The sequence below is a fragment of the Saccopteryx leptura genome, chromosome 10, assembly GCF_036850995.1.
Source record: "Saccopteryx leptura isolate mSacLep1 chromosome 10, mSacLep1_pri_phased_curated, whole genome shotgun sequence".
Classification (NCBI taxonomy): domain Eukaryota; kingdom Metazoa; phylum Chordata; class Mammalia; order Chiroptera; family Emballonuridae; genus Saccopteryx; species Saccopteryx leptura.
In genome coordinates this window covers 24,546,951-24,691,129 of record NC_089512.1, presented here as the reverse complement: position 1 = coordinate 24,691,129, position 144,179 = coordinate 24,546,951, and the positions used below count along the sequence as shown (strand labels likewise).

The following is a 144,179-nucleotide window of genomic DNA, read 5'->3' as shown; positions in this document are numbered from 1 at the left end:
ATCTCAGCCTCTAGAAACAACTCGGTGGTTTTCCGACCTGTCTCACCAAGTGTTCCTGATAGCTCGTACCTACCTTCCTTCTTGACCTTCACCCCCTCAGAGGCCAACTTCCATCTTCAAGTCCTTCTCCATCCTCGTCAGACTAATATTCCTTGCTTCAATGTCTCCTTTTAAGCTCCTCAATTTCCCTTTCCCCATTTTCCTTTTATTGAACCCACTTGGCCACACTCAGCTCCTGGCTCCCGCTTTCCACCAGGGACCATTTTCCACTCTGATCCCAGGGCAGCTGAGTACAAAAACCACCTTCTACTTGAAGATCCTCAGAGCATCAACACCACCTGGGAGCCTGTGTGGGACCTGCAGAATCTCAGCCCAGCCCCGGGGCCCCTGAATCAAATCTGCATTTTAACAAGATTCCCTGGTGATTCCTATGAACATTAAAATGGACAGGCATCGCCTGACCTGTGGTGGCGCAGTGGATAAAGCATCGACCTGGAAATGCTGAGGTCGCCAGTTTGAAACCCTGGGCTTGCCTGGTTAAGGCACATAAGGGAGTTGATGCTTCCAGCTCCTCCCCCCCTTCTCTCCCTGTCTCTCCCTCTCCTCTCTAAAATGAATAGAAAAATAAAATAAAAATAAAATGGACAGGCATCAACTCAAAACACTGGTGTGGCTACAAGAATCATAATCTCAAGTGACAACTGGCTTCGGCCACCTCTGGACACCCTAGGCTGATTTTCCTAGGCAGCAGGTCACCCCAACCCTGAGAACTGTGATTTATTTCTTTAGAGAGGGGAGATTAGAGAGAGAGAGAGAGAGAGAGAGAGAGAGATGTGGTGGGGCGGGGGGAGGGAATGGGAAGCATCAACTTGTAGTAGTTGCTTCTCATATGTATGTGCCTTGACCGGGCAAGTTCGGGGTTTCAAACTGGACCAAAGCATTCCAGGTTGACCCTTTATCCACTATGCCACCGCGGGTCAGGCTAGAACTGTGATTTCAAACTTGATATGGTAGTTCCCCGCTTATCCACGTGGACTACATTCCAAGACCCCTGCTGGATGCCTGAAATCACAGATAGTACCGAACCTTATATACGCTATGTTTTTTTCTATACATACCTATATATAATAAAGTTTAATTTGTAACTTAAGCTTAGTAGGAGATTAACAACAATAACCAGTAATAGAGTAGAATAATCATGACAATCTATTGTAATAAAAGTTATAGCCCTGGCCGGTTGGCTCAGCGGTAGAGCGTCGGCCTAGCGTGCGGAGGACCCGGGTTCGATTCCCGGCCAGGGCACACAGGAGAAGCGCCCATTTGCTTCTCCACCCCTCCGCTGCGCCTTCCTCTCTGTCTCTCTCTTCCCCTCCCGCAGCCAAGGCTCCATTGGAGCAAAGATGGCCCGGGCGCTGGGGATGGCTCTGTGCTCTCTGCCTCAGGCACTGGAGTGGCTCTGGTCGCAACATGGTGACGCCCAGGATGGGCAGAGCATCGCCCCCTGGTGGGCAGAGCGTCGCCCTGGTGGGCGTGCTGGGTGGATCCCGGTCGGGCGCATGCGGGAGTCTGTCTGACTGTCTCTCCCTGTTTCCAGCTTCAGAAAAATGGAAAAAAAAAAAAAAGTTATATGAATATGGTCTCTCTCTGGCAAAATATCTTACTGTACCGTACTCACCTTTTCACTTAACGAAAGCACTTTACACCTTCTCTGTGGTGTATCCTCAGAATCGCCAGCCTCACTACTCTTGCACGGTGGGGTCATGATTAATTCAAATAAGAGTTACTTGAACACAAGGGCTGCGATACCTCGACAGTCCATCTGATACGGGGCTGGCTCCCAGGAGACTAAGGGGCGGGGAGCTAACGCAGTGTGGAGACGCCGGACAAAAGGACGATTCACCTCTCGCCAGGGACAGTGTGCGAGAGTTCATCATGCCACACAGACCTCTGCTAAACTTTTCAATTGCTTGATCCTGGATTTTCCGTTTAATAATATTTTCAGACTGTGCTAGGCTGCCCGGTAACCAAAACCACGGAAAATGAAACCACGGGGAAGGGGGGGAAGGGCTCCTGTATTCTCTTCGGAAATCCACCCATCACTTCTCTCCTCTTGTCAGCAAATAGCATTCCCTCTTCCTTCATTGCAAAATACAGAAAAAATAACGTAAAATGCCTCAGGCAGGAAGTCCTCTGTGGCTGCCCCACAGCCTAAATGCCGTCACAATTCTGCATGCCCCATGCCTACACGTTCCCCTTCTCCTCAGCCACAGAGGACGGTGGCTCGCCCGGGGATTGTGGTCAGAGCATCTGTTCTCTCAGATCTGTCTTCCTGTTTCACTCCATGAACAGACACACTAAATTGGCCATCGGCATTTAAACATTTTGTTACTGACTCAACTAGCTCGGTGCTTCATTGCCAGCCTCCACCCTCACCCTCTTGTCTCTGATTTGGTCTTCAGTTTGCTCTTGTCTGGCTTCTCTCTTCACCATTCCAGGGACCCTGCTCTAAGGACCCCATCTCACTCTGCGGAGTTGGCCACCGTTTGTCACCCTCTCATGGGGACCCCCTCCATAGTAGCCTTGCAGATAGATACCTCTCCCATGGTTTTATGTGTCAATTTCTTCTAAGTATCCTTCACAGATCCATTTTCCTTTACCTGTACCATCAGGATTGGTGTTTCCCAGGACAAATCCTGGACTCTTTCCTGTTTTTACTCCTCACTGCCTTATCTTAACCACTCTCCTGCCCTACATGGGCCAATGATTCCCAACCGATAGTCTAGACCAGGGGTCCCCAAACTTTTTTCACAGGGGGCCAGTTCACTGTGCCTCAGACCGTTGGAGGGCCGGAGTATAAAAAAAACTATGAACAAATCCCTATGCACACTGCACATATCTTATTTTAAAGTAAAAGGACAAAACTGAAATAAATACAATATTTAAAATAAAGAACAAGTAAATTTAAATCAACAAACTGACCAGTATTTCAATGGGAACTATGCTCCTCTCACTGACCACCAATGAAAGAGGTGCCCCTTCCAGAATTGCGGTGGGGGCCGGATAAATGGCCTCAGGGGGCTGCATGCGGCCTGTGGGGCCGTAGTTTGGGGACCCCTGGGACTTCTCTAATGAACCTGTATTATTTGGGCTGCTTATTTGATTCTACTTAGATGTAACTGAGGTAACTCTAATTCAGCCTGTCTCAAATCTGATTTCATTTGTTCAATAATTGCTTATTGAACATCTACCATGAGCTAGTTCTAGGTGCTGGAGATACAGTCATAGTTAAACGTACCCTTTCCCCTGCATCTGAAGTTTACAAAAGAGGAGCATACAGACCATAAACAAATAGACATTGCAAGGCGGTAAGCATCTGAGGAAAGTCAAGGTAGGTAAGGAAAAGAAAGGAGGCTGGAGCCAAGACGGTGGGAGAAGGTGTGTTCTTTTATTAATACTTGTGGTAAGGCCCCTCTGATAGCTGATGTTTGAGGAGAAGCCTGAAGAAGATGAGGCAATGAGCCATGCTGGGGAAGAGGGGATGAGAATTCCAGGAGGGAGTACGTGGAAAACCCCGAGGCAGAATATGTTGGCTTGTCCCAGCAATGGCCAGACTTGAGCTAGGGTGAAAAGGAAAAGAGGTGAGAGGTGAGCGGAGAGCCTGGAGAAGCAGCAGTAATCAGTGGAAACAGGGTCCAGTAGGCTGTAGGACGGACTTCAATTTTTTTACTCGGTGAAGTGGGAGCCTCTTGAGTTGTGAGCAGGAGAATGGCGTGTTCTAACCTGATTCATATCCACCCATATACCACCTCCCTCGCCCGTTTTTCCCTGCATTCGCCATCTCAATGAAAGGCCCTTCCTTGACTCTTACAGTTCCCATTCTCTTTCTTATCCATAGACCACTCGCCCCAATAAAATACTTCAGTTCGAAATATACCATTAGTCTGTACAAGGAGTCCTGGAGGCAAATAGCTCACAGGCTATCATGTTGGAACCAGAGTCTTAAAATTAATTTTCCAAATCCAACAAGGAACAAAAGTACTTCAAATCTAATGATTGTCTTTTTTTTTTTTTTTTTAAAGAAAAGACAGGTATTATCTTAGAATCAAAATAACAGAGGTCTTCAAGTAAGATAGTTGGTTTTTCTGTATTGTAAATATGTAAAAACATATTTGTTACATAACAGTGAGTTCCAGAGCGTTGCTCTGAGAGGACTAGGTTGTCTACTACTTAAAATCTAAAATCATCCGTAAGCAGGAGAGGAAACCAAGCCCAGAAAAGTAGAGTGAGCTGACTCAGATCCCACAGCTTGTAGGAACATGAGCTGGCTCCAGGCTCCTTGCTTTTTCCACTTGAACACATCCCTGCAAAAAAGCCAAACCTCAGCAGGTGCGCCTTTATGTTTGGACAATCTTTGTTGAAGAAGGAAAAACGAAATCATCGTGGTGTCCTGTTTTAGAGGCCATGGCAGGACGTGTTCGTTGCAGAGGCGAGGTCAAGACGTGCCAGAAGGCCCTTGGCACTGTGCCCAGAGACGTGCGTAAGTCCTGGTAGTCAAGTCACAACGTGGAACCTGTCCCATAGCCTGAAACCTTCTCACAGAGCTCACCCCTTCAGGCAAGGTTTAATCACACCTGACCTTTTAGTTCTTCCTGGCTAAAGCATATGATTCCCCCCCCCCCATTCGATATGACATTTATTTTATATCAATCCCAAAGGAAATCAGTGTTCTTCTTTGTGGCCCCTTTTCCAAAGGTATACATTCAGGATAATGCTTTTAAGTACACATTACTCCCATTGTAGGAGGGTGGGGGTAGGCAGTGTACAGATGTTTAGAAAGAGTGTGCCTGTCCTAGGAAGACTGGTTATTCAAGAAATGTTTGACATACCTCAAGTGCAGATAAAGAAAACAGCACACCCAAGCATTATTTATCTAAATAACTCTCCTTACTCCAGGCCCATATCTGGCATCGTTAATGATACCTAATAAGTGAATGAACATGTCCCATCCTGAAACACTGACCTTCTGTGCACAATGACTTACTTAGATCATAATGTTAATGATGAAAGCATGAGACAATGTCAGCCTAACTTTCTACGCGCCAGGCTCTAATTAGCTTTGGATGAGAGGAAAAGGCAAAGGACTTCAGGTTCTTGGCTCTTAATTTCCTGGTGTTTTTTTTCTTTCCAAGGGTCCTAGGGTCTTGACAATAGAGAGAGAGGCAGATGTGAGAGAGAAGAAGTAGATGAACTCTCTAAGTGGTATCTCCACTAAATGGGAGGTGGGTCTCAGGACAGAAGCTGAGCTGCAGATAAAAGTGTGCCACACGCCAGCACAGGGTTACTAGGTGCAGCAGTGATGGTAGGTTGACTGGCCCAGGAAGAACATGCAAAGTGGGAAGAGGAAGAAAGACGATGAGTTTCACCAGCAGTCTGACAAATCCCAGGTACACCGGGGAAAGCGGACCAGAGGAGAGATGGGCGTTGGCAGAGGGAGCCAGGCAGAAGCTCAAATAATTCAACCAGAGTCTAGACTGAGTGGGGAAGGAAGCAAAGCCTGGGCAAGCTGAAAGGCTTGGAGAAAAGGAAGTCAACGATTGCTTGTAGTTGTAACAATTCCCAACTGTGTAACCTTGAACCTGTCACTTAATATACCTCTCAAAATGTGCTCATCCCATGTTCAACTACGCCAAGGTTCTAGCCCCTGCTATTCCTGATGATAAATAAGCTATCTGATCAATGTGTTAAGAGGACTCCTCAAAGCACAGTGCCTTCACCCAAACAAATGACTCTAAGCATGGAAAGTCATTTGAGAAGAATGGAAGGAGGCCTGACCAGGCAGTGGCGCAGTGGATAGAGTGTCAGACTGGGATGCGGAGGACCCAGGTTCGAGACCCCGAGCTTGCCAACTTGAATGCGGGCTCATCTGGTTTGAGCAAAGCTCACCAGCTTGGACCCAAGGCCCTTGGCTTAAACAAGGGGTTACACGGTCTGCTGAAGGCTCACGGTCAAGGCACATATGAGAAAGCAATCAATGAACAACTAAGGTGTCACAACGAAAAACTGATGATTGATGCTTCTCATCTCTCTCCACTCCTGTTTGTCTGTCCCTATCTATCCCTCTCTCTGACTCTCTCTCTGTCTCTGAAAAAAAAAAAAGTAAATAAATTTTTTTTAAAGAATGGAAGGAGGGAAGAGGAGAGAATATATTCCAGAATAAGTATAATCTATGTCCCCTCTGACTAAGTTACACACAAATAAGTCCAACCTCAGCCAGCTCACTTATATTGATCAAGGTTCCTTTTATAAAATGTCTTGCACAAAACCTGGGAGTTGCATGATGCACATTTCTGGCAGCAGCAACAAGCAGAGAGGCCCCCTACTCCTATAAACTGCACATTCTTCTTCCAGCTGCATGCCAGACCAACAATAACCAAACTATACTACTCCCTCAGGACAAGCAGGAATGCGAAAATAGAACAGAACTGAAATCTATTAAGATTCATATCCATAGGACTTTTTATGAGGCTAACAAAAGATGTTAGAAGAAACTAAGACCAAATGTAGCACCATCCCCCATCTTTAAATTGCTTGGAGGTTGAATCAAAGTGCTTGAGTTAATTAGAATTTCCTTTTTGGGGAGGAGAATGCAGTGCAACCAACCTATTAGCTGTTTGGATATTGGGAAAGAAACCCAGTAATATATTATGCTTTGGAGAAAAGTAATAAAACCAACTCATGATCTGAATCCTGAAAAACCTCAAAACCCCAATTTATTTAGTCATGGTCTCTGGTATTAAAATGCTGTGAACACAGCAAAAGGAGAAAAAAAAGTAAAGCCATACTTCCTGCTCTTTGAAACATCTACCCTAGACTTTTATCTGTATGTTGTTTCAGAATGCAGAGGTTTAATGATTTTTTAAAACTTTAAAGCATTTTTAAAAAGCCATTTTAAAGAGAATGATAATCATAGATTGTCGCTGAATTTTGAAAGATAAGAAGCATTAACTCCTGGTGCTTCAAGAAGTATCCCACCAACAGTTTGTCAGTGGTCAACTGTTATGTAGTTAATAACCCAGACCCAACTCTAAGTGGTGCAGACTTTTTGGAATTTCCAACACCGTTTGGCCTTGGTGTAACAAGAAACCTCTCTGAAAAAAAAAAAAATAGAGGACTGGATAAAGTAGATGTGGCACATGTAAAAAAAAAAAAAGTTTATTTACAGGAGAAAATAAAGTTTATTTATAGGAGAAAAAAAAAAAAAGAAACCTCTCTGGTCTGAGACCTTCCAGAATATGTGTGCACTGCTAGGGGGGTGCTGTGGTCTGAGTGTTTGCGTCCCCTCAAAATTCATATGTTGAAATCTTAATGCCTCATGTTATGGTTTTAGGAGGTGGGGCTTTGTGAGGTGCTTAATCATGATAGAAATTAGTGCTTTTACAAATTGAAATGAATAAAAAGATCATGTTCACCTTGGTTTTATATAAGATTGGATTTCCAGGCTGTTCCACAAAAACTCATTTTCATGCATAATGTAGTTACCTATATTTCTGTTGTAAATTTTGACAATGGGAGATACATCTACTATTACTAATCTATTACTATTATTAATTAAATACATACTATGGCCCAAGCCCTGTGCTTTGAATTATATATATATTTCCTTTAAGGTATCTAATAACTCAGTAGGGAAGATATTATTCCTTTCCCTCACATGTAAAAAGAGGCTCTAAAAAGTTAAGGGACCTCATCCAGTTAAGAAACTATAGAACCAAGATCTAACCAGGTCTGGCTTACTGTATGGCCAGGGGCCAACGCTGTCATGGCCATTCACATGCAGGTTCTCACTGAATTTGGATAGACAATAAATAAAGCGCCCATTTGCTTCTCCACCCCTCCGCCGCGCTTTCCTCTGTCTCTCTCTTCCCCTCCTGCAGCCAAGGCTCCATTGGAGCAAAGATGGCGGCCCGGGCGCTGGGGATGGCTCTGTGGCCTCTGCCTCAGGCGCTAGAGTGGCTCTGGTGGCAACATGGCGATGCCCAGGATGGGCAGAGCATTGCCCCCTGGTGGGCAGAGCGTGCCGGGTGGATCCTGGTCGGGCGCATGCGGGAGTCTGTCTGACTGTCTCTCCCTGTTTCCAGCTTCAGAAAAATGAAAAAAAAAAAAAAGAAACAGCGGCCAGAGGTTGGTGGGCCATTCTGTTTATTGGTGTCTCACCAAGACAGGCAAGCCTCAAGAAAAGCCAAGGGAAAAGCATAAACCTGCTTTTCATTACCAGCAAACATTAGCAAAACAATGGCCCTTTCCAAGCAGGAAGGTAATTTGCAATTTCACAGACCACATAGAGCTGGCACTGCCCAGCCCCCAACACAAACTATAAGTGAGCAAACATAAAAATCACATTTTACAAACTTATTTGACCAACACTTACTGGACAGCCTTTGCTATTTCCACTATGTCAACTAACAGACTTCAAAACAGACTTGAGAAGCAGAACCTGTTGGTAAACTAGAGCCTGTCTTTATAAATAGCAGAACCATTGATTCATTTAAAAATAATAAAAATAAAATAGCCTTTATCATACATAACTTTCCCAAAACTCTCTGCAAAACATGCCTCATTATGGCCTTAATATTCTTTGTTGTTTGGTACAACCAGTCAAATCAATAATATGCCTTCTTTTGACATTTTCTAATTAAAATAACAAAACAGCTTTGCTAATACTAAAATGAACTAGAAAAGCCTTCTGAAAAAGGCAATGCTCCCTGTGTAAAAATAATCCTTAAAAGAGATTAAAAATAATTTCCACTGTGAGGCATACAGAGGAAATCCCTGTATCTTTCATGTATTCCTCTGACTTCCACTTCAGCTGAGAATGACTTATTCAGAGGTTGCTGTCAGGTGTTTCCAGATACTGCTACAGGTGTTATTTTATACTTAAGAAATAACTTGTAGTATTATCACACTGTCTGGAGGCAAGATTGTTGAGAAACATGTAGTAGAACTTGGCTTGATGTCCTTTGAACATATAATCACTCTTTAAAGTGCCAATCCACACAATAGCAATTTACAGAGGCCACATCATTCCGGCACATTGAGAGAAATGTTAAACTTAGCTTATTGGCAAGAAGAGTCTACCACAGCTTAAAAGAGCTATACACGTTTTAAATAACTTGGAAACATAAGCTAACTTCCCACATTTTTTTCCCAGTCTGCTTGTAATGTCGGCAACCGGAATACTCAGCCTGCAAGTTAGAAAGTATCGAGTGAGGCCCTGGCCGGTTGGCTCAGCGGTAGAGCGTCGGCCTGGCGTGCGGAGAACCCGGGTTCGATTCCCGGCCAGGGCACATAGGGGAAGCGCACATTTGCTTCTCCACCGCCCCCCCTCCTTCCTCCCTGTCTCTCTCTTCCCCTCCCGCAGCCAAGGCTCCATTGGAGCGATGGCCCGGGTGCTGGGGATGGCTCCTTAGCCTCTGCCCCAGGCGCTAGAGTGGCTCTGGTCGCGGGAGAGCGATGCCCCGGAGGGGCAGAGCATCGCCCCCTGGTGGGCAGAGCTTCGCCCCTGGTGGGCGTGCCGGGTGGATCCCGGTCAGGCGCATGCGGGAGTCTGTCTGACTGTCTCTCCCCGTTTCCAGCTTCAGAAAAATAGAGAGGAAAAAAAAAAAAAAGAAAGTGTCGAGTGAGTAATCAGGAGAGCTAAAAGACCTCTGACAACGAACCAAAGACATGTACATATTACAATCAATGTTTTGAGGGTTAATGACCCCAAATCACCCAGTATTAGCCAGAATAGATCTGACTAATCTACTTTATTTCCCTCACTTGCAGACACTGATCAGCAAGTTGTGCATTTTTCAGAAGTGTGTCTAGAAATTAAGCTGAGAGAAGAAGAAAACTTTCTCATCAGTTAATATTTAGGGTTATCAGCTGGGATCGTGGAGGAGCAACGGTACACCAGGCTCACCCTAGGAACTGTTCCAGCCGACTCCGGTTTTGTTCAGTTTGTGCACTTTGATTGTATGTGCCGTTTGAGCTGCACTATACAATTCATCTAAAGTTCTTATAAAACCTTGCGTAAAGTTAAATGATCATCCCAACTTCGGAAATCCTAAAGGGCGAATGGGGAATGAGAGACAGTACTTCCACTCCAAATGCAAACATTTAACATTTCATGTAAAACTTCTCTTCAGTATGTAATGATTAACCTCCCTAAACTTAATGTATTCAAACGATTTACAAACATTTATGCGATAGCCAAAAACCCTAATGTTACAATTCTGTTTAGGGATGGTCTTGCTCATGAGTGGCTCACAGATGATTGACAGGTTGGCTGGGTCTAAAAATATATAAAAGAATGGGAAGAAGGGTTGAGCAGACACAGGGAGGTAGAAAATAATGAGGGTGATTTGCAAGTGAGGATTATGGAAATCGGTTTCACCACCTTAAAGACATACATTGTGCATGATTTAAGTTGTAACAAAGTGCAAGTTCGATTTTGACTCCCAATTATTTCACAGGACAGAAGTGCATTTAAAGCTTTAATCTCCTTAGTTTGTTTCCTTGTCAGCAATCATTTTCTGATGCCACCATGCATTTAATAGTTGTAAGTGAAAATAACCCGGGAGACATACAGTACCACAGTGACAAGATCAAGCTCAGTGGCTCGCACGTTTAAGCTAAAACAAAAACAAAACCTCACATTTAGGAAACCAGTCCATGAATTAGTTCATCAGGCATTTGACATTTCTTTAAAACCTACTATGTGCAAGCCCTGGCCGGTTGGCTCAGCGGTAGAGCGTCGGCCTGGCGTGCGGGGGACCCGGGTTCGATTCCCGGCCAGGGCACACAGGAGAGGCGCCCATCTGCTTCTCCACCCCCCCCTCCTTCCTCTCTGTCTCTCTCTTCCCCTCCCGCAGCCAAGGCTCCATTGGAGCAAAGATGGCCCGGGCGCTGGGGATGGCTCCTTGGCCTCTGCCCCAGGCGCTAGAGTGGCTCTGGTCGTGGCAGAGCGACGACCCGGAGGGGCAGAGCATCGCCCCCTGGTGGGCGTGCCTGGTGGATCCCGGTCGGGCGCATGCGGGAGTCTGACTGTCTCTCCCCGTTTCCAGCTTCAGAAAAATACAAAGAAAAAAAAAACCTACTATGTGCCAAGAATTAAACTCATGGGGCATCAAGGGCAAGTTAGAACTGGGGATTGATCTGATGAAATGGATGTTTTAGAAAGACCAGATATTGTATTAGCAGTGATGCATGGAATATCTTAGAAAAGGGAGATACCAGAGACAAAGAGACCAGTTAGAAAAAGTGATGTTTTGGATCACATTGTGGAATTAGAAAGGAATGGTTGGAAGATATAGATATTTTAAAGAAACAAGAAGGACTTGATAAAGTTTCATGGACATAAAGTGGCGCTATAGATAGAAATAGAAATGATAGGAAAAGGTATCACTTGGAGATGAGTTAGATTTTGGGTTTGTGTGGAATACTTTCAATATAAGATGATAGTGACTCATTTAATGGTTGCTGGATCAATTAATTAATTATCAGAATCTCCAAAGTATATGTAATTTTTTCCCAATGGCGCTACCCATAATTTATACAGTGATTAGATTTGAAAAAAGCAGTCAATTACAATTATATTTTTTACACATTTATCTTCTATTAATTAATAATAGGTGTAACATCTAATGCAGAAAGCTGAGAGTTTACTATCTCTGAAACATTACTTTCTTATGCAATGAATATTGTCTACATCTTACCTGTTTACAGGTTCAAATTTTGCTCACATTGGCAACTTGTCAGGAGATTACTGTGGGCTACATCTGTCTTTCATAATACTCAGTTAAGCCTGACCAGGCGGTGGCACAGTGAATAGAGCATCAAACTGGGATGCAGAGGACCCAGGTTCAAAACCCCGAGGTCTCCAGCTTGAGCATGGGGTCACTGGCTTGGGTGTGGGATCATAGACATGATCCCATGGTCACTGGCTTGAGCCCAAAGGTCACTGGCTTGAGCAAGGGGTTACTTGCTCAGCTGGAGCTCCCTGGTCAAAGCGCATATGAAAAAGCAATCAATGAACAACTGAGGTGCCGCAACTATGAGTTGATGCTTCTCATCTCTCTCCCCTCCTGTCTGACTGTCCCTTTCTCTCTCTAAAAAAAAAAAAAAGGAAAAAGAAATAACTAATTCTTACCACATTCTTGAAAAGTTGGAATTCTTATCCCCCCATATACAGTAATGCAGACTTAGATGGAACCTATTTAAAGCTGCATAACTATTTAATAAAATCGCTATTCTAGAGCTGATATCAGGTGCTGATAAGCAATGAATTTCAGTGCAGTGCTTTTCCTGGTCAATGTTTGGTTTAGCACCACTACGGCTATGCTGGTCCTTCAACAGGCGCGGCCACAGTTTACATTAGTAACGCAAGAGATGGGAGAGGGAAGTGTTTTGTATGGAGAACAGTTGCATTGGGTTTATCCTGAGGGCAATAGATGTGTAGGCAACCAGTGTGACAGAAAGGGGGTTGCTTGCAGGCACCTCAGGGAGTTGTGCAAAATCCACAACCTATGTAAATTATTCAGTGCTTACGGTGAGAGATGGTAACGGATGGTACTGTGTCCTTGTAACCATTATCTGTTAGGTCGAGGTGAATGTGGACAATAAAGTCACACCAAATCGCCAGTCATTTCACTCAGAGGCTGGGCCCCAGCTAGGTTCATTAGCTAAGCAAGCCACTGCTGGCTCATCAGCCTAATTATGTGTGTTGGAGAAATAATAATCCAGTATCTTTTTGTTTGGCATTTACCACTATCTAAATATGTGTGTGTAACTTGCCTAAAATACGCCTCCCTCTCTACAACATACATTCCATGAGGCCCAGGAGTGCCATCTATTTTATTGTTGCTGTATTCCTCGTAGCTAAAACATTTCCTAGCACAAAATCGGCTGTCAGTAATATTTACGGAATGACCACATCAACTATGTCGTGAACATCAAGATGGCTCATGCACAGTTAGTTAGAAGGTGGCCATCTGCTCTGGCTGGTGGTGCAATGGATGGAGGATCCTCCTGGAGCCCCACAGTCACCCGCTCCATCCTGAGCCCTGGTCAGGGCACAGATGAGAAGCAATGGATGGGTGAACAACTAAGTGGAAAAACAAAGAAAAAGCAGATAGCACATCATGATACAAGGGAAAGGACCAAACAACCCCACATGAGTAAAATCTTGGAAAAAAGAAAAATGAGACAAGTTAACAATAGTAGAGGCTTCCAAATATTAGGCACAGGGTAGGGAATTGCTAATTTGTGTAAATTTGGCCAATGTCTTCACCTCTCTGACCTTCAGTTTCCTCATCATAAAAATGAGAGCATTAGCGTGGGGTCACCAGCTTGAGCATGGGATCATAGGCATGACCCCATGGTTGCTGGCTTGAGCCCAAGGTCGCTGGCTTGGGCAAGGGGCCACTGGCTCAGCTGGAGCCCCCTGGTCAAGGCACATATGAGAATGCAATCAATGAATAACTAAGGTGCCGCAACTATGAGTTGATACTTCTCATCTCTCTCCCTTCCTGTCTGTCTGTCTGTTCTTGTCTGTCCCTCTCTCTGTCTCTTGGTTGTTCTCAAAAAAAAAAAAAAAAAAAAAAAAAAAAGAGAGAGAGAGAAAGAAAGAGCATTAGGTTAGAACACTAGTTTTCAAATGTTTGTCCACTTAAGAATCAGGGAATTGTTAATAAACCAAATTCCCTAACCTCAACCTAAGATTTTTAACTTAAAATCTCCTACTTGGGGCACAGGAATCTGCACTTGAACCAAACCCCTAAGATGGTGTCATACAGTCCTCTGGGGAACACTGCCTGAAACATTCTACATGCAGAGGCATCACCATTACAAAAGGAAAGCAGAAATATTAAATACCCAGCTTGTAATTTCTTTTCTTTCTGTTTCTATTTTTATAGTCCCATTGTAATACATTTTGCAAATAGTTTAAAGTAGAAATTATTTCATAACTAGAAGTATAATTTCATCGGCATGCAGTTCCCTTTGCAGTGAGTGAAATCAAAATTATACTTTTATCAGAAAATGAGGCTTAAATACAACACTGCATTCAAACTAAGAAAAATAATGAACTCACACTCACAAAGCAAAATGAGAAGTTTCCCCAAAATATCATGATTTATGAAGTGGAGAATAGGGTCTGGGAAATTAAATGTAAAATATTTCCATTCTCCCACGAAAAATATGTTTTCCAAGGACTGATTATTTAATATGCTAGCAGGCATACGTGCAGCTCCAGCGTGTATCCCGGAACGGGCACGAAGGATCGTGCAGAGGCACGGAGAGAGGACAGGAGGGGAGCACCCAGCCTTAGGCGGGCACTTCCGGCGGAACAGGGACCTGGTGACACCACAGTGTAGACACACATTCCCATACACCAGGATAAAGAAAAAGTGGTACTTAGGTTTGTGCTCTTTTGGGCAACTGCTCTGCCACCTGGCATTTTCAGGCTAATAATATTTTATTAATAAAAATATCGTATTTTTCCAGAGTGGCAAGGACGAAGGACCATTCAGTGCTCACACTCATCCTGCGAGATAACGTGAATCCAGCTGCAATTGCAGCACCCATTTCTTTTGACCAGGAATTTTTTTTTAAAAATTCAACTACTTCCGTGATTCATTTTACAGCGTTCTCCCGCCATCATTCTTGAGCATTGAATCTGTTTCAAATTTAAGTTTACAAGAAGTACCAGAGCTTTGATGGCTCCGTATTTATTAAGTGAAGATCAAAGGCTCTCTTTGCTTTTTCCAGTCTCTTACATCTGCAAGGATGACATAACATTTCAGACGACAGTATTCCTTTTTACCAAAGAATTCGGCATGAGAATGCCTTCACTTCCAAGCGCTTATTTCTCCCTAAGCTGAAACGTCTCCAAATGATAAGTATGCTGCCATCACACATGGAATTTCATTCAGTCTGATATTTCAAGTACACCAGGAGGTTAACACACTTTTTTTTATTGCCACCAGATACTGCTTTGTCCCTTTTCTTCCCACTAAGTCCCTTTCCTAGAAGGACTGGTTTAACGGCTTAAAAGTCAAAGGTTGTTATCTTGCTAAATAGATCTTGCAGGGGAGATGGCTTTTTGTTGTGCCTGTTTTGTTCCTGTCTGACAAAGAGTCATCAACATATTAAGCGACAGATCACATATGGAGAGAAATATATAACAGGCAAATAATTGCTGTCCCCAATACGTGACGACCTAAAAAATCAGTGAGAAAGGATAAAGAACCCAGCAGAAAAGGGGGCAAAATATTGGAACAGGCAATCACAAAATAGGGGACCCAAATGATCAGTACATGCGGAAGGATACTCAAACTTATCAGTAATCAGAAAAGTACATAATACAGCAACAAAATAATATTTAAGTCAGAGCATAATGGCAAAAGTTATAAAATTTAGCAACACTTCTTATAGATCAGGATGTAGAGGAAATATTTAAGAAAACTGCCAAATAACATTATAAGTTGGCACTAAACGTCTTGGAGAACAATTGGAAATACATTTGAAAAGTGCATAGCCTGTGACTCTCAGCAAGTTCTATTTCTAGGAATATATCCTAGAGAAACTGCGTTTACCCACAAGGAAATAGAGATAGCATTGGTTGTAATAGTAATAATAACTGCTTGTAATAAACACTGAGAATAAACAAATAGCCATCAGGTTAGTAAGGGGGAAATAAAGTATGGAACTGTGAAACGATGAAATCTATGCAGGAATTAAGATAGATAAGATCTATATCGCCTGACCAGGTGGTGGCGCAGTGGATAGAGCGTTAGACTGGGATGCGGAAGGACCCAGGTTCGGGACCCCGAGGTCGCCAGCTTGAGCGCGGGCTCATCTGGCTTGAGCAGAGAGCTCACCAGCTTGGACCCAAGGTCGCTGGCTCCAGCAGGGGGTTACTTGGTCTGCTGAAGGCCCACAGTCAAGGCACATGTGAGAAAGCAATCAATGAACAACTAAGAAGTCGCAATGCGCAACGAGAAACTGATGATTGATGCTTCTCATCTCTCTCCGTTCCTGTCTGTCTGTCCCTGTCTATCTCTGCCTCTGTAAAAAAAAAAAAAAAAATCAATAAAAGATCTATATCAACATGGATACAGAAAATGACTGAAAAGGCACATTATAGAACGCTATGTACTACTTATAATACCATTCAGGTATTTTTAAAGCTATACAAGTCTGCCCTGGCTGGATGCTCAGTTGGTTGGAGTGTTGTCCTGGAGCACAGAGAGTGCCGGGTTTGACGCCCCCAGTTAGGACACCCACAGGAACAGCTCAATGTTTCTATCTCTTTGTCTCTCTCTCCTTGCCTCTCACTAAAAAACAAAAAAACAAAGCCTGACCTGTAGTGGCACAGTGGATAAAGCATTGACCTGGAATGCTGAGGTCACAGTTTCGAAACCCTGGACTTGCCTGGTCAAGGCACGTACGCAAGTTGAAGCTTCCTGCTCCTCCCCCGCTTCTCTCTCTCTTCTCTGTAAAATGAATAAATTAAAAAAAAAACCCCAACTATACAAGTTAATGTTATTTATTATTAAATGTACATACATAGTAAAAGTTAAAATAATAAAAATAAACTAAATTCCCTCTGGGGAAGTAAAACAAGGGAGAATGGACTGAGAGGGGGTCAGCAGGGTATTTCACCTTCTAAAGTGCTGTTTATTTTTGTTTTGTTTTGTTTTTAAAGATTTTATTTATTCATTTTTCAAAGATTAGAGAGAGAGAAAGGGGAGGAGCAGGAAGCATCAACTTCCATATGTGCCTTGACCAGGCAAGCCCAGGGTTTCAAACCCACGACCTCAGCGTTCCAGGTTGACACTCTATCCACTGCGCCACCACAGGTCAGGCAAGTGCTGTTTTGATTTTCATTAGATTAAGCACATGAAACAAAATGTTAATAAATTCACTTCTGAGTAGAAGAATACACTGGATTTTATCATTTCATTCTTCATATTTCTCTGTATTTAAAAATATATATTAACAAGTAATAGCAGAGGAAATGTGAAAAGAAACTTCAGATACCAATGAGACTGTTTACATCGTGAGTGTGGCAGGGCTAGATATTCCCAGAGCCGGGGGCACAAAATGCAGTGGTGACATTTACAAAGCATTCCGAGACATGATCATTACAAGAATCCAAAGATGACTATAAGCAAGAACGGAATGTATTTGCCTCGCAGAAAAATTGAAAGAAGTTGGGAGAGGCACACAATACACATGAAGATTTAAAAATAAAGTTTCCTCCATTTATATTTGATAATGGAAGTAATTCCTACAGTCTTAAGTCACTGATGGCTTCTAAGTTCCTGAAAATTCAAACGCAGCCTTCTCCCCAGAAGCTGTTCAACATATCAAAAATCATCATGTGTTAAGCAACTTGTAATACAAAGCAGTCACTTTAAACTTGACTGGAATACACACAAGTAAAATAATATATTCCTTTAGGGTAGTGGCAAATTCCAACATGTACAGCCCAAGAACTTTTATGCATAAAGTGATTGTAGGTAAAAAATTAATGAATAAATAAAACCATGCAACGCATTTAGTCTTTCTCTGATTTTACAATTTAGTAGACATGAGAATAGAGATATTTCTTAAAGAACAAATAGTGCTAGTACTACAATAAGTGATGATGACACTGGGCTTCTGAATTGGAACTAGGGACAGGAAGCATGGGGTTTATGGTCCCCATTGCCCCCAGAATGAGGAATACAAGTCCTGTCTTAAAGGAAGCACATCTACTCACCTGGCTCAGCTAATTGCTGCCATTATGAACACAGTGTTGTCACACTGTCCAGTTTTACAATGTAAGCTGAAATGCAGATTTTATTAAACTTGCTAATATAGTTTTAAACTGTTGTTTGAAAAAGACTGGAGATAGCCCCATATGTGAACTCTCTTGCGCTCAAAGGAATACTATGCGCCTGCCAGAGGGATGAGGAAGCTCTTAAAATACTGATCGAGAGTCATTTCCATGGTACATGAAGTATAAAAAGACAAGATGCAAAACAGTGTCTGTAAGATAGCTTCGTGTCTACCATGATGAAAAGAGGGGGGGCGTTGCTCACATTTTCAAAATAAAAAAAAAAGAAACCAAAACAAAACCGAATAAACGTGATTATCACTGACAGTGTGGTGGCGGAGAGAACGGGGAAGTGAGAGAAAACAGGGATGGAAGTGAGCCTTCAGTGCTTTCACTTTATATAGTTTTGACTTTGAATTTTGTGTTTTATCAAAGAGAAAATATAATACTATTAGAAAGAAAAGAAGAGAAATCTCTGAAACAAATGAATCTGGATGAATACTGTGCAGGTAGGGATGGGGTGTGAAAGTTGATGGTATATCTGCCTGCTTGACGCCCAGGCACCCTACATCAGTGGTCCCCAACCTTTTTTGGGCCATGGATCGGTTTAATGTCAGAAAATATTTTCACAGACTGGCCTTTAGGGTGGGACGGATAAATGTATCACGTGACCGAGACGAGCGTCAAGAATGAGTCTTAGACGAACGTAACAGAGGGAATCTGGTCATTTTTAAAAAATAAAACATTGTGGCCTGACCTGTGGTGGCGCAGTGGATAAAGTGTCAACCTGGAACACTGAGGTTACCGGTTCAGAACCCTGCACTTCTCTGGTCAAGGCACATATGGGAGTTAATGCTTCCTGCTCCTCCCCCCTTTCTCTCTCTCTCTCTCACTCTCTCTCCTCTCTAAAATGAATAAATAAAAATTAAAAAAAATAAAATAAAAAATAAAACATCGTTCAGACTTAAATATAAATAAAATGGAAATAATGTTTAAGTTATTTATTCTTTCTCTGTGGACAGGTACCAAATGGCCCACGGACCGGTACCGGTCCGCGGCCCAGGGGTTGGGGACCACTGCCCTACATGAAGCATGAAGTTCAGTGTTGGCCTGTCACGCCCACAACTTACACTGTTCTGCAGTCAGTCCCACTAACCAGGAGAGGGAGCTGGTGAAGAAATACCCTACACAATGATTGATAAAGCCCAGGCCAGCTACCTGCTACCAGCAGCTTAACCCTTAGTCATAAATATAATTGATCAAAGGGAAATCAGTAATATGAAAGGGAAACCAAGAGGAACAATGTGATACGATCCAAAGAAAACAGAAATAATTCTTCAACAAGAGACCTCTAGAAAAGTTCTAATTAGTAATATTTTATTTATTTATTTATTTTTACAGAGACAGAGAGTCAGAGAGAGGGATAGACAGGGACAGACAGACAGGAACGGAGAGAGATGAGAAGCAATCAATCATCAGTTTTTTGTTGCGACACCTTAGTTGTTCATTGATTGCTTTCTCATATGTGCCTTGACCGCAGGCCTTCAGCAGACCGAGTAACCCCTTGCTGGAGCCAGCGACCTTGGGTTCAAGCTGGTGGGCTTTTCCTCAAACCAGATGAGCCCTCACTCAAGCTGGCGACCTCGGGGTCTCAAACCTGGGTCCTCTGCATCCCAGTCCGACGCTCCATTTACTGCGCCACTGCCTGGTCAGGCTAATTAGTAATCTTGAAGAAAGATCATTACAAACATTAAACAAGCACAGCTGATATAAAGGAAAGCCATCAAAGAGTAAGATATTAAAAATAATTATCAAAACAAAAAACACACCTAATAGGAAGATACAGAGAAAATGTAAATAAGAAACAAACATGGCTAATGAATATATGAAAATTTGTTTAATCTCACATGTAATTAAGGAAATGTAACTTAAAACTAGCTATTTCTCACCTCTCAGATTGGCAAAAATAGCCTTGCTGTTTTAGTAATTGTCTAAGTGAGGGTGGCAATAACAAATTATTGAATACATAGAGTAAGGGGCGTAAACAACAAACAATTATTTCTCCCAGTTGAGGAAGCTGGGAGTGTGAGATCAGGTTGGATTTTTGTGAAGGCCCTCCCTCTTTTCCTGGTTTATAGATGTCCCTCTTGTTGCATTCTCACATGGGAGTAAGCAGAAAAAACAAGCTCTCTGCTAACTCTCCTTTAAGAGCACAAATCCCATTCATGAGGCCCCTCCCCTTCATGGTCTTAATATCTCCCCAAGGCCCTACCTCCTCATACCATCACCCCGAGGGGTTACGATTTCCACACATAAAACTTGGGGGACACAAACATCTAGCCCATAACAGAATGCTGTATAAACAAATCACTCCACAAGTGTTTTAAAAATCATTTATGATATCTCATGGTTTCTGTGAATTCAGAATTCAGCAGTGGTTTGGCTGTGTAATTCCAACTTGGTGTCATTCTCATGAAGCTAACAGTCATTGAAAGCTTGAGGACCCATTTCTGCGGCTGGGAAGGTGGTGACAGAGGCTGGAGGGAGCCTCTCCAGATTGCAGGCCAGCAGTCAAAGAAAACCAGGATTTTATGACCAAGCCTCGGAAATCCACGTGGTCACTTTCACCACTTTCCATTGGACATAGAGGCCAGCTCTGATTTCGAGGAGAAGGAACCAACACAAAGCCAGGAAAGCCAAGAGGTGAGGATCTTCGAAGACTGACTACCATAGTCACAACATTTAGTTTTGGCAAGAATGACAGGAAATGAGTGTGCCCCGATATACACTGTCCTGGTGTGTAAACTGTCATACCTCACTTAAGTGATTTGACAGTAGATAGTAAGAATCAAAATGCACGTGTCTTTGCATATATTCTATGTGAAAAATATGTATAAAGGATGTTTACTTTTACATGTATAAAACTTGTTTACCACAGTAGCATCTGCAGTAGCAAAAAAACAGGGAAAAAACTAAGTATCTGTAAATAAGGATATGGGTAAAAGAATACTATGGAACAATTAAAATGTAGCAGATGTACAACTGACCAAGAAAGATTTCTAAGTAAGACACATTGTTCAGAAAACACACATTTACATAAAAAAGTAAAAAAACAAATCCATGAATACTTATTTATTTTTTTTTAATTTTTATTTTTTTTTGTATTTTTCTGAAGCTGGAAACAGGGAGAGACAGTCAGACTCCAGCATGCGCCCGACCGGGATCCACCCGGCACGCCCACCAGGGACGACGCTCTGCCCCTCCGGCGCGTTGCTCTGCTGCGACCAGAGCCACTCTAGCGCCTGGGGCAGAAGCCAAGGAGCCATCCCCAGCGCCCGGGCCATCTTTGCTCCAATGGAGCCTTGGCTGCGGGAGGGGAAGAGAGAGACAGAGAGGAAGGGGGGGGTGGAGAAGCAAATGGGCGCTTCTCCTATGTGCCCTGGCCGGGAATCGAACCCAGGTCCCCCGCACGCCAGGCCGACGCTCTACCGCTGAGCCAACTGGCCAGGGCCCATGAATACTGATTTAATGTGTGCATATATGTATGAATGTGAAAATCTACAGTAATGCTCTGGAAAGACACACAGAAATGTAGGCAGTTACTTCTGAAAATGGTAGCATGTGTGGGGACAGGAAGCAGAACTTTTACTCTATAATGTTGTATTGTTTGAACTTTTAACAAAAATGGCTTTAATAACTTAAACATTTAAAATCAGGGAATAACAGATGTTGACAACCCCAAATGCTCTCTTCCAGAAAGGAGTATGGGCTCTACTGGTTTAGACTTTGTAATATCTTTTAGCTCTTCAGAGCCCTTTCTGCCTTATAGACTTTTACTTGCTGCCACAATTGCACTGACCTCAGAGCAAGTCTTTCGGAAATTAACAGAGGGCAAGATCTCAACTTGAGTCTGTTTCCACTGGTGGTGGTGTAAGAACAGGACATGGCTGTTAGACCTCCAGGCAGCAAAAGACTGTCTCTCTTAGCCTCGCACTTTCATCATCTAAAAATGGGATAAGTACACTACCTACTAGACAATGTCACTATGGTCAAATGAGATACTGAAGTCACTGGCACTTATTAGACGCTCAGAAGTTGGCCATTATTAGGCCCTTTCTAAACCTCTTATCAGAAATAAAAGTCTGGTTCTGGTCAACAGAGATGGGACTAAATACATACTAAGCGGCATGAAACCAATCACAACTTGTGTTGGTTTCCTCTTCCTCTTTCTCCAAGATTATTCAGGAAAGAAATACCATCTGGGGCAGAGCTATTAGCTTGTAAGAGGATGTCCATTGTGAATATAAAATCAAAACACATTTTATTGTACAGGAATAAAAATCCTTTAAACATTACACAAATACAAAAGCGTCCGTATCTAATCTATCATCAAATTATATTTATTTTCTAGAAAAGTTTAACCACAGTTAGAAAAATCATTGGTTCTAATATCAACTTGAATTCCTCAAACAGAATGTTCCTATCAAAACATCTGTATTCATGAAACACCTACTAAAAGAGCAACCGACACAACAGGACTATAGTTCTATAAGCCTGCAACTTGGTAGAAGGAAAGACAGATGCATAAGGCGATCTTGCCTACGTTACTAATCCATTGAATGGTTTGGCCAGGTGATGTAACTTCTCTGGTTGTTTCCTCAGTGAAAAGTGAGGAGTCTGGGTGAAATTATCTCTAACAACCCATCCTATCAAACGTCCACGATAAAGTGTTCTCTATCCCCCCCACTAACCCGAGGCATTTTTCTCTTTGTAAACTGATCAAAACATCAGATGTTGTCTTTTGTGCACCTTGAGAATGTGACATTCAGCAAAGGACTTACTTAAAAAAACACTGCCACAAAAAGCAGACTGTAAAATTCATCATGACGGGATCGGACCTGAAAGCAAGGCATAAATCCTTTTGCAACAATGAGCAATGGCAGTAGAAGGCTAATCAATCACAGCATGTTTCCAGAACGTGCCGCAGTTATTTCCTCAGTGATTTACATTCACTCTTTAGTCACAACAGAGTAAATGATGGCTATAAAAAGTGAGCCCTAACACTCGTGCCAGTTCATTGAGTAATGTCCGTGCTAACGGCCTTTCCTGGCTAACTTACTTTTGCCTTACCAGTTTACTGTCGCTCAGCTTTACACACTACTGAGAACTGTTTTGTTCCCTACCTTCTGTATGTACTATGTCCATTACCAACATGCCTGGGGTTGAAACTCCCATGGAATACATTTAAGAAAAGTGTTCAACCACCCTTTCAATAGCTCAAATCTATAAAATACAGGACATTTGAACTCCAATCATTTTTCTGTTTAAAGCCACAGTAAGAGTTAGCATATATCCTTCACAGATATTGAGTTCCCATATTTTTATTACCAAACTGCTTGTAGATATTCTAGTTCTTTTCATGAGGTTAAGAGCGTTAGTTCACTTGATCGCCAAAATATTTATGTGCCAATTCCAGACACCTCATGACAGGTAAGAGTCAAGTTCCAATTTTATGTATTTGCCCACTAAGTCCAAGACTTCAGAAAACTTTGTAGTACTAAAACACATGAATAACTTGATGCACAAACTGCATTTTGAAATGAAGCTTCTTAGCAAGAAAATGATCCTCAACTGAGTGTGACTTCAAATTAAAAGGCAAATATAAAACCTTTGTTCCAGGATCTTCACATATATTTTATAATGCATATAAAATGTTTTACTGAGTTGCCCAGGGAGGGAATTTCACAGAATACCAGAAAGGCATTTAGAGGACAGGGGCAGTACCTTTTCCACCACTGTCTCCTGCACAGTGCCATCACAATGCTTTTGCAAACAAACAATAACGTTCACTGAATTTAACTGGAGAGGTTATATGAAACACATACGAACAACTCGATATAGCATATAAATACTGTATAATACACTTACATAGTTTCAAAGTCAAGATAGTTTATTCAATGAGGTAGATAAAAATATCCAAAAGTAAAATCAAAAGTAAAGCATTTTCTAAACTGTCTACAGATTATGGATTTATAATGTATCTTTGAATTTATGTAGTCAATGTTAAATGTTTCCATAACTCGTCTATTCAAGCAGTTTTCAATGTTTAGTACACATATTAAAGATTTTTATTTAGGCAAAAGTAACCACTAAAAAGGTATAAAGCAAAATAATTCGTTTTATTTCTTAAATGCCTACGTATTTACAATCATAAAAATTTTCATGCATTATAACTTATGAGATACTACACTTTCAGTTATTAAAAATTAAAAATCTTAGGAAACCTGATTCAATTAAATTATAATGCAATGAATGGCTGATCAGAAAATATCAAGTTACTATTATTAGCTTAAGATTTTATCATAATCATGAACAGCATTTAACCATGAATACTTTCGTCTTACTTTTAAAACTATACTTATACTTTTTAGATTAAATCTCACATTGGGGCAATAAGACTTTACTGCAAATTATAGTCACATATGGAAGGGAGCTTTTAAATTCAAGGTTTCATTATGGTCCATAGTACAAAGATATATTTTCATGGGGGTTACATGATGGATAGCCAGCCAATGAAATATGCTAGCAGAGGGTAGTAAATTGCCCACTAAGCATGCACTGAACCAACAGACTAATTTAAAACATGGTAAGTCCTTGATTGTTGCCAGCTTTTCTACAAGGTTCAGGTTCTCAAAGGTCACTGAATTTTATAATTATCTCCAAACAATTTTCTTCATGGTCATTTAAGCTTTGTCTAAACAGCTGAGTATGTTGCCAAGCAACAATACCATCTCCTCTGCTTAATTCTGCTTCCAAAATAACTTCAGTGGCACCAGAAAAATCATGATAGGGGCGAAGAATTTTATCTGTTGGAAGAAAAAAAAAATAACATTTGCTTTTGAAACTTAAAGAAGACAAAGAGATAGTCTTGGAATGTATTTTATATTTTATATACCCTTACTTGGTAAAAATCAACCCTTAAAAAAATATATAAATACAAATTATTCTTTATGGAGGAAATGTGTCCTTTGAAACAAAGAAATGACTTTTCTTCTTCCATTTTTGTTCCACAATAAAAAACATAAGCCCTTCTACTAAAATGAGGTTATACAGATTTTAATTAAAAAAACTCTTTTTCTGTAATAGCATGAATAACTCTTGGGTATGAAAAACTCAGAACTATATCTCAAATAAGGACAATTACTCTTCAGAGTATTAAATACACAATGCCTGATGAACTCTCCAGTCAAACGCTTACCTCCTGACAGTTCCACTTGGGCTGTATCAGAGCGCAACTTCCACTGAATTGTTCCGGTCTCAAAGGTCTGGCTACTTGTCCTAATGGAAATGCTATTTACTTTCAGGCCTACTGACCCAGACTCAAACTTCCAGGAAATATGAGCATAAGATGATCCTTCCTTTCGGGCTAAATATACCTACAGAGTGGGAGGAAAAAAGGAATTGTTAGAAATAATAGTGTAGAAAACCTAGATAGTCAGAGTCTTCTTATCACAGGGTAATGGGTATTAGAAACCTAATTTTTCCTCACTGAAAAAATTTTTGCTAACATTTAAAATTTTTTATTAGTTTTTCTGACAGTTATTTTTGGCTGTAGAAGACAGATATTATTTAAATACAGGTAGCCCAACAAGTACACCCTTAAAGGAAGGGCTGCATACTAACAAAATTTTGGTAAATCATATTCATTTTTCTTCCCCCCCTGAAGCTGGAAACGGGGAGGCAGTCAGACAGACTCCCGCATGCACCCAACTGGGATCCACCCGGCACGCCCACCAGGGGGCACTGTTCTGTTGTGACCAGAGCCAGTCTAGCGCCTGAGGCAGAGGCCATGGAGCCATCCTCAGCTCCAATGGAGCCTTGGCTGCAGGAGGGGAAGAGAGAGACAGAGAGGAAGGAGAGGGGGAGGGGTGGAGAAGCAGATGGGCGCTTTTCCTGTGTGCCCTGGCCAGGAATCGAACCCGGGACTCCCACACGCCAGGCCGACGCTCTACCACTGAGCCAACCGGCCAGGGCCAAATCATATTCATTTTTAAATTAATAAGTCCAGCTATTTAAAGTAAACTTTATGACAAATCATGATAAAAATAAAGAGTTCTTTAAAAGCAATTATTTCTTAATTTCTCTTCTTTTCAAAGTCTGGATTTTCAGATAAGCTTTCCTGGAGTGAGATGGGCCATATCCTCTAAATGAAAAAATAAAATAAAGTAAAATAAAATACCCAGTCACTGCAAAGTACTGGTTGAATAAAAGGTGATATCCAGGCTTGCCTTCTCAATAGTGCCGCCTCCATTCCTTCACCATCAATGCCTTACCACTCTGAATCTGTACTGTTTCAGACATCCAAGTTTACTGGCTGCTTGCAGACGACCTCCACTCATACTTTTATCTACACTCTTAAAAAGGATGACACGAAAACTGATCTCCGGCCACGGTCTCTCCCAGGCACCTGCACACACCCAGGCTCGAAACCTGAGGATCTATTTAATCATTAATCCTTCGTGTCCAAACTCCTCACAAGAATCTATGCATTAAAAAAAATAAACCTTGAGGAAACTAAGCCCTTTCTTCATTTACACTGCACGTACTACTACAGTGAGGACATTATGCTCATCTTTCTGCAAATGCCTAATTAAAGCTTTTAAAATCCTGCTTCCTTCATATCACTTGCCTGGTCTAGAATGTACAGCTAGCCCCTGGCTCTCGCACTAAGTCCAAACTTTCAGCTTTCTTGGTCCTCCAGAATTTTATCCCGCCTTGAACTGCCAATATTCCCTTCCTCAAATGTAACTAGTTTATTTTTGGTGTTCTTGGATGACCAAACCAAAGCTCCGTAGGGAACGTGTTCTAAATACACAGGATTTTAAAAATACTGCTTAAATATTAAAAATTTGTGCACACATACATATGCTTTTAGAAATGTCAAATCTACATCTCAGGGACAAGTAGCTGGAAGTACCACAGAAAACACAAGCATGAAAATGTCCTACTCCACGTCGAGTCATCACGTTAAAAAAAAAATCGCTGCTAGCATTCTACTGATATTCTGTCCTACTCCTGGTTAATTTTGTCAGTCAATCTAATTTCAAAGTTTTTAAAATCAGTGAGCTAAAGACTGTAAAACAACTAAACAACCTCCATCCAAGGAAACTGATTTCAGCTCCTCCGGCTACATGGGTATAATCAGCTGTTGTCCGGGACGACAACCCTCGATGTACGGAACTGTCAACTGCTCCAGTGTCGTTCAGGGCAGCCTCACTGCAACATCCTCCAATGCTCACGTGTTCCTACGCTTGCGCCTCTTACAGCTGTTTGTAAGGAGAACCTGTGCTCAGAATTGCGCCAATGCTTCCTGGGGGTTGTCAGTTCCAACTACCCTCAACTACCAGCCCCCCATAGCTTAACTAGGCCTTCAAAGAAGTGGCTAGCAAAGGACATTACCCGGAGAAGACGATCCCAACAGCACGGTTACAGGAAGAAAGGGTGTTGGAAGGACTAAGACTGAGGGGAGACATTCTCAAGACAGAAATACATTCAAATTCATATCTTAGTATATACTTCTATGTAAAGGACTCTTAGAGCTCAGTAGTTTCAATGTCCCCCCCAAAAGGGTGGGTAGAAAATATGATAAGCTGAAGTCAGGTTAACTTCAAATTTCCAGCTTCCCCCAAGAACTGTTTTAATTGTACCATGTGGCTCTGGGCCAGAACTGTGGTTTTAATTGTCATAGCAGGTTTATACTGGTTGTTAAAATGTCTGAGAGAATTGTTTATCCTAAGACTTAATATTTTTTCAATTCTGAAGGCATCAGCTTTTAAGACTCTAAACAGTTAAAGGACAAAATGGATCATCATTGAATTCATAAATGCTTAACAGTCCAACATACTGTGAGCAAATAAAAGGTCTCAGACTGAAGAAACGGTATGTGGGGAGAAAACAGACCCTATATATATACATGGAACATTCTTTTTTTTTTTTTTTTTTTTTTGTATTTTTCTTAAGCTGGAAACGGGGAGGCAGTCAGACAGACTCCCACATGCGCCCGACCGGGATCCACCCGGCACGCCCACCAGGGGGCGATGCTCTGCCCATCCCGGGCGTTGCTCTGTCGCAGCCAGAGCCATTTTAGCACCTGAGGCAGAGGCCACAGAGCCATCCTCAGCGCGCCAGTCAACTTTGCTCCAATGGAGCCTCGGCTGCCGGAGGGGAAGAGAGAGACAGAGAGGAAGGAGAGGGGGTGGGGTGGAGAAGCAGATGGGCGCCTCTCCTGTGTGCCCTGGCCGGGAATCGAACCTGGGACTCCTGCACGCCAGGCTGACACTCTACCACTGAGCCAACCAGCCAGGGCCCACATGGAACATTCTTATCAGATCTTTCACAGAATATATTCTGTCCCGAGCATTTCAACTCAGCCTTTATGTGAATACTCAGTTTGGTAATTTGAAATGTACCAGAATAAGATTTATATAAACCTCCAAATGTGGTCCTGTAGATGCATAACCACAGAACAAGAATTTTAATTTATTTAGGAGAACAGACTGTAAGCTCTCATATATTCAATTTTTTTGTTAAGACCCCCCCCTCCCCAAGAAAAGCACTCTTGTAACTGTTACGTGTACCTAGCTTCTTGAAGTTATGGTAGACAACATTTAGCCTCTTGGCTTTTAAAATTCATAGGTGTCATTATCATGTATGGTTCTAAATGCTCATTTTTGCAACTTATGGGACTACTAAGAGGTGAGTGCTGCTACACCTACTTTAGCAGTGGTGAAATTACAGAAGTCATGGAGTTTTTCTCCTACAGACCGAATCTATACAGCACCCCCCAGTGACCCACCCTTACCCCTCTCTGACATCTGTAAGGACATGTAGGAATATCACAACCTGTGGGTGGGAATAAGGCCCGTGTGTCTGTGGCTTGAAGTCTAAGTTACATCACTCACAATGTACACGAATGAAACTTGGCCTTTGGATTCTAGCTATAACCTCTATTTTCAAGAACAATTTACATGTCAGCTTTTTTATGTAGTTCACATTCTACAGAAAATACTCACTTGAGATTTCCTAAGCACTACTACATGCCAGGCTGGTTTGCCTGCTGGTGTGAATTCCTGGAGGGTTGGTTTCTACTGCACTATTTGCAGGTGTTCTCTAGAGTGCTCTAAGAATTATTCTTCTGCTTAGGCTACTAGGGTTAACTCTGATTCAGTTCACTGTACAGCAGGCGCCCTGTGAAATTATTCTTCTGCTTAGGCTACTAGGGTTAACTCTGATTCAGTTCACTGTACAGCAGGTGCCCTGTGAAATTATTCTTCTGCTTAGGCTACTAGGGTTAACTCTGATTCAGTTCACTGTACAGCAGACGCCCTGTGGTCAATCATTCCTACAGGTTTCCAGCAGAGCAGTTGTATTTTGAGAGATCTTAATTTAATACTGGTAAACTGGGGCTGCTCATGAATCTTCTTTCTGGTTACTCCACTTTATCACTAAAATCAAGCATGAATCACTCACTGTCTGTCCCCACTGCTTCTCACTTTTTCTATTTGCAGCCTCTGGAACTGACCTCTGGATCACCAGAGGGATCATGTCCTTTCCTTGCCTGAACTCTCTCATGGATTCCTATTCCGTAACTGCCAGGGAATCCACATTCCTGGGGCCTGACCACTGTGCGCCTCCCTACTCCCATTTCTCACTATTCTGCCCCATATTTCGTACTACCTAACTCTTCCCAGGACACACCCGGCGTTTCTCTCCTCAGTGCTTTTGCATATGCTATTTCTCATGCCCCCAAACACCCTCCCCTTCTAGATCTGGCCCTTCCACTGAGAAACTCCCCCTCTTCCTTCTCTTCCGAAAGCCATCTCAGATACTACTCCTGCAAGGTCTTCTCTTTTTTTTAAAAAAAATTTTTAAAAGACTTTATTTATTCATTTTAGAGAGGAGAGAGAGAAAGAGAGAGAGAGAGAGAGAAGTGAAGAGCAGGAAGCATCAACTCTCATATGTACCTTGACCAGGCAAGCCCAGGGTTTTGAACCGGCGACTTAAGCATTCCAGGTTGACGCTTTATCCACTGCACAGCCACAGGCCAGGCCCACAAGGTCTTCTCTCAAGAAGGGACAATAGCTCTTCCTTCTGTCCTCTCGCTTATAGCATCCTATGCTTCTAGCATTTACCTTACTAAACAGTTGGTCCATGCATCCTTCTCTTACACTAGTCTATGCTCACCCTGGGGCTTGCCTCTTAATTAATTCAACATTATACATCTAAGTGCCAAGTGCAATGTTTGACAATGTGCATGTTTCCTGAATGACTAAATGAATTAATTCTTGACATAACTGCATACATAAAGAAGTGCTAAAATGACTCTAGAGACAAAGAGAATGATAAAATTGCTCTAAAATGCAAAGTATCAAAGAACATCCAAGGGACAGTTCGAGTGAAGACAGGGTTTACTACGGTGGCCTGCAGAGCCCTAGGGCTCTGTAGAATTTATGCCACATACACTCAATTGTTCTTTTCTACATTCACCAAACTTCACTAATCACTTTTTTATAGATTGATAGATAAATGTACTACTGATAGTAGTACAAGAGTGAGTAGAAAAAAACAAGGCCTCTGCTTGGGTAATGTTTACAATCTAGAAGCAAGAGACAAATAATCTCTTTTCACACATATCTGTTGAATAAATGTCATCGAGGAGAGGTACATGGTATAGTAAGTCAATAAGGGGGAAGTGAATCCAGTCAGCTGGGACTGGAGGGAGTAAGGTATAAACCAAATTCTAAGGACAAGACTAAGTTAATCTAACAGAAAAGAAAGCCCAGGAGGTTCTGCGGAGCGCAGAAGGTGGGCAGGGCAGTTACAGCGCAGGCAGCTGGGAAGCAGCATGGCACAGGCCAGAGGAGAAGGCAAGGCCAGACTGGGAAGAGACCTGAAAGTTTGGAAAAGTTTTTATGGCGACAACATAGAGAGAATATCATTGAAAAACGAGGGCAGATACAGGGAGACTAGTTGGGAAACGATGAACATCCCTTTTATCAAGGTGTTATCACTTGCCTCCTAAAAAGTATACTAGTCTTCTTGGCTTAGCTTTTCATATTCCTTTCAAATCCACACATCGATGAAGAACGTACTTGCTAAGTAGGACAGTGCAGTGAGCCCCCGCTCCCGGAGGCTACTTCTCTGCGAGAGTGGGACTCTGTTCTAATAATGCGAGAGCAGGCTGTATGGGCTGTGCCTTGATTCCAGGCTGGAGACTACTGAGGAAAGGCGTAGTGAGAAACAGGCTTGAGAAATAGTCACGGTGAAGGTATTGAGTACAAGGTGGCAGTTACAAACAGTCACAGGGCTGTAAAGTACGGCATAGGGAACAATAGAGTCACTAATACTGTAATCCTGTCTATGGTGCTAGGTGGGTACTAGACCTAAAGGGGGGATCACTCAGTAAACTATACAAGTGTCTAACCACGATACTGTATACAACACCCGAAACCAATATAACACTGAGTGTCAACTGTAATGTGCAAATTAAAAAATTAAATAGAAAAACCATGCTGCTTCTATTGAGTGTAGCTAGACCAGTGTTCGGCCAACTCATTAGTCAACAGAGCCAAATATCAACAGTGCAACGATTGAAATTTCTTTTGAGAGCCAAATTTTTTAAACTTAAACTATATAGGTAGGTACATTGTTATTAACTTAACTAGGGTACTCCTAAGCTGGCCTTTGCACCCACACTCAAGGGGCCAAAGAGCCGCATGTGGCTGGCGAGCCGTGGTTTGCTGACCACTGAGCTGGACACTTCCCTAACTGGGGACATGCTGCTACAGAACCCAAAGTACTAATTCAGGGAGAAAATGCAAGTTTTGTTTTGTTTTTGCATTTTTCCGAAGCTGGAAACGGGGAGGCAGTCAGACAGACTCCCGCATGCGCCCGACCGGGATCCACCCGGCATGCCCACCAGGGGGCGATGCTCTGCCCATCTGGGGCACTGCTCTGTTGTATCCAGAGCCATTCTAGTGCCTGAGGCAGAGGCCACAGAGCCATCCTCAGCGCCCGGGCCATCTTTGCCCCAATGGAGCTTCGGCTGCGGGAGGGGAAGAGAGAGACAGAGAGGAAGGAGAGGGGGAGGGGTGGAGAAGCAGATGGGCACTTCTCCTGTGCACCCTGGCCAGGAATTGAACCTGGGACTCCTGCACGCCAGGCCGACGCTCTACCACTGAGCCATCCGGCCAGGGCCAAAAGTTCAAGTTTTGATGGCACTATATTACTTCTGAGCTATTAGTCTCTACAATATAGTAGAGATTCTAATATTTTTCATCATTTGGCACTAAATATTGTAACTGAAAACTAATTCATTCAACTTCTAAAATATGCTCTTTGTAAAAGTATATCAAGGCAGAAACTTTATTTCAGTAGGAGCCTTTTTTCATTTAATGGCCTTTATGTCTCATTTACATTATTTAAATCTTTCTCACACAACACACCCTCTCTGGACACAAAGCTCTATTTAGAAATCTCAAAACATGCCGAGTACTCCAGCTTTTGCCCTGCTGTCCCCTTGCCATGAACACCTACTCATCCTTCAGCGTCCAGCTCCAAAGTTTCCTGCCTTGTGGAGCCGTGCCCAGAATCCCAGAGCCAGAGCGGATTGCCCCTGCCTCGGTGTTTCCATAGTGATGTGTTGATACCCTTGTTATAGCACTCTCCATCATGGTTACGATTGCTGTTTCTCTTTGCTTTCTCCTCAGGCTGTGAGAACAGAAAGTGTACCCTCATCGTGTTCTCCATGCAGCCGAGAGCAATGCCTAGCACAGCAGGCACTCAGTAAATGCTTGTGATGAACCAACGAGTGAATAACACAAAGGAGAACTAGGCCAGACGGCAGACCCACTTCCCTGCACGTCCTGTTCTCTGCAACGCAGCACAACTTCTACCATTCCTTTCTCATTGACAGTGCTGTTAGGGAAAATGGCATGCTAGACCTGTTTAGTCCTTGGGTAAAAAAACATCTATTTTTGTTCACAAAAACGTTTAGGCTAAGGATAGTCTTCTAGAAGAAGTTCAGCACCTCCTATCAACTATATAATCAATTAAATACAGATTAAAAATTTAAATTTTATCTAGTTTTATTTTTTATGCCCTTCTTTAAAAAAGAAAATTCCTAAATCTATAATTTTAATAATGCTGTAAGTTACTCTTGGTTTAATACAAAAAGATCACCAAAATAAGTTTTACAACAAAAATTTATGATTAGGGGGGAGCAGGAACTTCATCTCTGTATGTCTTCTGTACTCTGATTAATTACTGCCTAGTACAGTGATAAGCACACACACAGTAGATGCTCATAACACCCGCAGCTGTTAATCTGTGACTCACTCTTTACTCTATCCAATGTCTTACAAGTGAACAACTCCCTTCCCATTCAAACATTTGGCAAGTTAACTTTAAAAGCACCCTATGAGTTCACTAACTCCTATGAAAACCTGTCAGTAAAATGGTTAGATCTACTGAGGTCACCTGAATAGCTTTGAGTTTATTTTTGACGCTTTGTCTACAGGGTAGGGCAGATTAAAAGCAAGGCCTCTTACTTGTTACAGATAACATGTGACAACAATATGCAAGGTGGCATGAAAAACTACTATAGTTCTAGTAACCCATTCCTTTATTCTTTAAGACAGAGTAGAAATAACTAATATTACTGCTTATCTATCCACATTATGAAATGAAAGTTTGTGAAATGGTTAGCTCTTTGCCTGTATTAGGCAATCAATACATATCTGTGAGAAAAATAACAATAACTTTATATATTTATGCAAAAATTAGTCACATGCATTGGTCATATACTTAATCATACTTTCCCACAAGGGCATTAAGTTCAGCCTCTTTGATGAAAAAATAAAGATACTTGTTATAAACGCACAAATTTCCTACTGTCTCTTAAGTGCTGGGAACAGAATTTTCTTTTACAGGTTTTAAGGAATACTAAAAGCAATTTTGACATATCTGTTTTCACATTATGCATAACTGAAAAATGAAGCCAATCTGTATCTGTTTAAACAATGCCAAAGGTTTTAAACAGTTTCATGCATTAAGTTACCATGTTCCAGTCTGTTTCAACTTTTCTGAATATGGATTCCATTTTCCACACACCGTTTTCCCATCCAGAAATGGTCTCATTATTATTTGAAACTCGAACATAATGATCTTTCACAATATTATAACAAAGGTGAAGCTGTTTAGAAATCTTCTCATTTTCAGAAGGGATGAACACGGTTTCTTTTTTCTGAAAAAAAAAAAAAAAAAGCAGAATTAGTTTCCCAAGGTAATGAAAGATATATGTATCTATAAATCTGGGAAGAGGGAGGGGAGCGGGTAGGGGGGAAGAGAAGAAGAGAGAGACTGCTATGTATAATGGTTTCAACTTGAATGAAAAATTAGTGCCACTGAACAATTCAGAAAATATTTTATAGATTAAACATAATGAATATAATGTTGATAGAGCATCAACTACTACAAGACAGAAAAGATCTCTAAATAATAGCTCTGACTTATATTTTTATGATTCTGTGCTCACCTAAATTCATTTATTTTTCTTCATTTCCATCATTACCGTCTTCTATTATCACTATCTCCTAAAACTGACTCCCAGCTTTCAGGTTTTACCCCTTCTGTCCATGCTCCACATAGTAATGAAAGTGATTTTTATAAAAAGTCAATTGTGATATGCCATTTCCTTGCTTACCTCACTGCGCTGACTTCCACTGCACTTCAACACTAACCCTTTACCAGCACCGACAGGGCCCTCCATCACCTGTGCTTGCCTGCTTCTCCAACCAGATCTCGTGTTCCTCTTCCCTTGTGTCTCTGATCCCACCATAGTACTTCAGCACTAACCCTTTACCAGCACCGACAGGGCCCTCCATTGCCTGTGCTTGCCTGCTTCTCCAACCAGATCTCGTGTTCCTCTTCCCTTTTGTCTCTGATCCCACCATAGTACTTTTCATTTAGTTCTTCAAAAAGGCCCGGCTTGCTTCTGCCTCAGGGCCTTGACACGTCTCTGCTGTCTGAAATGCTGTTCTTCCCACTTTTCACATATTTCATTCTCTCCCATCTTTCGAGCCTCAAGCTAGACATTTCCTCAGAGTGTCCCTTCCTGATCCCCTAAGGTAGCAGAGTGCCTGGGAGCTTGAAACAATCATCTGCATGTGTGCAATTACTACAAAAGCTCATGTTTTACTTTAAAATTCCAGGCAAACTGTATACTCTAGCCTCAAATAATCCGTGGTTGTTTTAATACAGAACAGCCCTCAGAAACCCTAAACTCACGGAGTAAATCTCAAGTTTGAGAAAGATGCTATATTTCTAAGGTCTTTACGTGTCACTGACACAATGGTCCCTCTCCCTTAGACATGGGCATAGCAGCATTCTGGACCAGATCATTCTTTCCCGGGGGTCAGGGGCTAACCTGTCCTTGCAGGTTGGTTAGCAGCACCCCAGACCTCTGCCCACTTGATGCCAGTGGCATCCCTCCGCCCAAGTGCAACCACCAAATATGTCTAGAAACTGCCCATGTCTCTTGGAAGGCCAAATCATTCATTCGCCTCTGCAGAGCCACTACTTTAGTCTGTGTGCATGTTTTGCTACAGTGTTTACTAATCAGTCAGGATAGTAGGCAATGCTTTTGTTGTTAAACACTGGGTACTACGTATTATGCAGTATATAAAAACTACAAATGTACAAAAATCAGTAAGAATATATATATATTTTTTTATTTAATTTTTAATTTAATTTTATTTATTCATTTTAGAGAGGAGAGAGAGAGGGAGAGAGAGAGAGGGAGAGAGAGACAGGGGAGAGGAGCTGGAAGCATCAACTCCCATATGTGCCTTGACCAGGCAAGCCCAGGGTTTCGAACCGGCGACCTCAGCATTTCCAGGTCGACACTTTATACACTGCGCCACCACAGGTCAGGCTAATTTAATTTTATTTATTCATTTTTAGAGGAGAGAGAGAGAGACAGAGAGGGATAGAGAAAGAGACAGAGAGAGAGAGAAGGGGGGAGGAGCTGGAAGCATCAACTCCCATATGTGCCTTGACCAGGCAAGCCCAGGGTTTCGAACCGGCGACCTCAGCATTTCCAGGTTGATGCTTTATCCACTGCGCCACCACAGGTCAGGTAAGAATATATATCTTAGAGACAGAAAGAAAAAATAATTATATGTATGTATGTGTGTGTATATATATATCACTGTATTATGTGTACACATAATCACTGTATTATGTCCACACATATTATGAATACACCAAATCACTGTCAGAATTGCAAAATAATGTTATATGTATAAATAAGAAAATAATTCCCTAGTAGAACCTGTGAATATTACTGCCATAAAAGTAAAATAGAAGCAGTTTATTATTTTTAGAAACTGGTATTATAAGTTAGTGTACTTACACTTCAAAACAAGCATGTACCAACAAAGATATTTCAGAGTGGACAAAGCCAAGATGAAATAAAATTTAAAGTGGCATTATCCGCCTAACCAGGCAGTGGTGCAGTGGATACAGAGTTGGCCTGGGACGCAGAGGACCCAGGTTTGAAACCCCAATGTTGCTGGCTTGAGCATGGGCTTGTTAGTTCGAGCGTGAGATCCTAGACATGACCCTCTAGTCACTGGCTTGAGTCCAAAGGTCACTGGCTTGAGCAAGGGGTCACTGGCTCTGCTGGTGCCCCCCCTGCCATGGCCAAAGCACATATGAAAAAGCTATCAAGGAACAATTAAGATGCCACAAGAAAGAACTGATGCTTCTCATCTCTCTCCCTTCCTGTCTGTCCCTGTCTGCCCCAGTCCTGACCCTGGCCTCTCGCCCATTCTCAAATAAATTAATTAAAGTAGCATTAACGGCCCTGGCCGGTTGGCTCAGTGGTAGAGCGCTGGCCTGGCGTGCAGGAGTCCCGGGTTCGATTCCCGGCCAGGGCACACAGGAGAAGCGCCCATCTGCTTCTCCACCCCTCCCCCTCTCCTTCCTCTCTGTCTCTCTCTTCCCCTCCCGCAGCTGAGGCTCCATTGGAGCAAAGATGGCCCGGGTGCTGGGGATGGCTCTGTGGCCTCTGCCTCAGGCGCTAGAGTGGCTCTGGATGCAACACAGCGACGACCCAGAGGGGCAGAGCATCGCCCCCTGGTGGGCATGCCGGGTGGATCCTGGTTGGGCGCATGTGGGAGTCTGTCTGACTGCCTCCCCGTTTCCAGCTTCGGAAAAATGAAAAAAAAAAAAAGAGTAGCATTATCTACTACATGTTTTACAAAGGATAACTAATTGTTAAAGGGAAAAGAAAAATATATGTTACTAAATATATGTTATATGAAAAATACCATGTATGCAACTGAACAATCTGGAGTAAGAATGACATTAATATTACATAAAATCTTTTAAATCTAAGATTAAGATAAAACCATTCTTTCTGGAAATATCATCAGAGTTTTCTTCTTTTTCCAACTTATTTCAAGGTCTAGTTCCATAATTATTTAGGACTTACATTTCTCAACTGAACTTCAAAGTAAACATTTCTAAAGAGGAGAATGGTATTTTAAATCCATGGCCCTAATACAGTCTTCAGTAATTGAGAAATTAAAAAATAAATCCAAAAGGGGAAATAATCTGAGCCTCTGACCCAATTCATATTTTTAAATTTTAATCAACTTATATGCCATACAAGAGGAAGCACACCCATCCATAAAGAGAAAAAGAAATGAAGACCTAAATAATATCAATGTTTTAAATTGAACACAGCTGTGAATTAAATTAGCTCTTTTAAATTGGCTTCATTTAGATTTATACTTGTAACTTGCCCTGCGTCAGCAGTGATTTGAATTATTTGTTGAATTTAGATCTTACAATTCTATGCCTGAACCAATACGTCCAACTGTCAGCTAAAGATGCAGGGATAAATTAAAAAGCAAATAAAGTTACTGGGGATTATTTACCCCTTTTGAACATATTTCTTTACTGGAGAACAGAGTTGCAACAATGGCAAATTTAGAAAAAGTAGATATAAAAATTTAATTTGTTTTGAACTGTCAATATTGATACTGTGATAGGTTATTTTTCTTTCAAGCATTTTTCATTGCATATCATCTTAAACCTTCATATAAAATATACTGGTCACAAACATTAGGGGGTATTTTATTGCTTCATACTCATTTTGAAAGATCCCCTAATTTTTGCGAGCAGTATAGCTGGCATTCTCTCTTTTTCATGTTAGCAGTTCTAGTGATATGTAGTATTAATACATTGTGCTTTTAATTTGCATTTTGGTGATAATAAAGCTGAATACCTGTTCTTTACATTTATGGTGCTTGTGTAAGTCTTTCAAAATTAGATTTTAATGCGTTTAAAAAGAGTCCTGTTTTACCTTTTTTATATATGAAAATTTTATAGTGGGAAAATAATAGAATCTGGGTAATTCAGCTGATGAAAGTGATTATTTCTTGTTATATTCTTGCATATATCTGGTATTGGGTAGAAATTATTTCTGCTGGTGTGATTACTATTATGTCATCAAACTATTTTTATCTTTATTTTTTAAAATTCAGTGCGAGGAGGGGACACAGAGACAGATTCTTACATGCCTCCTGACCAGGATCCACCTGGCAAACCCACTAGGGGGCGATGCTCCACCCATCTGGGGCTCTTGCTCTGTTGCAACTGGAGCCATTTTTTAGTGCCTGAGGAGGAGGCCATGGAGCCATCCTCAGTGCCCGGGGCCAACTCACTCTCATTGAGCCATGGCTGCAGGAGGAGAGAAAAGAGGGAGCGAGAGAGAGAGAGAGAGAGAGAGAGAGAGAGAGAGAGAGAGCATGAGAGAGAGAGGTGACAGGGGGAGGGGTGGAGCAGATGGGCACTTCTCCTGTGTGCCCCGACTGGGAATCAAACCAGAGACATCCACATGCAGGACCGATGCTCTACCACTGAGCCAACCAGCCAGGGCCTGTCATCAAACTTATTTTAAGATACCTTTCAATCTCCCCAAATTAAATAATGAACAATGGAAATATAATGCCTACAGTTAGAGCCTAGCTGAAAACCTCTGTAATAAGACGTTAAGAAAGTACAATAGACTGTCCCTTGCCCTTAGGGATTTTAAAGTTGACACACTAGAAAATATGTGTATGCCCTGCATATCCCCAACTAAAATGTGTAAATATATTCACTGAAAACATGTATGTGAATGTTAACAGCAGCACAATTTTTAATAGCTAACACCTAGAAACAACCTAAAAAAATCAACAGTTGCATGGATAAATTATATGTGTATACACACACACACACACACACACACATATTCATAAAAGGCAATATTATACAGCAGAGTAAACATACCATAAACATGTAGCAACAAGTATGAATTAACAATTGTTGAAAGAAATTATCCACAAAAGGCTAAGTATATACACGATTATTCACCTAGAGCACAATTAATAGGCAAAACTAATTAGAAACCATGATAAGGGTTACTCTTAGGGTAGAAGGCAGTGACTAATAGGAAACTCATGGTTGTTTCTGAGCTTCTGATACTCTATTTTTTATTCTGGTTACATGGGTTACATGGGTCTCACTTTGTGAAAACTTGCTCAGCTGTATACTTATAATTTGTGCATTTCTGTAAATAGTTCAGTAAAAGTTACATTACACTCAAAACTTACATAAGGTAAATTTTAAAATCCTGTTTTAAAATGCTTTGCTAACTCAAATACGTGATGAGACTAATATCTTTTTTTGTGTGTGTGATGGAGGCAGAGACAGAGAGAGAGACAGAGAGAGAAACAGATAGGGACAGACAGACAGGAAGGGAGATGAGAAACATCAATTCTTCATTGCGGCACCTTAGTTGTTCATTGACTGCTTTCTCATATGTGCGTTGACTGGGGGGCTGCAGCAGACCGAGTGACCCTGTGCTCAAGCCAGCGACCTTGGGCTCAAGCTGGTGAGCCTCTCTCAAGCCAGATGAGCCCGCGCTCAAGCTGATGACCTTGGGGTCTTGAACCTGGGTCCTCCACATCCCAGTCCCACGCTCTATCCACTGCGTCACTGCCTGGTCAGGCGAGACTAATAATTCTTGTATGTGATTAGACTATGCCAGTCAATGATTCTCTTCAAATGTTTACATTTTTTAGTTATTAAGCTGAAAAATTAATGGCCAATGCATTTTCTTCACTAAATTAAAAGCACAGTATAGGAAGCAGGAAAGTGAGATTATCATGCTATAACAAATTCAGTACCTCTAGACCCATTTCACCTCGGGCTACTCTCCAAGCCACTGACCCAGATATTCTCCCACCAAGTTCTCCAGGTTTCGGGGTCTTGGGAGATATGAATTCAACAAGCTCCACAATGATCCTCTGGAGAAGTTCTTTTCTTCTGTTTTCGGACAAAGATATTTGCCTCTGCAATTCATGTTTTAAAAAGAAGTCATTAGGGTTAGGAAAATGTAGAGATCCATCTCTATGTAAGAACGTACTGAAAATATTTGTATCTTAAGGCAATCTTGAAAGAAGTAACAAACTTTAATTTCTTATGTATGATCATTTGGAAAATAAAATGAAAACTAGAAAGTTCAAAATAATTTTATAAAACTTATGTAAAAAAGATCATTTTATACATATATCCAACTCTCCATGACCTTTACTGTTCTAGATTTAAAATGATGGTATCAAACTATGTTTTTGGCCACAATAAACTAGCTTGTGTCAGACCAACTGTCCTGCTGAGAAAACCGAGAAGAGTAGAAAACATACACATAGACATACAAGTACAAACCCCTCTTTGAATGCAACAGAAAACCTCCAATGTAAACAGAACTGAAGAAGATCTCAAGAAGAAAACAAACCAAGGTGAACCAATTCCACGCCTCTCTCCCTGCCAGGGCTTCGCTAATTACTAACGGCAACGAGGAGCGCCTGAGACAGCAAGCACAAAATGCAGGCGAAATCACGGAGAAACAAAGCTGCATTTTTAGCAGGAACAAAGTGCTGGCCAGTAACGAGCTGGAGTTCAGAGCCTTCAAAGGTCAGGGGCTCTAGTAAATACTCCAGGCTTTCAGCTGAGGATCACTGAAGGGCTACACATAAGAATTCCAAATTCACTGACCACGTGAAGGTGACCCACCCCTATTCTAATTGCCTTCCAACAGCAAAACTAGTTGTTTGATTTTTAAATTATAAAAAGAAACCATAAAAGTATACAGTAAAATAAAATTTCAGTATTACTAAAGGGGCATAAAATAAAATCTGAATCTTCCCTCCTGTGCTCCTAGGTGTTCTTGGAAGTAATCATTATTAACAATCTCCTTTGCCTTGTTTCAGAAATTTCCATACTTGAACAAGTGTGACTGTGTTTGTGTGTAATTATATTTAAGACACAATAACTTGGACAAAGAAAACATACTTTTTGTCAAGTATTGTATATACTGAAATACTGTTTCACTGGACTTTAAGAGACCTGACAATTTAATGTAAAAAGTACAATATTTAAAATAGGTCATCAAAATTTTCAATTAACAAAAAGACATTTAACATATTAAAATATTTTTGCTTGCAAAAAAAGGCTAAAACTTTTAAATTTAAATGAGTTATGAACCAGCTCTTTATATAAAAAGTTCCAAATGTCCTCTCAAAAATGACAAATGCCCATCACCTACCTGCTTATTAAGTCCATTAATAGTTTCTCGAAGTAATTCTTCTTTAATCAGAGTTCTTCTAGAAATTACCTCTTCATGTTTACAAGAATATCGCCAAGTGACATCAACCACCTCAAATTACAGAATACAAATATTTAACAAGATTACAACCCATCAACCTTAACTACCTTGAATGTAATTCTTAAAGATAAATTTTTAAATATTAATCTTTGTTTAAAGTTTAAAAACCCACAGGGTAAAAACATAAAATATGTTTTTTATTCATTTTCTGACAGCCACACTTTCAAGAAAGACTGGGATAAGATGAAGTTTTCAGTCTACTAAGCTTTGTAAAACTTATCTCACAAAATTTAACAAATAGCAACAAAAGGGGCTAGAACAATTCATTATCCATATGCAAAACAATGAATTTCAATCTACAGCTTGGACTATATACAAAATTAACTCAAAATAGATCACAGACCCAAGTGTAAAATTAAAAGTATAAAACTAAAAGAAAACAAAGGAGCCCAACCAGGCAGTGGAGCAGTGGATAGAGCATCAGACAAGGATGCAGAGGACCAGGTTCGAAACCCCGAGGTTGCCGGTTTGAGTGAGGATTCATCTGGGTTGAGTGGGGGCTCACCAGCTTGAGTACGGGGTCGCTGGCTTGAGCATGGGATCACAGACACAACCCTATGGCCACTGGCTTGAGGACAAAGGTCACTGGCTTGATAAAGGGGTCAGCTGGAGCCCCCCCAATCAACGTACATATTTGAAAGCAACCAATGAACCACTAAAGTGACACAACTATGAGTTGATGCTTCTTTATCTCTCTCCCTTCCTGTCTGCCTGTCCCTATCTGCTCTCTCTCTCTCTCTCTGTCTCTGTCACCAGAAAAAAAGAAGAGAGAAAGTCATTGTGTTTTGGGTTAGGCAAACATTTCTTAGATACATTATCAAAGAGCATTACTCATAAAAGAACATATTGATAAACTGAACTTCATCAATTTCTTTTCTTCAAGGTTATTCAGAGAATGAAAAGATAAGCCACAGATAAGGAGAAATTTTTTTGCAAAGCATTTATCTAATAAAGGACTTGCATTCAGAATATATATATAAGGAACTCTCAAAACTCATCAATTAAAAAATAACCATTTAAAAAAAAGATGGGCAAGGAGGACACATGGATGGCAGAGAAGCACATAAAAAGATGCTCGGTATTATTTTTCATTCAAGAAATGCAAATGAAAACCACAGTGAGATAGCACAAAAGGGCTAGAAATAAAGAATGAGACCAGACTAAATGTCAGTTATCAAAGACACGGAGAAAGTGCAAACTCTCACATACTGCCGGTGAGAATATAAACAGTACAGTCACTTTGGAAAACAGTATAGCAGTTCCTTAAAAAGTTAAACATACACCTACCATGTGGTCCAGCCATTCCACTTCTAGGAATGTACCAAAGAGAAAAATATTGTATGCCCCGTATAAAAACTGTGCTGAATGTATATAACAGCTTTATTTGAAATAATGAAAAACTGGAAAGCAACCAAATGTACATCAGCAGGTGAATGCATAAACAAACCATGGTACATCCATACAATGGAATATTACTCAGCAATAAAAAGAAACCACTGTTGATACATGAAAACAAAATAATTACACTGAGTAAAAGAAACCAGACTATCACATCCCTTCCCCACCAAAAAGAGGATACACATGCTCCTTGACTTGTGATGGGGTTACAGCCCAATAAATCCATCATAAGTCGGAAGTATTCTAAGTTGAAAATGTACTTAATACCAAAACACTGTAGAATATTGGCAATTTCCCCTGTGGCTGAATAGGTTACTGGAGCCGCAGGTCGCTGACGCTGCCTAGAACCATGAGAAGATACTACATATCACTGGCCTAGAAAAAGATGAAAATTCAAAATTCCAAGTACAGTTTCTCCTGACTGTGTATTGCTTTAGTGCCATCGTCAAGTTGCAAAATTTAAGTCCAACTATAGTTAAGTCTACAGTCATAAGTATGCCATATGTACATTATATGATTCTGACTACATAAAACTTTAGAAATGCAGATTAATCTCAAGTGAGAGAGCAGATCTGTGGTTGCCTGGACAGGGACAAGCAGCAAGAATAACAGAAGGACATATGGCAACTTCCAGGGCCCGGGGATATGTTCACTACCTTCATTTTGTAAAGGTAGTTTCATAGGTGTACATAAATGACAAAATTTATTGAATTGTACACTTTAAATACACGCCACTCTTTATATGTCAATTACACTTTCTTTTTTTAAATTTTTTTACAGGGACAGAGAAAGAGTCAGAGAGAGGGATAGACAGGGACAGATAGACGGGAATGGAGAGAGATGAGAAGCATCAATCATCAGTTTTTTGTTGCCGTTGCGACACCTTAGTTGTTCATTAATTGCTCTCATATGCGCCTTGACCGTGGGCTTTCAGCAGACCGAGTGACCCCTTGCTCGAGCCAGCAACCTTGGGTCCAAGCTGGTGAGCTTTCTTTTTTTTTTCAAGCCAGATGAGCCCGCGCTCAAGCTGGCGACCTCGGGGTCTTGAACGTGGGTCCTCTGCGTCTCAGTCCAACACTCTATCCACTGCACCACTGCCTGGTCAGGCACAATTACACTTTCAACAGCTATCAAAAAGGTTTATTTTATTCTTAGAGAACAAAATTTTTTCTCTTATTTCCTACCTCATCTTTAGAAAATGCTAGGACATAGGAAAGTTTCTTGCCCCACCCCACTTCATAGAGGAGTGGCTGGTCACAGACGTCTTCACAGGCGTCACAGTGCAGCCACCGCTGCTGGGAAGGAGAGTAGACTTCCGTCCAGACATGGTCTGCTCAGGGGAGAGCCAAGAAAGCAACGGGAGAAAACAAAAAAATGTTATGTTTATAAAACCAGAATGACCCCCAATAACTATATACAAACTCCTAAGACAAGAACCACAATGAACTTATTTGTAATAATCTAAATTTTAGTTAATAAGACTGAACATTTTGTGGCACACAAGACTAGAGAAGACTGTTCTCTGTCTCTTCAGAATCTTTAAAAATATGGAATAGGTCCTTTAACGTTGTCAGCTGTGGGCTTCATAAAAAATGTGAACTATAACTTAAAAAACATTGAACTGGCCCTGGCCGGTTGGCTCAGCGGTAGAGCGTCGGCCTGGCGTGCGGGGGACCCAGGTTCAATTCCCGGCCAGGGCACATAGGAGAAGCGCCCATTTGCTTCTCCACCCCCCCTCCTTCCTCTCTGTCTCTCTCTTCCCCTCCCGCAGCCAAGGCTCCATTGGAGCAAAGATGGCCCGGGCGCTGGGGATGGATCCTTGGCCTCTGCCCCAGGTGCTAGAGTGGCTCTGGTCGCGGCAGAGCGACGCCCCGGAGGGGCAGAGCATCGCCCCTGGTGGGCGTGCCGGGTGGATCCTGGTCGGGCGCATGCGGGAGTCTGTCTGACTGTCTCTCCCTGTTTCCAGCTTCAGAAAAATACAAAAAACAAAAACAAACAAACAAACAAAAACATTGAACTTATTGAACAATAGCATCAAAAACATAGGAATCAGTTTGATAATGTGAAGAAGCAAATACTTCTGAAAACGAAATCTCTCTCAACCTTTAAAACCCAGAACCAGAAAGAGGTCTACCAGGGGACCTCTGGTTACTGGTGTTCTATATTTGATTGTAAGAGAACTTAAGTAACTATCGACTGAAGGTTTTGTTTCATTACTTAAAAAAAACCCAACAAAACACTAGTGAAACACTAAGAACAAGAAAAACAACTTTTAGCACGTAGACAATCCGTGAGTACATTTCTAAATAAGAATAATATAAATGTCACATGGCTTTTATTATTATTTTTTGGTATATTAAAATTTAAGATTACTAAATCTTTTATGCTAATCCCTACAAGAGTGAAGATTTCTACAGCACATTATTACACATGTTCTTATCCACAAAGAAACACCATTACTAGAAATGTCACGGTAAATTATTAATAAAAAAATGTTTACAGTGCAAAGTACTAGGCAATATGCCAGGTGCACTAAAATCTTGTTTCTCCACAAAGAACCCATGAGGTTGGTATTATTATTATTATTTTACAAAAGGCTCAGATCGACAAGGCCAAATAGTGACAGAAAATGAGCCAGACTTTGAACCCCAATCTGTAAGTGTGCAAAGCCCTACTACTCTCTGCACACCCCAGTTCTGTACCTGTGTAATCCCAAACATAGCGAGCTTCAAACCCTAAGGCTCGGCAGCACAGTGTAAAACAATTGGCCCACTCGCCACACCGTCCACACCTCGTTTCCAAAAGTTTCTCAGGGTCATTATACCTGGTTTTAAATAACAACAAAAAAGCTTTGATTCGTTATCAAAAATAATTTTTAAGATTTTTATATTACATTGGTGCCAAATTAGTAATATTTCTAATTAGTACTATTAGTAATATTTCTAATTGCATATTTATAATGATTAAAGAGCCTATGATATTCTCAGAAAAAAAAGAGCCTAGAATATATGAGGCAGTATGCTAGAATCTTTGGTAAAAAATGACATACAGTGGAACAGCCTTCAAGGAGTTTTCAGTCGTAAGAGGGAGAAGGAATGAACACACTGACTTGCACACACAGAGGAACGTGACACAGACCCACACCAGGTGGGGTTAGTGTCTGCAGGACAGTGGCTGGGGAGGAGAGGACAGCTGAATTGGAACCAGCCTTGAAGGACAGACAGGATTTGCACAGGCAGAGATTCTCCAGGAAATCTGCTTTGAGCATTAGTATTATTACCCGAACAATTAGTATAATGAGCTCATTGTATTTAAAAGGTAAACAACTTTAACAGACTACTCAGTAAAGCTCTTAGAGCTTAGTTGTATTCAATTTTCTTTAAAAAACTATTTTTGTCTCTAATGATCATTTTAATTGAAATTTTATTCTTTTCAACTACTTACAAGGTGCTCGTTAATTTGGAAGTTGTTTTTTAAAAGATGTTTGCTATGTCTCCAATTTTAAAATTATCACAAAACTGGAGAACAGCAAATTCTGCATTTGCATTAAGGAGGATTCTGCCCTGATTAGCTAAGCGGGGAAAGTGCACCCGCTGAGCAGAAATGTGGGCCATGAGACTGGGAGGGGACACAGCTGCATGAACCAACTGGCTCTGCAGTGACAAGTTTATCTTCAGCAGATACTCTCACTTTAGCTAAGTTAAATGAATTTATAATTTAGGTAATTAAGTCATTGAAAAAAAGTTGTGAATTTACATTAGGTAAAACAACGAGAGCAACCTATCCTTCCATCTTCTGTACATGACTTGTGCCAAGTTGAACGGTCAGCGCAGACTCTAGTTAACAGTGCTCCCCCCCCCATCCCAACCCTATACAGAAAGCAGCTAACAGTGTAACAAGCAAATGTTTAGAAAGGAAAAAAATAATACTGTATAAATATGTTAGCCGGTGCCCCTCCACACTGCTTCATCAATTCACAGAAAAGTGCCTAGAAAAAACTGACGAGGCGAAGGATTTAATACATATATCTTTTATCTTCAAATCTTTGTAAAGTATCTGTGCAAATGTATGCCGAAGAAATAACGTGTACAATTTTTAGATAATCACTGGATATTGTGTTTATCCTACAGTGTGTATATCATAAATGTCATCGGGCTGGTTCCTAGCTAGGACAGAACTGAGTTCCTGAGGCCCCCCAAAATTAGGTATTTCAAACACGTATCTTTTCTTGCCTGATGATACAACCAAACTTTACAAGTATTGCTAATTAAGAAAATCTGATAAGAAGCTTATCAATTAATAGAAAAAATTAACTGAAAAGTTCAAATTTCCCTAGTTTAAAATTTAACAATATGAGTGTCAGGTTAGGCAAGGGAGGCACCTAATTAAAACAAACTTCTGTAGTTAATAAAAAAATATATATGATGGTATCATACTTATACCTTCCATATTACCATCTAATGATTAGTGTGAGTACAGCATTGTATTTACTATCACAATTATCAGTATTATTATTATTAATGCTGTTAGTTATTTTTATATTCTATCAAGTATTATTAAAGTTATCAGAAATTTAAAATTTATGTATTAAAAGAATACAAGATTAACAGCATTAAACGCACTAGGATAGTACACAATTTATATTCCAGAGCAAGAGCAAGAGCCAAAGCAGTTTTCCTATAAAAAGACAGAGAGTAAATATTTTAGACTTTGTAGGCCGTATCATCCCTGTTGCCAGTATTCCTCTCTGCCCCTGTACTGTAAAAACAGTTCTACACCATAAACAACTCAGCATGAATGTGTTCCAATAAACTTTATTTACAAAAATGGGATGTGGGCTGGATTCAGCCCGCCAGCCCCAGGTTACTGATCCCTGTCCTAATAAAAATGAGGATTAAGAAGTTCATTTAATTAATAAAAACTCTCTTCTCCCCATTCCATGCAGTGATCACTGACTTGATTGTTCAGTGGATACCCACCTCGGGAACCGATTGCTGAACTGGCATGCATCACAATAATGATCTTCTACTCTGTTGGCACCCCACTTTAGTTCCTCAGGGTTGGGAAATAATGTTTCACCTCTAGACTTAGTCTTGCCACCACATTTGCTGCACAAAATGTCATTCACCCATTGAAAAAATTCTTCCTTAAACCAGTGTAAAAGCTCCAGCAAAAGAAAATCCTCGTCACTTATATGAGCACCTGAGAGATTAAAACAGAACCAAGTAAGAGCTAAAGTTGACAAAAACTAAAAACCCAGTTTTCTCTAGTATGGGCTAAAATATATGAAAATATAAGATGATCTAAAATGTCTGCATAAATATAGATGCAAGAAGAGAATGCCAGTATGTTGTGAACTAGGCTGAAATATAGTAACACACCCTGCACATTTAAACGGAGGATGCTGACCGCTTTGTACCCTCTCTGACTGACACTATGCGTTAACATTGAGTTGAACAATCTCTCAGGAACTATGGTTAGTTTGATATTGATCCTGAAACACCTGGGAGGTAAGAAAAAGAGTCTGATTTAGAAAAACACCTTAAAATTATTACATTAAATTTGTTCTCAGGTATATATACAAATAAACATAAAACGATCATAAAATCACCAGCAAAAATCACAAAATACTAGACACTTAAAAAATCATCCTATTAATTTTTCTATCAGTGCTTCAACATACAACATAATCCATCTATGGATACTCTCCACTAAGAACATAAAAACACTACCATGTCCACACTGTATACAACAACCCTAGTAAGTAAGTATGACATAAAATATTATATCCACTTTAACAAATAAAAAGATCTTACTTGACCATATTCAAAGCTATGGTATCTGGAATGAAGGAAAGGAGGAGGGGAAAAATTTACAAGAACTATACAGGGAGCTATTATCTCTATATGATGTTGGTCATGCCTGTTTGATATATTCCACTCTATTCTTGTATTTATGTTTTACATATTTTGAAACAAAAAACTATAGAAAAAACTACAGAGAATATAAAAAGGCGAGAAACTTATTTTTCTGGATGAGAAAACTCAGTATTCTAAAGCTGTTAATTCTCCACGAATTCATCTGTCATTTAATGCAACTCCAATTAAAATTATAAAATAACTTGATAAAATTTGACAAGCTAACTACAAAATTTATGTCAATAGAAAAGAATGCACAAAATAGTCAATATAACTTTGCATAAGAACCATGAGATAAATTTGCCTACTATACATTACAAAATTCTAATGATTAAAATATTGTGATATTAGTGAAGAAGAGACAGTAATCAATAAGACAAGAGTCCAGAAAGCAGATTTCTAAGTGATAAATCATATTTAGTAAAGTTAGTCTTTCAAACTAGTTCTAAGACGATGGACTCTTCAATAAATTTTACTGGGACAGTTAGCTATAAAAATAAGAGATACCTATTATACTTCATTTATCCTAATATGAATATATATATTTTAGAGAAAATACTATATACTTTTACTAAATACTATAACTTGTATTACTTTATACAAGTTACAACAGAATATGTTTATGACTTTTAAGAATATGTTTATGGCTTTATTCAAGACAAAAAAATGTAAAATAATGAAGAAAATTTTCCTAAAAAATTTGTAACTTTATCAAAATATACATACACTAAATGAAATTAAACAAAGGAGGGGGCAGTAACATGTCCAACAAAGAAAAGATAAGTACCCAGAACATATTAAAAAACTTCTACAATCAGCAAAAATACTAACTCATGAGAAAAATTCAAAAAATCCATAGAAGAAAAGTTCAATAATTGTATTAAGTGAAAATCAATACTCTCAGACACATATGGTATAAATTGGAAGTCTATCTGTTTGACAGGATTCATTACAACAAACACATTACACACTCGTGACACTGTTATATCCATCTAAGAAAAATGTTTGTGCATGTATACCAGGAGGCATGCTTTATAACAGGAATCCCCAAACTTTTTACACAGGGGGCCAGTTCACTGTCCCTCAGACCGTTGGAGGGCTGGACTATAAAAAAACTATGAACAAATCCCTATGCACACTGCACATATCTTATTTTAAAGTAAAAAAATAAAACGGGAACAAATACAATATTTAAAATAAAAAACAAGTAAATTTAAATCAACAAACTGACCAGTATTTCAATGGGAACTATGGCCTGAACAGGCGGTGGTGCAGTGGATAGAGTTGGACTGGGATGTGGAGGACCCAGGTTTGAGACTCCGAGGTCACCAGCTTGAGCGCGGGCTCATCTGGTTTGAGCAAGGCTCACCAGCTTGATTTGAGCCCAAACTCACTGGCTCAAGCAAGGGGTCACTCAGTCTGCTGTAGCCCACCAGGCAAGGCACATATGAGAAATCAATCAATGAACAACTAGGGAACTGCAACAAAGAATTGATGTTTCTCATCTCTCTGTTCCTGTCTGTCTATCCCTATTTGTCCCTTTCTCTGACTTTCTCTGTCTCTCCCACAAAAAGAAAAAAAAAAAAAAAAAAAAAAAGGAGGTCTCAATGGGAACTATGGGCCTGCCTTTGGCTAACGAGATGGTCAATGTCCAGTTCCATATTTGTCACAGCTAGCTGTAACAAGTGATGCAAGTGTGCATCAGTTAGTCTAGATCTGGTTGGAGATTTCAGATGTTTCATTCTGGACATCTGCAGCAGCAGCGGTGGGCCTCTTCTGTGGGAAGCCCACTGCTGCATGTTTCCCCTACTATAAGACACCTCCTAAATATAAGACAGCCCCTGTCTTTTGGGGGTAAAATTAATATAAAACAGGGTCTTATAATAGGGGAAACATGGTGTGTAGTAATGTGGGGGGAGACTTTTGGGCAAAGGGAGGTTATAGGGGCCATGATGTTGTTGTACATTTGGGGGAGTATGGGGGCCATTGTACTGTGTAGTAATGGTTATAGTGCTTTGCCTTTCTTCCTACTTCTGCTGTTATTTCACACTGCTTCCGGTGATGTGGGGCGCCGCAGCTGCAGACCAGATGTACATCATATGACGCTGCTTCTGGAGCCGTGATGCGTGTGCCGCGTCACCAGAAGTAGTACTGTACGTGAGCGACGCTACGCTTTGCGGCGCTGCCACATACAGTACTCCAGGACCGCAGGATGCATCCTGTGCTCCTCTCACTGACCACCAATGAAAGAGGTGCCCCTTCCGAAAGTGCGGCAAGGGCCGGATAAATGGCCTCAGGGGGCCGCAGTTTGGGGACCCCTGCTTTACAAGAACCTTCACTGCTGCAGCCTTTAGAATAGAGAAACATGGTAAAAAAACCTCAATGTCCTTCAACAGGGAACTAGACAAATATTAGTATATGCCTACTATAGAACACTGTGGAGAGTTAAAAAGATTTCTAAGACATAATAGTAAATGAAAAACACCAAGGAGCTGAAGATACATGGGATGATACATTTTATATAAACCCACACAACTTAGATGATTTATTTTTACAGATGACTATAAATGAGTGGAAATATAAAGAAAAAATATGAAAAGGAACACATAAAAAGATAACAGCTATTACCTATGGACAAGGGGTAGGACTGATTGGCAGGGAGAATTTAGGTTTTCTGGTATTATATGAAAGTTTTCCAACAAAAAGATATTCACGAATGTTAGATTAACAATGAACATTTAGAAATAGAGCGCTGCCATTCTCTTTCTCCTTCGAGTCCCTACAACAGCCAAATAAGAAACAATTACATAGAAACTCAAACTAAAATGCTGAAGTTGGAATCGTTTAACAACTAAAATCCTTAAGACCATTAATGATAACAACAACATATAATTATTGGTAGATGAATGTGGCAGGTATTGTTCAAAGCCATTTACATGTAATATCTCTTATTTCTAAAAATTATCAAATGAAGAAATTGAGACATGGAGATTAAATTACTGTCTCAGTGATTCATAGTAAGTGGCAGAGCTGAATTTATACCCAGGCAGCTGGCTTCAAAATTTACATTCTTAATTAGTAAATAATGTCTTTCCATTCACCAAAGTGATCAATGGTCTAATTATGTAAATTAATTGTAAAAATAGTTTGTCAGATTCACATTAAAATTCACTAATAATGCCATAATATATTCCATGGACTCAACTTTTACTACACTTAAAAAATTCACAGCCTGACCAGGCGGTGGCACAGTGGATAGAGCATCGGACTGGGATGCGGAGGACCCAGGTTCGAGACCCTGAGGTCACCAGCTTGAGCGCGGGCTCATCTGGTTTGAGCAAGGCTCACCAGCTTAAGCCCAAGGTCACTAGCTCAAGCAAGGGGTCACTCGGTCTGCTGTAGCCGCCCAGTCAAGATACATATGAGAAATCAATCAATGAACAACTAAGGAGCCGCAACAAAGACTTGATGTTTCTCATCTCTCTCCCTTCCTGTCTGTCCTTATCTGTCCCTCTCTCTGACTCTCTGTCTCTGCCACAAAAAAATAAAATAAACTCTCTTTAAAAAAAAAATCACATACCAATGATTATGATTAAACTGCAAATAAATGTTCAAAAAATATTAACAAATGTGTCTGTTAGGCATATGCAATAAAATTATGCTGTTACTGTATTCCTTAAAAACTCAAATAGAAATATTTTCGATATTTACAATGCATGCAGCAAAAGGCACCATTTAGTGTTTCTGTTTATTTAGCAACGGGACATTTTTAGCAATGAATACTTATGTAAAGCCATTACCTTTATCCAATTTTCTAGCTCTAGATAATTTCTCTTGCGATCTCTTTTTCAACTCCTGGACTGGAATACGAGCCAAGGCTTTCTCCTGGAGAGCAGGGTTCTCATAGATCAGCACATGCTGAAGGTTGGACCGAAGAACTTTCAGAATGACTGAATCAGCAGTAACCTAGTAGGAAAAAAACCCCTGAAATTAGTTTTTCTCCATATGCTACAAAAATAACATATAATAAAAACACTGGTTCCATAATTCCATAAAGAGTAATGTATGGATTTACCAAAATAATTATACTCAAAATCTTTGCGAAGTTAGTATCAGGAAATAGCCTTATCTGTGTCACAGTCTAAGATGTCTGTATTTTTTAACTCAGACTATATTATGTTACTAAGAATATATTTAAACGGGTTTAATGAATTCTTGACTAGTTTGAATCAAGACAATGCTCTGTACAACGTATGTGACAGCCCTTTCCACTTCAAATTCGTGTAATGTAATTTTTTAAAATGCTATTCAGCATTGGCAAAGAACTTTTTTTATGAGGAAGACAGACAGGGAGATGTGAAGCATCAGTTCTTTGTTGCGGCACTTTAGTTGTTCATTGATTGCTTTATTATATATGCCTTGACGGTGGGCTCCAGCTGAGCCAGTGACCCCTTGCTCAAGTCAGAGACTTAGGGCTCAAGCCAGCAACGTTGGGCTTCAAACCCAGTGACCTTTGGGCTCAAGCCAGCAATCCCGTGCTCAAGCTGTGACCTTGGGGTTTAGAACCTGGATCCTCAGTGACCCGAGGCCAATGCTCTATCCCCTTTGCCACTGCCTGGTCAGGCAAGAAGAAGTCCTCCTAAGGAGGAAAGGCCGATACAAGTGGATTAAAGAAAGAAACCACAGCATGTCCCCCAGAAAGAGTGGTTATAAAAACTAAAAAAAGTTCTCAAAGTAATCCCAAAGGCAGAGGGGCCTCAGAGTCCACAAAGCAGGAAGAGGCCCGGAGCAAGCAGTAGGGAGACCCGACGGTCCCTGCAGGAGAAGCAAACGCAGAGGAGCCTCAGAATCCACAAAGCAGGAAGAGGCCCGGAGCAAGCAGTAGGGAGACCCGTGGTCCCTGCAGGAGGAACAAACGCAGAGGAGCCTCAGAACCCACAAAGCAGGAAGAGGCCCGGAGCAAGCAGTAGGGAGACCCGTGGTCCCTGCAGGAGGACCAAACGCAGAGGAGCCTCAGAACCCACAAAGCAGGAAGAGGCCCGGAGCAAGCAGTAGGGAGACCCGTGGTCCCTGCAGGAGGAACAAACGCAGAGGAGCCTCAGACTCCACAAAGCAGGAAGAGGCCCGGAGCAAGCAGTAGGGAGACCCGTGGTCCCTGCAGGAGGAACAAATGCAGAGGAGCCTCAGACTCCACAAAGCAGGAAGAGGCCCAGAGCAAGCAGTAGGGAGACCCGATGGTCCCTGCAGGAGGACCAAACACCTGACAGTTTGAACCACTTCACCCTGTCACTCATTGTCAGTAAGGACTGTGCCTCTGGACAGCACCTGAGGATGCTTAGATTCCTAAAAGGAAACAACAGTGTCCCCGCTGAGAACCATTACTGCTGCACAGCTCACTTAAACAAAACAAAAATGGGGGTGGGGGAGGGCGCCAAAAGGCAAGAACAGAAAATTTAAAATAAAAAGTCATAGTAAGTTCAAACATATTAGTAATTACAGTATATATGAATGGGTTAAGTGTGTGTTAAAAGGTAGAGACAGATAGATTAAAAAAAACAAAACCAATATCAGGCGCTGTATTAAGCAGTAGCGATGAGTATACAAGACAGACATGATCACTTTATGGTCTAAGAGGTGAGCACATTTACCAAGAATGACAGAACCGTCACAGTAAAAAATAATGAAGCCCAAAACAGACATTATCCTCGCAGAGAAATTAGTCTATGGACACAGAAACAAACACTGACACAACAATGTTCATTTATTCAAATATTTAACGGCCTCTTATTATTTGCTAGGTACTGGGGATATAGTGGTAAGTTAGACACTTTAGTATATGTGCTGCCGAAGCAAGCGCAAGTTAGACACTTTATTCATAGGTATAATAAAAGTTATGAAGCAAACAAGAATAGTGAGACTTTTCAACAAGGTTCTGACCCCAGAATTCCCTGAATATACGGTATCTGTGGTAAAATATGTAGCATGAGAAGCAGCTAGTAAACAAGGAAAGGAAAAGACCATTCCTGTCAAATGAACAGCATGTAGGAAGCTGGGGAGCATGTGTACAGAGGATGCGCTGAGTATAATGTGAAGGATCAGAGAGAAGATCAGAGCAGAGAACTAAGGGAAAATAGTCGAGAGGGAAGGCTGAGAATAAAGTTGGGTTGGTAAGCAGCTGGGTCCTTCTGGCCTCTTTCCAATGCAATGAGAAACCATGAAAGAGACTTAGGCGAGGGAGTGAAACGATGAGATGTGTCTTCAGAGTCTCAGTCCAGCTGCAGTACGGAGGAAGCAGGTATGAGGAGACCAAGGGGGATGACTGCAGAACTCTGAGAGCTGGTGCTTAGAGCAGGGCAGTTACAGTAGCGGGAGAACAGTGAATGGATATAGAAAGAACTTAGGAAGTACAATCAATAAGTCTTGGTAACTGAACTGTGGGGCCAGGGCCAGTTAGAAAAGTAGAAACACACACAGAAACGATCCACAGATTTTTGGTATGAGCAACAGGGTCAACAGTTGAACTACTTACAGTAGGAGAAAAACCAGAAAATGAGCAACTGAGCTAAAAACTATGTGTGGTCAGATAAAAATAAGCTGAAAAAAGTCCATTAAATTCAGCAGCATGAAGCTGCTGATGATCTCAGCAAGATGTTTTATAACAGTGTCAATAAGGAAAACAAGCTGTAGGAGACTTAGCTGTGTAAGCAGTGCCCCAAAGTGAGCTAAGTGCACCAAAAGAGCTGCACAAAACGGCCACTGAATGGGAACAGAAAGTATTAGGTGTGTGTAATTGTTTTTTGTACAGAAAGCAAAGGACTACCTGACCAGGTGGTGGCGCAGTGGACAGAGTGTCAACCTGGAACGCTCAAGACCCAGAAGTTTGATACTTCTCATTTCTCTTCCTTCCTGTCTCTATCCCGCTAAATAAATAAATATCTAGATAAATAAAGGATTAAGTTACAATAATACTCAGTATTTGGACTGACAGAGACTCCCGCTCAGGCTAGAGAAGCTCTCTTGAGGAAGGTAAGGGTCTACAATAGAGGGGTGAACAGTAACAGGCTCACCCCTACTTCTCCTCTCATAATGTTGCAAGGTTTTGCAGTTTAAATGTGCCTGGTTAGGAGGATTTACAGATTATGTTATGTAGTTTTAACTGAATTAACCCTCAACCTGGCCTGAAAAAAGATTACCGAGACCTCTAGGCATTGATGCTAATACTAAAAACATAAGCACATGTAAACAAGAAAACTACAGGACTAATATCTTTTACTGTTTTACAGAGAGCCTTTCAACAATTACATTTTAAGCAAAAGAAATCACAATCTACTGAGATCTGACAAAGCCCCCAAATTCAAAATTCTGAAGACTATTTAAAATAGATTCCTATTCACATGTTAAATAATTCACTGTTAATTACCTTTTTCAAAAATTATAAACATTATTCACTTTAAAGCTCCTCTTTACATTATTTATAATGTTCACAGTATACTGGCATAAAAGTACATGTATATAAATTAAAAACAAATGTAGATCGAGAGGATCTGCTCAGAAACATTTTGCTGATGATTGGGCACACAATTAAAATATGAAGACCCGCTAGAGAAGTATCATATATGAGATGTACTGATGAGTACCGGGGACTCTTCCTAAAATGCCGTGAAGAGGAAATGAGAAATACAGGACATGTGCACTACACGGACATTTGTGTGCTGGCTTGTTTCTGAGGTGAGAGAGCTTACAGAAAAGGTTCTTCAATATTAATCTGCTGTGACAAATGCAGATTCCCAAGTTCCCTGTCTCCTTTTCTGGTTCGGCTGGTCTGGGGTACGTCCAGGAATCATCTGCACGTCCAAATTAATCTGATTACCAATGGACCAACCTCAGATGAAAACTGACCTTAAAGCATGGTTTAAACGCCATTGGGAAAACCCCCCAGGACAAGAGGTTCAAGGCTGGACGTAGTCCATGTGAGACCCCAGAGTGAACAGAGGCGAAGGGAGACAGGCACGGAAGGGGAACTGGCTTTATTAGGAGGAGACCCATTCCCCCATTAAGAGAAGGGATGAGGGCAACAGATAACTAAAGATTTGGTAATAAGAAACCCAGGGTGGGTAGTCGTCACAACAGGGAGAAATATGCTCATTTACCAGAACTAATACAGAAGCATAAAAAAGTTTTCCAATTTTATTGGAAAGAATTCTTATAAAAATGAGGCATTTACAGTGGCATCTTCCTCCCCTCCCCCCGACCCCGCCTTCCCTGCAATTTTCAGTTACTGAGGGGGTAAGGAGTACCCAGAGAATTTTTACTTTCAACTTAATACTTCAATCTAGAAATTACCTCATTCATTGTGGTTTTTAATGGCAGTGAAACAACCTTGAACAATACAGTTTCTTCTCTAGCCTTATTTCTATACATATTCATTGGCACAGCTCCCAAAGAAACTAAGTCATTAAGTAGAAATCTGCTGATTGCACAGCGATTACAGCAGCTGGGCAACCATGTACATGAGGCAGCAGTTAATGCTGGAGAATTAAAAGTTATTTGGAGTATAAATGGAAGTTTAAAATGTGAAATCTGTATCTTCTGGATCAAAAAAAAATTTTTTTTACTAATCATACATAGTACTTGAATTCCAATTACTGTGGTTTCTAATGTAAGATATATTTAACTCTTTATAAGAAAAAAGTACAATATGTATATTTTGTGAAATCATGTGATATAACCAGTACACAAGTCATATTAGTCAATTCATATTTTTTTAGTAAAGAACCAACACTTGTTAATTCCACTAGCCCTCTTTCTACCTTTATGCAAACATTTGTTTTTGTGGCTTTTAAATTTAGAACCTGTTTTTAAACACAAAAGTTCTGTTTAATCAATTAAAAATTTTTTTTTCCATTGATGTGTGTGTGAGAGAGAGAAGCATCAACCTATTGTTCCACTTGGTTGTGCACTAACTGGTTGCTTTCCATGGGTCCCGACCAGGGACTGAACCCTGACCTCGTGCAATGGGACAACGCCCTATCCACTGAGCAACTAGGCTAGGGCCTGTTCAAATTTTTTTTTTGTAACAGAGACTGAGAGAGAGAGACAGACAAACAGAGAGAGGGACCGATAGGGACAGACAGACAGGAATGAAGCAAGATGAGAAGCATCAATTCTTCGTTGTGGCTCCTTAGTTGTTCATTGATTGCTTTCTCATATGTGCCTTCACCAGAGTGGGCAGAGCAAGTGACCCCTTGCTCAAGCCAGTGACCTTGGGCTTCAAACCAGCAAACTTTTGGGCTCAAGCCAGTGACCACGCAGTCATGTCTATGATCCCACACTCAAGCCAGGGACCCCGCACTCAAGCCAGATGAGCCTGAGCTTAAGCTGGCAACCTCGGGGTTTTCCAACCTGTGTCCTCTGCATCCTAGTCTGATGTTCTATCCACTTTGCTACTGCCGGGTCAGGCCAATTTTTTTGTAAAGATTTTATTTATTCATTTTAAAGAGGGGAGAAAAGGGGGAGGAGCAGAAACCATCAACTCATAAAAGCATCAACTCCCATATGTGCCTTGAGCAGGTAAGCTCCCAGATTTGAACCAGCAACCTCAGCGTTTCAGGTAGAAGTTTCATCCACTGTGCCACCACAGGTCAGGCCCTCAATCAATTTTTAATGATTATTTTAATCAACTTGTGACTTCAATAAACTTATTTGTTATGGAAAACCCTTTTTTCTATTTATAAAAGTAATAAATGTTACAAAAATATTCAGGAAATAATGAATGGTATAAAAAATATGAAATCACTACTATATCACTACTCAGAAGAAATTATGGCATGTCTGTGTATATCTTTTCAGACCTTTTTAAAATGAACATATTTATATATGTGCAATTTTTTTAAGAAAAACGAATTATACACACGTGTGAGTTTAACTTCAGAATTCTGAGTTTACCTTTCTATCCACATAATAACTATCTTTGTGTCAAAATAGACCCCATCATCATTTTTAATGGATGCTAAAACTGCTAACTTAAGTATGTGTCTCATAATTTAAGTAATCTCTTATTGAAAGGTACATTGGTGTATTTTACCTTTAAAAAGAGTAAGTTCACAAACAAAAAATTGGACATTGAAATCTTCTGTTCAGAGATTTTTTTCTCTTATAAAGATCACATATATATACAGACTAAGAGACTGTCTTAAAAGATATTAGTTTAAAAGTTAACTCATTTCATCGTGATCTAATAAAACTATTATAACTGCAATAAAATAACCTCAATGAAAATTATTTTAAATTAATATATACCCATATACACAATGGGCAATAATTTCTTTCTTTTTTTTTAATTTTTTTGTATTTTTCTGAAGTGAGAAGCAGGGAGGTGAGAGACAGACTCCCACATGCCCAATTGAGATCTACCCAGCAAGCCCGCTAGGGGGTGATGTTCTGCTCATCTGGGGTGTTGCTCCATTGCAATGGGAGCCATTCTAGCGCCTGAGGCGGAGGCCATAGAGCCATCCTCAGCACCTGGGCAAACTCTGCTCCAATGGAGCCTTGGCTGAGGGGAGGGGAAGAAAGAGACAGAGAGGAAGAAGAGGGGGAAGGGTGGAGAAGCAGATGGGCGCTTCTCCTGTGTGCCCTGGCCGGGAATCGAACCAGGACTTCCACATGCCAGGACGATGCTCTACCACTGAGCCAACCAGCCAGGGCCTCAACGGGCAATAATTTCTACAGTGATAAATGAGTTGATGAAATGTTCTTATCAGATTTCATACATAGTCTCAAAGTAGTCAAGTATCATATAAAAGCATATATTTAGACTAGCTGTGTAGTAACTGCTGAAATCTTATTTCAAGCAAATCATACTTCAGAATCACGTTTTCAACCTAATAAATTGCAAAACTGGAAATATAATGCAACATGACAAAGGTCTATGTCTTTAAAAAACTATCTTTGCTGTTTTGAATTTGCTTTTAGAAAGCAAAGGGTATAAAAATATACAAAAAGTTAACAGTAAGTTATTTTTATAGGAACACTAAACAGTATTATAACCAGCAAATTTAAAATTAGTTGGATCATTAGGGAAATACAAATTAAATCCACAATAAGCTACTACTTAACACCCAGTAAAATGGCTATCATAAAAAAGACAAAAATAATTGTGGATGAAGATATGAAAAAACTGAAACCTTCACACACTGCTGGTGAGACTATAAATGTTGCAGCTAATTTGGAAAACAGCTTGGAAACTTCTTAAAATATTAAACACAAATTTACCATACATCCCAATGGTTCTAATCCTAGGAATCTACCCAAAGAAATGAAAACATATGTCTTCACAGAGCCTTATGTATAAATGTTCAAAGCAACATTATTCATAATAGGCAAACAATCCAAATGTGCATCAGGGAATACTATTCAGCAATAAAAAGGAATAAAATACGGATACAGTCTACAATACGGATAAACTTCAAAAACATACAAAGTGAAAAAAGCCAGAAGCAACAGACTACATAATATATAATTCCATTCACATAAAATATCCTTAAAAGGCACCACAATAAGTTTCCAACAACCATCACCATTTATTGAGTACCAATATATTCTAGTATTTTATATCTTAAAGAAAAAAAACTATTAGCAAACTCCAATATCAATGCCGATCACCTTATTCTGTATTTTAACATTTTTCTTGAGTTTTAACCAAAAAAATATAATAGTTATAAAGTTCATCAGTGCTCAGGGTTTCTCTAGTTTTCAGGTTAAATGCTTTTTTAATCTTTCTCTTGCTGGTTGACTTTGGTCCATTTTAATTCTCAATTAGTATCCCCACTTAACATAAGCAAGGCAGGAAAATATTGATACAACTGTCAAATATTGTAGTATAACAACATTGGTAATGAAAGCTTAAATAACAAAATCCTTTTTTATTTTTATTTTTATGTATTTTTCTGAAGTTGGAAACGGGGAGGCAGTCAGACTCCCGCATGCGCCTGACCGGGATCCACCTGGCACGCTCACCAGGGGGCGATGCTCTGCCCATCTGGGGCATCGCTCTGTTGCAACCAGAGCCATTCTAGCGCCTGAGGCAGAGGCCATAGAGCTATCCTCAGTGCCCGGGCCAACTTTGCTCCAATGGAGCCTTGGCTACGGGAGGGGAAGAGAGAGACAGAGAGGAAGGAGAGGGGGAGGGGTGAAGAAGCAGATGGGCGCTTCTCCTGTGTGCCCTGACCGGGAATCGAACCCGGGACTCCTGCACGCCACGCCGATGCTCTACCACTGAACCAACTGGCCAGGGCCAATAACAAAATACTTTTTAAAACAGTATATTCCAGGCCCTGGCCAGTTGGCTAGTGGTGGAGTGCCAGCTTGGTGTGTGGATGTCCTGGGTTCGAATCCCAATCAGGGCACACAGGAGAAACCACCATCTGCATCTCTACCCCTCCCATCTTCTTTCTCTCTCTTCCCCCCTTCCCCCTGCAACCATGGCTCTATTGGTTTGAGCACATCGGCCCCGTGCGCTGAGGATGGCTCCATGGAGCCTCCACTTCAGGTGCTAAAAATAGCTCAGCTGAGCCTGACCTGTGGTGGCGCAGTGGGTAAAGCGTCGACCTGGAAATGCCGAGGTCGCCGGTTCAAAACCCTGGGCTTGCCTGGTCAAGGCACATATGGGAGTTGATGCTTCCTGCTCCTCCCCCCTTCTCTCTCTGTCTCTCTCTCTCCCTCTCTCTCCTTTCTAAAATGAATAAAAAAAAAAAAAAAAAAAATAGCTCAGCTGAAAGCATGGCCCCAGATGGGCAGAGCCTTGGCCCCAGACGGGGGTTGCCAGGTGGATCTTGGTTGGGATGCATATGGGAGTCTATCTTCCCTCCTCTCACTTGGAAAAAGAAAAACAAACAAACAAATAAATAAATAAGTAGATATTCCAGTGATCCACGGATAACCAAGAGTTGGCTATAAATAACAAGGTTTAATTCTAATTTCTCTCAACTCCCTTAAGGAACACAGAAAAAAAAATACTTTGTCTCAAGGACTAGAGAAATTAAGAGTTGATACACATTAGTTTACTAACAGTTTTGTCTTTGAGAAAGTTTATTTTCTTCTAAACTCTAAATTTGTTTTGGTAGTAGAATAAAATTTTGTTTTCAGTGTAGTGTCCAGAGGCTTTCTGATGATTAACAGAGTTAAAAAGTAAGTAAATAAATAAACAAAAATTAAAAAACCTCAGACTATATCTAAATTGCCAGATTGGGAATGAATAACGGAAAAAAAGTTAAAGAAGCTTTATAAAATGTGAATGGATTTCCTAAGCCAGAACACTGACAAAATAACACGTATCCCAGGAAAAACCTATTTTATAAAAAATATGTTTTCATGCATTACATGCTTTTCAGTCAAGACTAATTAGATCTGTGCAGTTTAAACTATAATACTAAGATTCAACAGAACATAAAGTAGATCTTAAAATATATATTTATATATATATTTTAACACTTTAGTTAGAAAACTCTAAATAAAAGGTGCTAAAAACCAAGGGAACAGGTTAAATATGCTTCTGTTTCTGTGTCAACCTGAACTACAGAACTGAGGGAAGACCTCTCGCGTGCCCACCCGGAACCCGTATGCTCAGGGAGGAGCACGAAAGAGCCACTGCACTACATCGTGCTTTACTTTTACTGCGCCCTTTCATTCGTTATGTATTGTTGTACAAGGTGCATAACACATTAGTATACAAGACTATAATTTATAAGTAAATAGACATTTATGAGGTTATGTACTCAACATTTTATTACTAGTTAAGATGTACAGATCAAAAAAGAGTGGAAACCACTGTTTTACGGAATGGATGGACTAGGGAGGGTTACTACTCTGGTACATTATAGTTCAACGGCCCCACTCTCCTTTTACTCTGTGATAACTCTGTATTGAATAAAGCAGCTCGGCTACATTACAGAAAGAATTATTTCTACCAAGGGCAAACTTTTAAATCCCTTTGCAGTTCACAAAGCTTTCTTTTCACATACGCTACTTTATCTGATGACCTGCAGCCACTCAACATCGTGACTAGTTGGTCCAACACCGTCCATTAGCAGCTTCTCAGAGATATAAACACTAGCTGCACTCCTTATTACAAATAAATATTAGCTGTGAAGGTAGTGAGAGCAGATAATATTTTAAAGACTTACAGGTTAACCTAAGTCAACTGAGGCACAAAGGAAGATGTTTTACAAGAGTTAATGCTCTATAAAAAAATGTATGAAAACCATCCAAAAAGAATTAAAAAAAGAACAGTAACTCTGGCTCTTCCCCTAACAACTCCTTACACCTTTATTCTTTATTTTTATTTTTTTACAAGGACAGAAAGAGAGTCAGAGAGAGGGATAGATAGGGACAGACAGACAGGAAAGGAGAGAGATGAGAAGCATCAATCATCGGTTTTTCGTTGTGGCACCTTAGTTGTTCATTGATTGCTTTCTCATATGTGCCTTGACCGGGGAGCTACAGCAGACCGAGTAACCCCTTGCTCAAGCCAGCGACCTTGGGTCCAAGCTGGTGAACTTTGCTCAAACCAGATGAGCCCGCGCTCAAGCTGGCGACCTCGGGGGTTTCAAACCTGGTTCCTCCACATCCCAGTCCGACGCTCTATCCACTGTGCCACCGCCTGGTCAGGCTATTCTTTATTTTTTAAAGACAAGTTTCGGGCCTTCTCAGCCCTACACAAAGTAATGACTGCCAATCATTTGCCTACCAGGGAACTGAGGTTAAAGTTATACAGCTGGAGGAAATTGAGAGTAAATTTAGTAACTGACTTTTTATAAAGTTCTGCTATAAAGAAGAAAATGACAAAGTGTTTTAAAAAAATTAAAGTAAGAGAATACAAGTTTAACTAAGTTACTATAGAAAAATCATGAATATAACCTGACCAGACGGTGGTGCAGTGGATAGAGCATCTACCTGGGATGCTGAGGACCCAGGTTCGGAACTCCGAGGTCGCTGGCTTGAGCGCAGGTTCATCTGCCTTGAGCACGGGCTCACCAACTTGAGCACAGAGTCACCAGGTTGGGCATGGGATCACAGACATGACCCCACAGTAGCTGGCTTGAGCCCAAAGGTTGTTGTCTTGAAGCTCAAGGTCATGGCTTGAGCAAAGGGTCATTGGCTTGGCTGGGAACCTGCGCCCTCCCCAACCCCTGTCAAGGCGCATATGAGAAGCAATCAATGGCCTACCAGGTGGTCGTGCAGTGGATAGAGCACTGGACTGGGGCACAGAAGACCCAGGTTCGAAATCCCGAGGTTGCCAGCTTGAGCACATGCTCATCCAGCTTTAGCGTGAGATGACAGACATGACCCCATGGTTGTGGCTTAAGCCCAAAGGTCACTGACTTGAAGCCCAAGGTCATTGGCTTGAGCAAGGGGTCACTTGCTCTGCTGGAGCCCCCCTGGTCAAGGCAGATATGAGAAAGCAATCAATGAACAACTAAGCTGCTGCAACTATGAGTTGATACTTCTCACTTCTCTCCCCTCTTGTCTCTCTCTCTCTCTCTGCCCCCCCCAAAGAAAAAAATCATAAATATATTTCTGATGGCAAAAACTTAGACTACTTAAAGATCTATATTAAAGGGATTGTTTAAAATAGAACAATTTCCTATTAAATGAGATTAATTAGGTGTACCAAGAATGCTTATAAGACAATAGTAGTTTGATTTCAGTTCTTGAAATTTATCTGTATACGCTAATAACAACTTCACTAATTTGCTAGCACCACTATCAGTAAATTAATGCATTATTTACCTTAAATTTAAAGAAGCTGAGTTTTTTACTGAACAGAGGCAATGATAATGGTTAGGCTGCTGGAATTAATAATTCCCATGGTGAATGGCTACAGGTAAATTTATATCAGAGTGTCGGTGCAGTAGAGGAAATCTATTTGACGGCTATTACCACTGTCCAGCAAGTCCATTACTTTGTTTTAGGTTGCATACATATGCTAATTTGTGGAACTGATTTAAGTACTACGGTATTTAAATACAGGTACATATATAAATAATAAACAAAACTCAGCCTCAGAAGCATTAAATCACAAGTTAAAGTTTAAAAGTATAAATAAAGGATAGCATTTTCCCTACCTGGGTTAGAAATTGGACAATTTCTCAGAGTGGGGAAAATCTGGATGAACTAGAATTGTAAGAACCACGAATAGCTGAGGCATAAATTCCGGAGTAAGTCGTAACACTTTTCAAAGCTTTGGCTGCCTCAACACTTCATAAAAACCAGTTTAGGAAGGTTTAATGCTAACATTACCAGCGGAGCAGACGGGGGATTGGATGACTGCCCCTCACTGCTGCCTGCGTGCTGGGTGAACCCACTGGCATCTGAAGACTGCGCCGCAGGAAGCTGGGCACTGCTTGCAGGTTGCTGAGATAATTCTACTTTGTGGCTCTTATTTGATCCATCCAATCTGCTACTTCTCTCTATGGCAATGAGGTCACGGATTTTTTGCAGCTGCTCCACGGAAGCTTTTTTAGGAAAGATAAGATGCGTTTCTCCCTGGAATTTATAAAATTAGGAAAAATTTTAAACTTTGCTTAAAGAATGCTGACAGTCATTCTTTTATATATATATATATATATATATATATATATATATATATATAGTGAATACTGTAAAGTATATATTTTAATAATCAGTTTTCTTATCATGTCACTTTTTAAATATACAGTCAAAGGTAATGCCTAACATAAATCAGAAAATTAAGAAAATCTGTCTTATTAGCATATACTGCTAAGCCTATTTTGTTAGTTCAAAGAACCTTTAGAAATATTTTTTAGAAATAATTCAGAAAGCCTTGTAAGAGTTGCAATTATGCACACTCCTATCATCTTGCAATAGAACACGACACTACTATTTTCTATGAAATTCCCCATGAAATAATGATACTAGACAGCCACGAGGTGTGGAACAAGGATCTCAGTAGAAGTTTGGGGAGGCTCTGCATGTCAGAGGAAAGACAAGCTCATGAGGAACCACCAAAGAGATCTCTGAGAAGACACGTAAGAAAATTTTCCAGTTGGCCATTATCTGCTTGCGGTCCAGAGCACGTATTACTACCAGATCCTTTCCAAAACTAGGTGAGGAAACCGACACGGAGAAGCTGAGTATCTTACTCAACCTCCCTGAGCTGGTGACACTGCAGATCCCAACCAGGCCAGCAAGCGGCCCAGTCCAGGCTCGTGGCCTCACATTGCGCTGTCTTCCTTTATCTGGAACACTCAGGCCCTGAATAGCCGCTCATCCTAACCAGTCTAACGTGTTCCTTTTTGTTGTCCCCTTAGTTTACCATGAAGTTTGCTTTTTCATAATGCCCAAATCCAAAGCTACACCGTTGTTTTCCAAAGAGAAAATTCTCCCCCCTCCAAAATAATCAAAGCTAATTTAAATAATAAACTTGTAGAGCCACAAAATAATAATAATAAATAATAATAATAATGATACAGCCAGACAAAATGATCACCGGTGACATGAATCTAACAAGAAGTTGCATCGCAACTTTTTAATCTTCCAAACCCAAGTCTTTAGAGAATAGCTACAGGATGAGAAGTCTGTACACAGACTTCAATAACTCCACCAGGATAACACAAAGTATATATATCCTGATGGTCAATTCCAAACTACGGGTTTTTAACAGTAATACTTGTCCCAAGGACCAGAGAAGTAAGAGTTGATATACAGTAGCTTACTAAGAGTATATGTCTATGGTTCAAACAAAACAAAACAAAACATCGAACAATAAAAATCCAATTCTTTATGTAGTGATTAATTTCATAAATATCCATAATGTAATCAGAGTGCTTTGAGACACCATAAACATAACAAAGCTCACAATGTGGAATAGCAAATTACAAAACAAAAAAAGCCCATGAAATGAAAATATATTCAAAAATAAAAGAAAATATATTCAATCAATTTTCAAAGTGTTGAGAAGCAGCAGTGTTACAACAATAATTCTACCAACAGAAAATGAGATAAAACAGTTGTTACAAGTGCAGTAGACACATTCAGGTTGTAAGCATTTAAATTAAGCTCCACAATTGAGAAGAACCTTGTTTTCCTGGGGATGGCAGACTAGAGGAATCAACTGACCAAGACATTACTCTATAATGACATGAAAATCAATTCCACATGAATCCTTTTAAAAAGGCCGAAAGAGACCAGCAAGCTCTGTACATTACTTATAATAGTTATAAAAAAGGCTATTTCCACTTATTGTGTTTATGTATTCTAGCCTTGTGCTAAGCACTTCACATATATTATCTCATGTAAGTCTCACAACCAGCCTGAAAGACAGGCATTAGGTTAATCCCCATTTGTTATATGAAAACACGGAGGCTCAGAGAAGTGAAACAACCTGCCTGATGCTACAGAAATTATTAGGGCAAGGACTCAAACTGCATGCTATGAGTTGTTAGGCTCTGACTGACTCCATCTTGGACTGAACAGAGACCCCAGACCATACTATTGTAGAGCTGAAGGCCTGAGCACAAAGAGAATATTTCTACAGCTGCAATGATTACCTACATAATTGGCACAAACTGAAACACAGTGATTTTTCCAACATTAGAAGGAACCGCAACATATCTATGATGAGGTCTGGGAAGAAAAACCAGACATCTGGTTTAAAGCCAAATACAGAGGCTTTTCTGATTTTGTACCATTGCTAGCGGAGGAGCACTGAGAAAGAGCGCTGACACCGGGACCAGCGAGGGAAAGAGAGCACGCCGTGTATCCGGGACCGTGTGGGTCCCCACGGCGGAGGCCGGAAGGAGAGCACGCCGTGTATCCGTGTATCCGGGACCGTGTCGGTCCCCACGGCGGAGGCCGGAAGGAGAGCACGCCGTGTATCCGTGTATCCGGGACCGTGTCGGTCCCCACGGCGGAGGCCGGAAGGAGAGCACGCCGTGTATCCGGGACCGTCTCGGTCCCCACGGCAGAGGCCGCCGGGAGGACAGCGATGCTGCTCACACCTTGGCTCCCTCCCATTCATTCTTTTCATAGAATATATGATTATGGCCAAAGTGTCTACCAAAGAAGTTAAATCAACAGCACTAATGTTTTCATTAAAGGAAAAAAGTACAGGCTTAGTGTACTAGAATCCAGTAACATTTTAAGATATCAATAAGAATTCTAGTATTTAACAAACCTGCGTTTCTCAATGCATTTTTGCTGAGACAATTCTCAATGTCAGATGTTAAACAAACCTGACCCCTGCCTGCCCACTAAATGCTGGTAATTAGTATCTTCCAGTCACCAAGACAATCAAAACTGCCCTCCTCCAATGCCTAATCCTCACTGGGGTGAGACGGGGCAGGGATGGAGCGTAGGTATAGATCCCAGTGAGAGCCACTCGTCTAAGCCAGCCTGGTGGGCCACGTGTCCATTCGGATCTCAGTCTGTCTCGATCTTCTCCTTAGAATTCTCATAAAAAGGAATGCAGCCTCAGAGACTAGTGGGCCCCAAAGTACCCAGGATTGTAATATACAACTAAAAATTTCAGGACAGGCCTTCAATTTCTACTTCATCTCAAAGCCCAGCGAGTTTCTTTCAGTGGTCGAGTTCAGTTTCAGCTCCACTGGTCGTCCTGCGACTCAGCTGCACTGAAAACATTTACGTAGGTCCTGAGCTGTGAAGTCCAAAGCCTGCCAGAAACTCTAAGTATAATTTAGTCTTATAATGTTAATCTTTCCTGAAATTTTAACTCCATTTGTGTCAAATACTATTACCAGTTTCAGTCTGGCTTGTTAGCTGGCACTGGTGTGACCGACCCTCCTGGTTGCCTGAGACTAAGGGGAGTTCTGGACTGTGGAACTTTCCATGCTGAAAGCAGGGCAGTCCCAGACACACGGTGCTATCTGGTCACCCCTCCTGGCACTCAAATATTTGCTGAACAAAGGCAGATCTGATTCCACTAAATCTGTGACACTTCAACAATGAGAAATTATATAGTACAGTCTCCAGCTATCATTCATTCAATTTCCCTGTCATATGACTAAAAAAAAAAAAATCTGCATTTCTTTGAATAAATTCAGCAATGTTCACAATTTTCCCCCTCTATAGTTTTAAAATCTCTATGCTCAGATGTCTGTAACTACAAGCAGGAGACACCATAATTGATCCTTCCAGCCTTACCTCTCCTTTCATTACAGACTCATCCACTGTATTACCTACTTGACATCTCTACTTGAATATTTAATAGTGTATCAGTTATAATTTTGCAAAATAGACAGTGATTTATCCCCTGCTATCTGTTACTCTCCAAGATTTCAGTCTCCATTAATACTATTTCCATTCACTTAGTTTCTCAAACTAAAACTTGTAAGTCACCCTGATTATTATTTTTTTAAAGATCCTATCTATTCATTTTAGAGAGGAGGGGAAGGGGGAGAGAGAGAGGGAGAGGGAGAAAGGGGGGAGGAGCTGGAAGCATCAATTCCCATATGTGCCTTGACCGGGCAAGCCCAGGGCTTCGAGCCAGTGACCTCAGCGTTACAGGTCGATGCTTCATCCACTGTGCCACCACAGGTCAGGCTCACCCTGATTCTTTTCTTTCCCTTATACCCCACATCCAATTCATTAGAAAGTCCCGTAGATACTGTTTCAAAAGTAGATCTGGATCCCTCTACTTCTCCCCAAACTCGCATTTATCAAATGTTTATCAAGTCCCTGAATGCACCAGCACTATTCCAGGAGCTAGTAACACAGGGAGCAAAACAGAAAAAAGGCCCTGCCCCATGAGCTGACCCAAGCCACTGTCAGCTCTCACTTAGACTAATATAATACACTTTCTAATTGGTCTCCCTGCTCTCTCCCTTGCCCCATTCCAGAACATTCAGAATATTCTCTTCACAGCAGCTAGAGCAATCTTTAAAAATATTCTTCTAGCCTGACCAGGCAGTGGCACAGCGTCGAACTGGGATGCGGAGGACCCAGGTTTGAGACCCCCGAGGTCGCCAACTTGAGCGTGGGCTCATCTGGTTTGAGCAAAAGCTCACCAGTTTGGACCCAAGGTCGCTGGCTTGAGCAAGGGGTTACTTGGTCTGCTGAAGGCCCACGGACAAGGCACGTATGAGAAAGCAATCAATGAACTACTAAGGCGTCGCAACGAAAAAAACTAATGATTGATGCTTCTCATCTCTCTCAGTTCCTGACTGTCTGTCCCTATCTATCTATCCCTCTCTCTGACTCTCTTTCTGTCTCTGTAAAAAAAAACAACAAAAAACCAAAAACTTCTTTGTTTAAAACCTTCCAATGGCTTTCTATCTCACTTAGAATAGAGTCCAACTCTTCATCACAGTCCTCCAAGCCCCATGCGCTGGCCCTGCCTGCTCTGCATTACTATTTTCTGTGTCAAAGCTACTCCTGCCAGACGTCCTCTGCACATGTGAGTTCTTGTGCCTGAAATACTATTAACCAGATAGTTTCAGGTCCCAGCTCAAGTGTTATCCCCTCAGATGCTTTCCTTGACCACTCATTCTATGTAGCTGCCCGCCACTACAGTTGCTTTTTATTGTATCACCACGTCTTATTTTCTTCTTTACACTCACCTTTGTTTTCAGTCTACTGTCTGTCTAACCTACTAGAATGAAAGCTTCAAGTAAAAGAAGATCTGTATCTACCTAGCTCGCTGCTCTATCCCCAGGGCCTGGAACAGAATCTGGGGAGGCAAGCTGAGAGGCAGGAAGGAAAGAATATCCTACAGCAACTCAGCATGTCTCTACAATTTCTACAGCCTTGTCCACTCTGACTGCTACTGACTACTGAGTCTCCATAGTCTGGCTCAACTTCTTTCGGTATTCCACAAACTGTCAACGGGTAAGCATACACAGATAAAGAAAATCCAATCTTGGTAACTATTTTCATCGTATTATAAATTAACTCTGCCACAAGACGACAGAAGATGAAAACACCACACTTTTCTTCTGACCTAAAAACAAACAAAAACACACTGAGATTCTTTTCCTCTCTCACAGAACTTATATATGGCAACTAAACTCAACTTTTCTGTTTACTCTCTTCATTTCTTACTGAGACTGGTTACTGTAGCCTATAGGTATTCATACATACTCACAAATTAGATTTTTACTAAAAATCTAAAGTGAGCCATAATTTGGTCTTTGGGTTGCATGTCTGACCTCCAAATTCTAAAGGACTGAGACTTGTAAGAACTTTCCTGTGGGAGAGTTGTTAAAATTTTACTGTGATTTTAAAGTATTTTAGTTGTGACTTTTAAATGTCTAATAGGTGAAGAAATAACTAGTTCCACGGATTTCCAAAATGATCAATGAATTTAAAAACATTATCTTATTTAGGTACTTAGCCATTAACAGAATAACGAATGCTTCCTACATGAACTGGGGAGAAGGAACCCTTGAAGAGACTTACCTCTTCAAAGCCCATTTCAAATAAACATTCAACGGCTCCTCTGACTGGCAAGAGTCTAGTAGAAAAGGCTGTGTTTCCAATCCGGATAGATCTGTACTTTTCATCATTAGGGTTTCTGGTTTAAAAAAAAAAAAAAGGTTTGAATATATATTATGTGTAACAGTTAATGTTCTTCAAAACGTTTTTTGCATTCCTTTTCTCATTTGATATTAGCTCTACTCCTACAAGAGAGGATGAATCCCAACTTTAAAGAAAGGGGGCGCACCACCTGGCAAAGGGCCTGATTTTGTGATTCTCCGCTCACTAGACAGGCACTGAACCTCGCTGTTGAGTTCCACAGCTGAAAATATTAATGCTGCCCTAAGGAAATCTATGCGACACTTTAAGCCTGTGCTATCAGAGCTAGGTACCTTTACGAGTTTTTAGGTTACTAAGAAAAAAACCTAGCCTGACCTGTGGTAGCACAGTGGATAAAGCGTCGACCTGGAACACTGAGGTCACCGGGTCAAATAAATCCCTGGGCTTGCCTGGTCAAGGCACATAATGGGAATTGAGGCTTCCTGCTCCTCCCCCCCTTCTCTCTCTCTCTCTCTCTTCCCTCTCTAAAATTAATCAAATCTTTTTGTAAAAAAGGAAAAAGAAAGAAAGAAAAAAAAAGTGATAGGTAGAATTTGGGCCTTGACTTTAAAGAAACAAAACAAAAACCTATGTAAGCCCCAGACGGGGGAGAAAGTTCTGTCTACTTTGTTCTGATGGAGCTCAATCACCAAGACCCAGAGCAGGACGCAGAGGTGGCGGCTAATAAACATATGTGAAGTAAGTGAATAAAAGGAACCAAGAAGCTAGAGAGTGGGTCACAGGGCCTCAAAGACTTCACTTCTGAAACATGAACCTGGGTACACCTTTAAACTCACCTGATTTTCTTCCTTCCCTAGACCAATAATTGTATTTACTATAATTCTGCTTCAGCTCAAGAGATATGTGTGTGTGTGTGTGTGTGTGTGTGTGTGTGTGTATGTATATATATGTATATTCTCACCACATAAAAACATACATAAAACTATAAAATAATCCTAAATTCATCAAAGTTACAGATAAATGAGGCATCATTTCATGATATTCAACACATTCCACAGAGTAATAAATACATCAGTACCAGCAGGATGATATATTCTACCAGTATAACACAGCTTGAGCTATTTTAATATATTTTTCCCAATACCTTCCAGATTTCTATCTACATGATCAAAGCCTTTCACTGGGCTTCATTTTCTAGTTTTTCTTCCCTCTTTCACCACTGTTCTGATGTAGCTTATTATTTTTATACATGTTTCAAAGTAACTGTTGATATAAAACTTCCTTGCTATAGGCTTTGTAGAGTTTAGATTTGCCTCTTTAGTTTCTAGTGAGCAATTTTCTAACTTTTTACAACATGGATGGACCTCATATATCATTTATCTGTTTTTCTCACTAAAAGCAAATTGCAACCTGACCAGGCAGTGGCGTAGTGGATAGATCATCGGCCTGGACACAGAGAACCCATTTGAAACACTAAGGTCACTGGCTTGAGGGGGGCTCTTCTGGCTTGAGTGTCTAATTGCCAGCTTGAGCATGGGATCATCGACATGACCCCATGGTCACTGGCTTGAGCCCAAAGGTCTTTGACTTGAAGCCCAAGATTGCTGGCTTGAGTCCAGGGTTGCTGGCTTGAGCGAGGGGTTGCTCGCTCTGCTGGAGCCCTCCCCCCCCCCGCCTAAGGCACCACAATGAAGAATTGATGCTTCTTATCTCTCTTTATCTGTCTCTCACTAAAAAAATAAATAAATAAAAATTACAAACAAAATATTCCTCTTTTAAAATATGTTGAGCAGAATCAGCCATAGTCTTGAGCACAGACTGATGCCAAAAGTCCGCCCCTGAGGCCCTCAAAGGCTTAGAGACCTTGGCGACAAGGCCATCGTCAGACATCAAGTCCATTGGATTCCATCCTAAAATCCTAAAATCTTGTATTTTTATTACCAATTAAAAAAGTTGCTTTGTAGGTCATTTTAAACATTATTATTTTTCTCTGTCTCATTCGAGACAGAGAAAGGCAAGGGGAGTAGTGGGAAGCATCAATCTGTAGGTGCTTCTCCTATGTGCCCTGACCAAGCAAGCCCAGGGCCTCGAACCAGCGACCCTGGGGCCGCGAACCAACAACCTCAGCATTCCAGGTCAACGCTCTATCTACTGCGTCACCACAGGTCAGGCAGATAAAAAAAATTTATAGTCTTTCTGAAAATCTGTTATTCTGAGTTACATGTAACTTTTCAAAAACATCTATCTGCCTTAGGAACCATCTCTGACACTAACTCTAGTATTCTCTGCAGCTGACAACAAGGGAAACACACACGTACTTGTTTAACACAAAAAACTGAATAACAACAATAAATAGCATATGTGCCAGGTCTTCTTTTTCTATCTTTTGCAACAACCCTATTAGGTATTTTTTTCCTTTTAAGAATGAGAAAACTAAAGCCTAGAGAATTTACATAAGTTGCCTATAATCACACTTTTAGGAAATGGTGGGCTGGGAGTTAAACCCACTCGGTGGCGCAGTGGATAGAGTGTCACCCTGGGACACAGAAGACCCAGGTTCGAAACCCTGAGGTCAAAGGCTTGAGCGTGGTGTCATAGATATGGTTCCATGCTTGCTGGCTTGAGGCCAAAGGTCGCTGGTTTGAGCAAGGGGTCACTGGCTCAGCTGAAGCCCCCACCTTCCGCGTCAAGGCACGTATGGGAAGCAATCAATGAATTAAAGTGCCACAATGACAAGTTGTTTCTCATCTCTCTCCCTTTCTGTCTGTCTCTCTCTCTCTCTCTCAAAAAAAAAAAAAAAAAAAAAAAAAAAAGAATCAGTCAGTGAATGCATGGATAAGTGGAACAAATATCAGTTTCTCTCTGTGTCCCTTCCTCTCTCTCTCAAATCAATTAATAAACAAATTGAAACAAACAAAAAACGGACAAATTTTCTAACAAACCCTATATGGAATGCCAGTAAAACTATTACAGATTTTTGAGAAAGTAGCTATTACTGAAGACAACCCATCTTTATTTAGAAGTCAGTGAACTAGCCTGACCAGGCAGTGACCCAGTGGATAGAGCATCAGACTGGGGTGCAGAGGGCCCAGGTTCAAAACCCAAAGTCGCCAGTTTGAGTGTGGGTTCACCAGCTTGCGTGCAGAGTTGCTGACTTGAGTGTGCAATCATAGATGTGACCTCATGGTCGCTGGCTTGAGCCTAAAGGTCACTGGCTTGAAGCCCAAGGTCTCTGACTTGAGCAAGGGGTCACTCACTCAGCTGTAGCCCCCTGGTCAAGGCACACATGAGAAAACAATCAATGAACAACTAAGGTGCCACAACTAAGAACTGATGCTTCTCATCTCTCTCCCTTCCTGTCTGTCCCTATCTGTATCTCCGTCTCTTTCTCTGTCACACACACACAAAAATCAGAAGTTAGTGAACTGAAAAAAGGTAAAAGGTTTAAATCCATTGCCTACTGTGCATGCAAATTAGCATATATTTTAGTCTATAATTTCATTAGTTTTAAGTCTTAGTTGGGGAATAGGATAAACATCATCCAAAACAGAAATTTAAAACTTAGCCAAAAGTATTATTTTCTCTTGGTTGTAGTGACAAGTATCATTGCTTAAAAAATAAACAATCCCCCGCCCCCCCCAAAAACCTGCTAATGAAATTCTCACTTCAGTCTCATTCTATGAAATCCTATGTCAGACCAACAGGCAAGGGTTATCATGACATCACTTACACCAGGGGTCCCCAAACTTTTTACACAGGGGGCCAGTTCACTGTCCCTCAGACCATTGGAGGGCCGGACTATAAAAAAAACTATGAAAAAATCCCTATGCACACTGCACATATCTTATTTTAAAGTAAAAAAAAGACAAAAACAGGAACAAATACAATATTTAAAATAAAGAACAAGTAAATTTAAATCAACAAACTGACCAGTATTTCAATGGGAACTATGTTCCTCTCACTGACCACCAATGAAAGAGGTGCCCCTTCCGGAAGTGCGGCAGGGGCTGGATAAATGGCCTCAGGGGGCTGCATGCGGCCCGCGGGCTGTAGTTTGGGGACCCCTGACTTACACCATGCCCTGTCTCTAAAGCTAACAGATTTCCCCAAACAGCAGAAGGAACAGAAAACCTTGGTGTTCTCAAGTCTCAAGTAAGTTTCTGTAATGTAGTGTGGCTAGAAATAAGAAATCTGAAGCTTTTATTAAGAGGTTAACAAGTTACTGTACTTGAAAGAAGAAGTGTCCTCCTATCCCCATACCTGAAGGAGTTTAAATTCTAAGAATATGAGGGCAAGGAATGATACTAGTACTTAAGACAAACCAAAAAGGGTAGTTTTTCATACCATCTCCAGCTCTATGAGCTCCAAACTCCTAATTCCCTTTTTAGATAAACACTTTTAAGATCAGAAACACAAGCCAGTTAATGACTGTAACATGAACTGACAGCATGCCAAGTTTCTTTGTGAGTTTGGTGAACATTCATAATGATAATTATGATGCCAAGTCATTATTTGCCTGAAAAAGTTTTTCTTTCCTCAAAACACCTTGCTCTTAGAATTTTTTGGTTTCCTTGCACTGAAAGCAGAAGTAAATCTTTAATTATAATGCCACCTCCCTTTTCTGAATAGTGAGGTTTAAGCAGTTGGGTGACTTCCAAGTGGGAGGTCTGGGCTGATGGGTTCTGGAGAACTCAGCGATGAGTTCATTCATTGTAGGAAGCCGATCAACAACTGCTGGTTGACACAGTCACAGCAAAGAAAAGGTGCAACGATACTTCCCCCTTTAACTTCTTGAATTCATTTGGTTTTTTATCCCCCCCCCCCTTTTTCTCTGGGGAGTGTGTTTGCTATCATTTATGGCACAGGGACAATAGCACTGTACTTTCCCTGTAGATTTCCAGTATTTTCTATGGAAGTGAGACAGAGGGTGTGAATTCCACAGAAAAGTCTATAAACACCTTTACCTAGGCCCATAGACATAGGAGGCTGGCTATGATATCCCCAAAAGGGGCTAGATCTATAGAAAAACTCCCTCTTGAAATCCTATTAGGAAAATATAGATTGTGACTTATGAATAGGTAGGATTCAGAGACTAAACACAAAAGCACCTTTCAGCCTTAACCCAACCCATTACTTAACCCCCCCAGTCCTTTACTCATTATAAAAGAATAGAAAAACTTTCCGTTCCTCACATAGCCTCTCACATACCTAGCCTTCAGGTAGTGGAATGTTCTGGGAGTAACAGTTGGGATTACTAATAGATGAAAAATAGTAGACAAACATAGCTTTTACTAGACAATAAGCTGCTAAGTAAGATAGAATCAACAGGGTCTTTTTAGAAGCTTGCGTCAATATTGTTGTTGCTGCCGCTCGTTATTGTATAACTGTACTTAATGACTTACCACCTGATTCATAGCTTAAAGAAATGTACTAACCCTTTCCTGGAATATTTACTCATATTAAAGCAAAAATAACTGTTAATCAATATATTCCGCATACCATGTAATTATAACTTCAATGTATTCTGCATACCATGTGATTATAACTTAGTGTATAAAAATAAAGCTATACTAGGCATTGGCAGAGATGCCTGGCAGATGAGCTAAAAAAGAATTCGGCTCTCTCACTCGATTCGTGCCGATTCCTGTGGGACCCCTGGATTCCCCCCCGGGGGCTGGACCCCGGCAACTCATGCAGAGTCCACTGGCATGCTGGCACTCTGAAACCGCTTGGGGTGAAGATGAGTTGAGAAAGGGTCACAGAGGAAGAAGCCAGTCTCCATAGGTCACAATTGTGTGGCTGTGTATAGTGCACATACTCCACCCTATGTAACATCTAGCCCATAATAAGGGCTATGTTTTTCCTTCCATTTACTTTTAAATCATGAATGTTGCCTATATGAACACTATTATAACTGCTATAGTTTAAAACACTGCACTTGTAACTAATGTCTCTGAAATTGGGTCACGCGAAATCTATATAACCTGAAACTGAGAGGGATTTCCTTTTAGACTTCCTGACCATATAGCCACCACATAGATCAAGTGCACCAGGGGCTGAGGGGGTACAGAGAACCTAGATAATCATCCTAACCTGATACATGAGGCAACATACTAAAGCACCTGGCACCTGAAGCTCTGTTCCATTTCCTCCCCCACACATCCTGTCGTTCCTAAAGACACCACATCATAGGATCTAAGAGTTGAGGTGGTAATCATTCAAAATGAGTAATTCAACTTGCCTCCCAATTCTCCAAATCTGTAAGGTCCCTTACAGCTCTAGAGCTGTACTTTCGTCCACAAGAGAATGAAATTCGTCTTAACAAGGTGATTATCTTCACAAATTCTGATTTAAAGAATCATTTTGAAAGTTGAATCCAGACAATAACATGAGAATTGTAACTTGTAGGTAATACGGTTAATAATGTTTCGAGCAATAAAATGGACAGAAAAAAGACCATAGAAAAGTGAAAAAGAAAGCACTTCAGTTTAGAAACAGTTTAATGTTATGATAGTCACAAAATGTTAAGAAGAAAACATTTTATCAGTGACTAACTTCTGATAAGAATATGGAAAAGGAAGGCACCCCGTTGCGTAAAAATCCAGGCAGTGGGAACGAAAGGTTGCTCCCGTTTACGTCCGGTCCTGTAAACACTGTTCGACCAGACCAGCGGATCGGAGGGAGGTGTTGGGGGCACGCCTTCCCCTCGCCCTGCCCTATCCCCGGGGCTGCCAGTTCGCCCCGAGCACCCCGACATCAGGTGCCAAGTCACAAGTGCAAAGAAACTTCCTCTTCTCGAGCGGGGTGAGGCCCGCCGGCTCTCCAGGCCCCTGCCCCGGAGCCGCAGCCCGCCCTGGTCCCCCGACCTCGCCGCCCGCCGGGGTCGAGCCGGGCCGGACGCCCCCAAACCCAGGCCGAGCAGGCGCCGCGCCGCGCCCCGCCCGCCCCCGCAGGCCGGTCGGATCGCGCAGCCGGGCACCTGAGGATGTTGTCCGCGTAGGTGAGCAACAGCTTGGAGGCCTCCAGAAAGGTCTCCGGGGTGTTCTGGCAGAGCTCGGCCACGGCCGGGGACGCGGAGTCCGAGGAGCTGCCAAGCGCCGCCGCCGCCGCCATGCTTGAGCGCCCGCGGCCGTCGCCGCCCCTCGTGCGCGTGTCCCGCACTGAGCAGGCGCCTGGGCGTGCGGCGCCGCTGCGGCGAGCCGGCGGGGCAGGGCGGGGGGCGGCGAGCCGGCAGCGCGGGCTGGGGGGGCGCGAAAGCCGCACGGAGGGGCGGGGCTTGGTCGGCAAGGGCTGGGGGGGGGGCGCCAAAGCCGCACGGGAGGGCGGGGCTTGGTCGACAAGGGCTGGGGCTTGACCAGCGGAGGGGGCGCGGCGAGCTGATGGGCGGGGCTGGGGCTGGGGGTTCCGCCAGGAGGGGCGGGGTTTGGTCCGAGCGGCTGGGGGCTTGACCCGGGTGGGGCCCGGTGGGCGGGGCGGGGGGGGGGGCTCAGCCTGCGGGGACGCGTGTTGGTCGGGAGGAGCAGGGGTCTTCATCCCGGCCGGTGGGGGGGCCGCGAGTCTTGGGCGGAGGAGCTGGGGGGCGCCAGTTCTCGAGGGTCAGGTACTCGCCTTGGCGGGCTGGGGGCTGTGGCGGGACGGTCAGGGATTTTGACCGGAAGGGTCAGGGGCTTTGATTCGAAAGGGTCAGTGCCGGGGAGGTGGAGTGGGGGAGGGGAGCTGTGGAGGATTGGCGGGGTGCCTGGTACCTGATGCTCGGAACCCGGGGCGCTCAGAATCCCGCCTCGGAGGTGGGGAAACCCCCTATCCCTACAACCACTGCTTTCCTACGAATAAAAATCTTACAGCTTCCTTCTCGAAGACGGTAGGCCTTCCTGGATAGCGGTGGTGCAGGACTCCAGAAAGGAGCAGCAGACGTTCAAAAACAACCGAGTGTCTGTAAAACTCTGCTGGATTTCTAGTATTTGAATTATTATCTAGAATTAGATGAATGTTTGAACATCTCTTGTATAAGTCCAGGCTCCAATAGTATGGTGGCTCTTTAAAGAAGTTTTTCAAACTGCAGGTTGCAATGTAGTGTTTTATGGACTCAATTTACCTTATGGTGTGACCAGCATAAAACACATACATAGTAAGGACAAAATAGAATAGAATGGGGGAAGAGGAAAGACAGTGAAAATCTACATCCCTCATAGTAAGGGTAAGTATTATTTTGTGACTCTGTAGGTAGATCATGTGATCCGTGTCCTTTAGTCCTTTTAGAAGATCCTAACCTCTATAATCCATTCTCTGCCTTACCATGCCCTTCTTTGCAGAAATACCTTTCCTGACCTCAACAAATATTTGTCTTGACCTTATGTTTTTAAGAGACGTTACTTGCCTAAGTAACTTCTTTAACTGTTCTTGATACTTATCTTTTGTTTGCTTGTAAAATTTGAAATATTCTTCCAGTATCCATGAGCAAGGCCCTGAGCTATGCCATCTACTTTAATTACTGTTCCTCTGCCAGATATCTGTGTGAAGTTTTTAATAAACATGTAGGTTTTCAGACTAGCTTCCAAGGACAGTGTTTTTAACTGATAGTATGTTACCAGCTGCTATAACTAAAAATTTCAATGACAAAACAAGAAATAACTTTCTTACTCACAAAATACCGTTTCCCTGAAAATAAGACATCCCCCGAAAATAAGACCTAGTTCAATTTTTTTCAAGCTTAGAAATATAAGGCCTCCCCTGAAAATAAGACCTAGTGCATCTTTAGGAGCAAAAATTAATACTATGTAAGACGCTGTCTCATTTTCAGTGAAACAGGGTAGATCAGGGGTCTCAAACTCGCGGCCGGCGGGCCACCCGCCGAACAATTTTGTGCAGCCCGCAGACTAATCCACGAAGTTCAAAATATTTTGGATAAAATTAAGTAAGCCTAGGGGCCTACTTGTATTTTTCATTTATCTAGCATCCTAGCTAGATAGTAGCTTAGTTAACAGCAGTTGTGATGCGAACTACAGTTTCTGGTCGTTTTGTGACACTGAGTAAACTGCATGTACGATTGTGCTTGTTGTACTGATTTTTTTTTTGTTTTCAACTGCAGTGAGAAAAGTGTTGCGTAACAGTTGCCTTTTGTAGACCTAGTGTGGCCCGCGGAATGGCTGTGATCTTGCTCTGCGGCCCACATGCTGAGTTGAGTTTGAGACCCCTGGGGTAGATTGTTGTACATGGAAATAGAGTCACTAGAAATTCTTGATGAATTCAGAATTTGGATGGTTATGCTGATGTTTGTGATGACATGACTACAGTATATTTAATAAATGTTGATTTTTTTGTTCAACAATAAATGTGAATTCTTGTTCATGGAGAAGTAAGACATCCCCTGAAAATAAGACGTAGCATGTCTTTAGGAGCAAAAATTAATATAAGACATTGTTTATTTTCGGAGAAACACGGTAGTTTAAAAACACAGGTATCATTAGTCATGGGACAGTCTTCCTCCCTGTCATGACTCAGGGACCCAGGCTCCTTCCATTTCAAAAACTAGAAGTCAAATATTTTCTGTAAAGGGCCAGAGAATAAATGTTTAAGGCTTTGTGGACATAGAGGCTCTCTTTCAACTATTTAATTGTCTCTGCACGTGTAGTTCCATAAACAATACTTTAAAATATATGAGCTTGTCAGTGTTCAAATGAAACTTTATTTACAAAAACAGGTAGCCTGCTAGATTTGACCTGTAGTTTGCTAACTTCTGCCATAGACAGATTTATAGAGACTCTTGCATTTAGTTAGTGATTGGACAAAAAGGCCTACCTGCTTAACCACATGAGCCCAGAAAGGATATACAGCATTTTCTCTACCATGTTGTTGGCAAAAAGGAAGCCCCATCTAGATAAAAGGAGGGGAGGCTGGGAAATTTAGTCCCTAGCCGACCGGGTACCACCCTATAAATCAGGGGTCTCAAACTCAACTCAGCATGTGGGCCGCAGAGCAAGATCACAGCCATTCAGCGGGCCGCACTAGGTCTACAAAAGGCAACTGTTACGCAACACTTTTTTCACTGCAGTTGAAAACAAAAAAAAAATCAGTACAGCAAGCACAATTGTACATGCAGTTTACTCAGTGTCACAAAACGACCAGAAACTGTAGTTCGCATCACAACTGCTGTTAACTAAGCTAATATCTAGCTAGGATGCTAGAGAAATGAAAAATACAAGTAGGCTCCTAGGCTTACTTAAATTTATCCAAAATATTTTGAACTTCGTGGATTAGTCTGCGGGCTGCACAAAATTGTTCGGCGGGCCGCATGCGGCCCGTGGGCCGCGAGTTTGAGACCCCTGCTATAAATGATGGAAGGTTGGGGGACTGAGGTAATAACTAGGTATTTCTACCACAAATTATATTCCTCTTAATTTTTCTTTTTTTCATCAGCATACTTATTTATTCTTATAATAACTGTAAAAAGGTTATTAAATACTCTATGGAGCCTTACCTGTGGCGACGCAGTGGATAAAGCGTCGACCTGGAACACTGAGGTCACCAGTTCGAATCCTGGGCTTGCCCTGTCAAGGCACCTATGATGGGAGTTGATGCTTTCTGCTCCTCCCCCCTTCTCTTCCTCTCTCTTTCTCTCCTTTCTCTCTAAAAGTGAATAAATAAAATCTAATAAAATAAGTAAATAAATACTTATACCTGTATGGTATTTTTTTATTTTTTATTAATTTTTTTTAAAATTTTTATTTATTCATTTTAGAGAGGAGAGAGAGAGAGACAGAGAGAGACAGGGGGGAGGAGCTGGAAGCATCAACTCCCATACGTGTCTTGACCAGGCAAGCCCAGGGTTTCGAACCGGCGACCTCAGCATTTCCAGGTCGACGCTTTATCCACTGCGCCACCACAGGTCAGGCATTTATTTTTTTAAAAGCAACACTTTTTTTTTTTTTTTTTAGAAGAAAAGTGTTTGTTTGTTTTTTTATAATTTTTATTTATTCATTTGGGGGGGGAGAGAGAGAGAGAAGAAAGAAGGGGAGGAGCAGGAAGCATCAACTCCCATATGTGCCTTGACTAGGCAAGCCAGGGTTTTGAACCAGCAACCTCAGTGTTTCCAGGTTGACGCTTTATCCACTGCACCACCACAGGTCAGGCTAAAAGCAACACTTTTTAAAAAATTTTAAGTAAAATCTTAGGAGGAAATCCAATATATACAAAACACTAAAGTGACCTGACCAGATGGTTGCACAGTGGATAGAGCAGCAGCTTGGGACACTGAGGACCCAGGTTCAAAACCTGGAGGTCACTGGCTTGAGCTCGAGCTCAACAGCTTGAGTGCGGGGTTGTTGGCTTGAGTGTGAGATCACAGACATGACCCCATAGTTGCTTGAAGCCCAAGGTTGCTGGCTTGGCTGGAGCCCCCTGGTCAAGGCACATCTGAGAAAGCAGTCAATGAACAACTAAGGAGCTGCAACTATGAGTGGATGCTTCTTATCTCTCCCTTCCTGTGTGTCTGTCCCCATCTGTCTGTCTCTCACCAAAAAACCCCCACCAAAGTGGTGATACTCTAGAATTGAAGCAGGAGAGAGTGTGTGTGTGTGTGTGTGTGTGTGTGTGTGTGTATGTGTGTATTAGAGGGACAGAATGTCATCACCTTAGCCATAACCTTGACAGAGATAATGACCTTGTAGTACTTTGTGGGGAACCTGCAACCACTGTGAAAACACAGTGTACTAGGCCCTGGCTGGTTGGCTCAGTGGTAGACCGTCGGCCTGGCGTGCAGGAGTCCCGGGTTCAATTCCCAGCCAGGGTACACAGGAGAAGCGCCCATCTGCTTCTCCAACCCTCCCCCTCTCCTTCCTCTCTGTCTCTCTCTTCCCCTCCCGCAGCCGAGGCTCCATTGGAGCAAAGTTGGCCTGGGCGCTGAGGATGGCTCTGTGGCCTCTGCCTCAGGCGCTAGAATGGCTCTGATTGCAATAGAGCGGTGCCCCAAATGGGCAGAGCATCGCCCCCTGGTGGGCGTGCTGGGTGGATCCCGGTCAGGCGCATGCGGGAGTCTGTCTGACTGCCTTCCCGTTTCCAACTTCAGAAAAAACACACAAAAAAAACCCCAAAACAAAGGGGAAAATAAAAACAGTGTACTATCATAGACTTAAATTATTGTGATAATACTATACAGTTCATAAAATTGTAGAAATTATTTCAAGGTGAGTCAGAATTTTGTTTATTTGAAATCACCTGAAATTTAAATCCTTCCAAATTACTAATCTGTTAAAACTCTTGAGTAATTACAGTTTCTCTTGGATACCACCATTTAGAAAGCTAACTAAGGTGATTTATTATAAGGGATTTTGACTCATTATTTTCCCCATCTGCTTCTTCCACTTAAGTCCAGTTAAAAATTCTTTAGTTTCCTTTAGAACTTAAATTGAATGTATTAAGCTACCCTTAATCTATTTATATCCACTATTGCTTCAATCAACTAAAGGATGTTCTAGTATTAATTCGACTTTGAACTTCCATTCTTTTACTTGATTTTTTTTGGGGGGGGTAGCTCTGAAATAATGAATATTTTTCAGAATTCTAGCTTTAAAGCACACCATCTTTAGAATCGACACATGGTGGCACTATTCTTAAATGTAATAGGAAAAAAATAACCCATTACACTTCCCCCACTATTGGTTTTATCATAAAAAATAAAATGCTGAACTCAATAAAGACCATCAGCAAGAAAGGGGCTGAAGCCTTCCAGGAACTGGTATGATGATTCACCAATGTTATTGCATTAAATGATTAATCAACAATTATTTGTTGAGCACCTATTGTGTGCAAAGTAGTTTTAGATAGGTGACATGAAACTTTTTAAGGAGGAAAGACAAAATGCTAATAAATTACAGACAGTTAGCCCTTTTAGTTGAAACAAGTTATTATAAAAAGAAAAATAAAGCTATTTGGTAAAAAGTGCACTAAGTGGTCTGTATGTGCTTATTCATTCATTCCTTAGATCAGTCATTCACAAAATATAAAGTGCTAGTAAATGCCAGGCTCTGGTTAGCACAGGCCCTGCTTCAGGGAAGTCATAACGAGTTTACAGCAGTGTTTACCAGCAGCACCAGCAGCATAAGGGAACTTGTCAGAAAGTCATTCTCAAACTCCATCTTTAAAGGTGAGGACTAGCAATCTGTGCAGCAAAAAGCCCTTCCGGTGATTTTAATGAACAGTCTAGTTGGAGAACTAGCTTAGAGGATGGAAAATGTCACTGTGGGCCAGTTTCATGAAAGAAAATTTTGAATAGTACCCTTAAATTTGGAGGTTAAGGAGGCAAGGAAGGGGAGGATTTCCTAGCTGTTGGAGAACCCCTACACTTTTTTTTTCTTTTAGAGAGAGAGAGAGAGAGAGAAGGACAGACAGGGACAGACTGGAAGGGAGAGAGATAAGAAGCATCAATTCTTTGTTGTGGAACCTTAGTTGTTCAATGATTGCTTTCTCATATGTGCCTTGACCTGGGGGGGGGGGGTGTTCCAGCTGAGCCAGTGATCCCTTGCTCAAGCCAGTGACCTTTGGGCTCAAGCCAGCGATCATGGGGTCATGCTTGTGATCACATGCTCAAGCCAACAACCCTGTACTCAAGCCGGTTTGCCCACATTCAAGCCATATGAACATGCACTCAAGCCAGCAACCTCGGAAACCCCCAACACTTAATCAGGGATAGCATCTAGCAATGTTTTCTCAACATCTGTATCTCCCTTCTCCGCCATTACTTTACTTAAGGGCCTCATCACCTATCATTCAGTCTTAAGTCTTCCTGTGTCCCTTCCCATATCCCGCAAATCCACCAAGCACACTGCTGCAACATTGATCTTTCTAAAGTACACATTTGGTCATGTTATTTTTCTGGAAAAAGTTTCCTTGTGCTGACCCTTGTCCACATTCTAAGGTCAAATCATGTCAAGAACCAGGCAAATAACTTCAATGTATGAAGTGGCTTTGTTCAGACAAAAAGGGGTAATAGAGACACTGGTGAAGGGAATAAGTTTACCACCTATTTCCTAGAGGAATTCAGGTTCAATAAAAGATTGCAGTCCAAATTGGACGAGGACTGCCAGTCTACCATCTCTGACGTAAAGGATCTGTTCCCAAATCTTCAACATGACACCCGAGACTATTTAGGATTGGCCCCTGCTTTTACTCTCTTGCTTTCACTGTTGTTTTGTCGTCTCATACCTCAAATTCAATATTGGTCATTCTGAACTAGTAGTTTGTGTCAGATAACCACATCTCCAGGCCTTCATTCTACTCCACCTGTCAGGGTGCCCTTTCCCACCCAATTTACTAGACACGCATCTCATTTTCAAGGTGCAGCTCAAGGATTTACTTGTTTGAAGACATTCTTGAATTTGGAAGGTAGCATTGACCTACTTGTCCCTTTTGTGCTGGTATAATAATTCTTTTTAAAGATTTTATTTATTGATTTTAGAGGGAGGAGAGGAAGAAAGGGGTGGGAGAAGTAGGAAGCATCAACTCACAGTAGTTGTTTCTCATATGTACCTTGACCGGGCAAGCCCAGGTTTTCAAACCAGGGACCTCAGCATTCCAGGTAGATGCTTTATCCACTGCACCACCACAGGTCAGGCTAATAATTCTAATATATTCTTCTGTAATACCATGTTTCAGTAATTTGCACATATGCTTCCATGGCTGTCTCCCTCTATTAGACTATAAACTTTTTGAAAGCAAGAACAGGTCATAATTATTTTTGTATGCCAGCTTCTAGCACAAGGTAGAAAGAAATAATGTTGATGAAAAGAAAAGTACAATCTCAGTTAACAAAGATGAAAAAGGAGAAGCTAAATCCATCCAAAAATAGTGAGAAGGTTAGTTTTGCTGGATGGAAATGTCTTTAATGGAGAATGGGAGCCCGATCTGGATAGTTTGGAATAAGATTACAAAATATTTAAGTAAACCTAAGAAGTCTGAACAGGAGGCTATGGTAAAGTGGAGTGCCTCTGAAGATCTTGATACAAGAAAACACCATGATGTTATATAGCGAGGAATATGGTACTAAATCTTATACAGCTTTGAAAATATGAAATTTCCCACCCCTTTCAAAATGAAAGGAAAGGATATCAGAGGTAAAATGGAAAATGAAACGACCTTTGTGGTTTTACTTTTGTAGGTGATTTTATTCTTTTCAACACGATTTTAATTGATTTGTCACTTCTTATCCCAGATAACTTTGTGATATTACAAAAGAAAAAAACTGCACATTAAAACTTATGTTTCATATGACTTTGGCTTTAAAAAAAATTGTAGGTCTTTTCACACTATGATTTAAAAATATTACAATAAAAGAACAAGTTTGGGTATTTCTCATCAAGTTTTAAGTTATAACTACATGTGTTTATCTTAAAGTAACTATCATCGAGTAGAAGTCATGCTAAGAAGTGACTGAATGAACATTGGGTGAAGGATGATTTAAGATCATACTGGGTCTGACCAGGCGGTGGCGCAGTGGATAGAGCATAGGACTGGGATGCTGAGGACCCAGGTTCAAGACCCCGAGCTCGCCAGCTTGAGCGCGGGCTCATCTGGTTTGAGCAAAGCTTACCAGCTTGGACCTAAGGTCGCTGGCTCGAGCAAGGGGTTACTTGGTCTGCTGTAGCCCCACGGTTAAGGCACATATGAGAAAGCAATCAATGAACATCTAAGGTGTTGCAACAAAAAACTAATGATTGATGCTTCTCATCTCTCTCCGTTCCTGTCTGTCTGTCCCTATCTATCCCTCTCTCTGACTCTATCTCTGTCTCTGTAAAAAAAAAAAAAAAAAAAAAAAAAAAGATTATACTGGGCTTCACTGAACTATGTTAGACAAAAGATATGTCGAGACCCATTTCAACCCAGTTCTAACCAGGAAAAGCTAAACTTGACCCTGATTCTTCTCTGGACCTGGAAAAAAAGGCCAAGCACTCTAGTTGGAAACAATCACTTCAAGAGACATTGCCCAGAAAGAAGCAAAAAGGTTGGGAGGTTCAGATGCAGATTATATAGCCAATCCTTTAAAGAACAAAACTGGGAGGGCCTGTGAGCAATAGAGATGGTTATCTAAAGGCCACCTTGCTGATTTCTTGCCTTTCAAAATATTTTCGTAGGCCTGGCCTGTGGTGGTGCAGTGGCTAAAGCATAAACCTGAAACACTGAGGTCACTGGTTTGAAACCCTGGCTTGCCTGGTTAAGGCACATATGGGAGTCGATGCTTCCTGCTTCTCTCCCTTTCTCTCTGTCTCTCTTTCTCCTTTCTCAGATGAATAAATAAAAAAAAAATCTTTAAAATATTTCCATATTATATTTCCACTCACAGATTCATAGCCAGCTCTGAGCAAATAAAGATACTGAATTTTTCAGACACTGAGAAGTAAACTTCTACCCTCTTCTGTTGTCTCTGTTTTTGTCAGACATTGGGTGTGATATTTTGAGCAGTGCTCCAGATCCAGCAACAATTTTTCAAAAGTAAAAGTAACTATTATTGCAGAAACATTATTTATTGCATAAAATATAGTCCACAATGCTAAACAAAAATAAGGGGAGGGGGAGATTACATTACAACTATCATACATCCTTGTTTGCAGACCTTAAAAAAAAAATGGATGTACACTTCTTTGTGTATCCTATCATAGTTTAAACATCTTTCCAAATTTATCTTCATTTAGAACATTATTTTAAATAGCTGCACATTTAGATGTACCCACAGAATACATATCCCATTTTCTAGTGTTGGGCATTTTGTTTAGTTCTTTACTATGGTAAATAACTCTAGAAGGTACATTAATTACTTTAAGACTACAGTAATTTCCTTCTGTCCTAGGAGGCCAGTAGAATATGATGACTGTTTTTTCTCCCACAACAGGGGAACATGTGAGCATTATCATGACAAAAACAAATGCCCTTTGTGATGGGCAAAAATGCCATCTCATCCCGTTAGGTACGCATTCTTGATTAACTTTCCATTCCTAAGGTCGCGAGAGAGGAGATTCCTCGAGGTCACCGAACCCAGCGCCTCCCACTGTCTTGACCTCCACCAAAGTGACCCGGAGAAAGGACAACCGGCCGTAGGGACTCGGAAGTAAGGCATCCATGCGCACGCGCCTGCGCGTGCGCACGCGGGTGTTGTCGTCAAGGACGGCGGCTGCGCGAGCGGCCGGAGGGCTAGTTAAAGGTATTGCCTGCTGGCTATTGTGGTTATTCCTCCTCTCCATCGCCAAATGGGGTCGGGATTAGATAGGGATAGGGTCTAATCACCTGAGGTCTGGCTTCTGTTCCTCTCGACCGCTTTCTTACGGTGTGTGATGGTGATTGAGAGGCGCTGCGGGGGATTGGCCACACCTCTTTGCTCCCCGCCCATGGCCTCCGCTGTCCCCTAAACCCTGTTACCTCCACGTTTTGAAGATCAGCAAAGCCCACTTACTCCAATCTCAAAGAATAAACCCTGAATTGTGTTGAGTGCCACTGACACCCGAAATGCTATTTAGAATGAGGCCTCGGTAATCCTGAAAAAAGATTCTTCCTGCAGCCCATTATAAGGCTCAGAGTGCCTTTCTATTTTTCATTGTATGATTCTGCTGTGGTGAATTGAATGAATTATCATTTCACCTCTTTGTCTTGGAATGTCTGAGGGTGCCCACAGTCTAAAAAGGGAGTTAAGTCCTAACAAGTGGTCTAGTGATATTAGCTGATGTAACACTATTTTCCCTGTGCTTATTAACAGCTGACACCTAACACCTGAATGAACATCTCGGCTATTGTTTCTTACTTAGGCCTTGAAGCTATTTAGACAAAATTACCAACCAGGCGTTTTGTGGTCTGTTACCAGAGTGTGTTTCTGATCATCTGAATCTCAACCATGTTTTCAAACTGCTTACAGAATATTCTAAAAATTACAAACCCTCATCTTCTATATTCAGGATTATGTCACCAATTAATAATAAGAACTAAAAGGAGATTGTTCGGAACTGTGCCAACACCCAGATTGCACAGGCGGGTTGTCATTACAGGCATTGGCTTAGTGACTCCTCTTGGTGTCGGAACTGAACTGGTTTGGGACCGCCTGATCCAAGGAGAGAGTGGAATTGTTTCACTGGTTGGTGAAGAATTTAAGAATATCCCTTGCAGTGTTGCTGCTTATGTGCCAAGAGGCTGTGATGAAGGTCAGTTCAATGAACAAAACTTTGTGTCCAAATCAGATATCAAGTCCATGTCTTCTCCCACCATTATGGCCATTGGGGCCGCGGAGTTAGCCATGAAAGATTGTGGCTGGCATCCTCAATCAGAAGCAGATCAAGGGAGTACTGGTGTTGCAATTGGCATGGGAATGATTCCTCTTGAAATTGTTTCTGAAACTGCTTTGATGTTTCAGACCAAAGGTTACAATAAAGTCAGCCCATTCTTTGTTCCTAAGATTCTGGTCAATATGGCGGCAGGTCAGGTCAGCATTCGATATAAACTGCGGGGCCCCAATCATGCAGTGTCTACAGCCTGTACCACAGGAGCTCATGCGGTGGGAGACTCGTTCAGGTTTATAGCCCATGGTGATGCTGATGTGATGTTGGCTGGGGGTACGGATTCTTGCATTAGCCCCTTATCTCTTGCTGGGTTCTCCAGAGCCCGGGCTCTGAGCACAAACTCTGATCCTAAATTGGCATGTCGACCATTTCATCCAAAGAGAGATGGTTTTGTAATGGGAGAAGGTGCAGCTGTGCTGGTACTGGAAGAACATGAACATGCTGTTCAAAGAGGAGCCCGGATTTATGCAGAAGTTTTGGGCTATGGACTCTCAGGTGACGCTGGTCACATAACCGCCCCCGATCCTGAAGGAGAAGGTGCCTTAAGGTAAATACTTTTTTTCGCTTCATTCAAATTGTTTATTCAAATAGATTTTTTGTATGTATGTGACAGAGACAGAGAGAGTCAGAGAGAGGGACAGATAGGGACAGACAGACAGGAAGGGAGAGAGATGAGAAGCATCAACTCCTTGTGGAGGCATCTTAGTTGTTCATTGATTGCCTTCCCATATGTGCCTTGACCGGGAGGCTACAGCAGACTGAGTGACCCCTTGCTTGAGCCAGCAACCTTGGGCTCAAGCTGGTGAGCTTTGCTCAAACCAGATGTGCCAGCACTCAAGCTGGTGACCTCGGGGTCTTGAACCTGGGTCCTCCATGTCCCCGTCTGATGCTCTATCCACTGTGCCACCACCTGGTCAGACTCAAATAGATATTTTATTAGCGTGTCAAATTAGGTGAAATTGTACTATCTGACCTTAGTGTACGGTATCTGTTGTTCCATTTCAGACTAAACAGTGTTTTTAAGTTCTTTGCTTTAACATGTTTTAAGTATTTGAAAGCATTTGAAAATTATTACAAAAATTCAGTTTTATTTAATGTCAAAAGCTGTGAAGAAGGCCACATGTGTCTTTGCTGGCTTTTCATACCTCCAGTCATGCTTAAAAAATGTCAGACTGCTCCCTCCCACAATCCTCCTCTGGCCCTTCATCAGACTCGGACAGTAAAGATGTGTCTGGTCTGTGCTTCATTTCAGCAGGGTTCTGCTGTTATTAAATCGGCACTTCCCAACCTTTGAGTATCCAGGGTTCTTATTAAAATGCAAAGTCTGAGTCTGTAGACCTAGGGCCGTTTGAGCTTCTGCATTTCTGACAAGCTCCCAGGTGAGGTTAATGCTGCTGGTCTCAGGACCATACTTGGAAAAGCAAGTTGCTGGTTGTTATAGAAGAGATAGTGATTTAAGTTAAAAAGAAAAAATCCCTGTTAATGTGTCAGATAATAGATTAGCCTGCTTAGATCATATTATATTGTAACCAGTTAAATTAGCCAAGGATTGGCAAACCTTTCTGTAAAGGGTCAAGTAGTAAATATTTTCGGCTTTTTGGACCATAGAGTGTCTGTGACAACTACTCAACTCTGCCTCCTAGTGAAAAATCATTTATAAACAGTGCATAGATGAATGCGTGTATTCCAGTGAAACTAGTTACAGAAACAGGCATCTGGCCAGGGCCACAGTTTACTGACCCTTGAAGTATACTTTTGAGTCTTAGCGCGTAGTTGCTTGCACTAGAAATGTGAAGTAGCCAGCTAGATGAAGAAATAGTTATGTTTAGATGAAACCTTTCAGTACACTTTATGTTATATTGTAAGTTGCCTCTTACGGAAATTATATGCAGCCCAGAGATCAGGAAATTAAAAAGAAAGTGTTGACATCCATAAGCTTTTCAGTGGTTCTTCTGTATAAATGTTTTATTTTTGGACTCGTTTGTTTTTGGCTTGGCTTTGACCTTCATTTATTAGAATTCTTACTGCCTAAAATAAAGAGGATTTTGAAAGGTTATTTGAAACACTGAAGTAATAGTGCAGACATTTTTAGATTATTGGGACATATGCCAAGTTTTACATTTAAATATGAGAGAGAAAATTTTAACATAGTTATAAATTTTTTCTCCCCGTTTTAAATCTCCATTCACATGCATGCACGCAGGTACACAACCCCCACTGATAAAAATTCCTAGAAGAAGTAGTATTTTAGCTGGAATCAGTGTGTTCTTTTTCCCCCAAGGGAAAAAGTCATTTCGGATAAGTGGAAATATATTTTGTTAGAGATTATAAAATTCATAGGCTGATATGTTTATCTCTTGGTGATGAATCAGTCCAGGGTACCGGGGGTAACTAATTATTCCCAAGCAGATGGCATTCTAAGACAAATGGTAATCCAAGATGGGGTTCTGTTGTTAGACAAAGGTTTATTTTCATCCAGTGTACTTGAATGGTTCTTTCTCATAAGCCGTGCACATAATGAAGCCCATGTTAAAATGACACTTGGTTCTGATCAATTTCCTGTTACTCTATTAGATGTATGGCTGCGGCCGTAAAGGATGCAAATGTACGGCCTGAAGAGATTTCCTATGTCAACGCACATGCTACTTCCACACCGCTGGGAGATGCCGCTGAAAACAGAGCTATCAAACATCTTTTCAAAGACCATGCCCATGCTCTTGCCGTTTCCTCAACGAAGGGAGCCACGGGCCATCTGCTGGGAGCTGCAGGGGCGGCTGAGGCAGCGTTCACTGCTCTGGCTTGTTATTACCGGAAACTACCGCCTACTTTAAACCTGGATCGTACAGAACCAGAATTTGATCTCAATTATGTTCCACTAAAGGCACAGGAATGGAAAACTGAGAAAAGACATATTGCGCTCACCAATTCTTTTGGTTTTGGTGGTACCAATGCAACACTTTGTATTGCTGGCATGTAGGACAAATCGGTGGTAATTAAACATTGATTTTTTTTAATGTTATAAACAAATTATATTAAGTGGAGAAATTCTATGTTTATATAAATGCATATACTTCTATATCAGCATCTGGATACCCTTTATCTGTGTCAGGGTGTCTCAGTCCTGGCACTACTGATGTCTTAGACTGGATGATTCTTTGTTGGAGAAAATTGTCCTTCACATGGTAGGTACTCCATATCATCCATCCTACCCTCTACCCACTGGATTGCGGTAGCAGCCCGTTCCCCAACTGTGACAACTAAAAATGTCTGTAGATATTGCTTAATGTTTCCTGGGGTGGGGGGCAAAAGGGTCCCCATGAGATTAGCACTGGTCTCTGCTTTTCTTATAAGCTAGATCAGTGGTTTTCTTTTTTCTTTTGTAAAGATTTCATTTATTCATTTTAGAGAACAGAGAGAGAGAAAGAGAGAAGTGGGGGGAGGAGCAGGAAGCATCAACTCCCATATGTGCCTTGACCAGGCAAGCCTGTGGTTTTGAACTGGCAACCTCAGCGTTCCAGGTCGACGCTTTTTCCACTGCACCACCACAGGTTAGAATAGATTGATGGTTTTTAACTGCAGGTCCGTGGACAATTTCATGCTGGTATGCAAAAGAGTTAACCACCCTGATGTATTAAATCAGTGGTAGTCAATCACTAGTGGGCGTTTCAGCTTTCATGGTGGGCGGTAGCGAAGCGATCAAAGTATAAATAAAAAGATTTAACTATAGTAAGTCGTTTTATAAAGATTTATTCTGTCAAACTTAGCGAAAATCCGACATAAAGTACTTGTTAAGTAATTATTATTATATGCTTTAACTTGCTGTAACTCTGTTTTATAAATTTTATAAAGTAAAGTTACTTCCCTACTTCATAAATCACCATTACTGTGGAACTGGTGGGCGGTTAGAAAATTTTACTACTAACAGATACAAAAGTGGGCGGTAGGTATAAAAAGGTTGACTACTCCTGTATTAAATTATTATATATACCCAATGATGATATATCTGTAGTCTTTGCACAACAGCAGGGTAGTTACCTCATTCACAGACCAGAATGAAATTTCTGGCAGAATGGCACTGGTCCGTTGACCAGCAGTTGAAAACCACTGCTCTAGGTCAAACAACTCTATGACATTTCACCTTCTCTTGTCTCTTTCATGAACATCTGGTGAGGCCTGACCAGGCGGTGGTGCAGTGGATAGAGCATTGGCCTGGGATGCTGAGGACCCAGGTTCAAAACCCCAGCGTCACCAGCTTGAGCACGGGCTCACCAGCTTGAGTGTGGGGTCACTGGCTTGAGCATGGTATCATAGACATGACCCCATGGTCGCTGGCTTGAGTCCAAGGTCATTGGCTTGAACAAGGGGTCATTGGCTTGAACAAGGAGCATCCCAGTCAAGGCACATATGAGAAAGCAATCAATGAATAACTAAGGTTATTCTGCAACAAAGAATTGATGCCTCTTATCTCTCTTCCTTGCTGTCTGTTCATCCTTCTCTCTCTCTCTCTCTCTCTCTCTCTGTCTCTCACTAAAAATAAAGGTTTTTTTGGTGAGTAGCTGCTCTGTGCTTGGTAGGGTTGCTGTATGATGTAACTTCCGGCACACCATTCCCATACAATATTTAGGAAAGGATTACAAATATACCAGTAATGAAGTTTGTATTACTGATCAGCAATAATCTAGTTACTCCTTACTTACCTAGTTGTTTTCTTCATATTATCTATACTGAGATTCAGTTAATTAGTAGAATTTTCCTAAACTCTCAAGCCATCAGTTCTCTGAGACAAGGAAGTGAAATTGGTTTAGCATTTCTTACTTTTTTTGTATTGATGATGGTACCTAGTGATTAATGGAGATAAAGATCCTTAGAAGGTGAAACCAAACTTGACGATTCAAGCCGCATCACCTCGGTCCACCTCTGACTTTGCTGCAGTGATAGTAGGTAGTTTTCATGTTTGCTTCCAACATTTCACCACAAGTGCTGGCGGTACTCCTACTTGTCCATGTTGAGTCTTTCTTTTTTTTTTTTTTTTTTGACAGTCTCTTTTTTTATTTATTCATTTTAGAGGAGAGAGAGAGAGAGAGAGAGAGAGAGAGGGAGGAGCAGGAAGCATCAACTCTCATATGTGCCTTGACCGGGCAAGCCCAGAGTTTTGAACCGGCAACCTCAGCATTCCAGGTTGACACTTTATCCACTGCGCCACCACAGGTCAGGCTTCATGTTGAGTCTTTCTATAAAGCCAACAGATCTTTCATCTGCATTGACTAGAGGCGTTAGGATGGGAAAAGACACAAGTTTCCTAGAGGTAACAACCAACTTCTGAGTGGTGGGAGATGGTGTATCAGTGTCTCACCCTCCTTTCTGAGGAATTTCTAAGGTTCTGTGCAATTTCTTAAAGGGTTTGTAGTGAGATAAAATGTCGGTGCTGGCTCTGGCTGGTTGACTCAGTGGTAGAGCATCAGCCCAGCATGTGGATGTCCCAGGTTCAATTCCTGGTCAGGGCACACAGGAGAAGCGCCCATCTGCTTCTCCACCCCTCCCCCTTTCACTTTTCTCTCTCTTTTCCTCCTGCAACCCTGGCTAGATTGGAGTGAGTTGGCCCTGGGCACTGAGGATGGCTCCATGGCCTCTGCCTCAGGCACTAAGAACTCGGTTGCTAAGCAACAGAGCAAAACCCCAGATTGGCAGAGCATTGCCCCCTAGTGGGCTTGCTGGGTGGATCCCGGTTGGGGCACCTGTGAGAGGCTGTCTCTGCCTCCCCTCCTCTCACTGAATAAAAAATAAATAAAATAAAAATAATAACGTCAGTTCTCACAGTGTTAACTCAATAATAATACCCACTTTAAGGCTTTATTTCCTTCTCTGTCCCCCCTCCCAGATTTTTTATCCTGCTTCTAAGACTGACCTCACAATCTAATCACCTTATTTTAGGGTCTGCTTTCTGGGGAATTCAAACTAAGGAAGCTTGTTTTGCAGTGGGGGTTTATACATTAAAGGGATAGAGTGAATAAATGGTTAAACAGAATGTGTATTTCGGCAGAAGTGAATAGAGTTCTCCACGTTTTAATAGACTAAATAGATTGCCTACTCTCTGATCTGACTGGAGCACTTTGTCCTTCATACGTCTTAAGACTTCAGCCATATTCATTCAACAAGCAGGGCTAATTCTCATTGGCACATGTTGACTTTTTTAACTAAAAGTTGTTGGGTGCTAACATTGGATCTGCTTTTGTGCTGGCAACCAGTGAGGAAGTGATGTGTCAGGGAGGTTACCTAAAAGAAGCGGAGGCCATAAGGGTGAAGAGGTCTCAGCCAGGTTAAAGGGGAAGAAAGGCAAGGAAGGACAATTATTCCGGTTAGGAGGGATGTAGTGTGGAAAGGTTAGAAAAGTTAGAACATTTGTAGTAAGCATAATACATATAGCCTGAGATGGGCGAGAGTAGGAGATAAAGCCAGAAAATCTGGTGGAAGTCAGGTCACAAAGAACCTTTCAAAGCAGTAAGAATAATGGGAAGGTTTTGTAATATGTCGACTTGGCTAGGCTGAACTACATTTCCAAGAATTCTTTTCACTTTATTTTTGGTAGGGCTGGCCATGGGAGCTTCTTGTGAGAGATTTTGGAAGGGAAAGTGAAGCTGCAGCCATTCTGTAGTTCACTGTGTTGTGGCTTTGCTGGCTCACCTCCTTGAAGGGAGGCAGCGCTGAGCCTGCAACTGCTCCACCTTCCCGCAATCCTCCCTCAGGGTCCCTGACTCCTGGTTCAGGGAGGTGTTTAACTCCGTGATGATGGAGGCCTCCAGCTTCTGCCCCCCATACCACCCAGATCGGAAGCAGCAAGAACTGACAGGTGTCAGTTTATTCTTGTGATTGTGAGTTCCAGTTTGTTAGTGGAAATTCCCATTAATCTGTCCTTCCCAACTGCCTGCCCCGTGGACTTCAAATTCTGTATCATCAGAAGATAATATGTTGACATAACAGCTTTACAGAGACTGTTTAACCAGTTCTCATAATTGTGTAAGGTCAAATCCCTATGATAAGTATATATATATATGATATGATATATCTATCATAGTGGTTCTGTTTCTCTAATTGAACCCTGACTGGTGCATGTGAAGAAGAATGGGAGTTATTGCGAGTAATGATCACATTTTCTTCTAGAAACATCATTCTAGCTGCAGAGTGAAGAACAGATTGGAGGAAAGCTTGGTTCCTATATGGAATCCAGTTGGGTTTTGCAAAATCCAGGTAAGAAAAGATGGCAGCCGGCATGATGCAGGATATTTTCTTTTTCTTTTTTCTTTTTTTGTTTTTTAAGAGAGAAAGAGAGGAGGACAGACAGACAGAAAGGGAGAGAGATGAGAAGCATCAAATCATAGTTGTGGCACCTTAGTTGTTCATTGATTGCTTTCCTATATGTGCCTTGACAGGGGGTGGGGGGTTCAGCAGAGCAAGTGACCCCTTGCTCAAGCCAGTGATCTTGGGCTCAAGCCAGTGACCTTTGGGCTCAAGCCAGTGCCCTGTGTGCTCAAGTCAGATGAGCCTATGCTCAAGCAGGCGACCTTGGGGTTTTAAACCTGGGTCCTCAGCGGCTCACGCTGACACTATCCACTGTGCCACTGCCTGCTCAGTCAATGCAGAATATTTTCACCCAAGGTTCTTCTAAAGTTGAAAATTATGGAGGGATTTCTGTTTTGCTTTTCTTAAATGTTTATTTTTTTAAAATCAGCTTTACCAAGCATAATTTATACACAGTAAAATACAGCCATTTTAAGTGTACAGTTAAGTGAGTTTTGAGAAAGGTGTACACTTGTGTAAACACAACCTCAAAATATAGTCCATTTCCATCACTGCAAAAATCCCCATGTCCCTATAAAGTCAATCTCCCCATCTCCAGACGGTCACTGAAGAGCTTTCTTTCACTACCGATATGATTTGTTTTTCTAGAATTTTATATAGGCCCTGGCCAGTTGGCTCAGTAGAGAAAGTGTGGGCCCAGTGTGCAGATGTCTGGGTTCAATCCCTGGTCAGAACACACATGAGAAATGACCATCTTCTTCTCTCCCACTCCTTCTCCTCTTCTCTCCCTCTTTCCCATCTAGCAGCTAGTGGCTGGATTGGTCTGAGTGTCAGCTTCAGGTGCTGAGGATAGCTCAGTTGGTTCAAGCATGTCTGCCTCAGGCACTAAAAATAGCTCAATTGATTTGAGCATCAGCCCGAGACAGGGGTTGCCAGGTGAATTTCGGTTGGGGCATATGGGGAAGTCTGTCTCTCTATCTTTCCTCCTCTCACTTAAAAAAAGAAAAAGAATCATATTAAGTAGTCATAGAGAATATATTCTTTGATGTCTGGCTTCTTTCAATGTTTTTTGATATTTATACATATCATTAAGTATATCACTAATTCATTTCTTATTGCTGATTTTTAAAAAAATATCTTATCAATGTAGATATTCTTTTTACTTTTTCCTTAATCTCTACTAAGCTTATTTTCCTATTTTACTTTCTCTCATTCATATTTTTTAAATATGTATTGCCTTTGAACAGAAGACAGGATTTAAAAAATTTATTAGGACTGTGATAGCTTCTAAAGCAAATTATCCTTCCTATGAAGATCACAAATATACAAGGATACAATTACACAAAGTATATATATATATATACATACACATACACACATGCATACGCATACACATATAGGCATACAGGGTGGGGCAAAAGTACAACCTACCAAATTTATTCTCTTATAATTGAAGAGACATTGCTTGTAAACAATTCTGAAGAAACTACCAAGATAACCAATGCCCCTTAATCTTGGTCCCAAAACTGAGTGTTGAGTAACTAGAAAAAAAGCTTTGCAGCCGCCACAAATTATGGCTATGAGGGTTAGCCCTGTACTTACTTCTTTTGCTAAAAGAACTCTTTTCCTGTGAATGATTTCCTATGGTATAATGCCAAGAGTATATGACTACTTTTGGACCTGACTATCCCCCTTCCCCCTAGGGTGGGGTTACAGTTAAGGGGGAAAAAAATAAATAAATAAATAAAGAACTTAAGATAACAAAAGTAATAGCCTGACCAGGTGGTGGCGCAGTGGATAGAGCATCGGACTGGGATGCGGAAGGACCCAGGTTCGAGACCCCGAGCTCGCCAGCTTGAGCGCGGGCTCATCTGGCATGAGCAAAGAGCTCACCAGCTTGGACCCAAGGTCGCTGGCTCCAGCAGGGGGTTACTTGGTCTGCTGAAGGCCCACGGTTCAAGGCACATGTGAGAAAGCAATCAATGAACAACTAAGAAGTCGCAACGCGGAAAGAGAAACTGATGATTGATGCTTCTCATCTTTCTCTGTTCCTGTCTGTCTGTCCCTGTCTATCTCTGCCTCTGTAAAAAAAAAAAAAAAAAAAAAAAAAAAAAAAAAAAGATAACAAAAGTAATAATAGTTAGCTTTTCCATCAGCTCAGGTCCTCCAAGAAGAAGATAACAAGGAAATACCTTCTGTGCGAGAAATGTATTGATGGGAAGGCCTGTGAAGGATCAAGGAGGAGGGAGTGAGAGAAGGCGGAGGGCACCTTCAGACCGTGTGATAAGACTAATACCTGCAAGGAGGGGCAACAGGAAAGAAATGGGATTGGGTTGAATGGTCTCGGACTAAAGTGCCATTTTAAGACGTTTTGGCCAGGCTGATGGGAGTTCTTGATCTAAAATCTCTCTTTAAAGGAGTTCTACAACTCTCGGGAATGGCCCTGCGGTAGGACCCGCATGTGGTTGGTCACTGGCTGGGAGCTGCCTGGACACAGCAGCAGGAGTTCTGGGCTGTGCATTTTCTGTGGTCACTATAATCCATCCCTTGCCCCAGAGCCATCTGGTCTGCAATCAAGTTCCAGGGGTAGCTCCTCCGTGGTTCCTTTCTGAGGGAATAGTTAGATGAGGACAGTTAGTTAAACAAATGATAGTCCCTGATTCTGTTGTTGGTTTCAGGTTCATACTGGTACTGACCTACTTTTCATTCTAAATTCCCCTCACATTCGTCTCTTATTTTGACAGACCTTGGTGGCTTCTCTGCAGGTCTCACACAGCTTTGTTTCTGAGGGTCTGGGTCCTTGGCCATCACAGCACACCGTTGTCAGACAGCGGACGCTTCTGTGTCCCAGACCACTGGAATCAGGAGTCCAGGGATGTCAGATTTTCAAAAACATCCTTTTCTTCTAAACTGTCAGCAATTTCTAACATACACCTTTGTGAACAAAGAGAAAACGTTTCTCTTTCTCTCCCTAACCGATCCCTCCAGAATTCAGAAACTCTTAGTACTCTTATTTTCATGGTGATACAGTTATTTGCATAAATTCAGTAAGAATCTGTTCATGTAACAGGAATGAACTTTAGCAGCCAGTGGGCTGAACTCAGAGCTGTTTGGCTGGTGGTCACTCATGAGCCCATGAACCCTTTGCACTGAGAGTTGGGCTGTTGTATAGGGAATAACCCTATGGTTTGGACAATGGGAAGCCAAGGGGGTGAATGATCATGAATAAGTCCAGGTGGGGTTAGGATTTATGGAAAGACATTTGCGTCCATCTGCAAGAGCTAGAGGCATTCCTCACCTTCTTCCACACCCCAGCACATAAGGCGGCGACACCCCGGCAATCAGGAAACTGATGCACAGCTCAGTGTGAGCCCTAGTAACAGACCCTTCAGTAGATAACAGCTGAGTAGATGCCAGGAAGAGTGGCCACGATAGTTCCTGGTGGGATGACATAATCCCTGTTCAGCTCACAGCCCTGTTTTGTTTCTTCATGTCTCCTATCACTATCAGACTCTATGTCCTTTAAAGAATATTTTTTTCTGGGCTTTTTTTCTTTTTTCAAGATTTTATTTATTGATGTGTGTGTGAGAGAGAAGTGGGGAAGAGGAACAGGAAGCATCAACTCAAAGTAGTTGCTTCTCTTATGTGCCTTGACCAGTCAAGCCTGGGGTTTCCAGGTTGACGTTTGATCTACCCCCCCCCCCCCCAGGTCAGGCTTTTCTGGGCTTTTTTATGCCTCTGTTAGAATGTAACCTTTGTAGGAAGAGAAATCTTACCGCTCTTGGGAAGAAAAATTGTATCCCCAGAACCCAGCAAAATGTGTGGCACACACATGTGTATGCACATACATGTACACATAAAAACACATACAATGACACAGAAATATTTTAGTCCTGATTTATCTCTGTTTCAGGGAGACAGTGAGGAAGAAAGAGCATTTAGTCCATGGTTTTAGGAAACCAGGAGAGCCTGACGTGTGGTTGCGCAGTGGATAAAGCATCGATCTGGAATGCTAAGGTCGCTGGTTCGAAACCCTGGGTTTGCCTGGTCAAGGCACATATGGGAGTTGATGCTTCCTTCTCCTCCCTCCCTTCTCTCTCTCTCTCTCTCTCTCTCTCTCTCTCTTTCTCTCCTATCTAAAATGAATAAATAAAATCTTAAATAAAAAAGAAAACCAGGAGAGTTGTTATTACCATCAAGAGTAAGCACAGGGGCCCTGGCAGGGTGGCTCAGTAGATAAAACATCATCCTGGTGCATAGAAGTTGTTGGTTCGATCCCTGGGGACCTACAAGAAGCAGTCAATGAGTACATAACTAAATGAAACAACTGGCAAATTGATCCCCCCTCCTCAAAATCATTAGGAAAAAAAAGTAAGTACAGGGCTAGCCCTCATAGCCATAATTTGTGGCGGCTGCAAAGCTTTTTTCTCTAGTTACTCAAGACTCAGTTTTGATCTTTGGGACCAAGATTAAGGGGCATTGGTTATCTTGGTAGTTTCTTCAGAATTCTTTACAAGCAATGTATCTTCAATTATAAGAGAATAAATTTGGTATCTTTAACAAAATGCTTCTAACTCAGGATTCAGTCAGGTTTTTTTTGTAAAGACTTTGATTGTAAATATTTTTGGTTTTGTGGGCCATACGGGCTCAGTTGCAGCTTCTCAACTCTGGCCTTGTGGTGCAAAGGCAGGCCATACACAAACCAATGGGTGTGGCAGGATTCTGCCTGCAGGAGCGGATTTGGCCAATGGGCTGTAGTTGTTTGAAAACTACTCAAACTCTTCAAGGAAGCGTATTGGGAAAATAGCTGTGTTAGGCTTGTTCACTGGTTTACCAGCTGCAAGTTCTCTGCTTGATTCGTGTGTGAGCCACATGTGTATAATCTACAGTCTTATGTAAGGCTATGGGTGCTTGCGCTTCGAGTGGATTGCAGATGGTGGAATACAAATTGCCTGCCTGCCACTGTGAGGGAACATTTTGCTGTTCATTTGCCTGAGGAGAGATTTCCCTGTCTGTTTGCTTGTCCGCAGTTGCGAGACTCTATTACATAGGAATGGCCCAACACTTTCTGACTCCGCAGCTTCTCTACCATCTGCCCAAATCCGATGTGGACCTACCTGCCTGGTCTCATCCACTGGCATTACAAAGCACATTCTCCGAAAAGTGCAGCTAGCTAATTTTCTGCGTCAGTGGAGTATCTAGAAATTTTGCTGTAGAAGATTGGGAAACTGGATTTCAGTATCGGTATAATAACAATAGTTATAATTACAATAGTTAATGTTTATATAGTGCCTACATGCCAGGCATTGCTTCAAGTACCATTCCTAATATATTTTTATTAAGTTCTCACGACAACTATGTAATTTAGGTAATACTGTTGTCGCATTTTATGGATAAGGAATTTGGAGTTTAGTGAAGTTGAAAAGCTGGTTCAAAATTACACAAATAGTGGCAGAGCGGGGGTTGAGGCTCCCTACCAAGGGGGGTCCTCTAGGGAGGGGCAGGGCTATCCCATTTCTGAGTTGGGAGAAGGAGTGCTGCGAAGTTTATTAAAAAATCTTCTTTTGTTTGAAAAAGAATAAAAATGTGACTTGTTTTCTATATGCAGGTACCGACACATTATATATATATATATATACATTATATAAATGCATAATGTCTTCTAATCAAACCATAACATGAAAATCAAAGTGATCCTCTAGGTATAATTAATGTCCACTTTTCAGGTTACATATATATACATTTTTATTTATAATTTTAAAAGTTCATCATAGTATCATAAAGAAAGGGTGTATGGTAAAAGCACTGATGGTATATATTTCATTAATCATCATATGGAATGTGATACAATCTCATTTTAAACAATTAAGGCCTTGCAGAAGAATACAAGTCAGCCAATTCTCCACTCCCCTCACACTGGCTAAAAGACAACCACTGAATGTGAGAACTTATTCACCTGTATATCTGATAAGGGGTTATTATCCACAGTTTCTAAAGAACTTATAAAACTCAACACCAAAAAACCCTCAAATCCAATTTAAAAAAACGGGCAAAGGACCTGAATGAGTGAAGTTTCCTTCACAGAGAAACTTGAGCAAAAGATGCAGTGCTGGTGTGGTCCTGCTCATCTGGCTCTCTCTGGTAATTTCAGGGTTATTACCCTTGGGGTTTTCTCCTTTTAAATTTAACGGAGGCCCTCTTCACAAACTGAGTACTAGCGCAGGCTGGCATGAGACAGAGCTTAACTTTCTTTCATTTCAGACATGCAGGGCCTACCGCTGCCTACCTGACAGTTACAAGGTGCAATTTAAGCACAAAATCCATTTAAGTGGGTACTTTACATGAGGTGCAGTCAAACATCTTGCTGCTTTCAGGTTCTCTCTCATGTTCAGGGTTCACGTTCACATTTAGTTCATGTTGCGGCTCAGAGTCTGGCTCCGCTTCCGGTAACTGGTAATGTGGACGCTCAGAGCCCCATCCTGCATTGATTGGATCATAAAATCGATGGATATTGTTAAACAGCTTTTCCGTGCCAAGCTGCCTTGTGTGCCGCCAAGGTTATCTTCTTTTGTTGCTTTGAGAAAATGTAAAACAGGCAGCCCTGGTAGGATAGCTCAGTTGGTTGAAATGTTGTGCCGGGCCCAAAGGTTACCAGTTCAATTCCCTGGTCAGGGCCCACACCGGAGCAGCTCGATGTTCCTATCTTTCTCTCCTGGCATCTGTCAAAAACAAACAAAGAAACAAAGAAACAAAACAAACAAAAAAGGACATTTGGAGCCCGGCCGGTTGGCTCAGTGGTAGAGCGTTGGCCTGGTGTGTGGATGTCCCAGGTTCAATTCCTGGTCAGGGCACACAGGAGAAGTGCCCATCTACTCCACCCCTTCCCCTCCTCTCTCTCTCTCCCTCTCTCTCTCTCTCTCTTTCTCTTCTCCTTCTGGAACCATGGGTCAATTGAAGTGAGTTGGCTGCAGGCACTGAGGATGGCTCCATAACCTCTGCCTCAGGCACTAAGAAGAACTCTGTTTGCTGAGCAACGGAGCAACGCCCCAGATGGGCAGAGCATCACCCCCTAGTGGGCTTGCCAGGTAGATCCTGGTCAGGGTGCATATTGGAGTCTGTCTCTTTGCCTTCCCTCCTCTCACTGAATAATAAAAAAAAAACACAAAAAGACATTTGGAGATGTTTTGTGAAATCTCCTGATTTGTAATGCTCCTCTGACCAAAACCTTTTGGTGAAAACCTTAGTTTGTTTCAAACATTAAACTTCTAAAAAATCCTCTCCCTTAAACTGAAATGAACAAATCAACACACCCTTAATTAGATGTCAGATGTCACATATGAGACCAGGGCCTGAGCCATGGCAGCCAAAGCTAAAGCCTAACCATGAACAAGACCTTGAACTTGACCTTGATTTTGAGCTTAAACTTGGCTTTGAACTTGAATCTGACCGTTCAGGTTTTCCTTCCTGTTCAGATGTTTGTTCACGTTCACATTCATGTTCACAGTGACCTGAGTCTGGCTGTGGTTCTGCCGAGGCTGCGGCTGCGGCTGTGGCTGTGGCTCAGGGTCAGGTTCAGGGTCAGGTTCAGGTTCAGGGTCAGGGTCGGACTCAGACTCAGTGTCCTATATTTGGCATTTGACATCTGATATCTGATTAAGGGTCTGTTGATTTCATTTTATGGGAGAAACCGGCCTCCACCCTGGCTGTACGGAAGGGCATGTGCTCAGAGCAGACGGCGTTTCAGCAGTAAGGAGGCGCATTTTAAGGTTCCCATTTCTTTACCAGGTAACTGGTCATGTGAATTCTCAGAGCCCCATCGGGGCTGCACCCTAACCGCCTGCATTAATTTAGTCATAGAATCAATGTATATCATTAAATGTCTTTTCCATGCTGTGGGGAAAACATTGGTGTTAGTCTTGCTTGCTAGTTTACTGGCTGCGAGCGCTTCCCTTGATTAGTGCGTGAGCACGTGGCAGCGCATGTGCACAGGGTCTATATAAGGCTATCGGTGCTTGGGCTCGGGGCAGGTTGTGGATTGCCTGCGCCACTGTGAGGGTCCGTTTTGCTGTTTATTCACCTGCTGTCGTCAGAAGCAGTTTTCCCCTCTCTGTTTGCTCGTCCGCCATGGGGAGACTCTGTTAAATGGGAATGGCCCACTGCTTTCTGGCTCTGCGGTTTCTCTACTGTCTGCCGGAATCCAGCGTGGACCTGGCTCGCTGCAGCCACTGATATTACACATGCCAAGCTGCCTTGCATGCCGCCAAGGTTATTATTTTTTTCTTTTCTTGCTTTAAAAAAAAATTGGAAGACCTTTTGTAAAATCTCCTGAGTTTGTAATGTTCCTCTGACCAAAACCTTTAGGTAAAAACGTTAGCTTGTTTCAAACACTAAACTTCCAAAAATTCTCTTCCTTAAAATGAAATGAACACATCTTGAATTAAACGTCAAGTGTCAAATGTATAAACCTGAGCCTGAGCCAAGGCTGCAGCCTCACTCTGAACCTAAGCCGCAAGGTGAGTTGCCATTTCGGTCTGGCCTAACTTTAGCAAACAGCACTGTGAATTTCCTTTATTGTTCCACTGGTTAATTCCAGCCAGCCAACCTCTATTAAAAATGGTCTGCTGGTGTATAAGCTATCGGAAGATGCCCTTGCTTTCCAGAGTGATACGATTGTGTAGACGAAAAAGGGGCTACATGCTGAACCTAACAAGCTCAGGGGAGGCCTGCATGAAGCGTTACAAATTCAGAGATCTAAAGTAACCACATAGGATGGTCTCAAACTTTCTAACTAAAAGCGGTGTATGGTGGGGAGTTATGTCCTAGTGAGGTATTTTTCTCTAACAAAGGTCAATGCTTACCTTTTTTCTTTTTCTTTTTTTTTGTATTTTTTTTTCTTTTTTTTCTGAAGCTGGAAAGGGGGACAGTCAGACAGACTCCCGCATGCGCCCGACCAGGATCCACCCGGCACGCCCACCAGGGGCGACGCTCTGCCCACCAGGGGGCGATGCTCTGCCCCTCCGGGGCATCGCTCTGCCGCGACCAGAGCCACTCTAGCGCCTGAGGCAGAGGCCAAGGAGCCATCCCCAGCGCCCGGGCCATCTTTGCTCCAATGGAGCCTTGGCTGCGGGAGGGGAAGAGAGAGACAGAGAGGAAGGAGGAGGGGTGGAGAAGCAAATGGGCGCTTCTCCTATGTGCCCTGCCGGGAATCGAACCCGGGTCCCCCGCACGTCAGGCCAACGCTCTACCACTGAGCCAACTGGCCAGGGCCTCCTTTCTTTTTCAAAGCTTTTTTTTTTTTTTAAAGATTTTTTAATTTATTGATTTTACAGAGAGAGAAGAAAGAGAAAGGGACTGAGGGGAGGGGCAGGAAGCATCAACTCATAGTAGTTGCTTCTCTATGTGCCTTGACGGGGCAAGCCCGTGGTTTTGAACTGGTGACCTCACCATTCAGGTCAATACTTGATCTACTGTGCCACCACAGGTCAGGCCAATCCCAGAGGTTTCCCCTCTTTGCTTTCTCCCATCTCCCTTATCTATCACCAAACAATTTCATATAACCCCCCTCACATCGTCCCTTTTGATTCTAGTGTGTATAACATAAGTGGTAAACCCGCCATTTTCCAGAACGTTGCCTCAATATGTTCAGACTTTGCTTCCCAGCAATTGTCGACAGTTGGGCTTAAATAAACTCAAAAATTCTTACAGGTTTGGAAGTTTCTTATGTGGACAGTGGAAAGAATGGGAGATTTGGATTCGATAGACCTAGATTTAGGTCCCTCTCACTGGGTCTCAGATTTCTCATCTGTCAATAGAGTCAAGAGCACTACTTATGCAGAAATGCTTTTGAGCCTCAAATAAGATTGATCAATACAGTAAGTGTAGATCCCTGTACAGAGTGGCTATTATATAAGAGTTGACTGTGGTTTCTTCCAAATTATAAGTTCTCTAGCAGCTTGGTTGCAAAGTCCAAAAGACTTATTTAGTTTGGAATTGTATTGTTTTTATATCTCTATATCTATATCGATTTATCATTATAACGATTATTATTAATATTATTTGTCATCCCTGTAACCTATTATTAAATGGTGTAAAGCTTTGTCAAAGTGGTGGTGGTGGTAGTGGTGAGAACATAATGACACCAGGCGCTCTGCCAGTGGGATCAGACTGAACTGGTTCAGCAACCTTGGCACCTGAGTTTCGGATAGATAAAAATGCAGAGCCAAGACTCAAAATATAAGAGAAAGTTTATTTAGAAAGCCACTGAAGTAGAAGAAATGGGCTTTAAGAAACAAGTTACAACCTGCCCAGGTGGTGTTGCAGTGGATAAAGCATCAGACTGGGATGCAGAGGACCCAGGTTCGAAACCCCGAGGTCACTGGCTTGAGCATGAGCTCACCAGCTTGAGCATGAGATCATAGACTTAAGTCCATGGTTGCTGGCTTGAGCCCAAAGGTTGCTGGCTTGAAGCCCAAGGTTGCTGGTTTGAGGCCAAGGTTACTGGCTTGAGCAAGGGGTCACTCGCTCTGCCCTAACCCCCCCTCCCCAGTCAAGGCACATATGAGAAAGCAGTCAATGAACAACTAGGGAGATGCAACAAAGAATTGATGCTTCTCCCTTTCTGTCCATCTGTCCCTTTCTGTCCCTCTATCTGTCTCTCTCTGTTTCTGTCACAAAAATAAAAAAATAGAAAGAAACACGTTATAGAGGCAAAAAGAAGGGGAGCAAAGGATAAAGAGAGAAGAGCTCCCAGGGGAAAGGGGAAGGGAAAGGCGCAGGTGTGCTGGGTCCTGGATCTAAGGACTCCTAAGGGTGGAGGGTTTAGGGGAGGATAGAGGGAAGGATCTCAATAGGATATTCATCCGCTCAGCTCTCCAGGTGTGTCCTTTCAGAGTTGTGGTCCTCAGTGATTGGTCGGCACCAGGGTCCTTAATCTATGCAGCTGGTCCTGAGGTCAGCTGTTGGGTGCTTGTCTGGTCTGGCTGCTTTTCTGGTCTTGGAGCTGCAACACAACCGAGGCCTGCCTGGCCTATCATCCCTGCTTTGGCGACTTTCTGCACTTGGCCCAACAAAGGTAAAAAGCAACACGAGCAGACTTTGGGAATTTCCATCTAAAATAAGTGGTGTGAGGCATAGAAATGTTAAGAAAGAAGCTTATGAAATCCCTTTTGAAGAGCCGAAGGGTTAGAAAGCTGCCTTCTTGGCTGGCTCCGGGACACCCCTTCCTAGCAGCAGAGGGGGTGGGCCGGATTAGATGACCTCTCAAATTTCCTTGTAGCCTGTGGTTCTATTTTTTGATGTCTACTTAAAGATTATGCTAATACTGCTGATGTAAAATCCTTTGTACACAATGATGGTTGAAAATACAGGCTCCTGACCTGAATCTATGCCTGCTTGGTTACAGTTGTATATTTGATATTAATAGGACTCAAATGCTCATGTTTTTTACAAGCCTTTGGGTCTTTTTTTTCCCTCAAGATTTTTTTTTTTTAGTTGTATTTTGGGCTAAAGCAAGGAGATGGTTGATTAAAAAATGCATTCACAGACGGGAGGATTTAGATTATTTTAATAACTAAGCTTAGTTATCATATTGCGATTCAGAAAGATGACTGAATAATAATGTAAATGCAAAGATCCAGGAGGTAATCCCTGAGACAAGACATTACTGGAGCAGCATATTAACTAGAAGAGAGTCGTTGTTAGCAGAGAACAGAGGATTCTTCAAATCCATAAGCATCTTGTACTTAATAAGTAATTTGTACAGTATTTTAGAAGAATGGGCTTTAGAGCCCACCTGCCTGGTTTCAGATAACTGGTTCTGACCTCTCAGGAGCTCAGTGGTTTTGGCAGTTTATTTAACCTCTTTGTACCTTGTGTTCTTCATCTATAAAATAGGGAAAATAATAGTATCTACTTCTTAAGAGTTGTTGTGAAGATTAAATAAGTTAATACATGTCAAGTGGTTGTAACATAGAGCCTGCAATAGAATGTGTTGTTCAATAATAGCGATTAATTCAAAATCTTAAGTATTATTGTTTATTTTGTTTGCTTTTTGTTTTGCTTCTTTACAGTTTATGATGGAAAATTGCAAACAGATTCAAAAATAGAAAAGTATAACAAATGCCCATGTGTACTCATCAGCAGTTATCCATTCCTGGCCAATTTTGTGTTACCTAAATGCCTACTAACTTCCCCTACTCATACTTGATTATTTTGAAGCAGAGCACAGGCATCATATTATTTTACTAAAAGAATATTTCATGTGTAGCTCAAAAATAGAGGTAGCAAATTATGGCCCAGTGTCTGTTTTACAAATAAAGTTTTATTGGAACACAGTGAAGAGGTCCAGAATTTTCCACTGTGGCATAAAAATTATTTGAGCTAAAGGCATTGGAGAGCAAGTTTTATTTTATTTTTTTCTGAATTACCATATCTGCCCAAGAGCAGAGCTTCCCAAAAGAACTCAATTGTCGGCCCTGGCCAGTTGGCTCAGTGGTAGAGCGTCGGCCTGGTGTGCAGGAGTCCCAGGTTCGATTCCCGGCCAGGGCACACAGGAGAAGCGCCTATCTGCTTCTCCACCCTTCCCCCTCTCCTTCCTCTCTGTCTCTCTCTTCCCCTCCTGCAGCTGAGGCTCCACTGGAGCAAGGTTGACCCGGGCACTGGGGATGGCTCTATGGCCTCTGCCTCAGGCGTTAGAATGGCTCTGGATGCAACAGAGCGATGCCCCAGATGGGCAGAGAATTGCCCCCTGGTGGGCGTGCCGGGTGGATCCCGGTTGGGCGCATGCGGGGAGTCTGACTGCCTCCTGGTTTCCAGCTTCAAAAAAATGCAAAAAAAGAACTCAATTGTCATACATCTGTTTCTCAGGAATTTCACAGCCAGGGAAGATGGACTCATGGTGAGATGAGAAATTATCACAAAACTGTCCTATCTATCATCTCTTCTCAAGGGGCCCATTGAACTTTCCAAAAAAGTCATTTGTCTTCCCCATAAGTGCCCTTTCTTCTCTCCCTCTTCTCCTACTAAGATGGTAAGTCCCAAATTCTAACCACCTCCTCTAGTCATTTTTCTCTGAACTCTCATGGATGTACATTAATAAATTCTGTCATGTTTTTTTCTTAATCTGTTTATTAGGTTAATTCACAGGCCTCCAATAACTGAATCGAAGAGAGTAGAGGAAAAGATTTTCTTCCTGAACAATAGCTCTGCCCATTCAGTTACTTATTTGCATGGTTGCTTTTGCCCTGCAATGGTGGAGTTGAGTGCTTGTTGACAGACCAATCGGTTCACGAGTTAAAATATTTACTGGGCTTTATAGAAAATGTTTGGGCCCTGGCCGGTTGGCTCAGCGGTAGAGCGTCGGCCTGGCATGCGGGGACCCGGGTTCGATTCCTGGCCAGGGCACATAGGAGAGGCGCCCGTCTGCCTCTCCACCCCTCCCCCTCTCCTTCCTCTCCGTCTCTCTCTTCCCCTCCCGCAGCCGAGGCTCCATTGGAGCAAAGATGGCCCGGGCACTGGGGATGGCTCCTTGGCCTCTGCCCCAGGTGCTAGAGTGGCTCTGGTCGCAGCAGAGCAATGCCCCTGCGGGGCAGAGCGTCGCCCCCTGGTGGGCAGAGCGTCGCCCCTGGTGGGCGTGCCTGGTGGATCCTGGTCGGGCGCATGCGGGAGTCTGTCTGACTGTATCTCCCCGTTTCCAGCTTCAGAAAAAAAAAGAAAATGTTTGCAACTCCTGTACTATTCCTAGACTGTTTTTCTTATTTATTTATTTCATTGATTTTAGAGAGAGGAAGGTAGAGAGTAAGAGAGAGAGACAGGAACATCACTCTGCTCCTGCCTGTGCCCTGACCAAGGATCAAACCGGCCACCTCTGTGCCTCTGGATGATGCTCCAACCAACCAAGCCATCCAGCCAGGGCTATTTTCCTCTTTTAAAAACAAAACCACAACACAGCTAAAAGACATTAACAATAACTTTTTTTTTAAGGTTTTCATTTTATTTTTTCTTTAATTTATTGATTTTTTTGTGAGAGAGGAAGGGAAAGAGAGACAGGAACATTGATCTGTTCTGTATGTGTCCTGACCAGGGATCTAACCAGCAACCTCTGTGCTTCAAAACAATGCTGTAAACAACTGAACCATCTGGCCAGGGCAACAATAATGTGTTAATATCATCAAATATTCAATTGGTGTTTAAATTTTCCCAAATATTTCATAAATTAAAAAAAAAATGCATTTATTTGAAAACAGGATCCAAATGAGGTAAACACATTGGCAGATGTCACTCTGAAGTCATTTTTAATTGAAAGTAATCAGTCCTCTTTTCTCTTTTTCCCTTTGGCAATTTATCTGTTAATGAACCAGGTCATTGATCCCACAGAATTTTCCACATCTGTATTTTGTGGGCTGCAAATTTATGGTGTCATTTAACATGTTTCTCAATCCTTTGTGTTGCCTAGAAACTGGTGGTTAAACCTTCAAGTGTAGTTTGTACCTCCATGAGGTGACACATAATGACTATTGTTATTGATGTTAGCAGAGAAGCCGAGTTTTATAATTTGCTAATTCTGAATAAAAATCAGCAGTGGAGATGAGCTTCTTTGAACAGGAGAAAGGTCTGTCTACACAGAGCAATATTGTGCAATTATTTAAATTTATCTTTACTGATTGGGCATCACGCCAACTGTAAACAGGTGGCAATAAGCAGAACTTCACTGGGAGCAAACCCTGGACATCTCCCCATTCTGATCATCTTAACATTTATCTGGGACTTAACCATTTCCCAGGCTCTGACTGCCTTGGTCCATGTCGCTGTCATCTTCTGTCTACAGCACTGCACCAGTCTCTTAACAGATGTGCCTTTTCACTAGCTTTCCTACAACCTTGTTCTCAACCCAGGAGCCAGAATAACCCTTTTTAACCCAAGCCATGTCACATGACTCCTCTGCTCAAAACCTTCCTACTGTCCTGTACTATTCAGAATAAGTATTGACATCCTTACAATGTTCTAACTTAGTGGTCCCCAACCCCCGGGCTGCGGACCGGTAGCAGGTCCGTGGGCCATTTGGTACTGGTCCCCAGAGAAAGAATAAATAACTTACATTATTTCCGTTTTATTTAAGTCTGAAGGATGTTTTATTTTTAAAAAATGACCAGATTCCCTTTGTTACATCCATCTAAGACTTACTCTTGACGCTTGTCTCGGTCACGTGATACATTTATCCATCCCACCCTAAAGGCCGGTCTGTGAAAATATTTTCTGACATTAAACCGGTCCGTGGTCCAAAAAAGGTTGGGGACCACTGCTCTAACTAATCTACACTCACTTCCGCTCAGTTTACTCCAGCCCTGGTCATGTCTTTGCAGACCTTTAAATGTACTCGTCATATCCCTCCAGAGGGCTCTGGCTCTTGTTCCCTTGTCTACCATACTCTCTCCCCGGATATATACATGACCTATTCCCTCACCTCTGTCTAGGGATTAGAAGTTGGAAACGGGTGAGGCTGGAAGCCCTACTGCAGGGGTCCCCAAACTTTTTACACAGGGGGCCAGTTCACTGTCCCTCAGACCATTGGAGGGCCGGACTATAAAAAAAACTATGAACAAATCCCTATGCACACTGCACATATCTTATTTTAAAGTAAAAAAACAAAATGGGAACAAATATAACATTTAAAATAAAAACAAGTAAATTTAAATCAACAAACTGACCAGTATTTCAATGGGAACTATGCTCCTCTCACTGACCACCAATGAAAGAGGTGCCCCTTCCGGAAGTGCGGTGGGGGCCGGATAAATGGCCTCAGGGGGCAGACCGTAGTTTGGGGACCCCTGCCCTACTGGTTGGTCTCTGCTTGGAAGGACCAGGACACCTTGCTTCAAATTGACTTCCAGAGGGCACAGCCTCGGGGGGATCAGAGAGGAGCGTATCTGGTCTATGACCCTGCACCTTACTGTGCACAGGATGCTGGACCCAGCTGGACTCCATTTTGCCACAGGTACCTTCGCTACTCTGGGTTAGGCCAGAAACGTCTAAGGAGCAAAGACTCTGTTCTTTGTGTCTCCACTGGAGAGGGAGTGAGACGCAATAAGAAGGGACTAGGCTTGTCCCCGTGTACTAAAATTAATTCAAAATGGATCAAAGACCTAAATATAAGACCTGAAACAATAAAGTACATAGAAGAAGACATAGGTACTAAACTCATGGACCTAGGTTTTAAAGAACATTTTATGAACTTGACTCCAATGGCAAGAGAAGTGAAGGCAAAGATAAATGAATGGGACTACATCAGAATAAAAAGTTTTTGCTCAGCAAGAGAAACTGATATAAAAATAAACAGACAGCCAACTAAATGGGAAATGATATTTTCAAACAACAGCTCAGATAAGGGCCTAATTTCCAAAATTTACAAAGAACTCATAAAACTCAACAACAAACAAACAAACAATCCAATAAAAAAATGGGAAGAAGACATGAATAGACACTTCTCCCAGGAAGAGATACAAATGGCCAACAGATATATGAAAAAATGCTCAGCTTCATTAGTTATTAGGGAAATGCAAATCAAAACTACAATGAGATACCACCTCACACCTGTTAGATTAGCTATGATCAACAAGAAGGGTAATAGCAAATGTTGGAGAGGCTGTGGAGAAAAAGGAACCCTCATTCACTGTTGGTGGGACTGTAAGGTAGTACAACCATTATGGAGGAAAGTATGGTGGTTCCTCAAAAAACTGCAAATAGAACTACCTTATGACCCAGCAATCCCTCTACTGGGTATATACCCCCAAAACTCAGAAACATTGATACGTGAAGACACATGTAGCCCCATGTTCATTGCAGCACTGTTCACAGTGGCCAAGACATGGAAACAACCAAAAAGCCCTTCAATAGAAGACTGGATAAAGAAGATGTGGCACATATACACTATGGAATACTACTCAGCCATAAGAAACGATGACATCAGATCATTTACAGCAAAATGGTGGGATCTTGATAACATTATAAGGAGTGAAATAAGTAAATCAGAAAAAAACAAGAACTACATGATTCCATACATTGGTGGAACATAAAAATGAGACTAAGAGACATGGACAAGAGTGTGGTGGTTACCAGGGGTGGGGGGAGGGAGGACAGGGGGAGAGTTAGGGGGAGGGGGAGGGGCACAGAGAACTAGATAGAGGGTGGCGAAGGACAATCTGACTTTGGGCGAGGGGTATGCAACATAATTTAATGACAAAATAACCTAGACATGTTTTCTTTGAATATATGTACCCTGATTTATTAATGTCATCCCATTACCATTAATAAAAATTTATTTAAATATTAAAAAAAAAAAAAAAAAAAAAAAAAAAAAAAAAAAGAAGGGACTAGGCTTTGACTTCAGAAAAAGTTTCTTTAAATTCTGGCTTTGTCATTTACTACCCAAGTGATTTAAGTTCTCTGACTCCCATTTTTTTTATTATCTGTAAGGAGTTAACAATTCTTACCTTATAAGTATTTATTCATTAAGCATTTATTGGCAGCTATTATGTATAAAGCACTGTACTTCGGGATAAAGGAATAAGAATATAAAGTGCCTGGTGCATAGTAGTTGTTCAATAAGTCATAGCTCTCATTATTATTAGTGTGCGTAGTAAACCAGCAATAAATCTTTTGGAATGGTAGTAACACAGTATCATATAAGTTAGCATTCCAACTCACTATCTAGAGGCCCATACTCGTATCTTTGTGAAGCTTTATCTGCCAGGGAGAAAGATCTTTTTTTTTTTTCTAACTCGAAGTACCATGTCTTTCTGCAATAGCTATGTGGCTTCTGACAACCCTCATCAACTGTGTCCCAGAACAAAATTAAGCTTCTTGCCCTGCATATCATTCTGTTTCACAATGGTTGATATAGATTTGCTAATAATTTTGATCTGGTATGGAGTCAGTCAGTAGAAAATTAGAAATTTTAATGAAGATTTTCATTAGCTGTTTTTTTTTTTACAAATAATGGGGCTATAATCCAATTCAAGATTCTTGGCAAAGCAATTTTTATTTCAATTATCACGAGTAATTATTGTTTAGTGTTTATATCACTTTGTGCTTCTTAAATGTTTTCAATTACTTTTTTTTCATTATTCTTTGAGAAGAAAAAGCCAAAAAGCCAGAAAACAAAAACCCTTTGAGGCATTTCAGCATTTAATCTCCATTTCACAGATGGGCGAATACGGGATAATTCTTGAGCAAACACCAATGTTTCAGTTATGCTTACAAAAATAATGCAAAGTTCTTTGCTAATGGCTTCCCACAACCGGCACCCACTATTAATTTACACATGTGTGCACACACACGTGCACACACATGAAAAGATGCTCTTGGATCAATGCTTGTAATGCTCAGTGAAAAAACAAGACTCCTTGCATGATTTCTCTCCGGAAAATTCATGTGTTCAATAAACCTGAATTACAGATGGTGACTCTGTCACCTCTTGGCTGGTGTCCTGCCTTCAAGATTCACTTCTCCCCCTTGCTTTTTCTGCTCTTTTAATTTAGTTTATCAATAATTCAGACAATGTTTGCTGTGTAACAATCACAAAATTTCAGTTGTATAACAGGTGTTGGCATTTGTTTACGGCCTATGCACCTGTGGGTTATTGGGGCTGTTTTTTTCGTGTAGAGGAGGCAGTGTGTACCCAGGGTATGCCTTTCTCATGGCAAAGACCTAAGTGCAATAGCAAAAGTTTAACGCATAAGCACATTTTAATTCTGTGTGGGTGGCGTGGCTCATTGGCCAAAGCAAAGCACATGGCTCTTCCAAAGTCAAGGGACAGGGAAGCTTACTGTTCCCACCAGGATGCTGTAGCAAGGGATGTATATATTATTGATGGGGTTGAGAGATAATAAAGTCCTGCAAACACACACAGCATCTTCTTCTTTTACTTTGCCTCACTTCTTCTCTGACTTGCCCTTTAGAGTATAACCACATCTGCAATACTGGGCCATGGATTAAAGCCTCAGAAAGAATAAGATCCCCAAGGATGTGCCGGTAGAAAAGTAATACCTAAGGAGTCTATCCATGGATTTCCTATGGAAGTTAGATTTATGGGTAAAAAAGACTCTCATAATATTCTACCCCTCTGTTTAAGGCCTTTGCTATGTGACTTGGACGATGTTCTCATCGAGAGTTTAAGTTCATTTTCCTGCCTCTTGAGTCTGGGCTGCTTGGTGACTTGCTTTGGCTAATAGCATGCAGTGGACCTCACAGAATGCTAATTTCTTTCTTTCATTCCTTGTCTTCTTTTTAATTTTTTTTTAGAGAGAGAGACAAACAGGGAGAGAGAGAAACAGGAAGGGAGAGAGATGAGAAGTACCAACTCATAGTTGCGGCACCTTAGTTGTTCATTGATTGCTTTCTCATGTGTGCATTGGCTGGGGGGGGGGGGGTTCTAGCTGATCCAGTGACCCCTTGCTCAAGCTAGGGACCTTGGGCTCAAGCCAGTGGCTATAGGGTCATGTCTATCAATGATCCTGCGCTCAAGCCGCTGATTGCAGGTTTTGAACCTGGGACCTCTGCATCCCAGGTCAATGCTCTATCCACTGCACCACCACCTGGTCAGATTGGAATGCCAATTTCAAGCCTAGTCATTCAGAGTCTTTCTCTCCTTCCCAATTCCATGAAAATAAGCCCAGTCTAGCTTGCTAAAAGGTGAGAAGACCAGTTGGAAGAGTGCTGAGACCTCCAAGCTATTCCTACTGAGAAAGCCATTGGGGATCAGCCAGTGTATAACCAACCTGCCTGGCTGACCCATAAATATATGAGAAATACTACATGGCTACTTTTTTGAGCCACTAAATTTTGGATGGCTTGTAAGGCAGAAGTACTAAATTAAATACACTGGAACTTCCCATATTGGCTGCCTTGTACCATAGTATTATTTTCCTAGATCCAGCATCTTTTGGGGGTAGTTAGAGGCAATAAACTACTCCTAATGCCTTCTCTTATTCCCCAAATAGTTCTTGTGCATCCCCACAGTTTGTGAGACTTTTGTAACTGAGGGGTACACAAATCCCATGAATTTTCTACAGTAAGCATTTATAGGGGGTAGCTTTTTCTTTAGAAAGATTATAGAACACAAATTGATTTTGGAGAATTTGATTCCTGAGATGATAAAAAGGAAGGCACATCACAGTGTTATCCGTCTGTTTGATAGTTTCAAGCTGTCGGATGCACTCCACTTTCTGGAACAAAGGTAGTAATTAATTTTAGCTGGGTAGAAAATCCATTTTCTTTGAGGAATCAATGAACCATCAAGAAATTTGTAACCATTGTCTGGAATTTTAGATTCCAGGAGGCACAATAATTTTATAATGACAGCTAATATATGGGATAATCAACCTAAGATAGAGAAAGCTATTAGACACTATTGTATATTTCTGTGATAATTAGATTGAAATCAAATTAAAAAAAGGTAAAAGGTCTGATATCAAAGCTCTACTTTTTTCTCCTGTTTTTTTTTTTTTTATCAGCACTAAAATGTAATATAAAAAGCAACATGTAATGAGCCAAGTGTGGTGACTTCCAGTTCACATTTCTATAATTGTCAAACATACATAAGGTCACAATCTTTGGGGTTTGAACAAAATATCAACTTATGAAAGTGTCAGGGGAATGCTCCATTTTTACAGTTAATTTATAATTCCACTATAAATTTTCTATGGCTCAGTGTTTTGTTATCAACATTTTTCTGCTTATAACCGAACTCTATTAGACTAACTTTCACATTGTGAGCATGTGTCACTAGTTTATTTTTTATGTGTACTATGATAGTTGATTGAGCTTTGGTGCTGGTTTTAATAAGTCTATCAAAGCAATGGGGGAATTTATCCCATGTGAAATCTGTGTGAAATAAAAGACGTAAAAGAGTATTTCATAGTGTTTTTTATGTGCACTGATAAAGCTATTAATCTACTTGGAAAAAGTTTCTCAGATGTGGGCGTGGATTTGCAATGTTCCATTCACGCTACCTCAAGTCCCTGCTGGAGGGGAGAGGTGTTATTATTCTTTGTAATGTCAGGGTATATATGAACACTGAATAAATGCATTAGTCATTTTAGGGCTTCGAGGGGTCAGCTTTCAGCGGATCTTGTTGTAGTGACAATGGGAACATGAAGAACCAGGCCTTCTTTGCCTACTGACCCTTGCTTGTAAGTTTCATCTATTGATATATTCATAAAACCTTTGCCTTAACGTATTTTATGTGAGGTTTTTGAATTCTTTCTGAGCCCTGGAGCAGGACAGGGAGTTGATCACAAAAGGACTTGAATTGCACAACAACCTGTTTTTTAAATGACTCATTAAGGGGAGAAAATAAATATATCTATTAAGAATGTGAGTGCAACAATTTTTTTTGTTTTGTTCATTGCACTATCTCCAGCATCTAAAATAGTACCCGACACATAGTGGGAACTCAATAAATAGCTGTTCAATGAATAAAAAAAAATTTTTTGAAGAGGATAGAGACTAACAGATCTAGGTTAATTCACACACCAGCTGAAGAAAGTCGGAACTGTTACCTCTTTAGATTTTCTGGCAGGAGACTAATGTCTTGGAGAAAGGGTTACAAATCAATTATTCAGATAAATGTGTTTTATGCCTCACTTCACTTTCCCTTTATCTGAATCCCGGCCCTCCCTCATTCTTGTAGGCTCAGGTCAAGTTCAACTCCAACTGGAACATGAGGCCTTTTATGATTATTCCTCTCTCATGAGCTTCCCCTTCTCTGAACAGCTAAGATCAGATGTGCTTGTGGGATTACACTAAATTTAATATGTCTGCTGTGTAAACAAGAAGAGATGACTAGTATGAAATTTTATATGGGTAGATGAAGCTCAGGTGAGAGAGCTGGGCTGAAGGTGCACATCTGAGAGTCATTAATGCATGGGTAGTGATGAAAGTCAAGAGTGGATTAGGCCTGACCAGGCAGTGGTGCAGTGGATAGTGTGTCGGACTGGGATGTGGAGGACCCAGGTTCGAGGCCCCGCGGCCGTCAGCTTGAGCACTGCCTCATCTGGTTTGAGCAAGGCTCACCAGCTTGAGCCCAAGGTCGCTGGCTTGAGCAAGGGATCACTTGGTCTGCTGTCCCCCCCCACTCCCCGGGTCAAGGCACATATGAGAAAAGCAATCAATGAACAACTAAGATGCCGCAACAAATAATTGATGTTTCTCATCTCTCTTCTTTCCTGTCTGTCTGTCCCTATCTGTCCCTCTCTCTGTTTCTCTCTGTCTCTGTCACACACACACAAAAGGAGTGAATTAGATCACTCAGGGAATATGTGTAGAATGAGAAGAGGCAATAGAAAGCAGCTCTTCTCAAACTTGAATGTGCACATCAATTACATGGGAATCCTGTTGAAATCCATATTCTGATCCAGAAGTTCTGAAGCGAGGCCCAAGATTCTGAATATCCATCCAGTTCCCAGATACTACTGGTTCATGCACCACACTTGAAAAATCAAGGAGGTAGATGACTGAAACTTAAGAAACAGGAACATTTCAATAATAGGCATAGGGAGGCCCTGGCCGGTTGGCTCAGCGGTAGAGCGTCGGCCTGGCGTGTGGGGGACCAGGGTTCGATTCCTGGCCAGGGCACATAGGAGAAGTGCCCATTTGCTTCTTCACCCTCCCCCCCTTCCTCTCTGTCTCTCTCTTCCCCTCCCACAGCCAAGGCTCCATTGGAGCAAAGATGGCCTGGGCGCTGGGGATGGCTCCTTGGCCTCTGCCCCAGGCGGCAGAGCGACCCCCGGAGGGGCAGAGCGTAGCCCCTGGTGGGCGTGCCGGGTGGATCCCGGTCGGGCGCATGCGGGAGTCTGTCTGACTGTCTCTCCCCGTTTCCAGCTTCAGAAAAATACAAAAAAAAAAAAAAAAAAAAAAAAATAGGCATAGGGAAAAAAAAAAGCTGCAAAGAGACTGTTAAAAGTAGCCCAATGGAAGAAATCAGAGTTATTGGTGTTGTGAAGTGAATGGTAGAAAGAGTTTCAAGCCAGCATTTTTAACTCTTAAGTGTTGCTGAGAAACAAATACCATAAAGATAGAACAGTCTCTGTTGTATTTTCCAGGATATCAGAGGTGTCTGATACTCTTTCGGCAGTTTTAATGGAGTAAGGAGGGTAGGTCGCTTAAAAAGGATGCAGAGAAAGCCAGATGTAGCAATAACTGGATATATATGATTTTCAACAAGTAGAAATTTAAATGTGTTACATGCTGAAGAGGAACTGAAGCAGAGAAGAAAGGCTGAATATGCAAGGGGTGGTGAATTGATGGAGCAAAGCCTGAAAAAGCTGAGAGGTACCTAGAACCAGCCTCAAACAAGAGGCGGTAAAGGATAGATAAAGGTTGAAGTCGGAAGGAAGAAACGGATATAGGCCAATGCAATGCTTGTGCGAGACTTCTGTTTCTCTACGAAAAAAGATTAGCATCGTCCAAGGAAAAAAGAAAAAGGTGGAATGCGTTGGTAGCAGGCTTCAGGAAAATGGAGAAGATGGGAAACAGCTGTTGAGGACGGTGGGAAAGGGAATTAATCAGGAATGGGGTAATAGGAGTTTCCAGTTGAGATTTGAAGCCTTGAATGTGTAATGTTCAGAGTTAGGTGATTTATGCTCCAAGAGAGACCTCAGCAACCTGAGTGCAAATGCAGAAGAGATGATTCATGGTTGTGTTTGCAGTGGGGAAGTGTACTCGTCCACCAGTGGAGTTTCAGATTCTTGGCACATATGCTTTGGTGCGCTCACGCCCTATCCTGCAATCCTGGAATTTGCCGTTTAAAATACGCAGGATGAAATTTTATTTATTGTACTCCCAAATGAGGCTTTGGATTTAAGGGAAGCATGCCGATTCCCAGCTCAAAGAGATATTAGGGAGCTACCAGCAAAAAGGAAAAACCAGGACATTTTATGCTCTAGACTTCACTGTCCAGTATGGTAGCCACTAGCCACATGTGGCTATTGAACACTTGAAATACAGCTAGTCTAAATTGAGATAAGCTGTAGGCATAAAATATACATGGGATTTCAAGACTTACTACTGAAAAATGAAGTAAAATATCTCACAAATAATCTCAAAATGTTGATTACAAATTGAAATGGTAAGATTCGGGCTATATTAGGTTAAAGAAAATATTAAAATCACTTCCACGTTTATTTTCTGAAATGTAGCTGCTAGTGAATTTGAAATGATGTGTGTGGCTCACCTGACACTTCTGTTTGGTTACCGCTGCTCCACATTCTTCTCTTCTTTGGATCAATTCATCTTTACTCTCAATTACTTTCTATTTGTGCTTGTTATCCAAGTCTTTTCATTTAAATTCTTCCTGCGGATGGCTGCTGACTTTACCACCCACTTTTTTGCTTGCTACTATTTGGAGGAGCAATTGAATCAGATTCTTGGATTAACCAGTGAATATTTGCCATAAATAATTTGGATTGGGCCCTGGCCAGTTGGCTCAGCGGTAGAGCGTTGGCCTGGTGTGCGGGGGACCCGGGTTTGATTCCAGGCCAGGGCACATAGGAGAAGCGCCCATCTGCTTCTCCACCCCCTCCCCCTCCTTCCTCTCTGTCTCTCTCTTCCCCTCCCGCAGCCAAGGCTCCATTGGAGCAAAGATGGCCCGGGCGCTGGGGATGGCTCCTTGGCCTCTGCCCCAGGCGCTAGAGTGGCTCTGGTCACGGCAAAGCGACGCCCCGGAGGGGCAGAGCATTGCCCCCTGGTGGGCAGAGCGTCTGCTGCTGGTGGGCGTGCCGGGTGGATCCCGGTCGGGCGCATGCGGGAGTCTGTCTGACTGTCTCTCCCCGTTTCCAGCTTCAGAAAAAATAATAATAATAATAAAAAAATAATAATAATTTGGATTGGCAACCTACCAGTTAGGCAGAAGCTAAGAGCCTGACTCAAACAATAATACTAGTTCTTTCTATGTGCTGAGCTGACTCTTCCTTGTTGTAGATAAACTTTTAAAAACACTCATGCAGTAAGTCCAGAGAAGGATTCTGATTGGTCCTGCTTGTGTTCATCACCTGTACATTCCTGAACTAATTTGCTACTAGGGTCAGGAGGATGTTATACTTGACTCATTCAATGTGGGTCACATGCTCAAGCGTGTGACTAGTGCGGAGTGTTTGTTACCAGAGGAAAGGAGAGAGAAAAGTGAGTATGCTAAGCAGACATGAATAGTTAACTACAGTCTACTGTGATCAGCAATAAGTCAAGCCTAAGCCTTTTACTTGAAGGGCAAGTTGAGCTTCGCCTTTGCTTGTTTGAATTTAAATAGGCTAGAGTTCACCCATATTAATGTGTGCAATTGAGGAGACCAAATCATCCTTAGTGGTAGATTAATTAGGCAACCTGAAAATAAAACACTTAGGATTTTCCTGAGCCCTTTGCTCTGCTTAAAGTCTATTCCATAATATTTGCATGATTTTGTTTGTCAAAGGCATAGAAAGTATCATACTTAGCTGTAAATGCTGAGTAAATTATGTGCTGCCGTAAGTGACTGAGACAGAGCCATCACTGACAGTAAGTTAGGGGACAACTGGTCATGGGAAAACAACTTTTGGATTTATCTTGTAATTAGTCTAGATCTGTTATAACTATGTTCTAGAAAAATGTCCCTTAGCTAGCTTTCAAAAAAAATTAAGAAATAAATTCATATTATTTAAAATCATGTTATAGTATCGCATGAACAAACTAATTCATGGAATTGGTCAAATGAGGCTGTGGGAGTTCTCTTTGAAAGGAAGATAATATATAGAAATGTGAAATTTAATTGCTTCTGTTCTTCAGCAGGCTTTAAATTTGTTTTTATGGTATGCTTTTTTTTTCACCTGTTGATTTTGGGATTTGAGAACATGATCTGTCAACAATAATAAAAAAAATACGAGGCTATTCCCAGCTTCAGCTTGTAATAAAATTAATTTTTGTAGCCATTTACTACCCTCGGTGTCTTCCCCGTTCATTACAACATCCCTGTGAGGAAGGTCATGATAGAGAAATGGAGAATCAGAGATATTAAGAAGTTTTTCTAATGTCTTACAGAGAGTAAATGACAAGTCTGGGACTTAAGCCTAAGTCTTCTATATCAAATAGGATGCTTTTAGCGACGTGTGACAAGATTCCTGGCTAATAGTGGCTTAAAGAAAAGAGACATTTAATAGCCTTACATATAAAGAATATTGGAGGCAAGTGATGCTAGGTTGGTTCAAGGAGCTAGACTAATGACCTTGAATATCCTGACCTTTCCCTCGACCACAAAATGGGTGCAGCAGCTCCAAACATCAACTCTTTTTATACAGAATCAATCCAAAGTAGGAAGAGAGCCTCCCTCTTTCTTTTCTCTTCCTTGCCCCTCCCCTCTTTTTTTCTTCTTTCCCCTGTCCTTTTCTCTCTCTCTTCCTCCATCCCTGCCTGTCTCTCCTCTCTGCTTCTCTCTTTCCCATCCCTCCTTCTTCCGACTTTCTCTTCCTCTTTTATCTTTCTCCCTCTCTCCCTCCCCTCTTTTACATTCTTCACTTCTCCTTTCTCTTTTAATTAGGAGGTTCATCTTTCAAATAAATAAATCTCCGAAGATTTCTCCATATATCTCATTTTCCAAAGCCTGGTTACTTCCCTAGTTTCAGGGAAGGCCACAAGAGTAAATGTCTGGCATTTTTTGTCTCAAATTGGAGCCACATTTCTCTGTAAAAGATGGCAGTATTGGGAAGTGAATGCGGGTCCCCAGCAGTTAAGTGCTCTTTTAACTTGATCTCATCAGATTTATTTATTTTTTTGCTCAGAAATAGAAATAGAATTTATTCATTATTTAGAAGTCATTTATTGAAAGCCTGCTCTTGACCAGGCAGTGTAGTAGGTATTCTGAAGCTTTGATAATTAATAGATGCTGTTCTTGCCTTTAAGGAATATACAATCATTGGAGGTAGGCAGGGTCTGCAGGAAAATAATTTAAATTGTAAATCATCATATAAGGGCAATTGTACTGAAAAATATGAACTGCAGGAGTATAGAGTAAAGAAACAAATATTATCTACAGCTGGTATTTGCTATTCAAGAACTAAAATGAATGTATCATCGATTCAGTATTCTACTAGGAAGTCAATAGGTTGCTTGATAATGATACCAAACGGTTGCAGTGGATGTAACATACAGATAGCTGGAATGACTATTTTGCAGAAAGTGGAGGACAATGAGTGAAATACGTAGCAGCTAAATTTGTGTGCATAGGCATCTTAAGCCAAGCCAAGGTATATGTATAAGGCTCTTTCAACAACAGACCATTCTAATGAACTTTTAAGTAGTCTTGAGAAATAGTCACGTTGTTACACCAGCCAATTTTGGATCATTGTCCTAGGCTTTCTGGCTAATTATCACTGTTTTTATTCTTTTTCTTTACTCCATATTCCTTTATTTTTATTTTTATTTTTTTTTTGTGAGAGAGACAGAGAGGGACAGATAAGAAGGAAGAGAGATGGGAAGCATCAATTCTTTATTGCAGCACTTTAATTGTTCATTGATTGCTTTCTCATATGTGTCTTGACCAGGGGACTACAGCAGAGTGAGTGAACCCTTGCTCAAGCCAGTGACCTTGGGCTTTAAGCCAGTGACCTTTGGGCTCAAGCCAGCAACCATGGAGTCAAGTCTGTGATCCCATGCTCAAACCAGTGTCCATGCTCAAGCCGGATGAGCCCGCGCTCAAGCTGGAGACTACAGGGTTTCTAACCTGGGTCCTCTGCATCCCAGATCGACACTTTATCCACTGTGCCATCATCTGGTCAGGCCTACATATTCTTTTTGGTACTCTCTGGCCAGAATTCTTATAATTGGGGCATAATCAAAGATGGCTATTAACTGCCCACAGTTTGGGGAATAAAGTTTTAAGGCAACAGAAGCATGGGCACGGAACAACTATGTGGTTATTTCAGACCATTAATATTTAACATGCAAGTCCCATAGATGAGATGGGACTCTTCATGAAGTGTAGTTTTGACCCAGATAATTTTAGAAGCAGAAATTCTTCATATCACTTCCTGCTTACCTGCTTAGAGAATATCCTTCAAAATATGAAGCTTTGGATCTTTGAGGGTAGATTCTTTGTCATGTACATTAAAAAAGAAAAGAAAAACGAAAACTTCCCATAGCCCTTGAGATGGTGCATTGGTTGCATATGGTAAGAATTCAATAAATGATTGTTTTTTAAATGAGTGATTATTTATTAGACTTGCAGCAGATTATTAAAAACACTCTCAAATTTAAACATCTTCCTTATCAGCCATTGAGAGACTCAGAACTAATAAAAAATTGCTTTTGTAATACAAATACATAGTGTAGTAAAACAATATTGGTTTACAAAATTTCAAAGATATTATTAAATAAGACATACAAAAAAGTATAAAGCATAACAGCAAACACCTTTGTACTTCCCACCAGTTTAATTAGAAATTTAAAAGTTTTTGCCTGACTGGGCGGTGGCGCAGTGGTAGAGCATTGGACTGGGATGCCGAGGACCCAGGTTTGAGACCCTGAGGTTGCCGGCTTGAGCGTGGGCTCATCTGGCTTGAGCAAAATAAAAAAAAAAAAATGCTCACCAGCTTGGACTCAGGGTCGCTGGCTCAAGCAAGGGGTTACTCAGTCTGCTGAGGGCCCGTGGTCAAGGCACATATGAGAGCAATCAATGAACTAAGGAGCCGCAAGGAAAAACTGATGATTGATGCTTCTCGTCTCTCTCCGTTCCTGTCTGTCTGTCCCTGTCTATCCCTCTCTCTGTCCCTGTAAAGAAAAAAAAAAAAGAAATTAAAAAATTTTAAAACACATACTTACTATCTTTAACTGTAGATAAAAACTGGAAATTTCTGTCTAAATCTTGACAATGAATCTGGAATTAAGAAAAAAGGCCTATTTTCCCTACGTTTAATCTAAAGATGTGTTATTTACTTATTACAGTTTTCAAGTACTATTCCTTTGTAAAGAATACTATACATTATAAAAAATTCAAGTAATAAAGGAACAAGCACCTGAAACTCAACAATTCAGAGAAAACTACAAGTTACATTGTTTCAGGTATTTCTTTTCTTTTCTTTTTTTTTTTTAAGATTTTTATTTATTATTATTATTATTATTTATTTATTTTTTTTCATTTTTCCGAAGCTGGAAACGGGGAGGCAGTCAGACAGACTCCTGCATGCGCCCGACCGGGGTCCACCCGGCACGCCCACCAGGGGGTGATGCTCTGCCCATCTAGGGCTTCGCTCTGTCGCAACCAGAGCCACTCTAGCGCCTGGGGCAGAGGCCAAGGAGCCATCCCCAGCGCCCGGGCCACCTTTTGCTCCAATGGAGCCTCGGCTGCGGGAGGGGAAGAGAGAGACAGAGAGGAAGGAGAGGGGGAGGGGTGGAGAAGCAGATGGGCGCTTCTCCTGTGTGCCCTGGCCGGGAATCGAACCCGGGACTTCTGCACGCCAGGCCGACGCTCTACCGCTGAGCCAACCGGCCAGGGCCTATTTATTATTTTTATAGCAAGGAGAGAGGGGGCGAGAAGTATCAACTTCTAGTTACTTCACTTTAGTTGTTCATTGACTGCTTGTCATATGTGCCTGACTAGGCAAGCCCAGGGTTTTGAACTGGTGACCTCAGTGTTCCAGGTCAGTTTCATGTCTTTCCTTCCCTTTCCCTTTCCCTCCCTCCTTCCTTCCTTCCTTCCCTCCTTCTCTCCTTCCTTCCTCCCTCCCTCCCTCCCTTTGTTCTCTTTCTCTCTTCTTCTTTTTTTTTTTTAGAGAGAAACAGTGAGAGAGAGAGACAGGAACATCGAGCTGCTCCTGTATGTGCCCTGACTGGGGTATTGAACTGGCAACCTCTGCTCTCTGGGACGATGCTCCAGAGCTATTGGGCCAGGGCTTATCAGCTATTTCTTATGCATACAACATAATGTGGAAATATGTGTGCATTTTACACAAATGAGTTCATACCACTTATTCTATTTGGTACGTTGCTTTTTCCTCCTCGCTTTGTAATATATAATGGGCCTCTTTTAATTATAAGAGAAAGGAATTGATATCAATTTTAATAGCTGCATAATTTTTTTATTTCCTGATGTGCTTAGAAAGCCCCTATTCATGAATATTTAGGTGTTTAATTTTTTCATACTGTAATCAGTATGTTCATGAACATTCTTGTTTATCATTACTTTTTTATCATGTTAAAATCTTTCCTTGGGTAGATTGTTAGAATTGGGTGTAGTGGATTTCACCAGGGGCCTCATCATTCCTCAATGTACTGTGCCCTTTGCCATGTAATTTTTCAGCATGGTCCTGCTGTGAGCAGGATGTAATGTCCCACCTAGGCTCAGATGACTTGTGTCAACCAATAGGATGTTGAAATGTGATGCAAACAGAGTCTTGAGGAGTGTATTTGCAAGTGAGCTTCTGCCATTGCCCTGAGAAGGCTATTCCTAGCCAGTCTGCTGGTTTCGGAAGGACAGTGTAAGCAGAACTGCCCAGTTAAACAGATTCAATAAAGCTCTGACAAATCAGAGCTACCCACCCCACCCACAGACACTTGAGTGAGCCCAGCAAGGTCAGCAGAACACTACAGCCAACCCACGGATATGTGAGCACTAAGTGTTTGTTTCTCCATGCCAATGAGAATTTGTAGTTGTTTGCTGCATAGCCTTAATGTGGCAACAGGAAACAGAGTTCATGGTGGTTTAGCTGTGTTTTTAATTGGTACATACAGCTATTTGTAGTTTTTAAAGCCTTGACATATGTTTTTTTCTGGATATTTTTCAAGATGGTAAATGCACTTTAGCTGAAATGATAATGTATATCCATTATAATTAGGTAAAAGAAAAAAACCCAAAGCAAACAAGCAAAAAATTTCTTGGTAGTTTCTAAGACCTCATTTCCAGTTCAACCTGTTGTATTTTATTTACCTGGGCTATTTTTCACATAGATGAAAATATAAATATTTTCAATGGCAAAAAGGAAGATGAATGATTACTTGTTCAATTACAGAAAGAAAATGAAAAAGTTAAATTACTAAGAACAAGGAAAATGGCCAAATTGATAAACCACATTTATTTTTAAAGTTGGCTTAAAATATCATTAATTTACATATATATATATATTTTTTTCTTTTCTTTTTTTTCTTTTGTATTTTTCTGAAGCCGGAAACGGGGAGAGACAATCAGACAGACTCCTGCATGCGCCGGACGGGATCCACCCGGCACTCCCACCAGGGGGCGATGCTCTGCCCACCAGGGGGTAATGCTCTGCCCCTCCCGGGCGTCGCTCTGTCCTGACCAGAGCCACTTTAGCACCTGGGGCAGAGGCCAAGGAGCCATCCCCAGTGCCCGGGCCATCTTTGCTCCAATGGAGCCTTGGCTGCGGGAGGGGAAGAGAGAGACAGAGAGGAAGGAGGGGGAGGGGTGAAGAAGCAGATGGGCGCCTCTCCTGTGTGCCCTGGCCAGGAATTGAACCTGAGACTTCTGCACGCCAGGCCGACGCTTTACCACTGAGCCAATCGGCCAGGGCAATTTACTTATATTTTTAATCAGTCTCATCAACACTTAACATGCTGTGCAATTTACTTTCTGACTACAGTGAACATTATTCAGATAAACTTAGAGCCATGATTCTGACTTCATTTTTCTAGCCCTGTGCCCGTGGCCCCTATTAATATTTATGCTGAACTAATAGAAAGTTTTTGTCTGGTCTCACTTTAGATTTTGAAATGAGGTAATTAGTTCCCATAAATTAAGCAGTATTGAATTTTATTGCATATTCAGTCCAATTATCCTTGAAATCCCCAGCTAATCCCCAAACCTCATTTGAATAATTAGTACCCATGTATTAAATACCAAGTCTTCCACTTGGAATTGTAATCCAAGAGTAAGATGAACATTTTAAAGTTTTACCTCTTTGCCCCGTCTCAAATCCATCATTTTTTATTTGATTCTTTCAGACCATCAGTTATGCCTTTCTGACTTCTTTGCTTTCCCTGTCCAATCTGAGTCCCATGATCTGTCCCTTCAACCACATTCCTCACATCGAATTCTCTCATCTGGGGATCCTTCCACTACACCCGTGATGGCGAATCTTTTTATAAAAACTGCCCACTTTTGCAGTGCTGGTCAACCTGGTCCCTCCTGCCCACTAGTAGGCGGTCCAACTCTCATAGCGGGCTGTAGGGAGCTACCAAATGGCGCCGTGATTGGCCCACCATGAAAGCTGGACCACCTAGTAGTGGACGGGAGGGACCAGGTTGACCATCACTGCAAAAGTGGGTGGTTTTTCTAAAAAGGTTCACCATCACGGCACTACACCTACAATTCCAGCCCTCAACCAGGGCAACCCAATCCTCCACAGGTGGACCTCACTGAGGGACACATCTGTCATTTCCCCTGGGCCCTGGCTCTATTCCTATGCCCAACATTATTGGCAGATGACCAGTTTTGAAGAGAAAATGGTGATCATCAGAGTGAATATTCCTCAATGTTCTTTATTCCTAATCTTCATGGCTCCAGATTTTCTTCCTCCCATCTATTCTCTACATTGTCATTCCTTATTTTTTTACAATATGGTCACATTTCTCCTGTGATTAAAAACATCCAGTGAATGTCTTCTGCCTCTAAAGTCTGCATATGAAATCCAGCGTTTTCATAATCTGTTGGCCACCTGCTTTCTAGGTTTATTTCCCGCCTCTAGCTATGGGGATCTGAGGAAGCCAGGAAGTGGAAGGTAACTGGGAATGAAAAGGGGCTGAAGGAGCAGCCAGGGTAAGGCGGGCTGTCAATCACGGCCAGGCGAGAACAGTCATTTGTGAGATTCCGTGCAGGCTGCACTCTGTAGGAACAAAGTTACAATTGGAAAGTGTAGGATAGTGTTTTAGGCTGGATTTCCCCTAAAGCAGAACTTGAAATATAAGTTTGTGTGAAGTTAGTTTATTTGAAAATATGATCTCAGGGAACAGGGGTGCAGGAGGGAGGAATGAAACAAGAAACAAGGAAAGTCAATACAAGGGGTCAGTATTGACTTAACCCGGGGCTAGAGGCGTCTCATGTTGGATCTAGTGAAACTTTCTGAGAAGCCTTATGAAATACATCTAAGAACTGTCTTCTTGTGGGAGATGCAAGAAGGGAGCCTTTGCTCATTGATTTCTGTACCCCATGGTCAAGGATGTCCTCACTGATATTAACTTTCATCTATGTTTGGGTGAAGAATGCATACATTTCAAGCAATTTGGAAGACAAGGTAGGTTAGTCTCAAAGGAATCCCTGGGCATAAAACAAGAGGTATACAGCACAGCCTAACGCAAGTTATGATTCATTTACCTCAGCACAAAGGAGGTCAAAGCCTGCTCAGAACTAGCAACTGCAGCAATGGGTAATGTCTGAGGTGGTGCTAAGAAGATTCTGAGGCCTGACCAGGCGGTGGTGCAGTGGATAGAGTGTCGGACTGGGATGTGGAAGACCCAGGTTCGAGACCCCGAGGTCACCAGCTTGAGTGTGGGCTCATCTGGTTTGAGCAAAAATCCACCAGCTTGGACCCAAGATCGCTGGCTCAAGCAAGGGGTTACTCGGTCTGCTGAAGGCCCGTGGTCGAGGCACATGTGAGAGAGCAATCAATGAACAACTAAAGTGTCACAATGTGCAACGAAAAACTAATGATTGATGCTTCTCATCTCTCTGTTCCTGTCTGTCTGTCCCTGTCTATCCCTCTCTCTGACTCTCTCTCTGTCTCTGTAAAAAAATAAAATAAAAAAATTAAAAAAAAAAAGATTCTGAGATGTGCACAAGAAGCGTCTGGTTAAGGGGGTGAGTTGCCGAGCCAAACCCATTGGGGGAAATCCAGTGGGACGAGATGGCAAATGAGACACGGTCAAGGCCTTTGCTCGGAACCTTGCCATGGCTCCTCATCGCCCTGATTGTAAGAACCAGAGTCCTTACAGTTGCCCCAAAGACAGTGTGATCTGCTTTCCTTTCTACCTTTCTGGTTTCATGTCCATCTTCTTTCCTGACACTCACTCCTTTCCACCACCCCGGTCCTTTGTGGAGGTTCTAACATGCTCCTCCTTTGGATGTTTGCCTAGCCTGTGCCGGAAGCACTGTCCCATGATGAGCGTTAGAGGTTTAACTCTTTCTTCCTTAACATATTTGTTCACATGCCCCTCTTCCAAATGGCTTAGCCTGACCATCTATTAAAAATGTCATTTTTCTAACACTCCTACTCTTACACTCTTCTTGCTCCTTAACTTTCCTATTTTCCATAGTGTTTCATCACCTAATGCACTATAAAATGTACTTCCTTAGTAGGTTTATTTATTTTCCTACCTTTTTAAAAAAATATTTATTTTATTGATTTTAAACAGAGAAAGGAGAGAGCAGGATAGAGACAGGAACATCTGTTTCTTTATGTGCCCTGACCAGGGATCGAACTGGCAACCTCTGTGTTTCTGGAAGATGCTCTAAACAAAAACAGCTATCTGGCCAGGACTTTTTCTCTCTATCTTTACAGAAGGTGACTCCACCAGGGCTGGCATCTTAGCCTGATTAGTTGGTCAATGTATCCCAAGTACCTGAAATATGATAGTAACTAGCACATAGTTGGTGCTCTGAAATGTTTAATTTCTGAGTTAGAAAATAAAGGAGCAATCCTCTCTGGTGGGAACAGTGAACAGAATTCTGCCCGTAGGAAAGGGGCTCCCAGGTGGGCTTTTGGGGGCCCACATAGTTTGTAACTTATAGCAGAAACACCAGCTGCCTGGTCCTAATTGGAGCAAGGACAGAGCTGGGCTAGAATTTTAACCATGACCTTCCTTAGATTGAAATTCAAGCAGAGCAGCGGTGGAAAACCAAGCAATTTGCTGGCCTAACAGATTTACAAGTGAGAAACCGCAGCTGAGAGCTTCTGAAAGGAAGGCAAAATCTGTCCTAGAAAGGAAAATAATCATCATTAGGACATTCTGATCATGATATATTTATTTATATGATGCTTTAACTTACCTCATATCATTTAAGTATTATAACAATCATTTGCTATAGGTAGGGATTAAGATCCCCACCATAGGAAGGAATGTTTATTGATATATATATTTGTACTAAAAAAAATAACATGTAAAATTTACATAATGTAAACATAACCATTTAAAGAGCACAATTCAGTGACATTTAATATATTGACAAATGGACAACCATGGCCTCTGCCTAGTTCCCAAACATTTTGATCATCCCACAGGGAACCCTATAGTCATTACACGGTCAATCTCCATTACTCTCTCCCTGCGGTCTCTGGCTACCACTAATCTGCTTATTCTTAATATTTCATATAAATGGAATCACAAAATATGTGAACCTTTGTGCCTGGCTTCCTTTACTTAGCATAATGTTTTCAAGCTTCATTAGGTTGGAGCATGTATTATTGTTTCATTCCTAGTAACAACTGACTACTATTCCAATGTATGAGATACCACATTGTGTTTATCCATTCATCATTTCCTGGACATCTGGGTTATTTCTACCTCTGGGTTCCTGTGAATAGTGCTACTATAAACATTTGTGTACAAGTTTGTGTTTGAATATCTGGTTTCAATCCTTCTGGGTGTATATTTAATAATGAAATGTTCTTTGATTTTTACCCATTTATTTTTTTCATTCTGGAATAGATTTCCTGCAAGACACAAACTTTTATTGAGGTGGTATTAAATATGTTAGCTAAACTGGATGTTAGATAACACTAAGAAAATTAGAATGTTGAGATGAAAAAGCAAAACTTTCAAATGAAAATGGAAACCACAGGTTTCTCATGGTGGCTACAATGAAATTGAGAATTTGACTCCTGGGCACCAGGCAGGTGTCAAAAGGCCCCCCCCCCCATCCCCTAAGTTAGAAATGAAACCTAGAATTAAAATGTTTATACAAACCATAAATCCTAAAAGACAGGTTTGATTACATAAAAATGAAGAAATTCCATAAAACAAAAGAGTTAAAGATAGCAAGGAAACTGAAGGGAACTATTTGCAATGTAAGTAACAAAATGTCAATGTCTTGAATATGTAAACAGCACTGCCAAATCATTAAAAAATACAACCCAAATGTATTAAAGGGTAAGAGGCATTTCTTAAACAGAAAGATATTTGGGAGGGGGTCTAGTGGATTGAAAAAATTTAAAAGACATCATATTCATTGTTGATGAGGATGTAAAGAAGAAGTCAATGTAAAAACAGTGTTGATGGGAGTATATATTGGTAACCCTTTCTTGCATGACGAACTGGTAGGGTAGTATAGGTGAAACAATCGACATATCAACTGATGTAGAGGAACAAAAGAAAAAGGAAACTCAGAAATAGATCCCCGCAGATCTTTGACAGTGGAGCAAAGGCCATTCAATAGAGAATGGATAATCTTTTTCAACGATTGGTGTTGGAAGAATTGGTAGTGCAGAACCAAGACAAAAGACCTCACACATTGTAGTAAAACTCTAAGCCACTAGGGATAAAAAGAAAGTCCAAAAGGCTACCAGTGATTGAAAAACAAATTACCTACTGAGTTTTCTTCAGTAATACTTGATGCATGAAACAAGTGTGTGGTATGTTCAGAATCAATGGGAGAGTTTGTGGACAGAAAGAAATGGACACCAGTACACTTACATGTGCACCGTTTGCCTGTGTTGCATCCTGCAGCTTACAGGGCTAGGCCTAAACCGAGACAGACAACTAGAGCTCAGCCTAAGCCCAGGGATGAGACCACAATAAACTTGAAAGAAAAAAAAAAAGTGGAAGCAGGGCATGTTAGAGGGAAGTGATCAGTGTATTCAGTCTTGGCTAAGCTAATTAACTAATGTGAGTCTGGATAGCTATAACTTTCTTCAACTGTGTATGTATTCTCTTTATTTTAATTGTGGCAGATCATTTTTCAAAGATACTCCTTTATCCCTTGTGCCATACTGTACTTTCTTTCTATATAGTCCCTGAGAGCTGACAGGGCTTACTTTCAAGAAAACCTCTGGTCACTGTCATTGTTCAGAGCATGACAGCTCCTTCTGCCACAAGACATAATTTTAATAGCAAGACTTTAGCTCAAAGACAATGTCATTTTAGCCTAGTCAGTAAATCAAAATTATAGTGCTGGGAGATCCATTTCATCATGTGAAAAACTTCTGATGCGTTATCTCATCTACTTAACCAAATGGGGTCTTGCAATTGTTTTTAGACTCTTATTTATTCATTTTAGAGAGGAGAGAGGAGAGAGAGAGAGAGAATGTGAGAGAGAGAAAGAGGGGGAGAAGCAGGAAGCATCAACTCCCATATGTGCCTTGACCAGGCAAAGCCTGAGTTTTGAACTGGCGACCTCATCGTTCAAGGTTGGCGCTTTATCTATGGCACCACCACAGGTCAGGCCGGGGGGTCTTGCAATTAAATTTACCCTCTAAACCACCAGATGGAATTTTATGCAAGCACACATACAAGCATGCTGGGATGGTAGGAAGAGTTTCAAAGCATGGCTGGCAAGCCACTCTGCCTTACACAGGACCAGGAGAACCAAGTTTAGGGGTCCCCAAACTTTTTACACAGGGAGCCAGTTCTGTCCCTCAGACCGTTGGAGGGCCAGACTATAAAAAAAACTATGAACAAATCCCTATGCACACTGCACATATCTTATTTTAAAGTAAAAAAACAAAACGAGAACAAATACAATATTTAAAATAAAGAACAAGTAAATTTAAATCAACAAACTAACCAGTATTTCAATGGGAACTATGCTCCTCTCACTGACCATCAATGAAAGAGGTGCCCCTTCCGGAAGTGCAAGTGCGGCGGGGACTGGATAAATGGCCTCAGGGGGCCGCATGCGGGGGCCGTAGTTCGGGGACCCCTGACCAAGTTTATAAGGGAGTGCTTGCCAGACAGCAGACCTCTCGTCTAACTCAGGGGTCTCAAACTCGCGGCCCGCGGGCTGCATGCGGCCCGCTGAACAATTTTGTGCGGCCCGCAGACTAATCCACGAAGTTCAAAATATTTTGGATAAAATTAAGTAAGCCTAGGGGCCTACTTGTATTTTTCATTTCTCTAGCATCCTAGCTAGATATTAGCTTAGTTAACAGCAGTTGTGATGCGAACTACAGTTTCTGGTCGTTTTGTGACACTGAGTAAACTGCATGTACGATTGTGCTTGTTGTACTGATTTTTTTTTTGTTTTCAACTGCAGTGAGAAAAGTGTTGCGTAACAGTTGCCTTTTGTAGACCTAGTGCGGCCCGCCGAATGGCTGTGATCTTGCTCTGCGGCCCACATGCTGAGTTGAGTGTGAGACCCCTGGTCTAACTGGTTATACAAATCGAACTTGAAGAGTGATTTGTACCAGACACAGTTTTCTGGTGGAAGCCCTGCTGTTGTAAAGCCCTATCCTGGGTCTAGACTGTTAATTCAAAGTTTTTTGTTTCCTCCCAGTTTTGATTTGATTTGACTTGATTGTCCTGAATCTTGCAGAGGCTCTGTCTCCACAAGCAACTGTGAGCATACGGGGTTAAGACCTTTGTGAAGTTGATAACCTTCATAAAGACCTAAAATTGGCAGGAACAATGGAATTTTAGTCATCATTGTGGTATATGTTTAAGGTCAACAGGTAAGAATTCCAAGAATTGGTTGAGTAACTTTTAAGGTCACGCGTCACCATGCACATTTTTTGTTTGTTTGTTTTCTGGTTCCTTGAAGCCAAATCCAGTTCCAGAAAAAGATGATCATGAACAGTCCATACGGACTATGAGCAAATTCCCCATGTTTGTATCCAAAAATTGTCTCAGGGACCCCATGCATTGAAAAAGATGAATTGTTACGATGGCAGAAAAAATATAAATTTTAGGGAATAGTATGGGATTAAGGAAGAAAATCACTGTGAGCGCAGTTCTCAATGAAAGGGGAGAAAGAGCAGGAAGGTGGGAAGGGAGGGGGCTGCAGACTGTGCTCAGTGCATTATTCTGAGAAAGTCCTTCAGGGGTTCGAAGGGGGTTTCTCTTTCACCCAGGATGCTGCAGCCCCCCACCCAACCCCTGCCATGTGGCATCAGACAAGCTCCGTTTCAGATTTTGTGCTTCTGCTCAGAATATTCTGTTCATGTCTGCATCAAAACCCATAAAATAACTGTAATTAAACTTCCTCAAAAAGGCAGAGGACCTTTGGAAGAAAACTGTAAAACTCCATTGTGGGGCTATAAAAAAAGTCTTGAATAAATAAATTAAATATTTTGTTTTGAGATAAGACCTTCAATATTTATCATGGTTTTTTTTTTTTTGCATTTTTCTGAAGCTGGAAATGGGGAGAGACAGTCAGACAGACTCCCGCATGCGCCCGCCCAGGATCCACCCAGCACGCCCACCAGGGGCGATGCTCTGCCCACCAGGGAGCGATGCTCTGCCCCTCCGGGGCGTCGCTCTGGGGCAACCAGAGCCACTCCAGAGCCTGGGGCAGAGGCCAAGGAGCCATCCCCAGCGCCTGGGCCATCTTTGCTCCAATGGAGCCTTGGCTGCGGGAGGGGAAGAGAGAGGGGGAGGTGGAGAAGCAAATGGGCGCTTCTCCTATGTGCCCTGGTCAGGAATCGAACCCGGGTCCCCCGCATGCCAGGCTGACGCTCTAGCGCTGAGCCAACTGGCCAGGGCCATTTATCATGTTTTTGTCATTTAAACACAAACCGTGGAGGTTCTTCTAAGACAGTAGATGAATTACAACAGTGCTTTTATTAGTTGCATAGAACCTATTGAATACACACTCTAACCATATCAGTTCCTAATGGTGAATATTAGAATGTTTACAATTCTTCTGCATTGGAAAAAATGTTACAAGAATTTTTTCATACTTTTATTTTTATATATCCACTAAATACATTTCTAGATATGTAATTCCTGTCTCAAAAAGCCTACATATTTAAAAATTTTGGCAAATAATGTCAAATTGCCCTCCAAAAAAGGTTTACCAATATACACACCTACCAATGCTGTTTTATAGGGCCTGTTTCTTCCTATCCCTGTTAACAGTAAATGTTACTTATCTCTTAAAATGTTTTTTCTTCATCTACCAGACTTTCCCCAATATATGTATTTCTTTCAAGGTGCCTTCTAACACTTCAATATATTGAATTGTCTTAAAAATGATTTATAAGTGCTGTTTACATATTATGGACATTGGCCTTTTGTTACCTATCCTGCAAATAATTCCCTCCAATATCCTAGGTGTCTTTTAACTTTTCTCCTTTCGTTGTACAGAAGTTCTTCATTTCTATGTAGTCAAATCTGTCTTTTAGGTTTCATGGCTTGTGTAAATGTTTTACTTCTGAGTTTCATTTCTTAGAAAAGCCTTTGACACCTGCCAGATGCCTGGGAGTCAAATTCTCAATCTAATTGTAGCAACCACGTGGAACCTGTAGCTACCAGCTTTTGACTCCGGGGGCTTCTCCTCCGGGTAAGCAGACTGTGGCTTTGCCTCTGCATGCACCTGCCTTTCTAGATTTCAGGATACTATTTGTCCTGCTACCTCAGTTCTCTAATGGGTCCAAGAAAAGTAATTGATTTTCAGTTGGTTCAGATTTTTTTTCTTTAGACAGAGACAGAGATAAAGTCAGAGAGAGGGACAGATAGGGATAGACAGGAAGGAAGAGAGATGAGAAGCATCAATTCTCTGTTGCAGCTCCTTAGTTGTTCATTGATTGCTTTCTCATATGTGCCTTGATGGGGGTGTGGGGGGTACAGCAGGGTGAGTGACCCCTTGCTCAAGCCAGTGACCTTGGACTCAAGCCAGCGACCTTGGGCTTTAAGCCAGTGACCTTTGGGCTCAAGTCAGCGACCATGGGGTTTCAAACCTGGGTCCTCCGTGTCCCAGTCCAATGCTCTATCCACTGCATCACTGCCTGGTCAGGCGGGTCAGGTTTTTCTTGTAAGAGGAGCGGCCAACTTTCAATCATGTTTACATATTGGAGCTGAAATCGGAAGCCTTTTGCTGCACATTACTTTTACTTAAGTGCTGATGTGGTTTATATGGATGTTATTTAGTAAGACAAGGAATCCTGGATGAAGAGCAGGTCTTGGGGGTGTCATATCAGGAATCAGTTTTATATATGTAATGTCTGTAAGCAGTGGTGGGATTCAGTCCATGAGCACTGGTTCGACAGAACTGATACCTAATTTTTTGTTAAGTTCAGCGAACTGGTTTTTAAAATGGCACTTGTAATCAGGGTTCTCTCTAAGGTGGGCGCCTGGACAGCTGCCCAATGTGGAGATCACAAATTTACATTCCTTACTCTTTCTTAATGTTCATTTGTGCAACAGCATATTCTAAGTACCTGCAGTCATGTTCATTGTGTCCATAGGTGAAAAAAAATTGCAAGTGAGGACATCAATCAGGAAGCAATATGGAAATATCTTAAATAACAGTCTTACTGTTTTTTGTCAGGTATTATTTAATATTTTTTCATTAATATTTTAAAACTCTTATCTAGTTTTGTATACCTCTTTTATTGTACTTATTTAAGTATTAAATGCATGAAATAATAAACTACCTTTCAGTTTATTATTATTTCTATACTAAAATGGTCATTAGGGCAGAAAACCGGCTGTTAAATTATCTGAATCCCACCACTGTTAGAGCTTTTGGACAACCAGGGGAAGATCAGGAGAGGTTGGGTATACAGGTTTGAGTGAGGGCAACAGTTGAGGCCAGAGATAAAAGTGTCTGAATCAGCATCAACGTGGTATTTAAAGTCTCTGGTACTTCTCTGTGTCCCTCAGCTCAAGTCCTCACTATACGCTGTAGTAGTCCAAATGGTCTCGCTCCTGTCATTTCCTGTCCGGCACCTCTCCCCTTCCGCCCTGCTCACGGAGCTTACGCCACGCTGACCCCTCTGCTATTTCTACTATAAACAAGCGCTGCTTCTGCCTCAGCCTTTGCCCTTGCTACTGCCTCTGCCTGTAATGATTTTCCTCTGTGCCATCCCTCACTTTCTCCGTGACTCAGAAACTGCCTCCTCAGTGATGCCATGCATAAAATTGCTTCCCTAAAATTCCACCCCCGTCCTGGTGCCTCACACCCCCCTTCTCCTTAGAATGTCTATTTGATGTACGGTGTTTAGCTCAGACATTTTCCCCAAGAGCTCGTAAGCGCCACAGACAAAGGAACTCTTCCTGTTTGCTTCATTCTATCTCCAGGTTCTCGTTCGCGTTAAGAAAAATAAAAAAGAAACGGCTGATAATAAGTTTAACAATATCCTGTGTTTACCTCATTATATCTAAAGTGTTATCATTTCAACATGTAAGGACTAGAAAATTATTAAGGGGAGAGTTTACATCCTTTTTATGCTTTCAGTCTTCAAAGTCTCGGGTATATTTTGTACAAACAACACATTTAATTGGTTCAGGACACATTTCAAGCCCTCAGTAATCACCTGTGACTGGAGGCTCCTGTACTGGACAGTGAGTGCTATGTGGCTTGAAGGGTTTGGAATGACATGATCACCGTAGGACCCAGCAGTTCCTTTGCTGGTTATCTACCCAAAAAACTCGAAAACATTGGTATGCAAAGACACGTGCACCCGCATATTCATTGCAGTATTATTCATGGTGGCCAAAACATAAGAACAATTAAAGTGTCCTTTGATAGAGGACTAGATAGAGGAATGACATGATCAGTTTGTATTAACATCAATTACTGTGGCAGCTGAGTGGAGAAGAAATTGGGTGCAATCGAGAGTGCGTGCAGGAAAATGGGGACTGGGGACTTGGAGACAGATCAGCTGAGAGTCAGACAAAAGTACGTGGATGAGGGTGTTGGCAGTGGGGAAAGATGGACAACGATGAGGAGAAGTTAGTCTGTAAATTCTATAGCAGTGGCCCCCAACCTTTTTTGGGCCACGGACTGGTTTAATGTCAGAAAATATTTTCACGGACCAGCCTTTAGGGTGGGACGGATAAATGTATCACATGACTGAGACAAGTGTCAAGAGTGAGTCTTAGACGGATGTAACAGAGGGAATCTGGTCATTTTAAAAAAATAAAACATCGTTCAAACTTAAATATAAATAAAACGGAAATAATGTAAGTTATTTATTCTTTCTCTGCGGACTGGTACCGGTCCGCGGCCCGGGGGTTGGGGACCACTGTTCTATAGGGCTTGACAATAACTGGATTCAAACAGGCAGGCTAACTTTATAAGTCAGGTCATATTTTGATTATAATAATTTTTTGTCTTATATCAGACAGAGAACAAATTTGATTGAGGCACTGTTTTGAAGTGCTTCCCCTTTATTTTTGGATATTGGTTATGCTTTTTGAGGAGTTGCAGGAGCACATCTGCCATGCAGAACTTTCTTTAGTTTTGAATGGATAAATCTAAATGGCCACACGATGGTGCCAAAAGCTTGGTAGTCAGTACAGCTTTTCAGAACTGCTTGCAAATTCCTTCCTGTACAGAATGTTGCCACCTTGGCTAAGTTGTTTTAACAAATTCATTGACCATAAATGAAAATCATTTTGTGTGTTTTCAAAGTAATGTCTTATTTCTATTCATGTTCTTAAGTCAACAGGTAGAACTGACTTAATTCTCATTATGTTATACAGAGTGTCCATAAAGTCATGGTGCACTTTTGACCGGTCACAGGAGAGCAACAAAAGACGATAGAAATGTGAAATCTGCACCAAATAAAAGGAAAACTCTCCCAGTTTCATACCTATTCAGTGCAGTTCGATGTGGGCTCACGCACAGATTTTTTAGGGCTCCTTAGGTAGCTATCCCAGTTAGCCTCTACAGACTCGTCACTGACTGATGGCCTACCAGAACGGGGTTTCTCCACCAAACTGCCGGTTTCCTTCAACTGCTTATCCCACCAAGTAATGTTATTCCTATGTGGTGGCGCTTCATTATAAACGCGCCGATATTCACGTTGCACTTTGGTCACGGATTCGAATTCAGCGAGTCACCGAACACACTGAACTTTCCTCTGTACCATCCACATCTCAACTGGCATGGCCGTGGGCTGCTCCGCTGTATACACGGTGTTACATCATCATCTGCGCATGCGCACATGCTGCCACATCATCTTACAGAAACTGGGAGGGTTTTCCTTTTTTTGGTGCAGATTTCATATTTCTATCATCTTTTGTTGCTTTCCTGTGACCGGTCAAAAGTGCACCATGACTTTACGGACACACTGTACTTGTAAAATTAGAGTTTTCTTTCTTTTTTTTTTTTTAAATTAGAGTTTTCTAAACCCAGTATAGTACTTTCTCAGAGTGGTGCACAAGAGAACTGTAGTCCTCTATTTACTTAAGAATGAGATCAGTAGGATCTGAATGATCTGTATATACTAGCATTCCCATTCCTTTGGAATTTCTTTGAAATACTTTGGAAGACACACCAAACTTCAATAAGAGGTGCTTTTAAAGCTAATGAACTCAGTTGCCTTGATACAATATTTGAACTGATTAGTTTGAAGAAGTTCTGTACTTATGCATAGTAGATACTTAATATTTGCTGACACAGTGACTACAAGTATGAATTGATGAAAACTGAAACCACTTCTTAGCCAAAGTCTATCACTTTTTTCCAAATTAACTAGCCAGTTTTTGTTAAATACAAAGCATGGAGTGTAGAGATATAATTTAACACATCTTGGAGACCCAAGAAAGGGTCATTTATTCATTCAACAAACCTTTGAGTCTGTATTATGGGCTTAGGGCTATGATTTCAGGATCAGCCAATTACCCTTAATGCCATTAAATAACCACCTAGACACATCAATGCCACTAGCACTCACAGTCAGGATCACCAGTTGTAACACCTCAAGTGCTATCAGGTTTGGAATTAGAAGTCCCACTGAGTTCACCATGTGCTAGTTCCACAAACTGCTGGAAATCACCAACACCTGGAATCCTATGTGACATTAAAGTGTTGCCAGGTGCCACAAAGTGTTGAGATACTACTACTGTTGCTGACATCTAAAAGTTCTATCAGCTTCTAGACCAGAGGTCAGCAACTTATGGTCAACCGAGCTACCATCTGTTTTGGTAAATGACGTTTTATTGGATTACAACCACACCTATTCATTTATAACCTCGTCTATGGCTGCTTTTGCGCTATAATGGCAGAGGGTGAGTTGCAACAGGGCCCTTTGGTCTGCAAAAAGCCTAGAATCTTTACCATGTGACAAGTCTCATGAACTCCTAGAACCAGATTTGCCTCAATTACTTTAAATTAAAGCTGCTATCAAGTGCAACTAACACCTAGGAACACAACGGTGTCAATGACTAAACAGTGAAAATCATCTTAGGAGGAGTGCTTAGGCACTGGAGAGAGTTGCCGAGAAAGTTAGTGGACTCGATCTTGTGCATGCCACTCAGCATAAGATGACAGCATCCAGACAAAGAGGATGGGTTTCATCAAAGTGCTCATGATTGTTATTGACTCGATCATTCTGACCTTTCTTAGAGATACTGATTTTGAAAAAGAAAAAAATGAAGAGGAGGAAGTAAGAAATTTTTTCATATGTGAATTCTTCTTGGATATTCATTCTCTGTTTCAGGAGTGCTGATTTTATTAACCTTGAAATATCAGAGTGCGGATAAAAGATGGGGAATATAAATGAATTCATGTCGACATCTACTTTAAATAGCAATCTAAATACCGTCAGGAAGGGAAAGGGCTGCTGTGGCATATTTGGTGACTAGGCGGAAGTGAGGGCTCAGAGCTACAAATATCACATCGTTTAATGCACATGTATTACTTGTTTAATTTTAAAATATAATAAAAAGAAAAAGTCGCGTTGAGATTTGTGCAGCAGGGAAGAGATGGACCAATATGGTCCTCAGATCCAGGAGGAACGGCTCGGCTGGTATCTGGGACTCTGAAGTCAGTGTCCACATGATTATGCTCCTGAGAGTGAGCAACAAGTCAAAATTATTTGTATGTTCCAAGCCCCGGGAGATCCTTGTGAGACACCGAGAAACAACAAGAAGCATGAATAAATGTCTGCAGTGCTAGTTCCCAAAGGCGTGGCATTGGGCAAGGCACGTCAATCTGAACCTCTGTTCCCTGTGAATAAACCGAAACTCATCCTTTCTTCATCACCTTCATCATCACTGTCGTCATGGTCACCGCTCTCATTGTCATCACTGTTATCACAGCATCTTCACTAGTCTCTGGAAATTGCTTATTATGGGTCACCTTTCCATAGATTATCCATTTTAACCTTTGGAGAACGCATAGATTATTGTTCCTTTTGGACAGATAGGAACATTGAAACTTCAAGCAGAAGTGACTTTCCCAGGTTCACACAGGAGTCAATGACAGAGCTAAGTTGCTCCATTGCCTCCCCCCTTTTAATTCTGTGCTAGTGAAAACTCTACTTGGACATATCCATGCATTACTGGTGGCTTCGGTGTAACTTTTTAAAAGAAATTTCCAAAGCATATTAATAATCAAATAGTGCTATTATTCTCTTAGCAGGTAATTTCACCCCTGGGAATAGCATAAGGAAATACTCCTATAAAAGTAAGTGAATAAGGTCAGTCATTACAGCATTATTTTTCCTTTCTTTTTAAAAATAATTTAATTTATTGTGTTTACATAGATTCTAGTGTTGCCCCAAATGCATCCCCCCTCCCCCATATTCCCCTCAACATCTCCCTTACCCCCTTCCCAACATCTCCCTCCCCCCTTCCCTTCAGGTTTATCCCATCCTCTCATCCCCTTTCCCTCTGTCCTCTTTCCCTCTGGTCCCTTTGATTCCTCCTCTGTCTCAATTCCCTTCCTCAGTTCACATTGTTTCTTGGATTCCTCAAATGAATGAGGTCATATGATATTTTTCTTTCTCTGCCTGGCTTATTTCACTTAATATAATAGTTTCCAGGTCCATCCATGTTGTTGCAAAAGGTAATATTTCCTTTTTCATGGCCCCAGAGTATTCCATTGTATATATGTATCACAGCTTTTTTTTTAATCTACTCGTCCACTGACGGACACTTGGGATGTTTCCAGATCTTCACTATTGTGAACAATGCTGCCATAA

At 41.5% G+C, this 144,179-nt stretch overlaps 2 protein-coding genes across 8 annotated transcripts; one reads left to right on the top strand and one right to left on the bottom strand.

The window, feature by feature from the left end:
- Positions 1-24,023: 24,023 nt before the first annotated feature.
- Positions 24,024-78,779, bottom strand: NGLY1 (N-glycanase 1). 2 transcript variants are annotated; one of them, XM_066350846.1, is made up of 12 exons: positions 78,504-78,779; positions 71,447-71,561; positions 65,312-65,557; positions 52,816-52,981; positions 48,077-48,299; positions 45,800-45,921; positions 44,282-44,427; positions 41,580-41,690; positions 40,162-40,326; positions 33,981-34,166; positions 25,122-25,299; positions 24,024-24,729 (listed from the first exon to the last, which is right to left on the bottom strand). In XM_066350846.1, the coding sequence occupies exons 1-12, from the start codon at positions 78,635-78,637 to the stop codon at positions 24,554-24,556; spliced, it is 1,968 nt and encodes a 655-aa protein (XP_066206943.1). In that variant the 5' UTR covers positions 78,638-78,779; the 3' UTR covers positions 24,024-24,553. The 2 variants fall into 2 exon arrangements, with proteins under 2 accessions (XP_066206943.1, XP_066206944.1); XM_066350847.1 differs by lacking the exon at positions 25,122-25,299.
- On the top strand, positions 78,133-93,673 carry OXSM (3-oxoacyl-ACP synthase, mitochondrial). Of its 6 annotated transcripts, none has more exons than XM_066350856.1 (4): positions 78,133-78,524; positions 88,512-88,712; positions 89,548-90,382; positions 92,410-93,673. In XM_066350856.1, exons 2-4 carry the CDS (start codon positions 88,631-88,633, stop codon positions 92,810-92,812), a joined length of 1,320 nt encoding a protein of 439 aa, XP_066206953.1. In that variant the 5' UTR covers positions 78,133-78,524; positions 88,512-88,630; the 3' UTR covers positions 92,813-93,673. The 6 variants fall into 6 exon arrangements, with proteins under 6 accessions (XP_066206953.1, XP_066206949.1, XP_066206954.1 ...); XM_066350852.1 differs by having other exon boundaries at positions 78,134-78,524; positions 89,262-90,382; positions 92,410-93,671; XM_066350857.1 differs by lacking the exon at positions 78,133-78,524 and adding an exon at positions 79,083-79,124.
- Positions 93,674-144,179: the final 50,506 nt, after the last annotated feature.

Coding starts and splice junctions, on each gene's coding strand:
- NGLY1 (XM_066350846.1), bottom strand. CDS start 78,637: ATGGCGGCGGCGGCGGCGCTTGGCAGCTCCTCGGACTCCGCGTCCCCG. Junction 71,562..78,503: donor TACGCGGACAACATCCTCAG/GTGCCCGGCTGC, acceptor TTTTTAAACCAG/AAACCCTAATGATGAAAAGT. Junction 40,327..41,579: donor TTAATGGACTTAATAAGCAG/GTAGGTGATGGG, acceptor CATGAATTGCAG/AGGCAAATATCTTTGTCCGA.
- OXSM (XM_066350855.1), top strand. CDS start 89,397: ATGTTTTCAAACTGCTTACAGAATATTCTAAAAATTACAAACCCTCAT. Junction 90,383..92,409: donor GAAGGAGAAGGTGCCTTAAG/GTAAATACTTTT, acceptor TTACTCTATTAG/ATGTATGGCTGCGGCCGTAA.